General features: G+C 45.4%; 2 protein-coding genes across 8 annotated transcripts; one reads left to right on the top strand and one right to left on the bottom strand.

Annotated features, from left to right (window-relative positions):
- Positions 1–17,892: 17,892 nt before the first annotated feature.
- C8H11orf68 (chromosome 8 C11orf68 homolog) lies at positions 17,893–21,087 on the bottom strand. Its single transcript, XM_029614415.1, is given in 6 exon segments — positions 17,893–19,182; positions 19,184–19,347; positions 19,349–19,452; positions 19,455–19,614; positions 19,616–19,857; positions 20,693–21,087. Coding segments are annotated over 5 exon segments (729 nt in total). The 5' UTR covers positions 19,841–19,857; positions 20,693–21,087; the 3' UTR covers positions 17,893–19,106.
- A 112-nt stretch (positions 21,088–21,199) lies between these two features.
- DRAP1 (DR1 associated protein 1) lies at positions 21,200–109,339 on the top strand. Of its 7 annotated transcripts, XR_003858062.1 has the most exons (8): positions 21,201–21,556; positions 36,819–36,891; positions 37,301–37,394; positions 87,730–87,849; positions 94,074–94,164; positions 97,471–97,553; positions 104,109–104,421; positions 109,202–109,323. XR_003858062.1 is itself a non-coding variant. In XM_029610965.1 (7 exons), the coding sequence occupies exons 1-7, from the start codon at positions 21,515–21,517 to the stop codon at positions 109,281–109,283; spliced, it is 585 nt and encodes a 194-aa protein (XP_029466825.1). In that variant the 5' UTR covers positions 21,200–21,514; the 3' UTR covers positions 109,284–109,339. The 7 variants fall into 7 exon arrangements, 6 of the variants coding, with proteins under 6 accessions (XP_029466825.1, XP_029466827.1, XP_029466826.1 ...); XM_029610965.1 differs by lacking the exon at positions 104,109–104,421 and having other exon boundaries at positions 21,200–21,556; positions 109,202–109,339; XM_029610966.1 differs by lacking the exons at positions 104,109–104,421; positions 109,202–109,323 and adding an exon at positions 104,477–106,016.
- Positions 109,340–110,129: the final 790 nt, after the last annotated feature.

Raw genomic sequence — 110,129 nt, 5'->3', positions numbered from 1 at the left:
GCAACTGTGCCAAGATGACTCCAAAAGGGCGTAAGATCCAGCTTGATAAGATGGAGTGGCTCTTCGGGGCAGACAAGACCGATCAATCAGCATCAAGGGACCTCTGAGCTGCACCGATGACCATCTGTTCTATTGATGTCAACAGCTTTCAGGGACATTGGAGACAGGCCATTGCCTACCTCTTTCAGGTTAAAGACATCGAGTTTGTCTTTAGCATCGAGGGAAGCCGAAGAAGCATTGGCATCTGTTCCCATTGATGCATGAGGTTGGGCACAGGTATGCACCAGCTTTAGCTGTGATATCCCCAAAGCGACCCCTTGATGAGAGGCACCAGTCCTCCATTGATAACAGGGGTTCACCACAGTCTCCACCGAGCCTAATACTCACCACCATTACTCCTCTTCGTATCCTGGATCCCAGCCAGCCTTGGCATTGGCAATCCTTGAGGAGGAACTGGTAAGGCACATGTTGCTCTTCAAATCCCTGCATGCGCTCATCTGAGTGCTACTGACATAGTCACCAGTGTTGGTACCCAGGGCTGCACTGAGACCTGGCAGTGCATCAGGGCAGCCACTAGCTGATCCGGTGGTTGTCCTCTGGGGAGGAAGCTCTCCTGACAACTGGCATCCCAGGAGACCATGGCCAGCCAAGTTGGTTGCCATGTTTCTGGCCGGGGACAGAGCACCTCTGGCCCCATCCCCTGGCTATGACAGTGAGGAAAAGGGACCCTTATGATTCCTGGAGGGATGACACTTCCAATGTTTAAGACTCCACACCTTGGATGGCTTCCCGTCAGAACAGACTCCTCCTGTTGACAGAAGGAAGTCTCCCCCGGAAGTCCTCTCCTTTACAGGTTTCGTCTGGTTGATGGAATCCATCTCATTTCAGTTACAGATTGCGGCAGATACCTAGCACAAGATGCTGGATATTCTTCAGTACATGAAGTTGCCTCAGGAGATCATGGCTGTGACTGTGCATGACATCCTTACTGAGGAGGTTGTAGAAACACTCCTTCTCAATGCCTCCTGTTAAGGTGGACGTGATCTATCTCATCCAGAAGGCCCTTGGATTCGACATGTCAATCGGTTTTGGTCAAATCTGTTCTCAAGAAGACCAAGCGCACTTTGACCCATTCTTCAGCATCTCTAGGGAAGTATTAGAGGGCTATGGATGCTCTTGGGAGAAGGGTGTTTAAGGGTGCTCTACATATGTGGGACATCCTGAAGCATGTGCTGGAAACGACCAAGCAGCTGCTTCAACAGCAGCAGGACACTCTCCAGTCACTAGTGCTATAGGGTCTGAAGTGTGGGAAACATGGGGTCAGGTCGACCGACAATGTTTGAGATGGCAGCAAGAATCTCTGCAGCAGGGATCGGCACCCTAGATGCGCCTGGTTGCAGGCATCAGATCTCCGTCAGGAGGTGCAGGAGCATCTCGTTTACGGCCGTGTACAGGAAAGAATCTCTTCAGAGATGAGGTGAAGGACACGGTGGCCCATATTCGGGACCACCATATGACACTCCAGCAGCTCTCCGCTGGCACTCAGGACCCATCCTCATCCAGATGGTCTTCTAGGTCTGGCCAAAGGAAGTCTTTTTTTTTCTACCCAAGGAAATACTATCCTCCCCCACCTCGAACCCCATTGGCAGCAACAGGCTCCTCGTAGCCATCTCAGGCAACAGAGGGCCCCAAAGCACTAGCCAGCACCCCAGTCAACTCTGAGAACGGGGTTTTGACTTGTTTGCAGGGAGCTAAGTTAAGTCTGCTGTACCCGTGGTTAAGGACCTTCTGTCAGGGGCAGTTGTGGTTCTACATGAAGTGATGACCAATGTAACCTCGGACCAGTGGGTCCTCTCCCTTGTCAGATGAGGGTACAGAAACCTTTTTAGTGCTCAACCAAATTGCCTTCTTCCCCCCCCCCCCCGTCCTTTTTGGGGACTGGTAGCACATCAGGAAGTGCTTTCAGCGGAGCTGTCCTCCCTCTTAATGGCCAGAGCTGTCAAGTCCATTCCACCTAGGGCAAAGAGGGCAAGGATTTTACTCCCGGTACTTCCTGATTCCAAAGAAAACAGGAGGACTGTGTCCCATCCGAGACCTAAAGGCCTTAAACAAGTTTCTAAAAGAGAAAAGTTCAAGGTTGGTTTCCCTGGGCATCTTGATCCCCCCCTTCTTGGAAAAAGGGGACTGGCTATGTTCCCTCGATCTCAAGGATGCATATACTTATGTTGAGATCTTCCCAAGCCACTGGAAGTCTCTCTGATTTGTGGTGAGAAAACAGCACTTTCAGTACTGCTTTCTGTTTGGGCTAGCGTCAGCCCCATGTGTATTCATGAAATGCTTAGCAGTTGTGGAGTTGCACCTTCGCAGGCTGGAAGTCCATGTTTTCCCCTATTTGGATGATTGGCTGGTCAAGAGCACCCGTCAGGCAGGGGCCGAAAAGTCCATGTGCTTACCCATCCAGGTGCTGAAGTCACTAGGGTTTGCTATCAACTACAAAGTCCCTTCTCAGCCCTTCATTATAACTCTGCTAGATATGACTCAGGCCATAATGACTGTTGCAGCAGAGATTCAAGCGAGCTAGCATGCATGGCAGATATTGTACTATTGCGGCCATGTGGCCCAGCAGTTTCATGTCACTCAATTTGCAGTTTACACATGCAGAAAGCCCAATGGATCCTGAGGTCCCATTGACAACAAGCCACACAAGATCTACAGAACTGCAACAGACCCTTAGTGCATCCTAGCTAACGTGAAGCTAGAGTGACTGCCATCCGCCAGTCACGAAAACAGATACTGATAAACCCAGTGTCTGTTTTCGTGCCCGCCGTACGGCAGTAAGGGAAACTGACGCCGATAAACTCTGCGTTGATTTTAGCCGCTAAAAACCAATGCCGAGTTTATCAGCCTCTGTTTTCCTTACTGGCGGACAGCCACGAAAACAGACGCCAATAAACCCGGAACTGTTTTCGTGGCTGTCCGCCGTTAAGGAAAACAGAGGCCGATAAACCCGGCATTGGTTTTCGTTTCCAGGGTGGGGAGCCGCCATGGCCGGCGCTGCACAGCTGCTCTCTTTCACGTTGACCATGCCCTTTCCTTCCTGCCTGGAGGCCAACAAGATTCCTCATGATACCCTCACTCCCGATGCTGAGCCTCAGAGAGTTGGCATCACCAAGCAGCTCTCAGGAAACATCCTTCATGTGCAGTGGCAGGCAGAGGAGGTACGTGTTTCAGTCCGTTCTTTCTTGGACCTACTCTCTCTCTACAGACAATAGGTTTGGCCCTCCTTTTAGTGGATAGTAACCTTTGGGGACTGGTGGATGCTTGGTAGAAATTTGACTTCCGCCAGTGGGACTTTGTACAAAAGCATCCCAGGAGACACCTAGCCCAACAGCATTGCCATACTTCTTTGGCTATTTTTTTTTTTTTTTAAACCAACGCCGGGTTTATCAGCGTCTGTTTTCCTTAGCGGGGGACAGCCATGAAAACCGACACTGATAAACTCAGCATTGGTTTTCTGCAAACTAGTCACAAAAAGCAACGCCAGGTTTATTGGCGTCTGTTTTCATGGCTGTCCACCAGTAAGGAAAACTGACGCTGTTGAACTCTGCGTCTGTTTTTGTGATGGGTCCGCCTGTCAATTTTTTTTTCTTTTCTTTTTCTTCTTTTTTTGATGCGCACATTTATTAACGTCTGCTCCTGGCAGGCATTAATAAATCTTAAAGCAATCGTACTCTCACCTACAAAAAAGTTCTATTGAACTATTTCAAACAATTTAAAAAATAATAAATTAAGGAGAAAGAGGTAAGTTTCATATTAGAGATGCACGCCTCCACGGCGTTGCGTCCTTCTTATGGTTTAATCATTAATTTGCTTCCTTCCTCCTTTGTATATTTTATTTATAATTCAAAAAAAATTTTCGATATTTTTTTTAAAGTATGAATTTTTCTCTAAAAATTAATTGTTTTCTCCGCCTTGCATAATGGGATAATTTGAATTTTTTCTTGCCAAAAATTTTTTTAAAAACTTATGTTAAATGTCCAAGTTCTTTGTCCCTATGCTCGGGGAGAATTATTTTAAATTAATTTTGTTGATTTGAACGCCTTCTATTTCAAATCTCCTGTTTAAGGGAAATTATATATGAACGCCAATCTCTTGCACTTTAAATTGCCACTACCAAAATGAAACAGTTTGAAACTTATCTCCCGACACAGCTGCGTTTCGAAAATTTGTTCTTCCTTCATCAGGGGAGCCTGTCCATTCTTCTTCTTGTTCTCTTTTTCGTTCAAAATTTTTTAAAGCGCTGTATGACTTCCTGCGTTCTCTCTCTCAGGCTAACAAGCTCTGAGTAAACGGCGTTATTGTTCAGCGTTTAGCCCATGCTTTAAAAGCTGATCAGCAGATCAGAAATCAACCAATGGTGTGAGGTACGTCTTACGTACTACATCATTTTCACTAACCTTCGTCTATTGGTGGACAGAAAATCAAAGGCTCTGTCAGATTTATATCAAGCTCGCCCACTCTACCTCCTCATTCAATCCCTGCGGTGTCACTGTATTCAACTTAAAAATCCACTGTTGTTCAATATAGTTCAATCTCCTTTTTTCATTACCTCCGTGGTATGTGCTTTCCACCTTGTCTATGACCGTCCATCTGAGCTGATCAAAACTATGTGCATGATCCATGCAGTGCTGTACCATAGGTGCTTCAACAGTCTTCGTGTTTAGTTTTGATTTATGCTCAATCAGTCGCGTCCTTATAGCTCTTGATGTTCTGCCCACATAATTCTTCGGGCAGGGGCATTGGCTTAAATAGATCACATTCTTAGATGTACAATCAGAATTTCGACCCCTCTTTATGTTATATCCTGTGACTGGATCTTTCCACTCACTGCCTTCAATAGTGATATCACACACATCACAGTGTTGACATGCCTTATGATATCCTCTTTGGGATTTCTCTTCCATATCTCTCATGATATCTGCATGTACTACTTTATCTCTGATGTTTGAGCCTCTAGTAGTTGTTATAAGTGGTAATTCTCCAAATATTTCATGTATGGATAAAATAGACCAATGTCTCCGTATTGAGGCTGTGATGTATGCCGTCGCAGTACTTTGAGGTATGATACAGGTTAACCTACCTTGTTCTTTGTTGTTTTGATATTTAAGGAGTTGATTCCGATCAGCATATTTTGCTCTTTTATATGCTTTATTAATAATTTTTATCGGATATCCCCTATCTTTAAATTTATTTTTCAAATATTCTGCTTGCAGATATCATGAGAGATATTGAAGAGAAATCCCAAAGAGGATATCATAAGGCATGTCTGACTGCTGTCAGTCAATACCACACATGCAAAGGCTGTATCCTCCTGGGAAACTGATAATTATAAAAGTGGTTTGTATGGCCAGTAGTTACTACCATAAGCTTGCTGGGCAGAGTGGATGGACCATTTGGTCCTTTTCTGCCGACATTTCTATGTTTCTATGAATGTCAGCATGGCGCACTGAGAACTGAGACTGGAGGAAGACCTGAAACCTCTCTATCTCTGATTCAAGTACAACATTTTTTTTTTTTAAACCTTACCTGAGCTCTGCGCTTACTGGCTGAGTACAGAGACCGGCTGTGGGGGGAGAAAGAATCTGCCCTTACTGCTGTGCTCAATCTCCTGCACCCACTGCCTTTCAGCTGAACTACCAGCTAAGTTCACGCCGGGAAACCCAGCTACCGGATAAAGGCACACCTCTGAGGGATCACAGAAATCACCTCAGGAATTCTCAGCTGGGGGAGGGACCTTTAGGTATCACTGCAGGAGAAAGAGGACTTCTTTTCCTGAATTTAGAATTTCAAATTTCTCCTTTCAAAAAGCTCAAACCAATTCCCATAGGGAGATGCACTTCCACCAACTACTGGAGACAGAGGATACAGGCAGATTGGGGGTCACTGCAGAATTATATATACCGTGACGTCAGCTCCATCTCCATCTGCTGGCAGGGGAGCATAAACCCACTGGTCCTGAGTTCATCTGTCTACAAGCTAGGAAACCTCTGTTAATGATGCTGTCAGTTTAGAGAAGCCCAAGATAAAGCGGCAGTAAAAATCTGCAAATCCCAGGAAACAGATTTCTTTAACATGGGACACTATACAGACTACCTTCAGGTTATCTTTATCCAATCGGGCAAGATTTTGTGACCAGGAACTCCACAGTCTGTTTATCGAATTCACATTTCTCTAGTTTAACATACAGCTTTGTCTTCGTAGACATTCTAAGACCATGCAGACTTGCTTATGTCTGCTGGATTTTCAGAAAATATCAAAATGTCTTCTTATAGATCACCATTCTTTGGTCCAGCATGTTTCAGCAAATCTTGTTTACAAAATATTGCAATGTGGTGGGGCATTCCATAAGTCAACCATTATTACAAGGTACTTAGTGTCTGGAATGTGTTTGGAAAGCCTTTTTCCATTCATTCCCGTCTCAAAAGATAACCAATTTATATGCAACCCCCTCCCCTAGGTCGAGCTTGGTAAATATCACTTGGCCTGAAGACGTTCCAATAGTTCATTTATTTGGTCTGCTCGAGACTATCATGACTCACTCCACTGTGAACCTAGAACACAGATAGATACACCTTCAAGAAGGGGTAGGTGCTCTACAGCAGTGGTCCCAAACCCTGTCCTGGGGGCCCACCAGGCAGTCGGGTTTTCAGGATACCCACAATGAATATGCATGAGAGAAAATTTGCATGCACTGCCTCCATAACATGCAAATTTTCTCTCATGCATATTCAGTGTGGGTATCCTGAAAACCCAACTGGTTGGTGGGCCCCTAGGACAGGGTTGGGGACCACTGCTCTACAGCAGGACTCTTTGCCTGTAGCAGTTGCTATTCCCCACGGGTTGAACCCTTGGAGTCAGGTGGCCGCCCGGTCTTTTGCAAGCAGGCTAAAGATAAAAAGAACAACAAAAGAGCAGAAGGCCAGGGTAGGACCAGATCAGGAACCAAAAGCTGGACCCAGGAACCTGAAACACAGAAAGCAGGAACAAGGCCAGGCAACAAGATACACAGAATGAATTCAAAGTTAGGCTATTGGACCAGCAAAGCGGTGGCTAGCTGTGCTTCCTTATATACTGCTATTAGGAGTCCCACCTAATGCCAGTCCAATAGGAGGCCTCCTTAACATTTCTTCTCTTGATATTTACCAAGGGGTCTTCAATGTTCAGAGTCCCTTTGGTTCTATCACTAAGTTCTCCACCTAAACACGCAGGGCTGTAGTTTTGAATACCCCTGACCCTGCTAAGAGGCCCTGTGTAAAGCAGAAGGCTGTCACAAAGCAGTCAGCGAAGATCTGCATACATGGCTGGCAAGGCCAATCCAGAGCAACCAGGAGAACTATTCTGGGATGCCTGACAATCTGCTGACAAAGTTTGCCTATCAGGAGCCAAGGAGGAAACGCATACAGTATCCTTTCTGCTCACCTCTGAACTAAAGCATTGATTCTGGACAAACTGTCTTTTGGGCAGTTAGCTCAACAGGGGGGGGGGGGGGGCAGAAGCTGTCTTACCTCAGGAGCACACAACAGGACCTTCTATTCAGCCAGTCAGTCCGCATCTTCAGCATGGAATACTGGTCAACATCTACTGGAGACAGAATACTGGCAGGCTGGTGGCTGTGCAGTTGTATATACGAGTGACATCAGCAAGCCTGTTGATCTCTGTCTTTATCTGCTAGTTGGCATGCATAACACACTAGTCTGGCCTGACTGGATGAATAGGAAACTGCTTTGATTTAGCCCAAAAGGAGGTATATTTAAAGAAAAACACTGGAGCACTAGTAGTTTTAGTTTATGTAGCTCTATCTCATGCATGTTCATTGTGGATATCCCAAAAACCCCAACTGGCTGTGTAGGTCACCAGGATGACAGATGTTGTGCCATAAGCTTAACAAGGATGAGAGCCATATTCAAATGGCTTATCCTGCTAAGCATGAGAGACTTAGCCGGATAAACTGTGGGATTTGAATTTTCTGATGTGCTAACTGCTGCCGACTTATCTGGTTAAATTTTTATTCTGGAGTATGGCTAACTTATTTGAACGCTATTAGAAAAGTGACAGCATAAAAAGACCAAAACGGCCTAATTTGTCCATCCACACCAATTACTCCACTCTATAATCCCTACCATTGCCCCAGAGATCCCCCTCTGCTTATAGGAAAATTAGTTCTTACCTGTTAATTTTCATTCCTGTAGTACCACGGATCAGTCCAGACTGTGGGTTGAGCCTCCTTTCCAGCAGGTCCTTCTTGGGGACGACGAAGTAAATAGAATACTGGCCTGCGCCAAGCTTCTTCTCCGGAACCGGGACCACCGCTCCCAGACGCGGGAGCCTGGCGAGGGTTTGCTCCACCGCTTCGACCGCCCACATGGGGAAAAAAGAAAAAGATCCGGTAGGTCGCGAACAATTTCGAAGGCGTACCCGTCTCTGATAATGTCGAGGACCCACTGGTCCGACGTGATTTTGACCCATTACTCGAAAAACAGGGAGAGGCAGCCGCCTAGGAAGGGGACCGAGGAATGAGCCAAGTGAACTTCACTGGGTGGCCGGCTTGAGGGTGGAGCACGCAGGCTGGCCCTCACGAAAGGGCTGCGCCCAAGACTGAGAGCGAGAAGAATAACGCCTCGAGGAGCCACCCCGACCACATGGGGTATACCTTCTCTGGCCCCGGAAATGAGGGCGAGAGGGTGTAAAGGAGCAGGATGGTCTCTGACAGTCCTCTGGAAACTTATGGACCTTATTGTCCCCCAAGGAATCCATAAGCTTCTCGAGGTCCTCACCAAAAAGCAGCTTACCTTTGAAAGGCAACGTGCCCAGCCAGGCTTTGGAGGAAGGATCGGCCGACCAATTGCGCAGCCAGAGGAGACGTTTGGCAGAGACCGCCAAAGCCATCGCCTTGGACTGGACGCGAATGAGGTCGTAGAGTGCATCAGCCCCATAAGCGACTGCTTCGAGATGCTCAGTCTGTTCCGCCTCTGCCGATGGGAGGTCCTGGCTGCAGAGTAACTGTTGAACCTACCTAAGTCCTGCCCATAGCATGAGACTGCTGCAAAAAGTCGCACGAACCCCCCAGCGCCAAGACTTAAAAAATGCGCTTCATATGTGCCTCGAGCGTCCTTTAGAGCCTTCGATCCCTCTACAGGGATGGTGGTATGTTTAGTGACCGCAGAGACAGAGGAGTCCACTGAGGGATTTTTAAAATTTCCAAACACGCCTCCAGGAGGGGGTAGAGCTTATTCATGGCCCGCACCACCTGGAGACCTGCTTCAGGAGCCTCCCATTCCCGCAGGAGCAACAGCTTGTGCATGGGATGAAAAGGGAAGGCGGTAGCCGGAGCCCTGATTCCCGCCAGGACCGGGTCCATATCTTTGGGCAAAGAGGCCGTAAGGGTGTCCGCGGGGGGCCCCTCCAACCCCAATTCCTAGAGGACAAAGGGGATGAGGGGTTCCAGCTCCTCCCTGCACAACATCCGTAGGACCCTGGGGTCGTCCCCCTCCATGGAGGGAAGGGTACCCTCTGTATCAAGGAAGGCATCCGGATCCGGGAGTACAGGGTCCGCCGGGGGATCACCCACGGGACCACCCACACCTGAATAGGCCCCGGGGGCTCCACAGCCGGGCTAACAGTCAACGGCGGAGCGGGGAATTTTTGCCGAGGGTGGGGTCAAGGGGGGCCCGTCCTCCTCCTCCTGTAGGCTAGCTAAATAGGATTGGTGCAGGAGAAGGACAAATTCTGTGGAGAAACGGGCCCTAGACTTCCCGGGAAGGGGGGGGGGGGGGGGGGGGGTCGGGGAACGTCTCAGAAAAAAAAAAAAAAAAAAAAAATCAGCCCCAGGCAGCTTCGAAAACGGAGCCTCTGAAAAATCCAAAATGGCCACCGTTCCCAGGCTTTGCCGACCCGGGAACGGCCTGGCCGTGCTCTGGGGACTCGAGCCCCAGTCTAAATTTGCCTGCCCTGCCGAGGAGGGGCATTCCCCACCCGGCAGGCAGGCAGAGCAGAGGCCCCCTCACGAAAATCGCGAGGAGGGCTTGCCACAGGAGAGGCAGGCTGCCTGCCGCGGCATCGGGAGAGCTGCACTGAGAGGAAAAAAGCTGCAGAAAAAAGTTTGATTGGCAGCTTGGAGGCCCGGAGTGAAGCAGGGGGGGAAACCTGCTGACTCCTGCCTGTCTGGCTGCTGGTTCAAGCCCTCCGAAGACCAAAAATAGAAAAGATGGGGCTACTGCTGTAGGTAAGTAAAAAAAAAAGTACTTGGAATACTTTAAAACTTAAACCCTTTTTTTTTTTTTTTAATTTACAGACTGAGCACAGCAGTGGGAATTTAAGATCCCCCGGCAGCCAGAGGAGGGGGAGACGAGAACTGGACCACCAGACTCTGTCCCTACACCTGGAAGTGGCTACAGACACAGGCTATGCACTGCACAAGGGACCAAGCCCCCCTGAGTCCGGCAAGAGCCAGGAGACGGAGCCGTCTCCTGAAGAAAAAACAAAAGCTATAAACTCCCTGACTAAAACTTTTTTTTTTTTTTTTTGAACAGGAAGAAAAACACAAGGGATCCCTAAGGAATAAGTACTTGCTTGATCCAGGAAGAAAGGAAGGCTGACTAGCCTAAATCAGGAGGCCGAAGGGAGACCTGCTGCACCTGCTGGAGACAGACAAATACTGAGGGGTTACAGGATAGGCTCTGTCCTCATATAGGATATCCTTTCAGTTTTAGTCTGTCTCCACCTGCTGGAAAGGAGGCTCAACCCACAGTCTGGACTGATCTGGGTACGTACAGGGAACCCATGCTTTCTTGAATTCAGATATGGTCAGTGTTATCTGGCTAAGTTTGGTCATTCCAGAGACTAGTTCTAAAGTTATCTGAATAATAATATGGGTACATTCAGCAGAATGCATAACTGGCTGCATTCCCCTGACTATCAGGCCAATACAGTTTAGCCTGCTCTTGGACACACGTTTTCCCTTACCCCCGTTTTCCCTTACCCCTTAATTCAGTAAGGGGAGGAAAACTGCTTTTCTGTGCACCCTCCGACTTAATATCATAGCGATATTAAGTCTGAGGTCCCGAAGAGTAAAAAAAAGTTTAAAAAAAAAAATCTGAATTCGGCCCGCGGCTGTCGGGCCAAAAACCGGACGCTCAATTTTGCCGGCGTCCGGTTTCCGAGCCCGTGGCTATCAGCAGGCTTGAGAACCAACGCCAGCAAAATTGAGCGTCAGCTGTCAAACCCTCTGACAGCCGCCGCTCCGGGCTAAAAGGAGGCGCTATGGACGCGCTAGTGTCCCTAGCGCCTCCTTTTGCCCGATTCTACCGCACCACCTCATTTGCATACTATATCACGCGCACCGGCCAGTGGCCGTTCGTCCGCTCTCCCGTGTTTTTACTGAAATCGGCCTGTATGAGTAAAGTGATATAGTTAACTTTAGCTGGATAACCTACCCACGCACTAGCTGTCCCAAGATGGACCTTGTTATGTGCATAAAGAGGATTGAAAAAAAAACAACATCTCTCTCCTATGGTGCAGGCATAGTGATGGAAAGAAAGCTACCCAAAGTTTTGAATAAATAATGTTACCTTTTATTATTAAAGAGCACCAACATTATAAACCTATCAGAGATCACTTAACCATGCAAAAAATCATTTCAAAAGAAAACTAGTATATGAAAGGTGGGGGGCATTTTCCTTTCAAAAATATTTAGGTCTAATAAGCAAAGTCAGGGCTGGCTGTAGCCAGGTGGCAGACCCTTGCAGAGGGGGCTACTAGCCAAGTCTCAGAGGCTGGCTGTGGCACTTGAGTAATGAACAAAGATCTCTGTCCAAGCAGAAATTCTGATGCTAATGAAGGAGGCTTTGGGTCTTTTGGATGCAATATTATTAATGAGAATTAAAATCAACAGAAGCAGGTACTGCCTAGGGTGGAAGCCAACACACAAACAGAAGACTTCCCCCACCCCAATACACAACACCTTATTAACAGAAAGGTCAACGCAACCTTTTCACAGCAGAGGTAAGAAAACGCTATCTCACTGCCAGAGCAGGCCTGCCTGAAACACAGGGGCAAACTTCCAACTCTAACCTAAGATACATTAGTACAAAGGCATTCACAGGTGGGGGCAGGACCTGAACAGGATTGACCCATTATTCTTGTAATTTTTTTTTTTAATAAAATTTTCCTTCAGGATTCAGAGGGTGTAAATTGATTTCCAAGTGAATTTAATACCATAAAAAGGTATTGGAATAGAAGTCTTCCCTCCCCCCCCCCCAAAAAAAAATTATGCCTAGGATAGATACAGCATAGGCACCAGTAGTGCAAGCTCCCTCACCTATGCACTTCACAACAGGTACAGCATGGGCAGTGGAAGGTACGCTTCCCTCATACACACGGCACAAATACAGCAGAGGGGAGCTTGCACTACTCTATGGATTAAACTGAAGTCTTGTTTCCAGCTCTCACACCAACAGTAAAATCTAAAGATCCTACAATATTCAGAGTTCTGACTGCAGGTCCTATTACATTTTCAGAGTGTTCCAGGACTACTTTCCCATAACCCAGGGCTATGAACAACCTCTGGACCCGATGTAATAAGCATTTTACCTACAGTTGTGTGCATATTTTGTGTATGCAAATGTTACTCTCCTAATGCAGCAAGGCATTCTGCACACAAAAAGATGTGCCTGTAAAACCATGTGTTCCATTTAGAGCCATCACATGGAAATCCCAAGCTAATGAAGGCATTAACTATTAATCCCCAATACAGAGAGAGGTGTGCTGGCTTATGTTTTCTTAGTGCTGGAAATTTTACTCCTGGTCAGAGATGGAGTAGTGAGTCTATGGGCAGAAGCCAGAGTTCTAGAGCAGAACCTGTAATTGGGATTTAATTACAGAAAACATGTTTTATGCACATAAGCATAAATGAAATGAATACACAAACATTTTCTGCGCATAAGGAAATGTTTGGTTCTTACCTGATAATTTTCTTTCCCAAGTCCTACCAGATGAGTGGGTTTTGCCCCTCTACCAGCAGATGGAGGCAGAGGGAAAATAAAGCTGTTTGCTGATGTTATCTCTCATAGGGAAGGTGTGCCATCTACAGCTTCTCAGTATTTCTATATCAAAGCACATCAAAACATTAACAACCACCCTGATGAGCAGGGAGGCTGAGCCCAAAGCCCAAAATGTATATTTTAACAAAGGAACATAAAAAACTTTGAAAACCAACTTAGCTCTGCAAAGGAATATATACACACACACAGGCAGGTTAACAGGAAAACAAGAATCGGGTGGGATCCTGGACTGGTAGGAACTAAGGAAGAAGATTAGCAGATAAGAACCAATGTTTTGCTTCCTTAATGTCCCACCAGACCAGAACAGATGAGTGGGATCTACGTAAGCCACCCTTACATTGGGAAGAAGGCCTAAGTCAATCCTCAGAATGCTTTCTCCAAAGCAGATTAACTCTTGTGCCCAAACACCCCAATTTGTAATTTTTGGAAAAAGTATGTAAGGAATCCCAAGTTGCTGCTTTGCAAGTCGCTGGAGGGACCAAAATGAAGCTCCAGACAAGAGGCAGCATACATATCCTGGTACAATATGCCTTAAATCACCAATCCCTTAAGGAGATATGCTGATGCAATAGTTTCTTTGAGCTATCTAGCCAAAGTGGCCTTGGAGGCTGCTTCTCCCTTCCTTTGACCAGAAAAAAAGAGAACAACAAATGATTCAACTTCCTAAAGAAATTAAAAAACTTCAAATATCTGAGAGACTATGGTCGTCTAAGAAATGTAACTCTCCAAGCTTGACTTTCTGAAGGAAGGCAATTTGATTGATCTAAGTGAAAGTGAGAAACTACCTTTCCAATTGAAACCCCCACACTCTGAAAACTTCAAAGGGGGTCTCGACAAGGGTAATGTCTGAGATTCAAATGTGCCTTCCTGAACAGGTTGCTACCAAAAATACTGGCTTTAGGAGTCAAATCCTTCATCATACAGGCCCTAATGGGTTCAAAGGGAGGTTTATATAGAGAAGCCAAAATCAGATTAAGGTCCCCAGATGGAAAGACTTTCTGGACTGCTGTCTTCAAAAAATGTGAAACAACCAGATGCTCTGATAGACACTCTGTACCTTACCACTATAACAGAAAATGGCTGCCACCTTCACCTTGAGGGAATTCAATGCCAGACCCTTATCTAGGCCCTTCTGCAGAAAAGAGTACCAACGGAACTAGTGTGTTAAAGGAGGGGAACCACTCTCTCTTTGTACTAGTGCTCGAAAGATTTCCAAACTTTGATATAGGTCAGGAAAGTGAACTTCTTACACACCTAAATAACCTTTATTCCTCAACCTTTTCCTTTCAATAGCCAGTTCACAAGAGAAAAAGGAGGCCATACCCTCCATCACAACTGGGCACTGGTAGAAAAGACTTAACTTGATTTGAAAGTTAGCAGTGCTTACCATTTGAGCCTCATGAGATCTGCATACCAGTCTAAAACAACAAGGACCACCTTCCTTTGACAATGTTCTATCTTCTGAATTACTCTTCCAATCATTGGCCATGGGGGGAACCACATAGGGAAGATCTCCCAACAGTCACCTCTAAGACTGAATGCCCAGGCCTTCAGCTCCAACCTCTCTGCCAACTGAAGAAATGAGGTACGTTGGTATTTCACCCTTGTTGTCATGTTTTCTATGACAGCCATTCTCTACCTGTCCTAAATCATCGTGAAGGCTGTATCCATTAGCTCCTACTTTCTGGGATCTAGAGTGATGACTCCTCAGAAAATCCACTTGTATGTTGTCCACTCCTCCAATGTGAGACACTGAGAGCACCTGAAGATGACACTCCACCCATCTGAATAGAACACTTACTTTCTGGTATAACACTCAACCTTTGGTTTCCCCCTTGCCAGTTCACATATACCACCATTGTGACACTGGCTAAAAACACTTTTCCATACTTCCTTTGAGCAACAGCAGATATTCCTGGAGGGCTCTCCTTATCACCCTTGTCTGTAACTAGCTGATGGACCACCTTGTCTCTGGAGAAGTCCAGTGCCACTGAGCTGTCTGGCCCAGACAATGCAAATCCCCCCCCGAGACTGGTTTCTAAATCCATACCCCTTTCCAGATACTGCACTGATAATCACCAATCCAGGCTGCTTCTGACTAACTTTGGAAAAGCCAACTTTCTTATGGAATCCTTCAAAAAGACTCCAGCGGGACAGAAGAGCACGCTGAAGTACATACATATATGCTCTGGCCCAAGGTCAAGATCCAAAAGTAGTCACATTGAGCCAAGTACTTCCAGATAATCCCACACTATGGGCTTAGAGACCTGCAAGTCAGTGCACCTGAGCTTGCAACTTGTGCACTCTTTCAGAGATAATTTAAAAAAACCAAAACAAACAAATCACTTTGCCCTTCTGCATATTGAAGCAGGCTTCTAGATACTCTCTCTCAAGAGGGCTCCAGCTTGCTCTTGAGAAAGCTGATCACCCAGCCTGGGTCTTGCAAAAGCCGAATTACCCTGGACATGCCAGTCGACACTCCTATGATGACTTCGCTCAAATCAGCCAATCATCCAGATAAGGATGAACTAATACCCCCTTCTTTGCAAAGGGGGACTGCAAAAATCAAAACTGAAATTGCCCCCCCCCCCTCCTCCCAAGAACCAGAAATCTGAGAAACCTTTGCTGCTCTTAGTGAATGGGAACATGGAGATAAGTTTCAGATAGATCTAGGGATGAGAGAAATTCTCCCTGACTGCTTCAATCTACAACTGGAGTGTTTCCATCTGGAAATGAGGAATCTTTAGGGCTTCATTCACACACTTCCAAGATCAGAATAGGTCTGACGGTGCCCTCCTTTTTAGAAACCATGAAATAAATGTGTATCTTCCTAGTCCCCACTCTTACCTTGGAAGCAGAACTATAGCTCCCAACTGAAGATTATGATGCAGAGTAATCTTTATCATCTCCTTCGGTGATAGACAAGGGGATATCATAAACCTATCAGATAGCCTCTGGAAAATTCTCAAGTGTAGCCTTCTTTCATAAACAGAAAACCCATTGGTCCAAAGTGATGCAGGTCCATGCCCCATAAAACTGAACATGGCTATTTGAAACGGGGAGTGAACCCTTTGTTCCTTATTGCACATACTTGGAGGCTCCTGTACCACTATCTCTTTTTCTCCTACCTGTACAAAAGTTAGGAATTCTGCTTCTGGAACAACCCTTAGAAAGCCAAATCTTTGCCTGGTTTGTAACCCCTCGACTCTTACTAGGAAGTCCACTGTAGCCAATCTTAGGCTTGTCTTCAGGGCAACTGAAGTGACTTCTTCTCAACCAGAATCTTCACCACCTTCTCTGTCTTCAAAGAGAAGCTTTCCCCGGAAAGGCAACTTACTAAAAATAGTCTTTGACGGCATATCTGCCAAACCAGTTATGCAGCCAAAGCAGCCATTTGGCTGACACGAATGCTGTCATCCCCCTGGTCAAAGTTCTAATGAATCAGAAAGAACTTCTGCTATAAAAACTAAAGCAGCCTCCAGTCTCTCCACCTCCCACTCTATTAGCCCTTCATCCTTAGTACCCATTGGGATCCGTTGCACCCAGCGTAAACAACACATGGACCATTAAGCTGCTGCAAATCACTGCTTGCAGAACAAAAGGCTAAGACCTCAAAGGCCATGCTGAGATGAATTTCTACTTTTCTGTCCTGGAAATCCTTAAGCTCTGAGCTACCTTCCATGGAATCGTGGTTTTCTTTGTGTCCACCGAAACCAAGGTATCAACCTGAGGGAACTTCAACTGTTCGACTGCATCTTCTGGAAGGGGGTATAGCTTAGCCATAACCCTATCTACAAGACCTGTGTTCGGAATCTCCCAGTCCACCATGACCAAGGACTTCACCAGCCAGTAGAACAGAAAGGTTTTAGCTAGACCTCTAAGCCCATCCATAATAATGGTCTTTTCAATCCAGGTTGCCTCTGCTATGCCCAACTTGGCCATCCAAGTTGTTACAACTTGCTGCTCGTCCCTCTTAAATGCATCACCTGAGGTCCTTTCCTTCTATGTTAGGAATCTCTCCCTCGACCAGAGGAGCCCCATCTGGTTCACAGACTTCCTCCTGCAAAGAATCTGCCCCAACGCTATTGAGGCACCCTTTAAATCAGGCTTTAGCTCCAGCCTGGCCTTCTTTGTCTGGGAAGGCACACTAGGAAGAAAGAATGCCGCAAGATCCAGACTAGATCTAAATGGAATGGAGCCTTTTTTAATAAAAAATGCTTGGTGGATAAGCACCACAAATTCTGGAGAAAAAAAGGAGCTATTGAAATTTGACCATCATCTCCAGAGAAGATGCAAGAACAGCATCCTGTGAGAAAAAAAGTGTCCGCCCGCCCCCAAATCGACAGCACTAAGGACTCTGTGAAGCCTTCTGCTCTCCCACCTACAGCTTTCACTGAATCTGAGATGGCTGTCATGCCTGACTTTTGCAGGTCCTTCCCCAGTGGGGCCTGCTTTGGGACTCTCATTTGGAGCTCCCACAGATCTCCTCAATCCACCTACTAATTTCAGGGAGATTTCTCTTTTCTTTCCCTCCCAGCTAAACAGAGACCCGCTGCTGAAAGTGTCCAAGTGCAGCTGCCACACAAATTGCAGCATTTCCCGACTCTGCAAGAGAAGCTATCTTGCTCAGGGCTGACAAATAATACCTTACCTCCTCCCTTAAGACTTCCACATACCAAATTGCCTCGGGAAATAGAAAGCAGGAATGGTAAAAGTGGTAGGCTTCCTATGCTGTCTCCTCCCCCCCCCCCCCCCCCCCGAAGAAAACTTCCAAACTCTTAGATAGAAATCCTAGAATAAAAGTGTGTTTCCCTTACCAGAATTCAGCTACCCTTATCCATTTCCAGGCCTTGACCCCTGACCCACGATCCCTTGGAGAACAGAGGCCATATGGGGAGGAAGGAACCAGTTAACATTGGCTTTTGACTTCCCTCATCCCAGGGATTAAGGAGATAAGGGCCACTGATTCCCCCCCCCCCCCCCACTCATCCCACTCTACCCAGAAAGGAGAGGCAAAGCTCACACTTTCCTAAGAGCAATTTTGTCCAATAACATGACCAGCTGCAGGACTGCACTTCTACCATCGGCTGGAGACAGAAATGCTGAGAAGCCACAGTTGATACACTTCCCTATAAGATAAGACATCAGCAAACAGCTTTTTTTTCTCTGCCTCTAGCTGCTAACAGGGGAGCAAAACCCATTTGTCCTGGACTGGTCTGGTGAGACAATAAGGAAATGTGATTTACGTGCATAAAATATAATTTATGCAAACATACTTTCAGAGAAGAAAACATTTGCTGTGCACTAAATCACATCAGAACTCCGCGCTCAGTGCAATGAACATAGGCCGATTTCACATTTTCCAGGTCAGCACACTTTTTAATTTTAAACTCCCGATGCATTAGCATAGTATTAGCTTACTGCAATGGGAGTTAAAAAAAATGTTTAACCTGCATATTAAACCGTGCAGAGTTTCAGTGCACAGTTTAACCTACACTTTATTACATCAGGCCCTTGCGAATAAAGCACTTTTGCCACACAGTATCAGACAGCAACTGATCCACCCATTTTTCCTATGACCATGCAAGAATTCAATCTGATTTGGGCATGAACTGTACTATAATGAGCCAAAACAAAGCACTGTGAACTCTGCAGTTACAACAAAAGAAAAACAGAATTAGCAAGTGTCTTAAGTTAGTACACACACACACATATTGAAAAAAATGTCAAAAGAAAAAAAAATAGTGCTACACAACAGTTTTTCCTCACAGCTAGGAAAGGGAAAGCCCTAGGAGTTGAGTCCCACATAGTAGCTTTCTTCATGTAGTTGGGGTGAGAAGAACCCTCAGGAGCTGGGTCATAAAGCAGCTCCCTTTCCTTGCAGTTGGGGGAGTTGAAAGCTCCAGGAGATTGGTCACTCACAGCAGTCTCCTATTGCCTTTCCCCACTCAACCCTACAGGTATGGAGGGAGAGCCTCAAAGAGCTGCTTAATTCACCTCCATATTGCTGACTTTGTTGATGATGCGGGAACGCCGTGGGATGCACTCCAGGTCAAATTGCTCTCATAGATAGTGGGACGAGATGCCAGCGATTGTTCCTGTAAATGCCCAGATACGTGTACACATCTGGCTTGTAGAGAGTTGACACTTGATGCCTGCAGCCGGATGGTTGCATCCAGTGTGCCATCACTTTCTCCTCATCAGTGAAGTTACAGTTGTAGACACAGATGCATGCTTATCTGAGTCAGGACTGAAGGGGCTAACTTAGCCAGGCCAGCCCGGCCCTCCAAGACACAAGTGGCCACCTGGCGCCAGGCATGGTCTACCTTGAACCTGTGTCCAAGTGCATGAGCCACTTCCCCGTCAGCAACTGTGGGTTCAGTGCCAGTTCCCGGATGATTTCAAAGTCAATCTTGCGGCCACTAGCTTGCAGCTGCTCCCAGTCATCCTGCAATTCTCCTACTCGCCCAATATCTGGAGAGAAGTCTGGACCCTTAGACTGCTATCCATCCTACAGGCTGCATGTCTCTGTCAGGGTCACCCTGCCGTAGTACCCGCGAAGGGCGGTAAGTGTCCAACCAGTCCTCAAACTCTGCCCTGGGTGTCTTGCGGGCATCGAAGACCACCCAAGGATCCAAGTCGGCAGCCATGGCTTCGGCAGCATAATCCTCAGCCAGGAAGTGGCCCTCCCTGGTCCGATCCTCCTCCTCACAGGCTTCCATGTCTGCAGAGGGGATACCTGATAGAGTGATTGGGGGTGGTGGGAAGGGAAAGAAAGAAAGACCATTTTTTTTTTACTGACGTTTCCTCCATGCTCCTTCATACTTAAAGCACAACAGGCAAGAACTAGGGTTCAGATCTGGCAGTCTGAGCCTTCACTTGCAACTACCCTAGTTTTTCCTCTTATTTTATAGCCACCCTTTTCCCCAATTAAACTGGTCATTATAGCCATGGTCCTAGGTCAGTGGCCATACCCTCATGCTCCTTCTGGAACCATAGGCCCTGAATTTAGCCACTAGGTGTTACACTTAAGGAATGGACCAGGCCTCTCACCTCTGCAGGAATTATGAATTCAGGAGGCCTCAGGTCCACACTGTTATGAGTTAGAGCCAACTAGGTTTACCTATTCAGCCCCCTCCCCTTCTAAACCAGTGGCTTTTAGTCCTAACTTAGAAACATACTTAGCCATGTCAGTTGCCAGGGATGTCCATAAATGTATGTGAAATAGCTTTATAGACATCAGAGATCCGTATATGCAAAGCTGTTTTCGGAAATATACTTGAAATCAAACTGGTTGGGTATGCCTCCAGGACTAGATTGAGAACTACTGCTTTTGTACCCACTCCCCTCTGAAACGAAGAAGCTGCTGGCACTAGTCTTTTGCTCTGGTACTGGAAGACCAATAGTGGTAGCATTCAGTTTCCAGTGTTGGGCCTGCCCCCTTATTCCTTGCAAGTTGGAGCTTCTTCTCTCCGTTTCAGAGGTGGGTGGTGGAGGAAGACTGAGGAGCCAGAAAGGTAAAGGAGGTGGGTGAGAAAGGGAGGGTGACACAATAAAATACAAATAAAGACTACCTTGCCTTATTACTAATTTTATCTCCTAGTAGCCAGCCACTGGATACGAGGATTATCGGGTGTGATAAAAGGTGAGGAATAACTGAAGAAAGAAATTACTGAAGACAATAGAAAGTGCCGAATCAGTATTCCCTCATTTAGCATATCCAAACACAACTCGCTTCCTCAATTACCTACTTGCTTCGCTGCCAGTCCGGCTCTCTTTAACTCCGGCACACGAAGTTCTGACTTCCGCCCGCAATAACTTTATTCACAGCGAAGAACACGAGCAGGGACACTACCCGTCTTACTCTCAATAACTTTATTCATATCTTCGCTCCTATACTTCCCGATTCGCTGCCCATAACTTTAGTTACAGTCGTAGAAAATACAGACGGAAATATTATCCGAGTACACTCAATCTCGCTCTTTAGTTTTTCCACGTCCTGAGCGCTGGCTGTCTGTGATCCCCCCCCCCCCCCCCCAAGTAGCGCGTTCGGCCTGAAACGGCACGTTTAGGACCCCATCTAGGGGCATTTTGGAGGTGGAATGCTGCTAGCGTTTTGGCCTGTAGCCTAGGGGTGTCTCCGTTCCCCCCCGTTCCAGAGGTGCGTGGGGCGGTTGGCACTCGGTTCTGTTGGGCGGACCTTGCGCGGGACCGGTAGTAGCCGGCGGTTGTCTAGGAACCCCCCTCCCCCTTCCTTTCCTTTCCCAGGGGTGCCTGCTGTTCTCGGCTCTTCGGGGTCCGGCGCCGTAGCTGTCGTTTCTGCTGAGGTGACGGGTTGTGGCAGGCGGCGGCGCTGCTGCTGCTTTCGGCTTTGTCCGGGAGGGGTGAGGCTCAGGATGCCGAGCAAGAAGAAGAAGTACAACGCGCGCTTCCCGCCGGTGAGTCCCGGCTCCCTGGCCAAGCAGTGCCAGATGAGGCCGCAGCCTGTGACCCCCAGAATGTCAATGTAGACAGGTTCAGCGTTTTGTTGTGTTATTGCTGCAGTGCTGCAAGGAGACGTGCAGATTTCGAACGAATAATGAATATGTGCTAGTGCTGCTACGGGGTGATTTGTGCATAGAAAGCAAAATATATTAGTGTATCTGTAGGGTGGTAATAGTATCATAAGAACACCGATATTTGTCACAATAATAGTAGCAGTCATAGAGAGCAATATCACCTGCAGCAACACCATTGACTATTATTAATTTTGCTATCCCTATACCCTGCAGCAGCACCGATGGATATTATCATCATTTATTTTTTATTCGTTTCCAGTTTAGTACCTTACAAGTACATCACCCAACGAAGGTAACAAGTGAGCGATACAAAATAAATGCGAGAGGTGGGTCCCGATTATTGAAGACATTGATGATATCTATGAACAATCCTTTAGTGCTTATGCTGAAGGAGGGAGTGTAGCAAGTGTTATAACTAATGACATCAACGAATGATGTCTGTTTTTTTCGGGTGTGGGAATGGTGCATTAAGGACTATAATTACTTGTAGAGTTTAATATTAATATTTCACTGTGGGACTACTGTACAGTTATAATCATTAAATTATATTCATGTTGGTAATGTCCATCTGTGAAATGCTGGGAGAGGGTACAATAATAGTGGTGGGTTAGTGGTGCAGGTATAATGTGTTGTCATCTTAGACATTTACTGGTAATATTCTTCTTTGAATAAATGCCCTTAACCTCAGTGCTTTTGTAAAATGTTTTCCCTACAGGTATAATAATTCTCCATGGTTACTAGTGAGCTTAGAGAATGTAAGTATAGCCTTAGAAAGGCCAAATGGGCTCAGCTAAAGAGACATCTATGGATACTTTAAAGATACTTAGGCAGAGCTTATGGACTATAATCCGCAATTGATAATGCAAAGAAGAAATATTTTTCTTCCTTGTATTCATGAGTCTGGTAATCAGTACAAGGGAATTATTTTATATTGTTAGATGTTAGATTCTTAACTAATCATCTGAAGAAGTACTTAGTATAATAGTACCTCGGCTATTGTCATTAGACTTTACCTCTGCTTTCTAAGTGCCCCATCCTAGCTTGTTTCAGTTGTTCACCCTATTTGTTATTCTTCCCCTTCCAGATCTTATATCTTACTCTAATCCAATGTCTAATTAAATCTCTCCCCTGTTGTACCCCCCTGCTAATTAGTCTGCAATGTAAATATGCTATTTTCTCACTTATTTAAGCTGTATATATATTTAATATCCTCCTAGTTTAAATGCTGATCCAAGTTAGCATGTCTGTTTTGAATTTTACTTTGTTTTATCTGTGTTTTCTCCATCGTTTCACGATTTATCTGTTTATCACTGTTCTATGTTTTATGTAAAGGATACGCCCTTCTGTGGCCTTCCATTTTGTTCCATGTAAACCGGTACGATGTGTAAACGGTTACCGGTATATAAAAATGTTAAATAAATAAAATAAATAAATAGTGAATGACGGTAGATATAGACCAAAATGATACATCCGGTCTACCCAGTAAATTTTGTAGGGTAGTAGCAAACTTCCACTTCATGCCAGCTATTGCTAAACCTTCTGTTAAGGGTAGTAGCATCTGCCACTTGTGCAGGATACCTCCAAACAAAATGTAAATTTTAAGTGTAATAGAAATATTACTCCATTTATTCATTTAAATTCTATAACCAGCAGGTATCTTCTGTGTTTTTCCCTTGCCCGTTTGAACTCCAGTACCATTCTTGTCTTCACCACCCTCTTCCGGGGAACACTCTATACATCCACCACCCTTTCCATGAAGAATATTTCCTGACTTTGTTACTGAGTCTTCCCCCCTTGGCGTTTCATATGGGATCCATAGTTTACAGTATTTCTTCCATCAGAAAAGATCTGATGTTTACGCATCATTAACTCCTTTCAGGTATTTGAAAGGCTGTATAATGTCATAAGAACATAGACATGCCAATCGGGTCAGACCAAGGGTCCATCAAGCCAGCATCCTTGTCCAATAGTGGCCTAATCCAGGCTACAAGTACCTGTGGCATGTACCCAAACATAAATAGATCTCAAGCTATTATTCCTTATTGATTAATAGCAGTTTATGGACTTCTCATGTAGGAAATTATCCAAACCTTTTTAAACCCAGATACACTAAACTGCCGTAACCACATCCTCTAGCAATGATTCCAGAGCTTAATTATGCGTTGAGTGAAAAATATTTTTGTTATTAGTTTTAAATGAGCTACATGCTAACTCATGGAGTGCCTCCTAGTCCTTCTATTGTCTGAGAGAGTAAATAACTGTATTTTACATTACCTGTTCAAGTCCTTTCATGATTTGTAGACCTCTATCAAATCCCCCCTCAGCCGTCTCCAAGCTGAATAGCCCTAATCTCTTTAGCCTTTCCCTAAAGGGGAGCTGTTTCATGCCCTTTATCATCTTGGTCACCCTTCTCTGTACTTTCTCCAATGCAACTATATCTTTTGGCGACCAGAATTGTACACAGTATTAAAGGTGCAGTCTCACAATGGAGCGATACATAGGCATTATGACATCCACTGTTCCATTTGCCATTCCCTTCCTAATGATTCCTAGCATTCTGTTTGCTTTTTTGACCAGCAGAGCACACTAAACTGACAATTTCAATGTAATTATCCACTATGATGCCTAGATCTCTTTCCTGGGTGGTAACTCCTAATATGGAACCTAAACATTGAATAACTATAGCCAGGGTTATTTTTCCAAAAATGCATACCTTCCCTTGTCCACATTAAATTTCATCTGCCATTTGGATGTCCAATCTTCCAGCTTCACAGGGTCTTTCTGCAGATTATCACAGTCTGCTTAAGATTTAACTACCCTGCATAATTTTTGTTGTCATCTGCAAGTTTTATCACCTCACTCATACCCCTTTCCCAGATCATTTATAAATATATTAAAAAGCACCGGTCCAAGTACAGATCCCTGAGGAAACTCCATGTTTATCTTTTTCCACTGTGAAAAACAGACCATTTAATCCTACTCTCTGTTCCTGTCTTTTAACAGTTTCCAATCCACAAAAGGACATAAGCCTACTATCCCATGACTTCTTAGTTTTCTTAGAAACCTCTCATGAGGACTTTGTCGAACGCCTTCTGAAAATCCAAATACACCACATCATCCGGCTCACCCCTTGTCCACATGTTTATTTACCCCTTCAAAAAAATGTAGATTTGTGAGGTAAATCCTTGTTTGGCTGTGTCCCATTGAGCCATATCTATGTAAATGTTCTGTGATTTTATTCTTTATAACAGTTTCATGATTTTTCCTGGCTCTGAAGTCAGGCTCACTGGTCTACAGTTTCCCGGATCACCCCGGAACGCTTACAACGGATGATTTTAATGATAGGTTACAAATTAATTGTAATAGGTCTGAAATTTCATTTTGAGTTCTTTCAGAACCTTGGGATGTATATCATCTGGTCCAGGCGATTTAGTTCTCTTCAGTTTGTCAATCTGGCCTACTACATATTCCAGGTTCACTGTGATTTAGTTCAGTTTTATCTGAATCGTTACTCTTGAAAACCATCTCCGGAATGGGCATCTACCCAGCAACCTCTTCGGTAAATACCAAAGCAAAGAATTTGTTAGTCTTTCACAATGACCTTATCTTCCTTTCGATCATCTAACTGATCTGTATGGTGGCATTATCATCTGCTTTTTCCTGCAAGTTATGCCTCTTTCGATGCAATCTTGCATCCCTCTGCCCTTAGCTACTACCTTGTCATTTTGCTTCAGAAAGTTTGCACAATTTTTTAGTGGTAAGTTATCTCATCTTGTGAGGGATTTCTCCATTCTTGAGGCACAATTAAATTTTAACCCCTTTTATGAAGAAACTGAATGAGAATGTTTTGATTTAATTTCCTGTTAAGAAATCTCTTAGATAATTGAAAATTTGAATAATACTTTGTTTCTAATGAGCACTTGTTCTACTGCTTTGGAGAAAGTAATTAGGAGGTACCTTTTGAGGTTATATTTCCCATTTAGTGAAGGCCTCTCTAACTGAAGGCTATATTCCGTCTTCTTTGAAAACGCCTCTGTACATCCAGTTTTTAAAGAAAGAGAGTTTCTTAGCGTCCAGTCAGATGAATCCAGAAAAATTGGGTTATGTACCTCTACCAGAAGATGGAGATGGATCAAACTGTTGTAACAATATATATACTCCTGCAATGACATCAGCCTGCCAGTATTCTCCATCTCCAGCAGATGGTGGATGTGCTTCTCCCTACTGGGGATTGCTTCAATTTGAAAAAGGAGAAATAAGGAAAATAAATTGCCTCGCTGTCCTGCAGTGATACCAATTAGTCCCTCCCCCAGTTGAGAATTCCTGAGGTGATTTTCTTGATACCTCAGATAAGTGCCTTGGTCCGTTAACTAAATTTCAGTGGCGCTGAAAGGTAGTAGGTGCAGGAAACCAAGCACTGCAGTGATAGCAGATGCTCTCTCCCCCTGCAGCCCAAGACTCTCTGATCTCAGCCATGTAAGGCTGAGTTAAAAAAAAAAAAGTATATGTATGTATATATATATATATATATATATATATATATATATATATATATATATATATATACAGAGACTTACAAGGAGGTTTTCTGTTGTTAGGGCTTCCTCCTCCCCCCGGTCTCCGTGCTTGGCGCACTGGCTGATGTTTGTCCCACTCTATGGGAGGTCAAGGGATGTGGGCGGTCTGGTGGGTTGAGCAGCCTCCTTAGGCTAGGCCCTGTTCTGAGGCGTTTCGCTGCATGCCACCGCAACGGCTTTTTGCGTGCTTCCTAAGGCTGCCCTTTACAGGATTGTCAGTCCAGCATGTGCGTCTAGCTGTGTGTCCAGGTTGTGCACTCAGTTTTGGACGCACTGTTGTTACTTGTATTCTGCGCGTCCACATTAAGTGCCGTTTGCCTCTGTGCACAAGTAGTGCTGTGTGCTTAAGTTCTTGTGTGCTTAATTTTTTTGGCCGCCTAGGTAAGCGCCTAGGTGTTCGCACCTAGGTTTTGGGGACACAATTTCTGAGCGCCTTTTTAAGTGCATATTAAAAAAAAACCCCAAAGTAAAACAGCTAGACGTACGCCTCCAGCCTCCGCTCAGCATGCTGTCGGCCATTATGGGGCTTGTACTTAAGAAGCCTAAGTATCTTTCTCTTTGCATTGCTTGTCATATTCAGGCATCTCTGCCTGGAATACCTGTTGATTTGTGCCAGCGGTGTATGGAGGCTCAAGGAAAATTGTCTTCCTCTGATTTCACTAAGCCTGGTTCTTCCCAGCTGGATGTGGGTCTCGGTAAAAATTACTCAGATGGGTCGCCTGATTTTGCAACTCCCCTAATTGGTTCCTTCGCAGGAGAGGGTAGCTTAGGGAATACTCCTTGGGTACCTTCTGGTCTGTATGCTTGCAATCCTTTATTCAGGCGCAGTCCTCAGCCCTGTCCAATGCTCCCAGAGCAGAGGCGCAAGTAGGAATCTGGCCTGGACCTTCTATCAAGCGCAGGAATACTCCTAGAGCAGCAGTGGGACCTCTGGATAGAAATCCGGATGGCAAGGATGAAGACACCGATCCTGACCTTCTTGACGATGGTGAAATTCCCCTAGGATTAGAACTGTTTAGAACTATGTTATGGTTCTTTCATAGAGATGAACTGCCAGCTCTGATTTCCCAGATCTTGAAAATGCTTGGAGTTCCTGGGGCAGATTCGGTGTCTGAACCAAAGAAAAACCCCATTTTGGTATCCTTGCATAAAGCCTCTTGTTTTTTCCCCATGATGGAGGCCATTCAAGAATTGATTGTTCTTGAGTGGAGTGCCCCAGAGGCTAATTTCAAAGGAGGTCAGGTTTTGGAAAGCCGGTACCCTCTGGATCCAGTGGTAAGAGAGCGCTTACGTTTTCCAAAGGTAGATGCGCTTGTGTGTGCAGTCTCCAAGCGGACCAGTATTGCTGTGGAAAGAGGAGTGGCCTAAAAGGATGCTCATGATAGAAAGATTGTCTATCCTTAAGCAAGCTTTTGCAGCAGTAGCAATTGCCTTGCAGATCACTTCTTGTTGTTCCTTGGTGGCCTGCTCTTGTTTGCTTCTCTCCCAGGAGGTCAGTGACTCTGGAGAGAACTCAGGAATTCTTAACTGGAGGAGGGACCTTTAAGTATCATCGCAGGAGAGCGGGGCTTTCGTTTCCTCAATTTAATATTCTCCTTCCAAAATTTACAGCAATCCCCATAGGGAGATGCACGTCCACCATATGCTGGAGATGGAGAATACTGGCGGGCTGGGCTCACTGCAGGAGTATATATATTGTGATGTTAGCTTGTTTATACTCCATCTGCTGGCAAGGGAGTATAAACCACTGGTCTTGAGTCCATCTGCCTACACTAAGGAAAACAAATTTATCAGGTAAGTAATTTCTCCATTTCTTTACTTTTAACAACAACATCCATCCCAGAATCACGCAGGAATAAAGTAACTCTTTCCTTAATCCTCATGCATGCTGCTCACAGTTGCTTCCTTCACAGCCTAAGATTGGCTTGCGTACTACGGGCCTGGTTCTATAATTCAGGAAGTGAATTTGAGGTCTCTCCCCTAACTGCTCCCCCGCCCCAGGTCCCTGCTTAGTGGCAGAACAGGAATAAAGCCAAACCCCCCCCCCCCCCCCAAACGAAGGGACAAGGCGATGCTGGAGGTGCAGCAGGCAGCACAACCTGTTGTAGGTCACCATACTATCAAGCTGGAGGTGGTGAGTAGCTGCGGGCAGTGAGGGAGGCCACAGCACATCATAAAAAAAACCCCACGCTTTTCTGTGGTAGGGCCACGCCAGTGCAACACGCTAAGGGGAGAGTAGTCCCGATCCTCCGAGGCAGATGCTGCAGCACCTGTGGGGCAAATAAATATCCCCAATGTGGTTATGAAGGGGGACCTAGTCCAACCAGAACGAATAGGGTGGAGGAACAACTGCCGACCGCAGGAGAAAGCCTTCAGGAGTCATTGGGACCAGTGGTGGCTTTGCCTTCATAACAAAGGGAGAAACAGACAGCTCAACCATTACCTCATATGGAAGTGGACTCTGGGGAAGGAGTGGCAGGCAACTCAGGACCTGGGACTATAATGGAAAGAACTAGGGGCAGCTCTTCCACAGCCATTTACAGACATGGAAGAAGGAATTCGCCATCTACTTCGGTCTGTGTATGAGTCTTCCGCAAGATCTTCGGCTATAGCTATAGCAGCAAGACGAATGGCATGGTTGAGAGAGAGCGCTATAAGAGAGGACTTCCACAATAAGTTAGTGGATATACCATGTCTAGGAGACAATCTTTTTGGTGAGAAGTTTGTGGAAACCATTACTCGTCTTAAAGAACAGAGTACCGTGGTACTGTCACTCACTTCTCCTACGGACCCCCATACCTCTTCCAGGAAATTTTACCCTTCATTCAGGAAGAAATCCTACTCAAGGGCACCTTTTAAACCATACAATACCTATCGAACGCAAATTTATTCCCACCAGAGATACCAATCTCAGACTCATCAATCCTGTGGAAGACCTCATCAACAACGACCACAAAAGCCAGCACCAGCACCCCCTCAAAAACAGACTTCATCTTTTTGAGCTATCCTGAGCCACCTCCACCACCATACATAGGAGGTCGCCTCCAGCTATTTTAGGCCAATTGGGAGGCAATTACCTCAGATTCTTGGGTGCTGAACATCATAAGGAAAGGCTACCAGATAAATTTTGTAACACTCCCATGCCTCCCTCATATTCCCTCCCCCCGGAATACATCAACCCACTCACTGTACCTTCAGGAACAGTTACAAAATCTACAAAGCCAAAAATCCATTCAAAGAATTCAATATCACAGGAAATTCGGGGATTCTACTCCCATTATTTTCTCATCCCAAACGTCCAGAGGTCTTCAACCTATCGTAGACCTAAGAAATCTCAACAAACACATTCAGAAAAAAAATTCAAGATGACATCTCTAAAGACTATTCTTTCTCTCCTACAGCCCTACAACTGGCTATGTTCCATAGACTTGAAGGATGCGTACTCCCATGCACCCTTCTATCTGGCATTACCTTTGCTTTCAAGCTCAGAACAGCCATTATCGATACAAAGTTCTACCCTTTGGCCTATCTTCGGCCCCAAGAGTGTTCACAAAATGTTTAGCGGTGGTGGTGGCTCACCTCAGACAACTGTCGATCCAGTTATTTCCCTATCTGGTCGACTGGCTTTTAGTAGCCTCGGATCAGGCTACTCTACAGAATCACACGTTCCAAACAATCAATTGCCTTCAGACATTGGGCTTCATAATAAATTACGAGAAGTCCAACCTGCAACCGACCCAAACACTACAGTTCATTGGAACGCTCATCGATACAACACAACAAGGAGCGTACCTTCCGCAGGACAGGATTCAAACGCTATCCTCACTAGCTCGACGTCTATGCAACCGATCATATACTTCAGCACGTCAAGTCCTCTAGTTACTGGGTCACATGGTGGCAGCTATCCATGTAGTTCCCTACACCAGACTACACATGCGCCGCCTACAATGGGGACTAAAGAATCGATGGTCTCAATACTTTCAACCCCTTTCAACCAGGATACAACTTATGACTCCAATGCGCATCGACATTCGATGGTGGAAAAACACCATCAACCTGACCTCGGGAGCACCTTTCCGGTTACCTCCCCATCAACTTACGCTCACAACGGAATCATCTAGGAGGGGCTGGGGAGCCCATCTGTGCAACCTAAAGACTCAAGGTCTCTGGTCTCCTCAGGAGAGGATACAACAGATCAACCTCCTGGAACTTCGAGCCATCTGGAAAGCGCGTCAAACCTTCTCCCCTCAAGTTCGGGGCAAGCATCTCATAGTATACACAGACAACCAAGTCGCCATGTTCTACATAAACAAGGAAGGAGGGTCAGGTTCATGGATCCTCTGTCGGGAAATACTTAGAATACTGATGTGGGCAATAGCAAACAAAGTTTCAATGCAAGCCACTTACCTTCCAGGTTTAGACAAAGTCATGGTGGATCGCCTCAGCAGAATTTTTCATCCACACAAATGGACTTTGACTCCAAAAGTAGCAACGAGGATCTTTCAACACTGGGGCAACCCGATAATAGATCTCTTTGCCACAGAGAGCAACCGTCAAACACAAGCATTTTGCTCCATTTACCCGAGCAAACTTCGTCATACTCCAGATGCCTTTCTCATCCCATGGATGGAGGGCTTGCTCTACGCTTACCCTCCCATTCCGTTGATTTCAAGGACAATTCAGAAATGCATCCGAGACACAGCGGATATGATCCTCATAGCTCCAGCATGGCCAAGGCAGCCCTGGTATCCGTATCTCATGCGGCTCTCCATTCACCCACCAGTTCCACTGGAGAACCATCCACGTCTGTTAACTCAGGAAGGGGAGTCCCTCCTTCATCCAATGGACCAATCCCTCCATCTGACAGCTTGGAGGCTGAAAGGCATTTATTAAGCCACCTGGGTCTGCCATCTCAACTTGAAGACATTCTCATTGCATCCAGGAAACCTTCAACCAGACGTAACTATGCTGGAAAATGGCATCATTACACGGAATGGTGCAAACCGCGACAACTAGATCCGTTCTCATCAACAACCACGCAACTTCTAGAGTATCTCCATACACTCTACCTTGCTGGTCTAGCGTTGGCTTCCGTTCGTGTGCATGTTAGCGCTATTGCAGCTTTCCACCACTCTCATAATAGACTTCCCATTTCCAACCATTCATTGATCTCCAGATTCATGCGGGGCATGCTACGTCTATGGCCACCAGTGTCAAAGCCACCTATACCATGGAATCTCAATATAGTCCTTGAACAACTAATGCTGCCTCCTTTCGAGCCATTAGATTCATGCCACATTAAATACCTAACATGGAAAACAGTATTTCTAGCGGCCGTCACATCAGCACGGAGAGTAAGTGAGCTACAAGCCTTGGTTCACCATTCTCCTTATTTAGAATTTTACCATGATAAGGTCACTCTTCGGCCTCATCCTACTTTCCTTCCTAAAGTAGTATCGGCCTTCCACATAAACCAATCAATTACATTGCAAATCTTCAAACCTAAACCTCATCATAATGACCGAGACAAGCTTCTGCATTCTTTAGACTGTAAAAGAGCGTTAGCTTATTACAAACAAAGGACTCAATCTCAAGGAAGACCATCTCAATTATTCCTCTCCTTTAACCCTAGAAATCCAAACCAGCCTGTCTCCAAAAGAACCATTGCTAGTTGGCTATCTCTGCTACAATAAACGTTCTATTGTTTTGAGCAACAAACCAAAAGCACACCAGATACGAGCAACAGCAGCATCTATTGCGCATTTAAGAAGAGTTCCACTACTGGACATCTGCAAAGCGGCAACTTGTTCTTCTCTTCATACTTTCACATCTCACTACTGTATCGGACAGCAAGCATCTTCCGATGCAGCTCTGGTTTCGGCAGTTCTGTCAACCCTAAATACAAATTAAGACTGTCTACCTTTATTGAAGGGTAGTGTCCTCAAATCATAAAAAACTTATATGGACACAACCCGGGAGCTTGGGACTCCCAGAAAGTATGGCTAATTCAACCCTGCTATGGACGGGAAAAAGCAAGTTTGCTTACCGTAAACGGTATTTCCGTAGATAGCAGGATGAATTAGCCATGTGATCCCTTCCCACCTCCCTAGACAGTTTACAGATTCTTCCAAAAAACGTTTTCCACGTACATCTCGCTTGGCTACAAGAGACTGAGGTAACAAGGCAATCACACGGGAAGCTCACCGCGCAGCTGTACAGCGTTCAAAACTCTGTACTAACTGAGAAAACTCCGCCTACTGACCGGTCGTGAGATGCTCCCAGACAGCATGGATAATTCATCCTGCTATCTACAGAAACACCGTTTACAGTAAGCAAACTTGCTTTTACTTTCCATACGACAGTTTTTCCATAATAGTGGTGCTCCACACTCACCCTAAGTTTCTGCCAAAAATGGTTTTGGCTTTTCATTTGAATCAAGCCATTGTTTTGCCACTTTCTTTCCAGGATCTCATGTACATAAAGGGGAGAAAGCCTTCCATTCCTTGGACTGTAAAAGAGCTTTGGCGTATTATCTGAAGAGGATTCAACCACATCATTGGGCTTCTTAACTTATCGTCTTTTAAGGTCTTAACAGACCAGGAGTAGCTGTAGTCAAGCACACATTGACCATCTGGTTAGCAGACTATCACAAGTTGCTACTCTATGGCTGGCTTCCAGATTTCAGACTGTCAAGTCTTATCCAAGTATGTGCCATGGCTACCTTAGTGCCATTCAAGGTATCTGCAAAGCTGTAATTTGATTATCAGTTCACACCTTCACATCCCATTACTTTCTAGACATTCTCCAGAAGTGACAGTAACTTTGGGCAAGCACTTTGCAGCCTGTTCACCCAGTAGTCCAGTCTCCACAGGTGGGTCCAGGTTGCTTTTCAGTGAGTGCTCTGCTGCAACCCTCAGCGGAGAAAGCAAGTTTGCTTATCATAAGTCATAGTGCTCTCTGTAGACAGCAGTATGACTAGGGACCTTTATTTTCGGCTTTTATTGTTCGTTATTTTTCCTTGGAATTTATTAGGGTTTATTATGACATGAACAAAAACAGGAGAAAAACATTTGAAAAAAATGACTCCATATTTTTCCAGGTAAATATTGGAGTTTATTTTGGTGGACAGAAGCCAAGACAATAAAATATTAAGCAGATTCTCCCAGCCACACATTCAACAGCATCCCCAATTCTACCCCCATCTCCTGCCTAGCATATTCCTCTCTCCCCCTCCACCCTGCCAAGAATCTCCCTCTCCTTTAGCCCCCACACTGTAACAGCATTCATTCTTACCAGTGGTGGTTCCAGGCTTCTCTCTCCTTCATCATCCATGCTTACTTAGGCTCCCCATGCTGTGCAGGATTGCACTTCTGCTTTTGTGCAGGGCCAGAATGCCTGCCAGGAATTACTTCTGGTGGACAGGGCCCTGCTTCAAATGCATTAAATGGCACCAGAGAGCAGGCACTTTGGCTGCTTGGGGGTGAGGAGGCAGGACTTGAAACACAAAATGGGAAGCAATGGAGGGTGAGCACTTTTCACTAGTGAGGGTGGGACTTGAAACATAGCATGTACTTGGGCCCACACTGACTTCCAGCAGTGGCAGGAGACCTTAAAGCTGCTTCTGAAACTGTGAAGCAGCTTTTTAATCATCCTAAAATTAGGGTGAATATTAGTTTAAACTGATGGAAAAATCTGGAAATTTATGGGTGAAAATTGGTTTAAACTGAAAACGAAGGATCCTAAGTATTACTTAGCCATGTTTAATTCCTGTCCACCTTCCTGGAGAATCGATTACTTAGCTAAAGCTAAGCTCTACAATCGATGAAGGGGCTCATGAGGCAGCACACATGTGGGAACTCCCGCACATGCTCGGTAATGAAATCCATTCAGTGCCATCTCTTGACATTACCCATTTGTCATGGCTAGTTCATCCCGCTGTCTATGGAGAATCCTATTCATGGTAAGCAAATTTGCTTTCCTCTGACATTCTTTCCAAAATGTTATGCCAGTAATGCTGAGAGAGATCTTCCCATTCTTGATTGTAGAAGAACATTGTTTTATTTGGATAGAATTAAATGTTTTAAAGTCTAAACAACTTGTTTTCTCTTTTGATCAGTGAAATGAGGTATACTATTAAACAAATGTCATCTACGTGGATTTTAGACTGTATCATTCTGTTATGCACAATCTAGAAATTCTATTTCTGGTAAATTAAAAGCTAGTGGGAACCATATCAACTTCAATAGCACATCTCTGATCTATTTCTATTCAAGATATCTGTAAGGCATCCAGGTGATCATCCATACATAATTTTACCAAACGTTACTGTCTTGAGGAAGATTCTCACGAGGATAGTAATTTTGAGCAAGCAATTCTAAAGAATTTACTCCTAGATTTATCAAAATCCTATAAATATAGCGGAAATAGTGCCTGCGATATAAAAGGGGCGTGGTTAGGCAAATTATCCTGCTCCCAGATCTCATAGGTAATTTCTGCAAGGTGCAATAAATTTACTGCACCTGTACTATTTTTTGCTTCACTTGCTCATTAATATATCAGGGAGGGAGGGGAAGAGAGAGAGAGTGTTAAGGCTCTACCACGAAATGATAAATGACCCTTTTAGTTAGCTAGGTGCTTCAACTCCATCTCCTGCCTGTTTCAGGGTTGCAAAAACAAAACAAAAAACGATGAATTCTTACTGCAATCCTCAGCTTGGCACTATCCATAGAGAACACCCATTGCAGGTAAACAGAGTTGCTTACCTGCAATGGGTGTTCTCTGTGGACAATAAGACAAACCAGCCACACAATTCTACTTTCTTCCCTTGGAGTTGAAGCTTAGGTAGGGAAGAGACTGAAGAGGCTTGTGCAGCAGCAACTGCGCAAGAATACCTATGCATGGTCAGACTTTTAAGTCTTTCCATCTTCTGGAGAGCACATCCATGTTTGTGCCATCAGATGATGTCGCCACTTGTGTGACTGGTTTTTCTCACTGTCCATGGAGAATACTCGTTACAGGTAAGCAGCTCCACTGTATCCTTGCGCCAGTCCTTGGAGCAATCCATTCCCAGAGGTGGCAGGCTCTGTATCCCTTGCCCACATGATCCACTAGCCATAAAGGTGTCAGGTTCTCTGTAGTCTTCTGCCAGTCCCCTGAATTCTTCTGTCCTCGTAGTTATGAGCTCTCTATCCTTGTGCCAGTCCAATGAGCCCTTCTGGTTAAGTCACAGATTCTGATCCTTGTGCCAGTCCCTTGAGCTCTCCTGTCTTCAAGAAATAGCCTAGTGGTTAGTACAGCAGGCTGCAAACCAGGGAAGCCAAGGTTCAAATGTTGCTGCTGCTCCTTGTGATCTTGAGTAAGTCACTTCACCTTCTATTGCCTCAAGTGCAAACTTTAAGGTCTCATTTACTAAGCATGTTTCCCATAGACATGTACAGTCCAATGCATTACCATGCACTCAGGCTAGCGCACAGGTCAACCTGCGGTTGGAATTGTGTTTTGGACATGCATCCATAACCCCTTAAGCAATAAGGGGATTAGCGCATCCAAACCAGCGCGTAGCTAATAGCGCTCATCACATGGAAATGCCTTGTTGATGAGGCTATTAGCTATTATCCTCTTATGTAAAAAATAAATGTGCGCCTGACGTGCACATTTTTACCCTCAAAAATTAACACCAGCCCCAGAGCTGCTGCTTTTCCTAGTTCCTTTGACTTAATATTGTGGCAATATTAAGTTGGAGGAACCAAACAAAGGAGTAACATTAAATAAATAAATAAATAATGTCTTGCCAGCGGTCAGATTAGGAAAACGGACACTCAATTAATGAGTGTCCATTTCCCTAATTCGTGGCTGTGAACAGGTTAGGGAAACAGACGTTCGTAAAATTGAGCGTCCGTTTTTCTAAACCATGCATAGCCACTTCTCCTGGGCCCCCGATGTAATGGACACATTAGGGATGCACAATTTATCTCTAGTGCATCCTTTTTAGCACAGTGGCTCGTTTGCCATTTGCATCAAGCACCCAGGAGAGGTGATTGTGCTCGTGTTAAAAAAAAAAGTGCGTCCAGTTTGGACGCATGTTTTTAATGCATCGGTAGTGCATCAGCCTGAAAATGGGAGAAAAGCCTTAGTAAATCAGGCCCTTAGATTGTAAACCCTCCGGGGATAGGGAAATATCTATAGTACCTGAATGTAATCTGCTTTGAAGTGTCACAAAAACTGAATTAAAATAAAAAAATAAAAGATCATCCCTGTGCCAGTCTCCTGAGCCCATCTAGCCCTAGAGGTGGCTGGCTCTCTATTCCTGTCCCAATTCCATAAGCCATACTAATTTTTCAGAGTAGTATACTAGCAGTTTCAAGTTACAGCACTCCTCATCTCCTCTGCTCTCAATGCAAACAAATTTCACCTTTGCCTATTTATTGTAGTCATAACATTCTGATGATTGAATAGTAGAAGTACTGATCTGTGTTCCTAATGCACATTAGAGACATCTGTAATACAGAGAAAATGAGAACAGTACATTTGCCACAGTCTTCTTTTATTCTGTTTCTTATGCCTAGGCAAGGATCAAGAAGATAATGCAGACGGATGAGGAGATTGGGAAAGTGGCTGCGCCAGTTCCTGTTATCATATGTATCCTTGTCCAGGTTCTTCAGCTGCACTGACCCTCTACTTCCCAAACCTACAAAGGCAAAAGCAATGAGTTACTGCTACTGCTAACATTTCTGTGTAATGTGTTGATTAGGAATAACCTAAACAAGGCATCAGATTAACTTGGTGCTGGGGGACAGAAAGGGGAGTTTTATATGATTTGAAGGGGTATTGGGATGATGTGTATAGGGAGGAAAAGGAATCGGGGATTATGCATCTTTTCCTTAAGCTTTCCTGCATTCTGTTTGTGTATGCCTGTTTCTGGAACATCATATTTATAAAGTGTTGTTATGATCCCATATGGATGAGAGGTTTTTAAAATCACATTGGAGAAACGTCTTTAGATGTGATAGTACAGGCTTGTTTCCTTGACCCTTTTTCTTCTGTTCAGCTCGGGCACTGGAGCTCTTTCTGGAGGCACTGCTGAAGAGAGCTTGCCAGGTCACACAGTCCCGCAATGCCAAAACCATGACAATGTCGCATCTGTAAGTCTCATCATTAGAGACTGGTAGTTAAGGAGCTAAGGATCTGTGAAAGATGTCATTACAGTACTCCTGGGGGAATTCTGTGCAATAAAAAATAAAGATTCCTTATCATCCTGACACACCAGTCCAGATGCATGGGTTGTTCCTCTGTGCCAGCAAATGGAGATAAAGGACACAGCTTTTCCTGTGGCTTCATCATATATGCATACAGTGGTGCATCCCAGAATAGTCAGTATTCTCTGTCTCCAGCAAATGGTAGGACATTCTGGTTTGGTGCAGCAGGATTGTGTCTCCAAGTGCTTGGTTTGTCCAACCTGGAGCAATGTTTTTTCTTAAAATAATTTCTTAGGTTGGTGCTGCTTGGGCCAGACTGCTGGTTTGCCAGTTTAGCGAGCCCAATTAATTGACTCTCAGTCATTGCTGGGGCTTGGTGAAAGTGTGTTAGGTGGATCCTCTCTAAAGGCACGCTCTCTCTCTTTCTGCCTCCCCTCTCTTTTCCTTCTCCTTGACTGATTTTGGTGAACAAAGTTTATAAAAAAAAAAAAAATGTAGAAGAGGGAAAGCAGAGGGGAGAGCTACGTCAAAGCAACAGTGGTAGTTGGCTCTGTTCCTCATGGAGGTGGGTTTTAGATCTAGTGGGGTTTTTAATTGCCCTCACTTATTTTTTCCTCTGTTCTCCATTGGTCATGTAGGAGAATGATGGAACATGGTTGGCGCTGCAGATGTTGTGGCTCCCAGTGTGCCTGCAGTGCTACCAGTAACTTGTATTGGGGTAACCTGCACGGAGCAGCAGTTATTAGCCTTAACTGAATAAAAATAAATAAATTAAAATAAATAAATAACGCTTGCTAGGCAGACTGAATGGACCACTTGGGTCTTTTTCTGCTGTCATTTACAATGTTACTATGTTTTTTGCCATACTGTGTGAGGAGTGCGACCCAGATGTTGGCAAACAGGGGAGGGTATCTGAGATAGCATTGTTTAGTGTAGAGACCAGGCCCTCATGACAGCAATGCTTTGGAGAGCCGTGCTAAGGGTTGCTTGGGTGTAGGGTCTGATTTAGCCATTTCAATGGGAATGGCTTCCATTTTAGGGTGGTTCTCCCACATTTTTCTCCCGCTTCCATCCTTTCCTGGATTATATGATGGCAGGCAGGGGGAACCTTCAGTTCTAGTACTTGTGGAGGAAATTTCTTCTAAACCTATGCCTAGTCCCTCCTTTTCTTCTCAGAGGGTATATTCTGAATTTTTTTGATTCCTTCACTAGGCCTTCTGTGCAATTCAGGGGCCTGGTGAGGAAGGATGGGAGGGCGAGGGTCTTTCCAGCTAGTGGACCCACCCTTCACTAGGTTGGCATGGACTGCAGAGGTGCAAAAGTCGCTCCAGCTGTTAGTGACGAGGAAGAATCCTCGGGGAAAATGGCTCTGGCCTTTGAGCAAGAGGAGGATCTGGATTTGGAGAGCTACAGCTCCCTAGAGGTATATGGGAGATGACCCCAGATGAAGAGGATGACTTGGTCATCTGTCTGTTTTGTATGGATCAGCCTGCATTCCTTATGGCAGGCACTAAAGTTGAGGAACCCCCTGTCTAGGATCCCATTCTCAAGGGAGTTTGCAGATTATCTAAAGCATTTCCTCTCCATTCTGAATTAGAAGCGATACTCATGTCAGAGTGTGAGCCTCATGAAACTGGGCTCAAAAAAGACCTTCAGCAAGCAGTACCCCTTGCCCAGAGGTCATTCAGCGTTTCATGTACCACGAGTCAGTGCCCTGGTTTTTCACAACTATCCTTGTGGAAGGGGCCACAGTACTTAAGGATTCCCAGTTTAGGAAGATAAGAATCAGACAGTGGGATCATCAAGCCCATTATTCTGTTTCCAACAGTGGCCAATCCATGTTCCCAGTAGGATCCCAAATAGTAGATAGATTCCTATGAAGGAGTGTAAAGAGACAGGCTCAGAATAACTTAAATGACAGGCTCCAAGTATCTGGCCCAGTCGGCCTTATAACAAACACCAGCAGGGAATCCTGGTGTCAGGGTGTTTCCTTTAGGAGGGGATAACTTAGGAGGGATGAGAGAGGCCTCAGAGAGACATAGGAAGCAAGGACTATGCCAGAACTGTGTACATGTAACTGCTTTCTTGTCTACCACTGCACATTGACAGAGGATTTCAACATATCCACAATGATGCCCAGATCCTTTTCCTGGGTGGTGACTCCCAAATTGTCATTTGCATTGTGTTGTTATAATTTGAGTTGTTCTTCCCTACATGCATCAATTTGTACGTGTCCACATTAAATGTCAACTGCCATTTGGATGCCCAGTCTTACAGTCTTGCAAGGCCATCTTGTAATTTTTCACTATTTTCTTGTAATTTAACAACTTTGTGCTCCCCTTCGTGCTGTGCTCCTTCTAATATAATTATATTTATGTTTATGTTAATAATTTAATTTTTATTAATGTTATTTAGCTTTTTGCTTTGTTGAAAATTATTTCATTATTGACGTTTAAATGTATTAGACTAAGGAATTTTACTTCCTGCTTATTCTGTTTCATTGTAAACCGGTTTGATATGCATTTTATGCAGGAAAATCGGTATAAAAAAAACTAAAAATAAATAAATAAACTTTGAATAATTTTGTATCATCAGCAAATTTGATCACCTCACTCGCTGTTCCTCGGTAATATATGAATATGTTAAAAAGAAGCAGTCCTAGTACAGATCCCTAGGGTAAGAAAATTGACTATTTAGTCCTACTCTCTGTCTTTTATCTTTTAACCAGTTCTCAATCCATAACAGCATTGCCTCCTATTCTATGACTTTTTAATTTCCTCAAGAGTCTCATGTGGTGCTTTGTCAAATACATTCTGAAAGCCCAGATACACTATATCAACTGGCTCACCTTTATCCACATGTTTATTCACACCTTCAAAAAAATGTAGTAAATTAGTGAGGCAAGACTTTCCTTGGCTAAATCCATGTTGACATTGTCCCATTAAACTATGTCTATCTATATGCTAAGTAATTTTGTTCTTAAGATTAGTTTCAACCATTTTTCTCAGCGTTGATGTCAGGCTCGCTGGTCTGTAGTTTCCTGGATCACCCCTGGAACCCTCCAATCTTCAGGTACCATAGCTGATTTTAATTATAGTTTTCAGATTACCAACAGTGGATCTGCAATTTCATTTTTCAGTTTTTTTAGCACTCTGGGATATATGCCATCTAGTCCATGCAATTTGCTACTCCTTAGTTTGTCAGTTTGCCCTAATACATCTTTCAGATTCACTGAGATTTATTTCATTTCCTCTGAATTCATCACCTTTAAATATCATTTCTACCATGGGTCTCTGCCTTAATCTTCTTCAGTAAAGACCAAAGCAAAGAATTCATTTAATCTCTCCGCTTAGTGCCCCTTTTACCTTTCGATCATCTAATGGTCCAACTGACTCCCTCGCAGGCTTTTTGCTTCAAATGTGTCTGAAAAAGGTTTTATTATGAAGTTTTGCTTCCACAGCAAATTTCTTTTCAAATTCTGTCTTTGCTTTTCCAAATTCTTCAATCACAGGTCAGGCTTGGGTTCATTCTCCACCCAAAACCCTTATTGGAACAGTCCCCCAAGTCCATGCCCATGCTGACCGGTGCATGCTAAAGTGAAATGGTTTCTATATGGATCACATGGACCAGGGGGAACAATCTTTCAGAAATTACACATAGTCTGATTTCGAATAACATTTATGTGGGATAGAATGAAAGGTAAAATCCATCTCACCTGGGTGTAATATATGCCATATGTCAATTTCCCGTCGATAGGAGGGCTGAATTAGCCATGCTGTCTGGGAAGCGCCACGATCCCGGGTAGGCAGAGTTTTTCTTAGCTGATCACAAAGTTTTCAACTCTGTGCGTCTACACGGTCCCCTCACCTCTTCAGTTTCTTTTTTTCTACGAGCCGTTCTCACGCGGGGTTTTTTCTCTTAGCGAATTTGCCTGACTGGATATTTTTTTCGTCGATTTTTCGTGTTTTTTTTCTCACGAATTCTCATCCCAGATAGCTCCGAAGCCGTCTGGTTTCAAATATTGCCAATGTGGCAAAATTATGTCCACCACGGATGAACATAATTATTGCTACATTTGCTTAGGCCCGGACCATGATCAAAAGTCGTGCCGGGACTGCAGCAGGATGTCTCCGCGGGCCCAGCAACACCGGGCCGCGAAGATGGAGATGCTCCGCATGGGATCTTCGGCCCCACCATCCTCTGTCCATTCCTCGCCGGGACCGGCGAAATCGGGTAAGGCCCACACGAAGCGGGGACTCGAGAGGCCCGAAAAACGCTACAGGCCAGGGTCTCATACACCCTCAAGGCCTCGTTCAAAAGCCGGGGATCCGGCAGAGGATCTGCGGCGCAAAGTACCGGCGGATACTTTTTCGGAGCCTGTGCTATCTGTGTTGTCAAACACAACACGACGCTTCAAAACGCACGAAGCATGGATACGGCGCGTCTATGGCGCATCGCCGCAACGAAGCATCCTCGATGCGTCACACAGCGCATGGAGCAGCTGTGGCGCACGGAGCATCTAAAGCGCACGGAGCAGATACGGCGCGAAGCCTATCGCATGATGCACCCATGGAGCATAGATTAATCAGGGACGCTCCTATAGCACATGGCACTAAAACAATGCACCTCCAATCACCAGAACGAAGTGCATCGGGCAAACATCGCCATAAGTCACAACATACAGCGTCTACAAAACAAATAATAAGATCAGGAAGTTCATCAAGAATGTCCTTAACTTCTGATGTAGACATGGAAGGCTTCTCGGCATCAGAATCTTTATCATCAGGCCGTTCTCCTAGTGGTAGTTCTTTGGCCAGTCTTTCATCGCTTTCTAGAGAGAAAAGACGTTCTCCTTCCTTACAAATACCATTAACAAAACGTATTCGCCCTTCACCGATTATACCTCTTCAGGGTCAACACAAGGGAAAAGCACCTGAGGACATTTTGCTTGCGGCAATTCCAACGAAAACCCCAAAGCAAAAGCTAAACATTCCTCCACAAGGTACTTTGGCGGCATCTACTATGACGAAAATCTCAGATATTCTCAGCTCTTTTTTCCAAGAACTGGAAAAAACAAAAGAATTACCACCACAACATTCTCCAGAGGGTTCTCTTGCATCGTCTCCAGGTGCAGAACCTCTTGAACCAGTAAAAGAAGATACTCCAACTCAACCTATCAGCCCAGGTTCTCCGGAATCAGTTCATTCTTTGAATTCTTCAACGGGAATGCCATCTGACCCTCGGGAAGGTTTACCTGAACCGTATTCTCCTCCGGAGGACTTGACTTATGCAAAATTTATTGAGAAAGTAGGCAGTCTTCTTCAGGTGGAAACAGGAAGAATACCTGACCCCAGAGCTGAAATGCTCGGTATATTAAAAATATTCGAATCTCCTCCCGAGCCCACTGCTCTTCCTCCTCATTTGGTATTAGAAAATCTACTCTTTAAAATTTGGAAGACTCCTTTCTCATCACCGGCTACTTCAAGGAAAATTGACATCAAATATAAGATGCATAATTCACCAATTTATGAGTCTACCCAACTACCCCACCAATCCATCGTGGTAGAATCAGCCTTGTCCAAGGTAAAACGGAATAAGTTGCATTCAACTAGGCATCATAGTGGATAATACTTTAAAATCATTGGCTCAGTGTGCTGCAGCAGTCAAAAAAGCAAATAGAATGTTAGGAATTATTAGGAAGGGAATGATTAATAGAACGGAAAATGTCATAATGCCTCTATATCGCTCCATGGTGAGACCGCACCTTGAATACTGTGTACAATTCTGGTTGCCGCATCTCAAAAAAGATATAGTTGCGATGGAGAAGGTACAGAGAAGGGCAACCAAAATGATAAAGGGGATGGAACAGCTCCCCTATGAGGAAAGACTGAAGAGGTTAGGGCTGTTCAGCTTGGAGAAGAGACGGCTGAGGGGGGATATGATAGAGGTCTTTAAGATCATGAGAGGTCTTGAACGAGTAGATGTGATTTGGTTATTTACACTTTCGAATAATAGAAGGACTAGGGGGCATTCCATGAAGTTAGCAAGTAGCACATTTAAGACTAATCGGAGAAAATTCTTTTTCACTGAATGCACAATAAAGCTCTGGAATTTGTTGCCAGAGTATGTGGTTAGTGCAGTTAGTGTAGCTGGGTTCAAAAAAGGTTTGGATAAGTTCTTGGAGAAGAAGTCCATTAATGGCTATTAATCAAGTTTATTTAGGGAATAGCCACTGCTATTAATTGCATCAGTAGCATGGGATCTTCTTAGTGTTTGGGTAATTGCCAGGTTCTTGTGGCCTGGTTTGGCCTCTGTTGGAAACAGGATGCTGGGCTTGATGGACTCTTGGTCTGACCCAGCATGGCAATTTCTTATGTTCATATGTTCAAATACTCCACCGGGCAGAAAGAATAAATGCCTAGATGATTTTGGCAAAAAGATCTATCATTCCTCCATGCTCACCCAACAGGATACAGCATCACCAGTTTTACACTACGCAGTACCTCTTTGAAACACTCCAAAAACTGCGTCCACTGTGTCTTTCGGAAGACAACACACCACACCAGTCTTTCTTAAATATGGAAGAAGGACTCAGGCATTTACTGCGCTCTATTTACAAATCGTTTGAATCTTCAGCAAGAGCATCTGCTTCGGCTATTGCGGTCAGGCGAATGGCTTGGCTCAGAGTCAGAGCAATTCGGACTGATGTCCATGAGACGTTAGCAGACATCCCATGTATGGGTGAAAATCTCTTTGGAGATAAATTTGGAGACATCGTATCCCATTTGAAGGAACAAAATGCAGCTGTACTATCTCTAATCACGCCTGCAGATTTTCAAAAATCGCAACATCGATTCTATCCTTACCGTCGCCGGTATTACTCCAGACCATACAACAGGCCTTATTCGCAATATAGGCATCAACCGTATGTACCTCCAAGAAATACAGCTCCGCAGAGTTCTAGGGGTCGTGCCAGACAACAAAGACAGTAAAACAAATGCCAGCCCCTCAACAGAAACCTGCCTCCTCTTTTTTAAATTAATGCAGCCACCACCACTACCGGCTTTCATAGGAGGACGCCTTCAATTTATTTCTCCACAATTGGGATTCCATCACTTCAGATCAGTGGGTGCTCAACATTATCAAAAACGGTTACTCTCTAAATTTTCAATCCACTCCTTCTCTTCCTCATATTCCTCCGAAGAGGATGATATGATCCCACTCCACATCCCTGTGATGAAAACTGTTAGTGTAACTGCGTCTAAAAAAGGTTTGGACAAGCTCCTGGAGGAAAAGTCCATAAACCATTATTACATTGGAATTGCAGGAAACCATTGCTTATCCCTGGGATAAGCAGCATGGATTCTTTTAATCTTTTTTGATCTTGCCAGGTACTTGTGACCTGGATTGGCCACTGTTGGAAACAGGGTACTGGGCATGATGGGCCTCTGGTCTGACCCAATATGGCACCTTGAATACTGTGTACAATTCTGGTTGCCGCATCTCAAAAAAGATATAGTTGCGATGGAGAAGGTACAGAGAAGGGCAACCAAAATGATAAAGGGGATGGAACAGCTCCCCTATGAGGAAAGACTGAAGAGCTTTTCAGCTTGGAGAAGAGATGGCTGAGGGGGATATGATAGAGGTCTTTAAGATCATGAGAGGTCTTGAACGAGTAGATGTGGATGCTGAAAAGCTGTTGCCTACTCAGGTTAGGGCTCATTCTACTGGGGCTCAGGCAGTGTCATGGGTGGATGTTAGATTGTTGTCTCCCATTGACGTTTGCCGAGCTGCGACATGATCCTCCTTACACACTTTTTCCAGGTATTATCGTCTGGATGTGCAGGCCCGGGAGGATGCAGCCTTTGCACGTGCAGTGTTGACTGGACCGCGGACAGCCTCTCACCCTATTCAGGTAGTAGCTTGGGTACATCCCACTGGTCCTGAATCGATCTATCCACATGCTAGGAAATGAGAAATTAGTACTTACTTGATAATTTCCTTTTCCTTAAGGTGGATAGATGGATTCAGCTTCCCGCCTTTGGCTGCCAAAAGATTGTGTGATGGTCCTCCTGTGTGGCTACGTGTTCCAGGAGATTACTGGTAAATGTTCATCCAGTCCCTAGACTAGTGTTGATGTGCTTCTTGTCCTGAGCTCAGTGTTTCAAGTTGCTTGAGTATTGAAATGGCTATATGTTTTTTAATCAAGTTTTTTGCTAGCCTGGCCACAGTAGCTTTTGAAGAGAATACTGGCAGGCTGATGTCACTGCAGGAGTATATATACTGTGATGTCAGTTTGCTCCGTTTCCATCTGCTGACAGAAGTGCATAACCCACTGGTCCTGATAGTAACCGCCGTAATAAACAAGCTACTCCCCTGCTTTTATGTGGATGCAAATCCTTTTTTCCACATTTTCTCTTGCCGATGAAGCAGAGAGCAATTTGGAGTCGCATTAACCGTGTGTATGTTTATTGAATAAGGATATTAATCTCCAGGTAGTAGCCGTCATTCCCGCAAGCCACCCCCATGCCTCTTCTCTTCATTCACATCCTCTAGACTTTATGGATCCACAGTATTTATCCCACGCCCCTTTGAAATCCTTCACAGTTTTGGTCTTTACCACTTCCTCCGGAAGGGCGTTCCAGGCATCCACCACCCTCTCTGTGAAGAAATACTTCCTGATATTGGTTCTGAGTCTTCCTCCCTGGAATTTTAAATCGTGACCCCTGGTTCTGCTGATTTTTTTTGCAACAGAAAAAGGTTTGTCATGCCTTTGGATCATTAAAACCTTTCAAGTATCTGAAAGTCTGTATCATATCGCCCCTGCTCCTTTCCTCCAGGGTGTACATATTTAGATTCTTCAATCTCTCCTCATAAATCATTCGATGGAGACCATCCACCTTTTTGGTCGCCCTTCTCTGGACCAAACATATTTAAATGACATGCCAGCCTATCTAAGGGGGAATTTTGTTTCCCCAGAGACTTATTTATTTATTTTTATTTATTTATTTATTTAACATTTTTCTATACCAACATTCACACGAGACATCACATCTGTTTCCAGATAACAGCAAATTCAGCCAACAGGGCTTTACATTGTAACTGATATTATAACTAGGGGGGAGGGGAGGGAAGGGGGCAGGGCAGTAACTTGGAACTAAATGAGTATGCTGGGAAGAGAGGAGGGGAATAAGGGGGATTATTTACAAAAAGCAGGAGTTATTTACAATCTGTATACACTCTAATATGTACATTCAATATGTACATTCAATATACACGGAGGGGGAGTGGGGGTGTCTCCAAGGTATTAGGCATACCCAGATTTAACTTCAGTCCTGAAAAGATCCAGATAAGGAGAATTCACTGCTCAAATTAGCAAGAGAACTCTTAGGGGGTTAGTAAGATGCAGTAAAAAAAATAAATAAAATAAATATATATATATATATATATATATATATATATATATAAAATATATATACCAAAAAAACTCCAATAGGAGAAGGAAAAAAAGCACATCAACAAAAAAAAAAAAAAATTTGTCTGAAGCCGTTAAACTGAGGGAGGAGAACGTCTGGGAGTTTATACAGTTGAGGTCGCTCTGGGTTCTGATAGAGAGACCCAGAGAGAGTTTTTGTGAAGATTGAAGCTCCGTTACCTCCTGAGTTTGGATATTTACCGTTGGATTAGAGGGAGTCTTTAGAAGCATTTTGATTATGCAGTTTGCTCATGTAACAGAGAGGCATTGAATATACAGCCATATACAGTCTTTAATGTAGGTTTGAAGCAGAGATTATAGTGGTGCGTTTATGGGCAACTGGGGGGTTGCTGATAAATTGGTTTATCTAGCCGTGTGGCAATTTCAAACCCAGTTACATTTCCATCTCCCCCCATAGTGACAAGGTGGGAGAGAGATGAGACATCTATTGCAGTTATCTTTCTTGGGTGTTCAATTTGCTGCTGATCGTTCCCTCTGAGAGTTCCCCTGAGGAAGCAGGATCAACGAAACAAGGGCCCTGTTGTGACGGGACATCGTATCATCTGGACTTTACGGCTTGACATTCATAGGAATCCTGAGGGACACCATTACATTGGGAAATTAGAATTCCACACCCATATGATATTTAATTTAATGTTTTTGGTTATATACAGTAGAACAAAAGATGTTCTGTTAGAATGTTCATTAGTGAGTTTGATTTCTCATTCTGCATTTAAAAGAGTTTTCCCAGCTCAGGTTAGCCGTAGATTAGCAGTAGTTTAGACTTGAGGGTCAGTTTTGCTTAGATTTGTACTCACTATAATAATGAATAGGAAATACGTGTCTAATGTGTTTTAAGACACATGTATAAGTATTTTAGGGAATAGTTAAGGATGAGTGTATGTAATTTGTTTTAATGAGGTTACTTTTTGAATAAAAAATAGTTTTAAATATTTACATTTTTTTCGTTGTAGAATTTGTATAATTGTTGATGTGCTTTATTCCTTCTCCTATTGGAGTTTTTTTTGGTATATATGACAAGCACTAGTTAGCTCTACATATTGCCTTATTTTTTGTCTCTCTCTCTCTCTCTCTCTCTCTCTCTCTATATATATATATATATATATATATATATATATATATATATATTTTAGAAAGATACAAAAAGAGGCTTTTGTAGTGTAGGCTTCCTCCTTTTCCCCGATCTCCGTGCTCGGTGTGCCATTCCAACATTCGTCCTCTGTGGGAGTTTGAGGGATGTGGGCAACCTGGCAGGTTGGGCAGCCTCTATAGGCTAGGCCCCACTCTGAGGCTTTTTCGGTGCACGCCAGTCTTAACTCTATCCCATTTATCACACCAACTTAAATGTAGCCATATAACATGGTTTGAGATTTCAGTGGGACCAATCTGAGTTATAGTTACCTTGGAGGAATATTGTTTGTTTATTAATACTTGATTAATCACAATTAATTACAAATGTATAACTAAGTGATGAACAAATAAAATAGGAAAAGCTAATAAAACAATATACAGATAAACAAAATGAGTAATAAAAACTACAAATAGAGTCTTAAAAAAACCCCATTAATAAGTAACTAAATACAGAAAAAATTCAAGTAAGAAAATGTCAAATAAACATATACTGGCTGATTTAGTTAACATTGTGAAAAAACTTGTACAAACAAATAAGATTTTAATGCCTTCCTAAATTTTAAAAAATTTTTCTCAAGACGAATATTAAGAGGTAAAAAATTCCAAAGGTGAGGAGATAGGTAAGAAAAAGAAATTATACGTGAGTTTTCAAAATGAATATTACGAAAAGACGTTCTTGTTGTGAAGACTGTAATTGACGAGAAGGAAGATAGGAATATCAATAAGTAATCAGTTCTAGATTGTGTGGCATGCATTCTGGATAGATGCATACAAACCCACTCCTGCAGATGTAAAATTCTCCGGGCATCCAATAAATTTAGTCTATTAAGTAAGAGAGGGGTCCCTTTTATATTGCATAGCCTTTTTCACCCAGGGATTCAGATCTATCTACAGATAGATTGTGGACAATGTTTAGATCTTTCCCAAGCAAAAGAGGACAAGAATCAAATGCTTCCAACTTTTTCAACAATGTTGTAAAAAAAAAAAAAAAAAATCTGGCTCATATATGTTACATAATACAATATTTTCCCCCAGTAGTTTGCCCTAACAATTTATTTGTAAAATTTATATTCCGCTTATCTAAAATACTAGGTGGATTACAACAAAACAGTCACAATAGCACAAGTCAAAATAACATAAATAACACAAAGGTTATTCATTCTAAAACAATATCTAAATTAGATACCTTTTACTAAAGAGTATGGAAACCCCAGGATTTTTTTTGGATCAGAAGAAACCCATATTACATCATTCACCCACCAGCATTTTAGTTTTCCATGCTCTATATGATTTAGATGTCTCTTGCATAGCAATATTTACTTTATGCCTGGAAAGTGCACAAAGAATTGTATGTCTTTTAATCGACAATCCCAGACCAGATGCATTCCAGGAGGCAAATCTGAGGTCCTCTTTACCCATTTGGTTTTAAGAACAAGTGTAGTCCAACTATCAAATTCCATTTTCTTAGGACGCTCCCCTTCTAATCCATACAGTTGATAAAAAAAAACAAACAAGAAACCATTACCTTCCACAAACATAAAACTCGTGTAAAGGAAAATTTACTTTCCAAAACAGAGATGTCATTCTTTTACCCTTCCTTTCTCTACCCACCCTTCCTCCCCCACTTTTCCACTCACCTTATTCCCCACTATGTGAGTAATCAAGTATCAATGTTAAGAGCTACCCCATAACCCAAACCATGATCAAAATTCTTGCTTCATGTCTTCCCCAGCCAACATCCACCCAAATGCATCTGTCCTGCTCCCTGAGTCATTTTAAATAGAGAACTGCATTCTTTAAAAAAGAAAAAAAAGTACTAATTAAACTTATGGTTTTAAATCTGAATCATATGCTCAACCTCTTTTAGCAAAGAAGCTCTGAAATGAAGTATCTGCATTAAAAAAAAAAGTTTCCTAGAAATGCTGTTAAAGTCTGAGGGAGGTTGATTTCCAGGGTTGAGACAGACATCTGATCCTGTTGTCACACTATAGGCCCCCATGTCTTGTTTCCATTCTGTAACTAATGAAGCTATTTATTGAAATATAAATATTTACTCATTCACAAGATGCAAAAGTCAGATCTCCACAGAGGAAGGAAACCCCTCCCCCACTATATTGGAGCATCTAGAGCACCATCAGTAATAGATCAAATGCATTTCAAATGTATTTCTTGAGTTGCCAAATTCTGGAGTAATTTCCAAGTTCACATTATGATCTCTAGTATAAAGCAGGGAGAATTCATAGTAGAGCTCCATAGGCATAGTGCCTTTGAGTAGATTCAAGATCTCCAGGTAGCATGTAATTTCTAAATAAATGTTACATAGCTTCTGCACCAACTTGGACCATTTTACAAATCAGTCTTTGCTGCGCTTTACACAAACACAATGGTGTCTTTATGAAAAACTTAAATCTGGATGGTTTGGTAACCCTGCAGCAAATCAGTACTCCACACAGTTATAACACAGCTTTTCAAATCAATATTATTAATCAGCTTCCAGAATCACAATTGATGTTATTCCCGTAGATTTGTTGTTAAAAGATCAATATCAAAAACAATAGTTCCCTGTTTATGAAATATATACAATAACTTATAGCTCTCTTCTTTAGATCCTGAGAACATAAGAACATAAGACATTGCCATGCTGGGTCAGACCAAGGGTCCATCAAGCCCAGCATCCTGTTTCCAAGAGAGGCCAAACCAGGCCACAAGAACCTGGCAAGTACCCAAACACTAAGCAGATCCCTTGCCACTGATGCAATTAATAGCAGTGGCTATTCCCAAAGTAAATTTGATTAATAGCCATTAATGGACTTCTCCTCCAAGAACTTATCCAAACCTTTTTTGAACCTAGCTACACTAACTGCACTAACCACATCCTCTGGCAACAAATTCCAGAGCTTTATTGTGCGTTGAGTGAAAAAGAATTTTCTCCGATTAGTCTTAAATGTGCTACTTACTAACTTCGTGGAATGCCCCCTAATCCTTCTATTATTCAAAAGTGTAAATAACCGATTCACATCTACTCGTTCAAGACCTTTCATGATTTTAAAGACCTCTATCATATCCCCCCTCAGCCGTCTCTTCTCCAAGCTGAACAGCCCTAACCTCTTCAGCCTTTCCTCATAGGGGAGCTGTTCCATCCCCTTTATCATTTTGGTTGCCCTTCTCTGTACCTTCTCTATCGCAACTATATCTTTTATGAGATGTGGCAACCAGAATTGTACACAGTATTCCAGGTGCAGTCTCACCATAGAGCGATATAGAGGCATTATGATATTTTCTGTTTTATTAACCATTCCCTTCCTAATAATTCCTGACATTCTGTTTGCTTTTTTGACTGCTGCAGCACACTGAGCCGACGATTTTAAAGTATTATCCACTATGATGCCTAGATCATAGTGGATCAAATATTTAAAACTAAATTACTCTCAATCAAAACACCAATGAATCATGAAATTGCCCTTTTTGATACTAATCATTTTCAAATCTGCCTGGTATACTGACCTCCCAGTCTCCTCGAGCTAAATATCTCCCCACTAATAGAATTTTTCACAACTCATCTAAATCCCTCTAAACCCACCATAATATTAGGTGACTTTAATCTACACATGGATGCCCTCCCCCTATCTAATACCTGCCAAACACTATTAGACATAATGACTGCACTAGGTTTTAAATTGATCACAGACAAACCAACACATAAAGCAGGCCACTCATTAGATCTAACCTTTATTAACAGTAGCCTCCTTGAAAACATAAAAACTGAATACATACAAATCCCATGGTCAGACAACTTCCTCATTAACTCCCAGATAAAGCACAAAGGACCCATAAAAAACAGAACATGGAACCAGCCGAATTCTCATACCGCCCCCTTATAACACTGAAATTCTTAAAGACAAACTATCCAAAGAATTAACACATATCAACTACGTAGATAGCCACAACGCTACAACTGACTGGCTAAACAGAATAACTTCTTTAGCTAACAAACTAAATCCTCTACAAACTGCCCGCATTAAAGAACCAAAGTCAAACAATCCATGGTACAGTGAACAAATCAAAGAAGTAAAACGGATACTTAGAAAAAAAGAAAAAGAATGGAAAAATAACAAATCAACCGAGAATCTAACTAAGTACAGAAAACAACTAGCATACTACAAAAAAAACAATCTTAGACACCAAAAAAAAAATACTACAGCTCAAAAATAGAAAAATTTGCAAACAATGCCAGAACCCTATTTAATATAGTAAACAACCTAACATGTGACAACACTATCAATCATCTAACCCTACAAGAAAATCAATGCAATGATGTAGCCCAATTCTTTAAAGACAAAATTGAGAATCTAAGGAAAAAAATCCCTGTAACTACAAAACAAGAGATTAGGATGCCCACTAGAGACGTCAGTATCTGGGCTGAATTTGAGGAGGTATCACACCCTGAAGTAGAAAAAATGATTAGGCAATTAAACCCTGCTACCCACAAAAGCGACACCATACCCATTACACAACTTAAAAAAATAGCAGACACAATAACCCCAACCTTAACTAAAATCATCAACCTCTCACTAGACAAAGGAGTAATGCAGGATACCTTGAAAGGAGCCATAATCAAGCCAATTATTAAGAAAAAGAACCTTGACCCCTTAAATCTTAGCAACTACAGACCAGTCTCCAACTTACCCCTAATAGCCAAACTAATCGAAAAATCAGTTAAAAAACAACTATCTAACCACCTTGAAAATAACAACATACTATATCCAGCACAACATGGATTCCGCAAACACTACAGTACAGAAACATTGCTATTAGCTCTATCAGACAATATCTTAAGAGGATTCGATACAGGAACACACTACATTCTGGTTCTATTAGATCTCTCTGCAGCATTTGACACTGTAAATCACAGAATACTAATCAATAGACTGAAAGAAATAGGACTCACTAACAAAACACTAAAATGGTTCGAGTCATACTTAAACAATAGATGTTTTCAGGTACAAATCAAAAATGCACTTTCAGACAAAGTCAAACTGCTAACTGGTGTCCCACAGGGATCAGCCCTATCTGCAACACTCTTTAACATCTACCTCCTCCCAGTATGTCACTTACTAGCAGGACTGGGAATTGTACATTACATTTATGCAGATGATATACAATTACTGTTACCCATTCCAAACACCATTGAAGAAACAATGAAACTAGCCAATATGTACCTAGAAATAATCAAACAGCTCCTAAACCAGATGGAATTGGTTATAAACATTGACAAAACTGAATTCTTACATCTTGAACGTAAAAACACTCACCGCACACAACCAACATTCACAATCAAAAATATTCAAACCACCGAGTTAGCAACAAAAGTTAGGAATCTAGGAGTAATAATTGACCCTGAGCTAAACATGAAACAACACATCTCACAAAAAATAAAAGAAGGTTATGCAAAACTAATGATCCTAAGAAGACTAAAACCTCTATTAACGATTAACAATTTTCGCACAGTTCTACAAGCAATGATATTCGCTAGCACAGATTATTGTAACTCCCTGCTGTTAGGACTACCTCAACCTACAATTCGGCCTCTGCAAATATTGCAAAATTCCGCTGCCAGAGTTTTGACAGGCAAAAAAAAGAGTGACCATATTACAGGAACACTTGCTGAACTCCACTGGCTTCCAAATGAACAAAGAATACAATATAAAGCACTTTGTATAATCCATAAACTAATCCACGATGATAAGGCCGACTGGCTTAACACGGCACTGCGTGTGCATGTACCACAAAGAAACCTGAGATCTGCAAATAAAACTCTACTAACTGTCCCCTCTGTCAAATCAGCACATCTCACGCAAGTAAGGGAAAGGGCACTGTCACTGGCTGGTCCTGTACTCTGGAATACCATGCCACTCGAAATAAGACTACAGACAAATCTGAAATTATTCAAAACTAATCTGAAAACCTGGTTTTTTTAAACAAGCATTTTATAAAGATAAAGAAAAGGAGAAAAATAGTTGAGCGATAAGGATGCATCAAGCTAGAAGTTTTTAGTAACCTACATAAGCATATTAATGTTAAAATCAAACTGCCTAATTTGTTCCTAGCAATCAGGTTTAATTTACACACCTAGTTTATTATTTTACATTGTTACCGTACTATGATGGCACACGAGTAATTTGTAATCTATACCACCCATATTTCTCTTTATCGTGCCCTTCTGTAAACCGTTGTGATGGTATTTAACTTGACGGTATAGAAAATTTTTTAAATAAAATAAATAAATAAATAGATCTTTTTCCTAGGTGGTAGCTCCTAATATGGAACCTAACATCATATAACTACAGCAAGGGTTATTTTTCCCTATATGCAACACCTTGCACTTGTCCACATTAAATTTCATCTGCCATTTGGATGCCCAATCTTCCAGTCTTGCAAGGTCCTTCTGTAATGTATCACAATCTGCTTGTGATTTAACTACTCTGAATAATTTTGTATCATCCGCAAATTTGATAACCTCACTCACCATATTCCTTTCAAGATCATTTATATGTATATTGAAAAGCACCGGTCCAAGTACAGATCCCTGAGGCACTCCACTGTTTACTCTTTTCCACTGAGAAAATTGACCATTTAATCCTACTCTCTGTTTCCTGTCTTTTAACCAGTTTGTAATCCATGAAAGGACATCGCCTCCTATCCCATGACTTTTTAGTTTTCTTAGAAGCCTCTCATGAGGGACTTTGTCAAACGCCTTCTGAAAATCCAAATACACTACATCTACCGATTCACCTTTATCCACATGTTTATTAACCTCCTTCAAAAAAAATTAACTAGATTTGTTAGCAAGACTTCCCTTGGGTAAATCCATGTTGACTGTGTTCCATTAAACCATGTCTTTCTATATGCTCTACGAAGAAGAGCAGAATTATTCTCCCAGGACAAGCAGGATGGTAGTCCTCACATATGGGAGACATCATCAGATGGAGCCCTGTCACGGAATACTTTTGTCAAAGTTTCTAGAACTTTGACTGGCACACTGAGCATGCCCAGCATGCCACTAACCCTATGGCAGTATACATACACTCCAGAGGGACTAAGCAAATTATAATGCTACAAAATAATTTTTATTATATATGTACAAATACACACTTTAATTAGACTCAACTAATCTAATACATGAGACCCACTATGTGTATAATGATCTCCCTTACATTAAAAGTGTATTATCCATGCATTACCCTCCATTCATTCTCTACTCATCCATACTATCCAACCCTTATCACTCACACCACCTAAAAATTGCCAACATGATCGTATACTTAACACAATTGTACATGAATTGACATCTTATAATGTGTAGTTACCCTATTTCTATAAATCTTTCAATAGGTAACAATAATAAACAAATTAATTGCTTCAACATATATGTTTGATAGCTAATTGCTTCAACATATATGTTGAAGCAATTAATTTGTTTATTTGCTTCAACATATATGTTTGATAGCTAATTGCTTCAACATATATGTTGAAGCAATTAATTTGTTTATTATTGTTACCTATTGAAAGATGTATAGAGGTAGGGTAACTACACATTATAAGATGTCAATTCATGTACAATTGTGTTAAGTATACGATCATGTTGGCAATTTTTAGGTGGTGTGAGTGATAAGGGTTGGATAGTATGGATGAGTAGAGAATGAATGGAGGGTAATGCATGGATAATACAGTTTTAATGTAAGGGAGATCATTATACACATAGTGGGTCTCATGTATTAGATTAGTTGAGTCTAATTAAAGTGTGTATTTGTACATATATAATAAAAATCATTTTGTAGCATTATAATTTGCTTAGTCCCTCTGGAGTGTATGTATACTGAGTATTATGAACAGAGGTAGTGCACAGACATTATTTACTAACCCTATGGCCATATGGGGTCCCCCTTCAGTCTCTTTTTTTCCGCGCAGCAAGTTGCCTCAAGGTTTAGGAACTTTGTGAGAAATTTCTCACATTTTTCCTTACAGAAAAAATTGAAGTTTATCTTCCTAATTCACCCTCACCGGGGTCCCCCATCACGCTCCATTCCCTCCAATGCTTGGTAAGTGTTTTAACTGCAGTTGCGGTCAGTTCTTGGCGGCATTCTTTTGGTGCCCAACGGTCACCGACCGCTCGCCCGCTAATTTTTCGACATGGCGACTGGTTTTAGAAAGTGCCAGAGTGTCCGAGGACCATGTCCATAATGGACCCGCACAATGTATGTGTTTTGTGTTTAGGCCCCTCGCATGACATCCATCGGTGCCCCAGTTGTGCACAAATGACTTCCAAAGGCCGCTGTGCTTGACTGGACAAGATGGAGCACCTGTTTGGGTCAAAACGCTCTGCTCCATCAACTCCAGCTCAAGTTGCACCACCCGGAGGACATTCATCGACATCGGAGACACCGCGCCAGGAACAGTGGGGAGCGGGTGACCATCCGTCACCGACCCCATCTAAGGCATCGGCATCATCATCCTCAGTGCCAGAGAAGGACCGGACCGAGCACTGAGGGAAACATAGTCACTGGCACCGACGTGCGTCCCTGCCCAGTGCCGGGACCAATACCACAGTGGCATCATCTTCCATCGAGCCACCTACGAAGAGGACCCAGGGAAAGGAGCCCCCATCCTCCTCTGGACCCAGGTCCCCGAGGCATTCTCCACAGACATCGGTGCTGGGTACTGAACCTCCACAGATCCCTGTGGAGGCTGCAGTAATGCCTAGCCTGCCTCTTACCCCTGGCGCAGTGTTATCCACACCAGCCTTTAGGGAGGAATTGGACATACTAGTCCAACAGGCAGTGCTGAATGCCCTTCGGGGCTTCCAGTTGCCACCGGCCCCCGCCCCCATACCGGCACCAGCACCATCGATGTTCGTACCACTCCTCGAGCTCTTCGACACGCTCATCAGTGCCCTGCCGACTCAACCCAGGCCATCGGATACGTTGGCACTGAGTCGGTCACCGAAACCTCTGCAGGTACCGATCCAGGTTGCCAGGTCAACCTCCATCGATGCCACCTCGTCATCCATCGATGCCTTCTCGCCCTCTCGGCTTTGGTACTCTTCCTCCCTTAGGAAGTCCATTGGGAGAAGGAGAACCTCCCTATGATCCGTGGGAGGATGCATCCTCGGACCATTCCTCTCAAGCTTCCAAGGACCTGCTCTCAGAGCCTTCTCCCCTGGAGGAAAGACATTGCTCTCCTCCAGAAGACCTCTCCTTTGCCAGCTTTGTCAAAGAAATGTCTGAAGCCATCTCATTTCCATTAATGACAGAGGAGGATGCTCATCACAAAATGTTGGAGGTCTTACAATTTATAGACACTCCAAAGAAAATAATGGCAATACCAGTCCATGAGGTTCTCCTGGACCTTTTGCACCGCCTGTGGGATCATCCAGGTACCGTTCCACAGTAAATAGAAAAACTGATGCTACGTACCTAGTTCAGCAAGCCCCAGGATTTCAAAAAAGCCAACTACCATACCACTCTGTGGTAGTGGAATCAGCCCAAAAGAAGGCTAAAAGATCCCGTCCACACTCCTCTGCTCCTCCTGGTAACAGAAGGCTTTGGATGCACTGGGGTGCAGAGTCTTTCAAGGGTCCATGTTAATTGCATGAATAACTGCGGATCAATTATACATGACCCAATATAACAGAAATCTCTGGAAACAAGTCCAGGATTTCACAGACACCCTACCTCAGCAACACCAAGACACCTTAACCTCCATCCTACAGAAAGGATTGGAGGCCGGTAAACATGAGGTAAGAGCTGCTTACGACTCTTTTGAAACAGCAACTAGAGTCTCAGCAGCAGGCATCAGTGCTAGACGTTGGGCCTGGTTCAAAGCCTCAGACCTATGTCCCGAAGTACAGGTGAAAACCTGTTCAGGGATAAAATTCAAGACGCAGTGGCCCAGTTGAAGGACCATCATGAGACCCTGCGTCAGTTGTCAACAGTCAGTTCAAAAGTACCCTCCGTAACCCACAGGGGCACACGAAGGGACACCAGAAAGCAGTTTTATAGACCACGGAGATACTATCCTCCTGCGTCTCATGCTCGTCCAGCTCGGGTCCCTCAGAGAGGACAAGCACGTCAAACAAGAACTCCTAGGGCGCAACCAGCCCCACAGGCTGGTGCTGCGACTGGGTTTTGACTTTTCCATAGAGCAGCAGCCACCCCACCCTGATCCCACGACCCGACTTACCAGTGGGAGGCCGCCTATGCCACTTCGTAGCCAATTGGCACAAAATCACAATGGACCAATGGGTTCTTTCCATAATAACCCACAGTTACTGTCTAAATTTATCAGCTATACCTTCGGACTCCCTCCCATTCCATCCTGGAGCTGGGATGATCACACAGGTCTTCTCCTGTCAGAGCTCTCGACCTTTCTGTCAGCCAGGGCCGTAGAACACGTTCCCTCGACTCAACAAAGAAGAGGGTTCTACTCCCGCTATTTTCTAATCCCAAAAAAGACTGGCGGCCTCCAGCCTATTCTGGATCTCCATGCCCTGAACACATTTCTTCACAAGGAATGGTTCAGAATGGTATCCCTCGGCATCATGCTCCCCCTCCTATAGCAGGGGGATTGGCTCTGCTCTCTGGACCTTCAGGACACTTATGCCCATATTGCCAACTTCCCTCCTCATCGCAAGTATCTGCGATTTGTAGTGGGTAACAAGCATTATCAATACAAGGTACTGCCATTCGGCCTAGCTTCAGTGCCACGAGTATTCACAAAGTGCCTGGCAGTCGTAGCTGCACTGCAAGGGCGTTCACATCTTTCCATATCTCAGCGACTGGCTCATAAAAAGCCAGTTCAGGCAGGGAGCCCTCAACTCCCTCGACCTTACCACAAAACTTCTACAATCATTGGGATTTCTGATCAACTACTTAAAATCCCACTTGACACTGTCACACCATCTCTCATTTATAGGAGCAGATCTAGACACCAAAGTAACCAAAGGGTTCTTACCTAACGACCGTGCAACCATGCTGTCCAACCTTGCCAGCTTTATCAGCAGTCAATGAACTGCCTCGGCTAGCCAATTGCTTACATTACTTGGCCACATGGCGTCAACAGTCCATATCACCCCAATGGCATGCCTAGCCATGAGAGTGACACAATAGACACTAAAATCTCAATGGCACCAAGCCACTCAGCCACTTTCATCCCTTGTCCACATAACGACCCAGCAACCAGCTCCTCAAGTGACCTTAACCACGGACACCTCCAACCTAGGTTGGGGAGCCCATGTCGAAGGCCTTCAAACCCAAGGAACTTGGACAAAAGCCGAAGTGACCTATCAGATCAACTTCCTGGAGCTTCGAGCGATACAGTACGCCCTTTATGCATTCATGGACCGCCTCCTGAACAAGGTAGTCTTGATTCAAACAGACAACCAAGTTGCAGTGTGGTACCTAAACAAACAGGGGGTGGGGGGCACGGACTCTTACCTGCTCTGCCAAGAGGCGGCGCAGATTTGGGCCTGGGCCCTGTCACACTCAATACTGCTGCGAGCCACTTATCTGGCAGGCACACAGAATGCAGTGGCGGACTGCCTCAGCCGAAGTTTCCAACCCCACGAGTGGTCTCTAGATCCCTTTGTTGCGAGCAGAATCTTCCACCAGTGGGGTCAGCTGAACATCGACCTCTTTGCATCCTATCAGAACCGCAAAGTGGAACGCTTCTGCTCCCTGCACAGGGACTGAAGAGCACCAACCATGGATGCCTTCACCCACCTCCGATTCCGCTAATCAGAAAGATTCTCATGAAGCTACAACAGGACGGAGGCCTAATGATACTCATAACCCCGTATTGGCCTCGACAAGTCTGGTTTCCCATACTTCTCGACCTCTCTGTTCAGGAACCCATTCACCTGGGCACAGCGCCCAACCTCATAACACAGAATTACGGCAAGTTGCACCACCTGAACCTCCAGATCCTATCTCTGACAGCCTGGATGTTGAAAGGTTGATATTACAACCCCTCAACCTTTCTAATAGCGTCTCTTAAGTCTTTGTGGCTTCACAAAAGCCTTCCACTCAGAAGTCTTACCGCTCTAAATGGAAGAGGTTTACTGTGTGGTACACACAGAAGGACTTTAACCCCTTTTCTTGCCCCACACCAAAACTCTTGGATTATCTCTGGCATCTCTTGGAATTTGGCCTACAGACTTCCTCCATATGAGTACCCCTCAGTACCATCTCTGCTTACCATCAAGGAGTAGGGGATGCCCCGATAATGGCTCAACCCCTTGTGAGTCTATTCATGAGAGGCTTAATACAGTTTAAGCCACCTCTACGACCACCGGTTGTGGCATGGGACCTCAATTCCAGTGGAAACACTGAGAGGAGAGGATCACCTTGCTGGTGGCTGAAAGGAATCAGTAAGTTTTTGCTTGGGACATTGACTTTTTTAAAAGTATTGGGGCAAAGTTAACTATTTGGGAATATTATTTAGTGTGTTTGTGTGTTTGTGCCTTTAATAGTCAGAAAGGCAGTGAATAAACAAGTTAGACTGTTTGCATTTTTAAATAGTCAGTCAATAAGGTAGCAGTAGGTAGGCAGTGAATACACAAGTTAGACTGTTTGTATTTTTAGTCAGTCAATAAGGTAGCAGTAGATAGTGTGTTTATTTTTAAAAGTCTGCAGAACTGAGTGTTCTCCAGACTTTTAAAGAGCTGACTGTTTGTTTTTAATACTAACTGAGTGCATTGTATTGAAAAAAAAAAAACTCACAAAAAAGTAGCCAGAAGCTAGAAATAAGCTAGGAGCAGTATATACCAAAGTAAAAAAGTTGAATAGTTCAGCTCAGTTACTCACCTTGGAAAGGTGTTGAGGTAGTGTGATTGGGTTTGAATAGGGACCAACATTTGTTAATCAAGGGAGCAGTGAGTCACTCAGGCTGACTAACTGAAGTTAGACTGTTTGTATTTCCCAACCCTCCCACCCCTCGCCCACCCACCCCTAGCTCATCCCTTAATTTATAGGCAGGTGCCACTTTCACAAAAAAAAAACAAACCATCAACAAAAACTTTATTGAGAATTCGATCAGACCCCGGTAGGCCACTACCAGACACATAGTGAATTCACTAATACATTTAAAGGAAGTTAGACACATTCCTATTCCCATAGCAACCTAAAACTTAACTAGGAACTGATCAAAATTGAGATGAAGGCAGCAGTCCAGCAGCAAGAGGGGGGCTTCCCAGTCTTTTGCATCGAGTGTCACATGTATGATTTTTTACCCACCGGTGAGAAGTTGTACATGTGCATGCGATGCAAAGAGCTCCTGGCTCTCAGAGAATGAGTCCGATCTCTGGAGGCTAGAGTGGCAGACCTGGAGGAGCTGAGGCAGACAGAGAGGTATATAGATGAGACCTTCAGGGACATAGTAGTCAAGTCCCAACTTCAGACTGGCAGCCCTGGTGCTGCCTTGGAGGAAGAAGGTCTCATAATGGGAGAGCACCAACCAGGTGTAGCAGGAAAGGATCCTGTAGCAAGGACCTGCTCTCTAGGTGATGCATTGTCCTTTCGCACTGAGGATATCTCCCCAAGGCCTACTGCCCAGGAGGGGAGGGTTAGGTCGGCCGTCATAGTTGGTGATTCGATTATTAGGAATGTAGATAGCTGGGTGGCTGGTGGGCGTGAGGATCGCCTGGTAACATGTCTACCTGGTGCGAAGGTGGCGGACCTCACGCGTCACCTAGATAGGATTTTAGACAGTGCTGGGGAGGAGCCGGCTGTCGTGGTACACGTGGGCACCAATGACATAGGAAAATGTGGGAGGGAGGTTCTGGAAGCCAAATTTAGGCTCTTAGGTAGAAAGATTAAATCCAGAACCTCCAGGGTAGCATTCTCTGAAATGCTCCCTGTTCCACGCGCAGGTCACCAGAGGCAGGCAGAGCTCCGGAGTCTCAATGCGTGGATGAGACGATGGTGCAAGGAAGAGGGATTCAGTTTTGTTAGGAACTGGGGAACCTTTTGGGGAAGGGGGAGTCTCTTCCAAAGGGATGGGCTCCACCTTAACCAGGGTGGAACCAGACTGCTGGCGCTAACCTTTAAAAAGGAGATAGAGCAACTTTTAAACTAGAACAAAGGGGAAAGCCGACAGTCGCTCAGCAGCGCATGGTTCGGAGAGAGGTATCTTTAAAGGATACTAATGATGCATTAGAATTAGGGCATCCCAACAGTGAGGTTCCAATAATTAGAAAAGTAGTCCAAGTGCCTGTAACTAAAAACTCACCTGAGCTAAAAAATTCTAACTTATCCCTATCAATTAAAAAGCAAAATAAAAATACAAACAAAAAACAAACTTTGAAATGTTTGTATGCTAATGCCAGAAGTCTAAGAAGTAAGATGGGAGAATTAGAATGTATAGCAGTAAATGATGACATAGATTTAATTGGCATCTCACAGACGTGGTGGAAAGAGGATAACCAATGGGACAGTGCTATACCGGGGTACAAATTATATCGCAATGACAGAGAGGAGCACTCGGAGGAGGTGTGGTGCTTTATGTCCGGGATGGCATAGAGTCCAACAGGATAAACATCCTGCATGAGACTAAATACAAAATTGAATCTTTATGGGTAGAAATCCCTTGTGTGTCAGGGAAGACTACAGTGATAGGGGTATACTACCGTCCACCTGGTCAAGATGGTGAGATGGACAGTGAAATGCTAAGAGAAATTAGGGAAGCTAACCAAATTGGTAGTGCAGTAATAATGGGAGACTTCAATTACCCCAATATAGACTGGGTAAATGTATCATCGGGTCACGCTAGAGAGATAACGTTCCTGGATGGAATAAATGATAGCTTTATGGAGCAATTGGTTCAGGAACCGATGAGAGAGGGAGCAATTTTAGATCTAATTCTCAGTGGAGCACAGGACTTGGTGAGAGAGGTAACGGTGGTGGAGCCGCTTGGCAATAGTGATCATAATATGATCAAATTTGATTTAATGACTGGAAAAGGAACAGTGTGCAAATCCAAGCAAATCGTGCTAAACTTTCAAAAGGGAAACTTTGATAAAATGAGAAAAATTGTTAGAAAAAAACTGAAAGGAGCAGCTACAAAAGTAAAAAATGTCCAAGAGGCGTGGTCATTGTTAAAAAATACCATTCTAGAAGCACAGTCCAGATGTATTCCACACATTAAGAAAGGTGGAAAGAAGGCAAAACGATTACCGGCATGGTTAAAAGGGGAGGTGAAAGAAGCTATTTTAGCCAAAAGATCTTCATTCAAAAATTGGAAGAAGGATCCAACAGAAGAAAATAGGATAAAGCATAAACATTGGCAAGTTAAATGTAAGACATTGATAAGACAGGCTAAGAGAGAATTTGAAAAGAAGTTGGCTGTAGAGGCAAAAACTCACAGTAAAAACTTTTTAAAATATATCCGAAGCAGAAAGCCTGTGAGGGAGTCAGTTGGACCGTTAGATGATCGAGGGGTTAAAGGGGCACTTAGAGAAGATAAGGCCATTGCGGAAAGATTAAATGATTTCTTTGCGTCGGTGTTTACTGAAGAGGATGTTGGGGAGGTACCCGTAATGGAGAAGGTTTTCATGGGTAATGATTCAGATGGACTGAATCAAATCACGGTGAACCTAGAAGATGTGGTAGGCCTGATTGACAAACTGAAGAGTAGTAAATCACCTGGACCGGATGGTATACACCCCAGAGTTCTGAAGGAACTAAAAAATGAAATTTCAGACCTATTAGTAAAAATTGGTAACCTGTCATTAAAATCATCCATTGTACCTGAAGACTGGAGGATAGCAAATGTAACCCCAATATTTAAAAAGGGCTCCAGGGGCGATCCGGGAAACTACAGACCGGTTAGCCTGACTTCAGTGCCAGGAAAAATAGTGGAAAGTGTTCTAAACATCAAAATCACAGAACATATAGAAAGACATGGTTTAATGGAACAAAGTCAGCATGGCTTTACCCAGGGCAAGTCTTGCCTCACAAATCTGCTTCACTTTTTGAAGGAGTTAATAAACATGTGGATAAAGGTGAACCGGTAGATATAGTATACTTGGATTTTCAGAAGGCGTTTGACAAAGTTCCTCATGAGAGGCTTCTAGGAAAAGTAAAAAGTCATGGGATAGGTGGCGATGTCCTTTCGTGGATTGCAAACTGGCTAAAAGACAGGAAACAGAGAGTAGGATTAAATGGGCAATTTTCTCAGTGGAAGGGAGTGGACAGTGGAGTGTCTCAGGGATCTGTATTGGGACCCTTACTGTTCAATATATTTATAAATGATCTGGAAAGAAATACGACGAGTGAGATAATCAAATTTGCAGATGACACAAAATTGTTCAGAGTAGTTAAATCACAAGCAGATTGTGATAAATTGCAGGAAGACCTTGTGAGACTGGAAAATTGGGCATCCAAATGGCAGATGAAATTTAATGTGGATAAGTGCAAGGTGATGCATATAGGGAAAAATAACCCATGCTATAATTACACAATGTTGGGTTCCATATTAGGTGCTACAACCCAAGAAAGAGTTCTAGGTGTCATAGTGGATAACACATTGAAATCGTCGGTGCAGTGTGCTGCGGCAGTCAAAAAAGCAAACAGAATGTTGGGAATTATTAGAAAAGGAATGGTGAATAAAACGGAAAATGTCATAATGCCTCTGTATCGCTCCATGGTGAGACCGCACCTTGAATACTGTGTACAATTCTGGTCGCCGCATCTCAAAAAAGATATAATTGCGATGGAGAAGGTACAGAGAAGGGCTACCAAAATGATAAGGGGAATGGAACAACTCCCCTATGAGGAAAGACTAAAGAGGTTAGGACTTTTCAGCTTGGAGAAGAGACGACTGAGGGGGGATATGATAGAGGTGTTTAAAATCATGAGAGGTCTAGAACGGGTAGATGTGAATCGGTTATTTACTCTTTCGGATAATAGAAAGACTAGGGAGCACTCCATGAAGTTAGCATGGGGCACATTTAAAACTAATCGGAGAAAGTTCTTTTTTACTCAACGCACAATTAAACTCTGGAATTTGTTGCCAGAGAATGTGGTTCGTGCAGTTAGTATAGCAGTGTTTAAAAAAGGATTGGATAAGTTCTTGGAGGAGAAGTCCATTACCTGCTATTAAGTTCACTTAGAGAATAGCCACTGCCATTAGCAATGGTTACATGGAATAGACTTAGTTTTTGGGTACTTGCCAGGTTCTTGTGGCCTGGATTGGCCACTGTTGGAAACAGGATGCTGGGCTTGATGGACCCTTGGTCTGACCCAGTATGGCATTTTCTTATGTTCTTATGTTCAATGTGGTACTTGCATGGTTCATGCGTCCTCCTTTTGAGCCACTGCACTCCTGTGAACTCAGATATCTTACATGGAAAGTAATTTTCCTAGTAGCAATCACATCGGCTCGCAGAGTAAATGAGTTACAGGCCCTTGTGTCCTACTCATCTTACACAAGGTTCCTCCATGACCGGGTTTTCTATACTCACCCTAAATTCCTTCCTAACAGATTTCCACTTAAATCAGTCCATAGTCTTGCCCACTTTCTTTCCAAGGCTTCACGCTCATCCAGGTGAGCTATCTCTGCACACATTGGACTGTAAGCGTGCGCTCGCATTTTATTTAGACTGCACTTCGGCCCACAGGAAGTCCACTCAACTCTTTTTGTTTCTTTTAACAAAAACAAGCTTGGAGTTGTGGTGGGCAAGCAAACTCTCTCCAACTGGTTAGCAGACTGCATTGAATTCTCCTACCAACAAGCAGGCCTTCCACTTCAGGATGAGTGAAGGCGCACTCAGTCAGGGCCATAGCAATGTCAGTAGCAAACTACCGTTCAGTACCGATTGCCGACATCTGCAGGGCTGCGACATGGGACTCTCTCCACACCTTCGCAGCTCACTACTGTCTAGACAAAACTGGATGACAAGACTCTGTCTTTGGCCAGTCTGTCCTAAGGAATTTATTCCCAGTGTAGAAACCCAACTCGTCCTACCTTGACCTGCTGTGAATTTCAGGCTGCCTCATCATTGCCAACAGCAGCCCAGTTGTTGTGCCTGTTGCACATGTTGTGTGCTGCTCGGCCTGCTCATTATGAGTCAGCTTGTAGCTTGCTATTCACCCATATGTGAGGACTACCATCCTGCTTGTCCTGGGAGAAAGCAGAGTTGCTTACCTGTAACAGGTGTTCTCCCAGTACAGTAGAATGTTAGTCTTTACGAAACCCGCCCACCACTGCACAGAGTTGAGTTCGATACTGTTTTCTTATTTTATTTTTTCACTCATACTTTTTGCTACAAACAAGACTTAAGGGGGACACCGTGTGGCCACAGGGTTAGTGGCATGCTGGGCATGATCAGTGTGCCAGTCAAAGTTCTAGAAACTTTGACAAACGTATTCCATGACAGGGCTCCATCTGATGATGTCACCCATATGTGAGGACTAACATCCTGCTGTCCTGGGAGAACACCTGTTACAGGTAAGCAACTCTGCTAACTGCTGGTTTGTTGCTGGTTTTACTGAAAAAAGTGGGTATCCCAGGTGACTCAAAAACTGTTTTTTCCTATTTTAGAGCACCCTTAGTTTTGTCAGATATTGCAACTTAAATCTGACCTTGAAATCATGAAACATATTAGAGAAAATTCTTTGTATTTTAAGGTTAGTTTAGTGGAATATTAAATTTTTTCTACTTTCAGTAGCTGGTGTCATGCCTTTGCAAGTGGCTTGAAGGATAACCATTTATGCGTGAAAGTCAAGCCGCGATAATCATGATAAATCTCCAGCTTCAACCTTTTTTCAGCAACAACTGGTATAACCTCCAGCAAGATGCAAAATGTCTTGCAATAAAACCTTTAAAAAAACAGCTAAAAGTGTATTTATTTAGTAACATAGTAATGACCACAGATAAAGACCAAAATGGTCCCTCTAGTCTGCCCCACAATTTGCCCATAGCAGTAACTGCTACTCCGTGCAGGTTACCCCAATTGTTCCATTAAGGGTAGTAACTGCTGTTCTGGCAGGTTATCCCATGCAGAAATGTTACACCAAGCCTTTATAGATCCCCATGCCCTTTTGAATTCATTGTCTGGTCTCATCTTCACCACCTCTTCTGGGAGGGCATTCTACTCGCTCCTTGTTCTGAGTTGTCCCTCCTGAAGTTTCATTTAAACAAGCTTTCTGTGATGTTCTTCAGACTACTTATATGTAGTCTGTTACTGGTAAATGTCCCAAAGGAAACTTGCCATTTGTGATACTTGCTGGTGAAAATTTGTATTGTTGTTTGTCTTAACATTTATATATTTATTTATGTAAGCACTTTATATACCGTCATTCCTAATAAAGATTACAGCGGTTCACAAGAGACATTCATACATCATGGCTAATCGATAGTTATGGTTATCCCAGGACAAGCAGGATGCTAGTCCTCACATATGGGTGACATCGGTAATGGAGCCCTATGTACGGAAAACTTCTGTAAAAGTTTCTATGAAACTTTTGACTGGCACCAGAGTGCCTACTGAGCATGCCCAGCATGTCATGATATTCCCTGCCACAGGGGTCTCCCTTTAGTCTTCTTTTTTCCGCGAAGCAATTAGCCTCGCGGTTATCAGGAGTCCTGTGGGATTCTCCACATATTTTCCTTACGGAAAGCTTTAAAAAACTTCAAACGCAGAGGGTCTCCCTTAGTTTGATCATCGCGGTGAGTTTTTCCCGTTCTCGCGGTTCCGTGCCGTTTTTTGACTAAAAACAAAATTTACCTGAGCCTTAGGCCGTCGACGGCTGCCCGGCCACAAAATGGCTACAGGTTTTAAAAAATGTCCGAAATGCGCGAGAAATATGTCTATTACAGACCCTCACCAAGACTGTGTACTTTGCCTTGGTGAAGGTCATGATGTAAAAAATTGTCCCTTATGCGCTACGATGACCTCGAAAGGTCGACGTCTACGGATGGACAAGATGGAGCAATTATTCAAAATTCAACTGATTACTGCTCCATCTACTTCCACACAATCGTCTCCGGCTGGGGCGATTAGGAAAGTAGTCTTGAAGAAACGTCACTCCGGTGACTCGGGAGACGCTCCTTTTTCCTCCCCCTCACCATCGTCCAGAGCGTCCACATCGAGTAGCGAAAAAGGGCGCGAAAAAGATAAACATCGCCATCGGCATCGCAGGCCGCAACCAGCAACCATCGCTCCGATACCCGGCGAGCCATCGGCGGAAGATGGGGCACCGAGTAAGAAAGCCCGGCTCCAAAATAAGGCTTCCGAGCCACCGACAGGCCAACCCTCGCCGATTCCGGCGGAAGGAATCGTACCTCCTCAGGGCCCTGAGGTCGTACTACTGTCGCCACTACCGCCTCCCCCCATGGGTGCTCTGTTCACATCATCCATGCGGGCGGAACTTGACAGTTACATACGTCAAGCGGTTAAGGATGCCTTTATCGAGGCGATGCCACGGCCTGCCACTCCGGTTCTGCCATCGACACCGGTCATAGGAGGATCTCCGGTTCCATCACCGATTCCTTCACTACCGATGCCAAGGAAATCACCGCTCTCCTCGATGGCGCCGATTCCATTGCCGGTTCTACCTAGGCCGCAGCCACCGGATTCAGCATTGCCGATTCCCCGAGTACCATCGATTCCACCACGGCCATCGATCCCGATGGCACCTTCGATGCCTTCTCAAGAGTCCATTTTTCAACCATTGATGGACAAACTGGACTCATTAATACATTGCTTCTCATCTCTACCACATCCTATAGATGTAGATGACAGTCAAGAGCCAATACCAGGTCCTTCGGGTGTCCCACCACCCCTCAGACCTCAGACTCCACTTTCTGAAATGCCAACTAAGCCTACTAGGCCGTTGGAGCTCCCTCTGGATGATAGTGACGAAGAATTCTCCTCGGATGAAGACCTCCTTTCTGAGCCTTCTCCCCCAGAAGATAGAAGAAAGTCACCACCGGAGGATCTCTCTTTCTCCAACTTTATTAAGGAGATGTCTCAAACAATTCCCTTTTCTCTCATCTCTGAAGTGGACAGCAGGCAAAAAACCTTGGAGGTGCTTCAATTCGTAGACCCTCCCAAGGAAATTCTTGCTATTCCTGTTCATGAAGTTTTACAAGAACTTATGTACAGGATATGGGAACACCCTGGGTCGGTGGCAGCTGTTAATAAGCGGGCGGATGCCACTTACCTAGTACAACCCATCCCGGGGTTCCAAAAAACTCAACTACCGCATCAGTCAGTGGTGGTCGAGTCGGCCCAAAAGAAGGCCAAAAGATTAAAGCAACATGCCTCCATACCTCCTGGAAAGGATAATAGGTTCTTGGACAATCTTGGTCGAAAAATCTTCCAAGCTGCTATGCTGGTAGCTAGAATAAATTCATACCAGCTTTTTATGAACCAGTACCAGCGTGACCTATGGAAGCAAGTTGAATCCCTGTCTCAGCAGTTACCTGACCATCTTCAGGAAGGTTTTCAAAACCTAGTACATAAGGGCCTAGAGGCAGGGAAACACGAGGTTCGGGCCACGTATGATTCATTCGAGACGACCTCCAGATTATCTGCAGCTGGAATAACAGCGAGAAGATGGGCCTGGCTTAAATCTTCAGAGCTGAGACCAGAGGTACAGGAGCGCTTGGCGGACCTGCCCTGCTTAGGGGAGAACCTCTTTGGCGATAAGGTCAAGGAGGCAGTAGCCACCATCAAGGACCATACAGAAACCCTCAAACAGCTTTCTCAGCTGCCACAAGAGGTACATCAACCTTCTAGGAGGCCTCCAAGAAGGGAACAAAGAAAGCCATATTACCGCCCTAGGCGGTATTATCCGCCAGTAGCCAGGCCCAGACAACAAAGACCTGCTCAACGGCCTCAGCCTCGCCAAAGACCTGCTAGGCCTCAACAACCTCCGCCTGCGGCGTCCACTTCCGGATTTTGAAGTTCAACCAGAGGGCATGAGTCATTATCAAAATCCCTATCCACAAGTACCGGTTGGAGGCCGAGTTGCTCACCATCTTCAAACTTGGACCTCCATCACTACAGACCAATGGGTACTCTCAATCATATCTCAGGGGTACCACTTGGACTTCCTCACTGTACCAAAAGACAATCCCCCTATTCCGTCTTGGACAGTGTCTCATCATTACACAATCCTGCAAGCAGAATTATCTACCCTCCTGACTGCCAGGGCCATCGAAAGAGTTCCCAGGCCTCAGTGGGGCACAGGATTCTACTCCCGATATTTCCTCATTCCAAAGAAAACCGGGGGTCTACGTCCTATCCTGGACCTAAGAAATCTCAACAAATTTTTAAAGAAGGAAAAATTCAGGATGGTGTCCTTAGGCACCATGCTACCTCTTCTTCAAAAAGGAGATTGGCTCTGCTCTCTGGATCTTCAAGACGCTTACGCTCACATTCCCATATTTCCACCTCATCGACAGTTCCTACGATTTCTGGTACAAGGTCAACACTTCCAATACAGGGTGCTACCTTTCGGCCTTGCCTCAGCACCTCGAGTGTTCACAAAGTGTCTAGCAGTAGCGGTGGCACATCTTCACAAGCAACAAGTACATGTGTTCCCCTACTTGGACGATTGGCTCATCAAGAGTCATACACAGAGCGGAGCTGTCACTTCTCTCCATCTCACAATAAGATTGCTTCACTCCTTGGGATTTCTCATCAATTACGACAAATCCCAGCTCACACCATCTCACCAGTTGCAGTTCATAGGTGCAGATCTCAACACCATCACAGCAAAGGCTTTTCTTCCGAAAGACCGGGCTCAATCGCTCGTTCTCCTAGTACATTCTATTCGCAATCAATATACAGTCACAGCTCATCAGTGCCTCATCCTACTCGGACACATGGCCTCAACAGTTCACGTCACTCCCATGGCCAGACTGACCATGCGACTAATGCAATGGACACTCAAATCTCAATGGATTCAAGCCATTCAACCACTGTCCACTCACATCCAGATAACACCAGAGCTGAAGTATTCCCTTCTCTGGTGGACATCACCACTCAACTTGCTCAAAGGCCTACCTTTTCAACAACCAGTTTCACAAGTGACTTTAACTACAGATGCGTCCACCTTGGGATGGGGAGCGCACATCGCTCATCTGAAAACACAGGGCAAGTGGACAAAGCAAGAAGCTTCCTTTCAGATAAATTTCCTGGAGCTTCGAGCTATACGCTATGCTCTATATGCATTCAAGGACTGCCTTTCACACAAGACTGTTCTGATCCAAACGGACAATACAGTAGCCATGTGGTACATCAACAAACAGGGTGGTACGGGCTCGTACCTCCTTTGCCAGGAAGCGGCTCAAATATGGGACTGGGCCCTAGCACACTCAATTCTACTACGGGCCACCTACCTAGCAGGCATCCACAACACAGTAGCGGATCGCCTCAGCCGTCACTTTCAACCACACGAGTGGTCCCTCGACCCAACGTTAGCAATCAAGATATTTCAACGCTGGGGTCAACCAACAATAGATCTCTTTGCGTCACATCTGAACTACAAAGTGAACAATTACTGCTCTCTCCTCTTCCGGCAGAACAGCTTACCAAAGGACGCGTTTGCCCGCCATTGGAACTCAGGCCTGTTATACGCGTATCCACCAATACCGCTCATAACCAAAACCTTAGTAAAGCTACAACAGGACAAGGGGACAATGATACTCATAGCCCCATATTGGCCTCGACAAGTATGGTTCCCCACACTGCTAGATCTCTCAGTCAGGGATCCAATTCGCCTGGGAGTAGCTCCCAATCTCATAACTCAGGAACAGGGTCAGTTGCGCCATCCCAACCTTCAATCCCTGTCCCTGACAGCATGGATGTTGAAAGCCTGATCTTACAACCATTCAACCTTTCAACTAATATATCTCAGGTACTTATAGCTGCACGTAAACCTTCCACTAGAAAGAATTATTCCTACAAATGGAAAAGGTTTACTTTATGGTGCACTCAGAAAGATTTAGATCCTTTCACTTGCCCCACTACCTCGCTACTAGATTACCTTTACCATCTCTCAGACTCTGGTCTTAAGTCGTCATCTGTAAGGGTACACTTAAGTGCAATCTCAGCTTATCATAACAAGCTAGGAGATACATCGATCTCCACGCAGCCTCTCGTCAGTAAATTCATGAGAGGCCTAACTCACATTAAACCTCCAATTCATTCCCCAAGCATTCAATGGGACCTGAACGTAGTTTTAACCAAGCTTATGCGTTCTCCATTTGAACCCATAAATACCTGTGACCTTAAATTCCTTACTTGGAAAACGGTATTTCTTATAGCCATTACATCAGCTAGAAGGGTCAGTGAACTACAAGCACTAGTAACTTACGAACCCTTCACGAAGTTCCTTCATGACAGAGTAGTCCTCCGTACACATCCAAAATTCCTTCCTAAGGTTGTCACGGAATTTCATTTGAACCAAACCATAGTTTTACCTACATTCTTTCCTAGGCCTCACTCTCACCAGGGAGAGAGAGCCTTACACACTTTGGACTGTAAGCGTGCGTTATCTTTCTATTTAAACCGCACTGCAGCCCAAAGAAAATCAAATCAGCTGTTTGTGTCCTATGATCCAAACAAACCAGGTAAAGCAGTGGGTAAACATACTCTGTCAACCTGGCTAGCAGATTGCATACAATTTTGTTATGAAAAAGCAGGCCTTACTCTCCAAGGGCGAGTAAACGCACATTCAGTCAGAGCAATGTCAACCTCAGTAGCACACCTTCGTTCTGTACCTATTCTGGACATTTGTAAAGCAGCAACATGGAGTTCTCTTCACACCTTTGCAGCTCACTACTGTCTAGACAAAGAGGGAAGACAAGATTCAGCATATGGACAATCCGTCTTAAAGAACTTGTTTCCAGTTTAATCCCAACTCCTTCTACATCCAACCTGCTGTGATTTCGACTGATTCATTTCAATAACAATACCTTACGGTCATTTCAGCACAAAATGAATCAGCCTCTAGCTTGCTAATCACCCATATGTGAGGACTAGCATCCTGCTTGTCCTGGGATAAAGCAAAATTGCTTACCTTGTAATAGGTGTTATCCCAGGACAGCAGGATGTAGTCCTCACGAAACCCACCCGCCACCCCGCGGAGTTGGGTCCGATACGTTTTATTGTTTTATTTTGGCTAACGCTATTTGCTACAAACAAAGACTAAAGGGAGACCCCTGTGGCAGGGAATATCATGACATGCTGGGCATGCTCAGTAGGCACTCTGGTGCCAGTCAAAAGTTTCATAGAAACTTTTACAGAAGTTTTCCGTACATAGGGCTCCATTACCGATGTCACCCATATGTGAGGACTACATCCTGCTGTCCTGGGATAACACCTATTACAAGGTAAGCAATTTTGCTGTCTATACATTCATGGGTCAGTTCAATACATTCATAACTCAGGTCAATACTTGAAAGAGGAATAGTACATGACCTGTGAGTAAAAGACATAGTTCATGATATAAAGAATTCATAAATAATTGTTCTTCACTTTCGGTTGTGTGCATCTGAGTGGGAATTATTTGAGAATGTATTTGATTTGTTCATTAAGTATTAATTTAGAGACTCCTTTTTTTCTAATTGAGTTAGGTTAGGTAGTATGCATTTTTGAAGAGCGCGTGATTAAAGTGGGCGTGATTAAAGTGGAGGCATTCAAACACTGCACGGAGCGGCAGTAGCCACAGCGACATTCAAACACTGCACGGAGCGGCAGTAGCCACAGAGGCATTCACGGAGCGGGATGCCAGTGGCCAGTAGTTGGTGTTCCACCTTCACGGAGCGGAAGGATGGAGGGCTGCTATTTCCAAAAAAAAAAAATAAAACAAAACAAAAAAATAAAAACAGGGGTGGGTAAGAGTATGGGGCAAGGGGGTGGCCTGCTTGTTACAGCGGTTGCTACCCCTAATTGAGCTAGATGTCATTTGGATGCAGATACAGAGCTGCTCTCTAAATTGGGTGGAGGGGAATTAGGGCTGGAGGGTACTGGAAGCCAATAGTAACAGGTGGGAGAGAGAAAAAGGGGGAAAAAAATGGATAAAGTGCGTAGCTTGCTGGGCAGACTTGATGGGCCGTTTGGTCTTCTTCTGCCGTCATTTCTATGTTTCTATGTTTAGCTCTTTTTTAAATTTCTTTTTATCTGGGATCAGTCACAGCCTTCAGGGTAGGGAGTTCCACAGATTTGGTCTAGCAATGGAAAAGGCATGATCTCTTACCTGTGTCAGGTGTGTGCTTTGTATGTTGGGGGACAGACTTTAAACCCCTATTTTGCGATCTTAATGATCATTGGAAATTCCCTGTACGTACCAGGATCAGTCCAGGACACCTGGGTTGTGACTCCGCACCAGTAGATGGAGACAGACTAAAACTTGTGGGCGGAGCCATATATGCCCCTGTGCCAGTCACAGCCCCTCAGTCTTACTCTGTCTCCAGTAGATGGTGCAGGTCCGGTCACAGCTCCTCCCTGCCCTGATTCTGGTACTCCGTCAGGGTTGATTTTCTTTTTGGTTTAGGCCAGGTTAGGCTTTAGTGTCTTTTAATTGGAATTTTTGCCAAATTGTCACTGACGTCCGTCTGCCCTGCCTCCCAGGGGGGTTGAGAGGTCCTGAGGGGACTACCCCCCCCCCCCCGGTTGAGGCCGCTGCTAGGGTCGAGGACCCGGCTTTTCTAAGTAGCAGCGTCAGGGGTGACACCGGGGAGCCCGGTTCACTCACCCCTGCTGGACTAGGGCTCCAGGACCGCGGACAGCGACAGGCGTTGTTTTTTTGTAAAAAAAAAAAAAAAAAAAGAGTTTTGTCTTTTGTTTTGTGCCGGCTCTCTGTTCCTTGCGTCGCCGCTCTCGGGGGGGGCGCCGCTGACAGGGGGGAGGCTGTTCGTGCAATTTTATTATTTTTTAATTTCCTCTGCTGCCGTCTTCGCGCCGTTTCGCCGGCATGCCTCGCAGCTCCGCTTGCCGGGCCTGTGGCTCGGCACGCGCGCATCTCTCGCACGACGGCCTATGCGCTTCCTGCATCCCGGGCGATGAAGGGTCGTCCGGGGCATCTCGGGGGGCTCGAGTGCGGCCCGCGCGACCACCGCCGAGCGTGGGGGGGGCGCGATGGAGAGGATTTGTTCCCGCTCAGCGCGGGAGTGGCGGCCATTTTAGCCACGGGCCGCGAAATGGCGCGGGAAGCGGCAGGGCCTGCGGCCTTGCCTCCCGCGCTGTCTCCTCAGCGGGGCCCGACGGGGGGGAGTCCCTCGGGGAACCCGGGGTCCCCGGGGAGCCCAGCTGAGGCTGCTTCTGATTCCAGCTCGTTTTCGGAGGACTTTGCGCTTTTGCTGCGCAAAGTCCTGAAATGTAGGAAAAGTAAGAGCAAGCGCGGCCGGAGGGAGTCCCACAGGGCTCCACCGCCGGAGGGAGTCCCACAGGGCTCCACCGCCGAAAAAGTCCAACAGGCCCTCGGGGGTTACGGATGTGCCCCCGTGTGCTTCCAGGGGGAAACGGCCTCCGCGTGGCGTCCCACAGGAGGCGGACCCGGATTCCTCCACGGGGGCGGACACTGATTCCCCTGAAGAGCCCCAAAAAGGGGCCGATGACGTGGCAGGGGACGGATCCGCTTCATCTGCAGCAGGAAAGGCACCACAGGCAGCGGAGGGAGACGATCCCAAGGTGGTCCGGCTTTTCCGCAGGGAGGAACTGCCTCCCCTAATTCCGGCCATCCTCCAGGAACTGGGAATTGAAGCACCTCCGGTAGCGGTCCGGCAGGAGGCGAACATGGATCCGGTCCTGTTAGGCCTCACGGGCCCTGCAGTGGCTTTTCCGTTTCATTTTTCTTCTACGGACATCCTATTCCGGGAATGGGACACCCCAGAATTGGGGCTGAAGGTCAGCAAAGCCATGGACAAGCTTTACCCGCTCCCGGAGGATGCGCTGGACCTTCTTAAGCTCCCCAAGGTGGATTCGGCGGTCTCTGCAGTAACAAAGAGATCCACTATTCCAGTCACGGGTGCGACAGCCCTCAGAGATCTTCAGGACAGGAAGCTGGAAGTGCAACTTAAGAAGATTTTCGAGGTTTCCGCGCTGGGTATTCGAGCCGCCATCTGTACGAATTTCGCTATGAGAGCTAGCTTGCGCTGGGCCCAAGTTCTCCAGGCCAATGCGGATCTTTCTGCTGACGAGGCAGCGCAGGCGGATAGGTTGGAAGCAGCCATAGCATATGGCGCAGATGCGCTCCACGATCTGCTGCGTACTTCGGCGAGATCCATGGTGGCTGCGGTTTCGGCACGCAGACTCCTGTGGCTACGCAACTGGGCAGCAGACGGCTCCTCCAAGGCTCACCTCGGGGCGCTTCCGTTCAAAGGCAAGTTGCTGTTTGGCAAGGAGTTAGATGACTTGATGGTTTCCCTGGGGGAAAACAGGGCTTTTAGGCTGCCCAAGGATAGATCCAGGGCGCGGTCTTCGTTTTCGGCTAGGTCCCGCTTTCGGGGTCCCAGGAAGTCGCGTCCTCAAAGGTCGTCCGGGCACGCATATAGGTCTGCTTCCTCCCGTACTTCGCAGTGGCAGCAACAGTCCTTTCGGGGAAAGCGCTTCGGGAGGCAAGGAGGTCCCCTGGCGATTACGGGGCCCAAGTCGTCACAATGAAGAGTGGTCGGCCCATCTCCCGCCGCAGCCCCTGCACTCCGTTCCCAACATCGGGGCGTGGTTGATGTCCTTTTTCGGGAGATGGGCCGATGTAACGTCGGACCAGTGGGTCCTCAGCGTGATAAGACACGGCTACGCGTTAGATTTTGCTCGAACTCCAGCAGACAAGTTCCTTGTCTCGCCCTGCAAGGCCCCCGAGAAGAGGGCGGCGGTGCTAGACACCATCCGACGCTTAGAAGCTTTGAGAGCCATTTCCCCCGTCCCGGTCAGCCAGCACGGCAGGGGCCGTTACTCCATTTACTTCATCGTCCCAAAGAAAGACGGCTCGTTCAGACCAATCCTGGATCTCAAAGGAGTAAACCGATGCCTGCGCGTTCCTCACTTCAAAATGGAGACGATTCGGTCGGTCATCGCCGCGGTAAGGCCCGGCGAGTTCCTGGCCTCCCTGGATCTCACGGAGGCGAATCTTCACATAGGCATTCAGCCGGCGTTCCAAAGCTTCCTCAGGTTCTGCATTCTAGGACGGCATTACCAGTTTCGGGCGCTCCCGTTTGGGCTCGCAACGGCTCCCCGTACATTCACGAAGGTGATGGTGGTGGTGGCAGCGCAGTTGCGCCGGGAAGGTCTCCTGGTCCATCCTTATCTGGACGATTGGCTGATTCGGGCGAAGTCCGAGAATCAGTGTCGATTGGCAGTGGACAGGGTCCTCCATCTCCTGCAGTCCCTAGGATGGGTGGTCAACTTCAGCAAAAGTCATCTGGCACCCACGCAGACCTTGGAATATCTAGGAGCGGTGTTTGACACGAAGCAAGGCAAGGTGTTCCTGTCACACGACCGGGTATGCAAACTGCAATCTCAGGTACGGCGTTTACTGTCGCTCCGTCGACCGCGGGTCTGCGACTACCTTACGGTCCTCGGATCTATGGCTTCCACGCTGGCGCTGGTCCCCTGGGCGTTTGCTCACCTGCGACCATTACAGTCTTCGTTACTGACCCGCTGGAAGCCGGTCTCGGAGGACTTCCAACTACCGCTTCCTCTAGCGGGACACGCGAGGTCCAGCCTGCTATGGTGGCTGGACTCCAGTCATCTGTCTTCTGGAGTCTCCCTTCTGGTACCCGACTGGACAGTGGTAACCACGGATGCCAGCCTCTCCGGCTGGGGGGCGGTCTGCCTAGGGAGTTCGGTCCAAGGCCAATGGTCAGTGTCGCAAGCCCAATGGTCTATCAATCGCCTAGAGACCAGAGCGGTCCGTCTGGCCTTACAACACTTCCTGCCGTTGCTGCGGGGAAAGGCAGTCCGAGTGTTGTCGGACAATGCGACCACCGTGGCTTACATCAACCGCCAGGGCGGGACAAAGAGCCCCAGGTGGCGGAGGAGGCTCAACGCTTGATGGCCTGGTCGGAGCTGCATCTCAGCAACATAGCAGCATCTCACATTGCGGGAGTCGACAACGTTCAGGTGGATTTTCTCAGCCGTCATCGTCTAGATCCCGGAGAGTGGGAGCTGGGGGACGAAGCGTTCCTTCTCATTTGCGAAAAGTGGGGGGTGCCCCACATGGATCTGATGGCCACGTGGCACAATGCGAAGGCTCCACGATTTTACAGCCGATGTCGAGAACGGGGGGCAGAAGGCGTCGATGCGTTGGTGCTTCCCTGGCCGACGGACGTGTTGCTCTACGTGTTTCCCCCGTGGCCGATGATCGGCAAGATTCTGCGGCGCATAGAGTTGCACCCGGCCAAGGTGATCTTGGTGGCACCGGAGTGGCCGCGCCGGCCGTGGTTCGCAGACCTTGTCCAGCTGGCAGTAACGGCGCCCCTTCGGCTCCAAGGAATGGCGGGCCTACTCCACCAGGGCCCCGTCTGTTTGGAGGATGCGGATCACTTCTGTCTCGCGGCATGGCTTTTGAGAGGAGGTGCCTGAAGAGTAAAGGTTACTCGGATGCGGTGGTGGCTACGTTGCTGCGTTCCAGGAAACAGTCGACATTTCTGGCTTATATCCGTGTCTGGGTGGTCTTTGAGGAATGGTGCGTGCAGCGTGGGGTGGACCCCACTTCGGCTTCAGTTTCCGACATTCTGGCGTTCCTCCAGGCAGGTCTAGCCAAGGGTCTGGCGTGCAGTTCCCTACGGGTGCAGGTAGCAGCGCTTGGTTGTTTGCGAGGTAAGGTCCGGGGTGCGTCCTTGGCGTTTCACCCGGATATTTCTCGTTTCCTTCGGGGGGGCTAAGCACCTTCGCCCTCCATTACGGCTCCCTTGTCCGGCTTGGAACCTCAATTGGGTTCTCTCCGCTCTCTGTGCGGCACCGTTTGAGCCCTTGAAACGCGTAACGCTTAAGGATCTCACTTTGAAAACGGCGTTCTTGGTGGCGATTGCCTCGGCGCGGCGTGTCTCCGAGCTACAGGCCCTGTCCTGTAGGGAACCTTTCTTGCGTATTTCGGATTCCGGTGTTTCTCTGCGGACGGTTCCTTCCTTTCTTCCGAAAGTTGTGTCGTCTTTTCATGTGAATCAATCGGTGGAGCTGCCCGCTTTCGCAGGTGGGGCGTCCTCCGTTCCGGAAGCAAGGGACTTATGGAAGCTAGACGTGCAGAGATCCCTCCTTCGGTATCTGGAGGTCACTAATCCGTTTCGGATCACGGATCATCTGTTTGTCCTGTTCTCTGGTCCAAAGAAAGGGGCCGCAGCGTCTCGCACTACGATCGCCCGTTGGCTCAAAGAGGCCATTGGTTCGGCCTACTTGATGCGTGGAAAGCCACTCAGGCCCACAGGAAGTGGCTTTCCACGCATCAAGCAACGTCTTGGGCGGAAGCTTCGCAGGTGTCACCTCAAGAGATTTGCAGGGCGGCTACCTGGAAGTCGTTGCATACCTTTATCAGGCATTACAGGTTGGATGTCAGGGCTACCGATCCCGGGGGTTTTGGAGAGAGGGTACTCCGAGCGGGACTCTCTGCTTCCCACCCTCAGTAGGTTTGCTCTGGTACATCCCAGGTGTCCTGGACTGATCCTGGTACGTACAGGGAAAGGAAAATTAGTTTCTTACCTGATAATTTTCGTTTCTGTAGTACCAAGGATCAGTCCAGGATCCCGCCCGCAGTGCTGCGCTGAAGTAATGGAGAGTCCGCTCATTGTTCTAAATTACTCTGTTCCGCTTGTTCGCTCTCTCGGTTGGGGAGTCTGTTTCCAGAAGGGGTGTTCTTCCCCGTTTTATGGTTAATAGCTAGTTTGGTTCTCTGGTTATGTTCTACTTTGACATTCCGTATGACTGAGGGGCTGTGACTGGCACAGGGGCATATATGGCTCCGCCCACAAGTTTTAGTCTGTCTCCATCTACTGGTGCGGAGTCACAACCCAGGTGTCCTGGACTGATCCTTGGTACTACAGGAACGAAAATTATCAGGTAAGAAACTAATTTTCCTTTGTAAGGTTGTAATGATATGCCACTCATAGTGTTATTTGAGTGAATGATGTTAAATATTAAAGTTAGTAGTTTAAATTGGATTCAGAAGTGAACTGGTAACCAGTGTAATGAGATTGGTGCTGGAGAAATGTGATCGAATTTTTTGACTCCTAGTAAAAGTCTTGCAGAGGCATTTTGCAATATTTGTAATGGTTTTAAGAGGTATTCGGGCAGACCTAGAAATAGGGAGCTGCAGTAGTCTAGGTTTGAGAAAATTAAGGTTTATAATACAGTCTGGAAGTCTTCAAAGGTTAGTAAAGGCTTCAGGCGCTGTAGAATCCTTAACTTCTTGTAGCCAGATGTGATTAGCTTATTGATGTGTTTCTTCATCGTGAGGTTCTCATCCAGTTGTATGCCTAGATCCTTGGTCAGAGGGCGTAATTTTAAAATTACCGAAGTCATGAGCTGGTGGTTTAATTATCGAGGAGTTTCTTTTTAACCAGATAATTTTTTTTTTTAGGGTTTAGAGTTAGTTTTAGATGTTTTAGCTCCTGCTGAATTGCTTTCATATGGGTTGACAGTTGATTCAGAGAATTCAAGAGATTTGGAGAATGGAATGTAGAGCTGTATGTCACCAGCATACAGGAAGAATGTGTTTCCAAGGTCTGTCAGAGGTTTGCATAGAGGGAGCATATAAATGTTGAAAAGAGTTGCCAATAGAGCTGAGCCTTTGGGAACGCCGGTATCAGACTAGAATGTCAGATATAGAATTACCCAGTTTTGCTTGGAAAGGAATGAGGAGAATCATTTGAGGACACAGCCATCGATTCCAATGTTTCTCAGCTGATGGCTTAGTAGAGAATGGTTAAATGTGTCAAAGGCAGCTTTTAGATTGATTAGCACCAAAAAATATGATTCATCTGCATCAAACCCTCTTAAGATCAAGTATTGGAAACTGCTTAGAACTTGGAATAATGCAGCATATACATTTTTTAAATAAATAAATCACTGTAGGCTTCAAATTACTATTCCTTTTTAGACCCACTTTGGGAGAGTACTCAATTTTAAAGAGCCTAATCCCTCTTCCAACTTCATTTTTTTAGGGAAGTTTCCAAAACCCCCTATTCTCTGGCAGGCCACAGATTTTTAATTATTGTGTCATGACCTATTTTCTCGATCATTCAACTTCTCTTTGCAATGGCCCAATAGATCTTCGCTTACATCAGTTGTTGCCCAGTGTTTTTCATCTTCTAGGTCAGATATTCTTTGTTAACCTCCATTACCTTCTTAGCAAAGTTGGCCTTAGTCTTGGAAGATTCTTCCCATTTAGCAAATAATTTGTCATATTTTATTTCCAAAGCCTCCAAGACTGCAGCAATAACCTCTTCTATCAGAGTCTCACTAAGCAGTAGATCCGCCGCTTTAGCAATGGTGTTCGCTATCTTAGAATCCTTAAGTTTTGTTTTTGGCTACTTTTTTGTCATTTCTGTTGTCATTCCTTTAGTTACTGGGTAAATAGGCTGTCCTAACACTGGTACAAATTTTAATACAGGATTTCCTTCTCTTTTAATATATAGCTGATGCAGCTTGATTGTGAGGTGGCCCCCAGAGCAAGCAAGATCCATGTCTGGTCACTGCTCACATCTTGAAATAAATAAAAATTTAATGGTGACTCGCAAGAACACCAAGACTGTTTAGTTCTTTATTCAATACAGGGAATGTGGTGTCCTAGTTCAACCTTGTCTCGATTATTGTATGTGATTCTTTCCTGGGCATTGAGATGGAAGAACTTGCCCTAGTGGTTCTGGTGGCACATCCGAAGAACTAGCATGGTTTTTAATCTCTTTCACAAGCGTCTCCGCCTCTATAGGAATAGAACAGATTACCACTTTGTTGTCCATAGTAACTTTGAGTTTGGTGGAATACAACAGGGCATACAAGATGCCCAGATGACTCAACTCCAGCTTAGCGGCCTGGAATAACTGCCACTGCTTTTATAACTCAGGGCAGAAATCGGCGAAGATCATGATGTTGGCACCCGCATAAGAGAGTGAGCCTGCTTCTCTAGCCAAACGCAGGATCTTCTGTTTGGCCGTGAAGTTGTAGAGATGAGCAATCTGGACTCTGGGTAACTGTCCTCTGGCCGACTGTAGCGCTGCAATGCAATGTGCATGGTCGATCTTTAAGGCACCATCTTTGCAGTCTAGGCGGAGAAGCTGGGGCAGCTAGTGTGTAACAAAATGGGCCGCATCTTTACCCTCAGCCTTCTCCAGAAGGCCGAGTATACGAATGTTGTTGCACCGTGACCTGTTTTCAAGGTCGTCTAACTTGCTTGTAGCCATGGAATGCTGTCGCTCCAACTTCTCCAGTTTTGCCCTGACCGAGGTAAGAGAGTCTTCTAAGTCAGAGATGTGGGTCTCAGCGTCGTCTAGCCAGCCACTATGTTCCCGGATCGTCTCAACTAGTTGCGCAATTTTATCGACCACAATGCCAAGTTGGGTATCTAACCGCTTGGTAATCCGTGTCATGAAGGCTTCCAGGAGATCTGAGACCCGATCAGGTCCGCCAGCGGCAGCGATAAGGTCCTGCTCTGAATCCTTGTTTGGAAGCAGCACGATCCAGTGATTTTCCCCGCGGCAGCTTTCACAGTTTAGAACGCCGCTTCGGCCATAAGTCAGGAAGAGAACTCTGACTGGAATCTTTCAAAAGAGCCAAGATCACCTAGAAAACGCAACTTCACAGAATACAAGTGAAAATATATGAGTAGGCCCTGTGGGAGCTCGACAGAACGTGTCTGTTCATCTCAGAGCATGACCTGAAGTCCAGCTCTCCTCCCTCTTAATGGCCAGAGCGGTCGAGCCCATACCACCAGTGAAAGAGGGCAGGGATTCTACTCCAGGTACTTCCTGAATCCAAAGAGAAAAGGAGGACTCTGTCCCATCCTAGACATGAGGGCATTGAACAAGTTTCTAAAAAAAAAAAAAAGAAAGTTTCAAGATAACTTCCCTGGGCACCTTCATCCCCCTTTTACAAAAAGGGGACTGGCTATGCTCCCTCAGTCTCAAGGATGCATATATTCACATCGAGATCTTCCCCGGTCACAGGAAGTATCTCTGATTTGTGGTGGGAAAACAGCACTTCCTGTACTGGGTGTTGCCGTTCGGGCTAATGTCAGCCCCACAGGTCTTCACAAAATGTCTGGCTCTGGTGGCAGTGCACTGCTGCAGGCTGGAAGTGCACGTGTTCTCTTATATGGACGATTGTCTGGTCAAGAGCACATCTCAACCAGAGGGTGTCTGGTTTTATGTGCTTGACCATCCAGGTGTTGGAGTCACTAGGGTTGTTCTCAACTACCCAAAGTCCCATCTCAGCCCGTCACTTCAATTGGACTTCATAGGAGCCCTGCTAGTCCTGCCTTGCCAGAGGGCCATCACATTGATGACCATCACGGCAGATATTCAACAGAGCCAGCAGGTGTTAGCATAAGAACATGCCATACTGGGTCAGACCAAGGGTGCATCAAGCTCAGCATCCTGTTTCAAACAGTGGCCAATCCAGGCTATAAGTACCTGGCAAGTACCCAAAAACTAAGTCTATCCCAATCTACTGATGGGCACATATTGAGGCTGTTGGGCTATATGCTGCAACTGTCCATATCACTCTCTTGGCATGTTTACACATGTGCAAAGCCCAATGGATCCTGAGGTTGCAATGGCGCCAGACCACTCAGAGCCTCCAAGACTGAATCCGAGTCACCCCATCTCTCCGGGACTCATTGTCCTGGTGGCGGGTACTTTCAAATCTGGAATGTGGGAGTCTCTTTTCGAGGTTTCCCTATCAAAATTGTCCTATCCACAAATGCATCCACCCTAGGGTAGGGAGCTCATGTAGATCGGCTCAGCACCGAGGGTCTCTGGTCCACTCAGGAACGCTCTTGTCAAATCAAGTTCCTGGAGCTTTGGGCAATCAGGTACGTACTATGGGCTTTCAGAGATCGGCTGTCCAACAAGGTTGTCCTGATCCAGACTGACATCCAGATAGCCATGTGGTATGTCAGCAAGCAGGGAGGCCCTGGATTGTACCTCCTGTGTCAGGAAGTGGTCCAGATCTGGTCATGGGCCCTGTCCCACGGAATGGTGCTTAGAGCCTTGTACCTGGCGGGACAGAGAATGTGGTAGCGGACAGGCTGAATCGAGCCTTCAGACCTCACGAGTGGTCCCTGAACCAGGGGGTAGCAAATCAGATATTCCATCTCTGGGTGAGCCCAGACATAAATCTGTTCGCATCCCCTTGCAACAGGAAGGTGCCTTGGTTCTGCTGCCTGTACAGGTAAGACGACAAACCAGCCTTGGATGCCCTTTCTAGCATTGGGGCAAGGGTCTTCTGTACGCAAATTTTCCAATTCCCTTAGTGGCAAAGATTCTCTTGAAGCTTCGCTAGAACAGGAGGACTATGATCCTCATAGCCCCTCGTTGGCTGGTCTGGTTTACACTCCTATGGGAGTTGTCCACCCGGAGACCAATCAGTCTGGGGACTTCCCCAGATCTCATCTTGCAAGGTCAAGGCAGACTGCAGCATCCCAACCTCCAGGCCCTGTCACTCACAGCCTGGATGTTGAGAGATTAATCCTGCAGCTGCTTGATTTTTCAGAGGATGTATCTTGGGTCCTGGTGGCTTCTAGAAAACCTTCAACTAGAAAGTCCTATGGACTGGAGTGGAGGAGGTTTTCTGTGTGGTGTGAGCAGAAGGCCCTAGATCCATTTTCCTGCGCCACACAAAAACTGCTTGATTACCTTCTACACCTATCGGAGGCTGGTTTAAAGACCAATTCCGTTAGAGTTTATCTCAGTGCAACTGGCGCATACCACCAAGGTGTAGACAGTACGCTCATCTCTGTAGAGCCTATAGTTGTATGATTCATGCGAGGCCTAATTCAGTTGAAGCCTACCCTAAGGCCCCCCACTGTGTCTTGGGACCTCAAAGTAGTGTTAGCTCAGCTGATGAAAGCTCCTTTTGAGCCACTGCGTACCTGTGACCTGAAGAACCTGACCTGGAAGGTCATATTTTTGGTGGTGGTCACCTCAGCATGCAGGATAGGCATGCTCCAGGCCTTAGTGACTTATCCACCATACACTAAGTTTTATCATGACAGGGTTGTCTTACATACACTCCCGAAGTTCCTGCCTAAGGTGGTGACAGACTTCCATCTTAATCAGTCCATCATCCTGCCAATAACCCCGGCCCCATTCACACCAAGTTGAATGAGCACTGCACAGTTTGGACTGCAAGCGAGCCTTAGCCTTCTACCTGGAGCGGACAGAAGCCCATAGACAGTCCACCCAAATTTTTAATACTTTTGATAGGAATAGGTTGGGCATTATCTTTGCCGAACAGTTGGCTAGCAGATTGCTTCTCCTTCTGTTCCACCCAGGCAGGACTGCATCTTGGGGGTCATGTAAAGGCTTATTCTGAAAAGCCATGGCAGTGTCAGTGGCCCACTTGCGAGCAGTTCCCATGGAGGAGATTTACAAAGCTGCAACGTGGAGTTCTCTCTACACATTCATATCTCACTATTGTCTGGATAGGGATGGCCGACATGACAGTAGGTTCGGCCAGTCTGTCCTTCGGAACCTGTTTGAGGTGTAGAACCCAACTCTCCCCACCTAGGGCCTGTTATTTGTGTTCAGGCTGTCTCCCCTCTCTGTTATCAACAGCACCATTGTTGTGCCCGTTGACACCTGGTTAGGTGTCTGTTGGTCCACTTTTGTGTTGGGGAGCAGCCTGTAGCTATGGATTCACCCATGTGTGAGGACTATCATCCTGCTCATCCTGTGAGAAAAGAGTTGCTTACCTCTAACAGGTATTCTTTGAGGACAGCAGGATGTTAGTCCTCACAAAACCCATCCGCCACCCTGAGGTTTTTCCTACCTTTTATTTATAATTCTATGATACAAGACTGGAGAGGGACCCTCTGTGGATGCGTGGTATAGGGCATGCTAGGCATGCTCAGTGTACCTAGTCAAAGTTCTAGAAACATTGATATACGTTTTCCACATCGGGGCTACATCTGATGATGTCACCCATGTGTGAGGACTAACATCCTGCTGTCCTCAGAGAACACCTATTACAGGTACGCAACTCTGCTTTACTCTGATCAGGAGTGCATGAAGACGTCTCTGCTGCTGTGAAATCATTCTTCTGGAGAATCAGGGTCCTGTCAGCTAAGCAGGCAAGGAACAGAAGTGAAGACTGGCTTAGCCTGCAAGGGCTTAGGCAAGGATGAGCTTGGCAAACACTCCAAAGTTAATGGAGCAGGGCTGTGTTGAGCAGGGAGCCCAGTCTTGAAGCTTAGGCTTAAGCATCATGTAAAGTCTCAGGTGCAGAGTTCACGGGTGTGAAGTTTGATGAATGGCAGCAGCAGCAGTGCAGTCCAGTCCCAAATATGTAAGTGCAAAGTCTTTTCTTTCATTAGGACTTCATACATATGCATAGGATCCAAACGTTGATATTGATTGGATGTTACCACAATACACTGGAATAGGATTGGCTGACATTGAGTTGGAAGACATCTGGTGAACAATACTAGGCCTCATGTCTGCAGAGTTTGTCAAGGCTGCAGACTCAGCAAGTTTGTGTCCGGCAGTACCAGCAACATTGTAAGATAAAAACAGATTGCTCAATATGAAGAATAGCAGCATATTCTCCTCAGTGTAATTCTCACAGGCATTCACATTAAAACTGCAGGGTGCCATTACATGGGTTGATTTCCATTTGATGTTGCTCAAGCTTGCAAAGTTTTTGGTTCATTTGCACATTTCTTTTTTAGGGTGACTAGCTTATCCCTAGTTAGCCAGTTAGGAAACCTATCTCCCTAAACCAGTGAACCAGCCTGTTTCTCCTGCGCCCCTCCCCACCCCCTCCAAACCAGCTAGCCAGTCCCCTAGTCAGTCATCCTACCCTGCCCCCAAACCAGTCAATTAGCCAATTCTCTTCCCTGCCCCTGCCCACCCCTCCCTCCCAGTAGATAGTGTGTTCCAACCTTGCTTTGCCAGTGCAGTCCTCCTGAGTCCCCTGCTATCTCCAGAACACCAGATGGCTTCTGGCTACCTTATGGTTGTCATTGAGTTTGTTGTTGGTACCGGTACTCTTATGCTGATCTTTTTTTCTCACATTCACACTCGTGACAGCAGTGTGAGAGTACAAGCACTGCCCTGCTCTGAGCCTCTAGATACTGGAAGGAACCTGCTGTTCTGGGGGCAGGAGGAGGGCTGCAGTAGTATAGCAAGGTGGAAGCAGACTGACTGGCTGGTAGGGATGGACTTGAAAGGTGGGAGAGAGAAATGTGAGGACCCAGTGATTTTTCTTCCAGGTGACCCAAACAACCACCCAAATTATGTGGGATGATTGGTAGATTCTTCAGGTCAGGGCAATTCTGCATAAATTCTGCATTGTACTGAATTCCCCCAGGAGTAAAAGAGGGACTAGATGGGAAATGAGCACAGAATTGTTAGAGATGTTTACCAAACAAGTAGGTAGATCTGTTGGCATAGCATGTGTTTGTATCGTCTCTCATGTGCTGTTCTGGTATTGAATAGGAAGCAATGCATAGAACTGGAACAGCAATTTGACTTCTTGAAAGACCTGGTGTCCTCAGTCCCTGACATGCAAGGCGATGCGGAGGAGAACCACACAGAGGGAGAGAAGGTCCCACGGAGGTGAGTCCACATAATACACTAAATGTAGCTGCTTTTATACTTGGAGACGTCTTTGAGAGATAAGGGAGATATCTCTGTGCACATCAGCATAGGCATAAGGATACTTCACATCCTGAGAGTAACACCTTCTCTAAGGCTAGGTCATACAGAAAAATGTTCCTAGTTTCCAACTGCAAGTTAATATCTCTGCTAATTTTTTTGTTGCCTGTTTGTATGTGAAGCCAGATTAATCAGCTTAGCCTTTTCGAAAGAACCGTTTGCCACTAAAGTCCCTCGCACCCCAATTCTTGCTTCCTTATCATCCTGTCAGACCAGTTCAGACAAGTGGGTTATACTCCCTTACCTGAAGATGGAGGCAGAGAACAACTGGTTTGCAGATATCACCGTATGTAGGCAGTGTCCCTAGCCTCCTATGATGATACGGCTGTGTGAGAAAATGCAAAATTAGCTTGTTATTGTATAATTTGCAGCCTACCACAGAATCATCATACCCAAAGCTTTCCCACCTAATTCAGTATTTTGAAGAAATCTACAGGTCATCTTCTTTCAATCTCAACTCTGCTCCTGCTCCAGCCCTTTCCCTCAGAAACAGCCTGCAGGGAAGGGGGGATGATGTTAGGCTAAGGCTGTAGCAGATGAAAGAAGAGGAACTCTGCTCCCTAATCCAGCCCATTTTTCTTCTGTCATTCCTTCTCTTTCTCCTGTCCTGAAGGGAACAATAAGGGAGAGATGAAGTTGGAGTAGACAGAGAGAATGTTTTGAGCCCTCAAAGATCTCTTAAATCAAATCAAAGAGGATTTGATATAATTCCTGGATGAAGTGATGTCCCTTTAGAAGAATTTCTTCTTTATATAGAGGTTCTTGCACCAGCATATGTGACCAGTTAAACACCATTACAAGGACCTAGATGTGTTTTTGGAAGTTGACAGCTACTAGTTTCTCACAGCTGGCAGACACCACTGCTGACTAATTTCAGACTTGTGCTAAATCAGCCCCTTTTTGTATCTGTAATTGTGTCCAATATATATATATATATATATATATATATATATATATATATATATATATCTATATATATATATATATATTTATTTATTTATTTATTTATTTTTTTATTTTTTTATTTTGTGTGGTTTCATATACCGAAGTTTGGAGCAGTTCTTCACTCCGGTTTACAGTTATAACAACAAAATACAGAAACTATAACGGGCATATTGAACTTTGGAAACAACGTAAAACAGTAACTATAACAAACAGTAATTATAACAGGCATCTTGGGCGTTGGAGACAGCGTGATGCGGTAAACTATAACAGGTGGATTTGAACATATAAATATAATAGGATGCGGGACATTGGTAGCACATAAATATAAGTATAATAGAGCAGTAACATTTTGTATTAGGTAACATTGATAGCATTGATGACATTGATAATATTGATAGTATATTCTACTTTATTTCTTGAGTGACGGGGAGGGTATATGGGGTGGATGTGTGGGGTGTATAATGTTGTGATGAGTGATTTATGGTAATGGCAGCTTAACCAATGCCATCTTTGTAGGCTTGCTGAAATAGCCATGTTTTGAGTAGCTTTTTGAAGAGTTTTGTGTCATTTTGAAGCCTTAGGTTTTCTGGTAGTGATATTGTGTGTGCATATATCTTTCTGTATAATTAATAGCATGACAAACTACTGATGTTGACATTTTTAGGATAAATAAGCTCATATGCTTGGAATGATGGCAAAGGCTTTCTTAAGAAAATATGAAAAGGATTGTTCCTCTATTTCAATTCAAAACAGGTGACATTTCATAGTTAAAAGTTTATCTCATTAAGACATACAAGATACAAATTGTTGATTTTTGTACTTGGTAATTTTTAAATATTGTTGTAAAGCATGAATGGTTGTCAATTTTTAAAATGAATTTCTGTATAGTCAGAGATGTGAATCTTTATGCAAGTTTGCTATATAATTGCTGCAGGAAACAGGGAGCTGTATATATAGGATCCCATGCCTCCCTCAGCTTGTCAGTATTCTCTGTCTTCAGCAGATAGTCAGCATCCCCATGCTTCTGGAGTCAGGTCTTGGTCTAACAGAGGAATCCTGGCAGTCCTGATGCAGCACATCTGGGTTTGGTCCTTCTCTAGTACAGCAGATCTTTTCAGAGGGCTTTCAAGGTAGAGGGCACTATTTTCTGAACACGGGATCTCCTTATTTCTTTTTTTCTTATCCTGTCAGGCTTATTCCTTCTCTCTCTGCCTCTTTTGGCTGTTGCTGTTTGTGGAACAGCATTTTTTAAAGTTTAAAAATATGAGAAGGAAAGAGGAGAGAGAGTGAGTAAGCAGCTGTAATGGATTATCTGGTTAGCTGAAGCATCATCCGGTGAGAACCTTAAGAACATAAGAAATTGCCATGCTGATTCAGACCAAGGGTCCATCAAGCCCAGCATCCTGTTTCCAACAGAGGACAAACCAGGCCACAAGAACCTAACAAGTACCCAACACCAAGAAGATCCCATGCTACTGATGCAATTAATAACAGTGGCTATTCCCTAAGTAAACTTGATTAATAGCCGTTAATGGACTTCTCCTCCAAGAACTTATCCAAACCTTTTTTGAACCCAGATACACTAACTGCACTAACCACATCTTCTGGCAACAAATTCCAGAGCTTAATTGTGCATTGAGTGAAAAAGAATTTTCTCTGATTAGTCTTAAATGTGCTACTTGCTAACTTCATGGAATGCCCCCTAGTCCTTCAATTATCCGAAAATGTAATAACTAATTCACATCTACCCGTTCAAGATCTCTCATGATCTTAAAGACCTCTACCATATCCCCCTTCAGCCGTCTCTTCTCCAAGCTGAACAGCCCTAACCTCTTCAGCCTTTCCTCATCTGACTCATCTCCTCTACAGAAAAGGAAGAGCTCCCCCTCACCTGCAGCTCTACCTTTCTCTGACGTTTGTAAGAGAAATATCTAAGGACATACAGTTTGGAGAATGAGGCAGAACCCAGGGCTCAACTTTTTGGATATCATCCAATTTCTCAGTTCCCCCAAAGGAAATTGTGGCAGTCCTCATTCATGACATCCTTAAGGAGGCACAGATGAAGATGTGGGAAACCCCCTTTCTGTGCATCCTGTTAACAAGAAGGCAGACACGATATATTGAGTCCTAAAGGCTTCTGGATTCGACAGTTTCCACACCAGTCTGTAGTAGTCAAAACAGCTTTCAAAAGAGCTAAGAGATCCAAGAACACACATCTTGGGTGCCCCATAGGAAACAATCTCATACCCTTGACACTTTTGAGAAAAAAGCATGAGCTGGATCCTATGCTCACATCCTACCAAATTTTTGAGTTAACATTTGCAGAACATACTGGAAAAGGTCAAAGCCATTTCAGATAATCATCATCAAATGGCATCTGGCAACCTAAAAGCACTAGTGTACAGGGGTTAGGCATATGAAAAATACTTGATCTATTCGACTTATGATGATCCTAAGAGTCACATAACTGCCAGGCAAGGAGAATACCCCTAGCAGACAAACAGAGCAGATACCTGAAACCACACAAATTGTACTTGGACAATGGCATAACAAACCAGATATTCTGCAAATGGGGAACACCCAATGTAGATCTGTTTGCATCTCCTCTAAACAAGAAAGCCTCTCCGTATTGTTTGAAAAAAGGGTCAGAGGGTAAATTAGACTTGGACACCTTCTCCCTAGATTATGTTCTTATGTTCTTATATTCTGTATGCATATCCTCTAACTCCTTTAGTGATGGAGACTCTCTTGAAACTCAGAAGAGACAGGGGAGCTATGATTCTCATTGTCCTATATTGGCTGAGACAGATTTTGTTCCTTCTTCTTCAGGACTTGTCCATCTGAAATCCAGTTCATTTGGGGAATTGTTCCACACTCATCACACAGAATCAGGGAACTTACTCCATCCCAACATCAGGTCCCTAGCCCTCACAGCCTGGATGTTGAGAGAATAGTACTTGAATCTGCTGGATGAGGTCTCTTAAGCCCTTCTAACTTCTAGAAGGTCTTTGGGTTTAAGTGGAGAAGATTTGTGATCTGCTGTTAGGAAAAAGACTCTAGACCCTTTCTCCTCTTCACACAAAAACTTCTTGAATACCTTCCACATCTTTGAGAGCTGAGTCTCAAGACTAAATCTGATAAGTTCACCTCACTGCATTTGGTACTTACCACCACCATGTAAAAGGTAAATCCATTTCCTCATAGCTTTTAGTTATTGGATTCATAAAAGGTTTGCTTTTATTGAAACTTTCCCTAAAACCTCCAACTCTCTCTTGGAACTTCAACATGGTACTATCCTCACTGATGAAAGCTCCATTTGAGCCATTAGATTTTTGTGAGCTGAAGTACCTGACCTGGAAGGTCATATGTTTGGTGGTGGTCATGCAGACTCGGCGAGCTCCAGGCCCTAGAGACTTATCTACCTTATACAAAGCCTCTTTATAATAGAGTGGTTCCTCATACGCATCCTGATTTCCATCCAACAGTAGTGTGTTTTTTTTTCTGCCGTCACCAGTCAATTGCCTTTCCAGTATTTTCTCCCAAGCCACATGTCCACAAAGTTTAACAGGCCCTATACAGTTTGGAATGCAAAAGTGTGTTAGCATTTCTATCTGAGGTATACTGAAGCCCTTAGAAAGCCCACTTAGCTTTTTGTTTCTTTTGATCCAAATAAACCTGGAATTGCCATAGCCAAACAGAAACTGCCTAATTGAATAGCAGATCTCAACTCTTTCTGTTCCACCTGGCCAAGCTTGACTATATATAGAGGTATGTCAATGTTAAAGCCATGTTGGTGGCCCATCTAAGGTCAGCCTTCATGGAAAAGATCTGTAAAGCTAAATCATGGAGTTCAATCCACACGTTCACATCTCATAACTGTTTGGATTGGGGCTTCCCTCACAACAATAGGTTTGGTCAGTCCATTCTGAAATGTTTATTTGAGGTTTGGAATTCACCTACATCCCACACCCACCCATCCCCAAGGGACCCATTATTTTTATTTCCAGGTTGCCTTCTAATTAAAAAAACCAAAATTAAAAATTGTAAAATGGCCTATTGCTAACAAAAACATGTCTGTATTCATTTTCACTGTTTATGTTGAATTTCCCCTTTTGTGTTTAAAGCAGCCTGTAGCTAGGGATTCCCTACTTGTGAGGACTCAGCATCAGTGAAAGTTGTTACCTGTAGCAGGTGTTCTCTGAGATCAGCAGGCTGTAAGTCCTCACAGATTCCACATACCTCCCCCAGGGGTTGGTCTTTTATTAGCTTATGTAAAGAACTAAACTGGTCCACATGATGCAAGACAATCCTGCACATGCTAGGTAGAGCTTCTGGAAAGCTCTAGAAGCCATGAAGTCAAAGCTTCCAACTGGGGCTTTGATGACATCACCAACCTGTGAAGACTTATGTCTTACCTGCTACAGGTAAGAAACTTTTACTTTAAGTATTAATGCCCTTGTTGAATGATTCAGTGACAATTTTTGGGGCTGCCAGAATGGATAATAAATTGGGTAATGTGCAATATCAGAAATACAGGCACTTACATAGCCGGATTTGTCTGGTAGGCTGAACAGGGAACCTAGGAAACCAATGGTTGGGCAACAACCACACTAATATGGGTTGATATTTAGATTGGGCTGTGATAACAGGATTAATCTAGCAGCTGGGTCTGTCTGGCAGACTACAAGAATAATAACTAGAAATCCTAGAGAAATCACAGGTGCTCACATAGCTGTGTCTATCTGAGGAGGCTACCTGGGAGACCTAGGAGACTGGATGTTCCTGCAGTGGCTACACTAGTTTTGGTAGCTATTTAGATTATTGTAAAGTTTTATGGGTTGGCATGGAAAAGTAGGGGTGCAGGATGTGGACTTTATGCTTTTGATAGAGAACAAATAAGGAAGATGACCAAAATTTTCTTGTACAAGGAAAATATCTTTCAAGCAGTCACACTCTATGGCTGGCAACTAGGATATGTCCCCCTAGCAGTATTGACAGATATAATTGAGCAGACTGGATGGTCTTTTTCTGCCATCATCTACTACATTATTATATAACCTAGTCTGCCTCTTACACTGCTTTAACTATATTACATTTATATGTTTAATATATTCGATTGATTTCAATTCTACCTTCCTCATTTTTCCCCATCCTTCATCTCCCTCTCTCTACCCTGTCAGAGGAAGGAAGCCAGGCAGCGGGAAGAAAAATGGAAGCACGGGCATGAAAGGAAAAAACAAAGAGCAGTCAGGGACAGACTCTGATCTGGAGGTGAGTGTGAAAGAGTTGTGGCTCCACTTTAAAATCTCTCTGCATCACTTCCCCAACATTGGGCAAGTTGGGAAGTTCTTGTCCCAAAACCCTCCTCTTCTCAGCCAAGGTTAATTAAACCTGGAGCCATCAAGAACTTCATGAGGAGCACAGAGCAGAAGGGAAATCAGGGCTTTAAGTACTTCTAGGAAGGGCGAGGAATTAAATCAGCAGTGCCACATTCTTGCAGTCTCTAACGCCCCTTACCTCTACACTCCTGGCATAGCTTCCTACAGCATGCTGGATCCTTGCGTCTGATTGAAACCACCTGCACTTCCTGTAGCTCTTTTATAGACCATGCAGCCAGCATTTCCTGTGGGTGCTGAGTGAATATGCCATCCCAGTTCTGGTATATAAGGAAGCTCAGTTCCATCACCCAGCACCTCAGCAACAGGTCCTCCTGCATTGTCTGCAGAATGTGGTACTTTTCTTCATTGTGTCTGCCTATCTTCTGTCCTGCTTTTCCTCCTCCTTCCATGGTTCCTGCTTAACTCCTTGTCCAGCTTCTGGTCCCCCTGCCTTGCTCTTGTCCTGCTCCTTGTCTTTCTTGTACTTTTCCCTGCCTTGTTGGTCTAGTCAGGCCGCCTGTCTTTCTGTTCCATTCCACGTCTTGTGTGCCCTGGTCCTTGTCTCTCTTGTTCTGTCCTCTCTGACTGATTCTTGGTTCTGACTATGCTTGATCTCTGCCTGTCCTGACTGCTGCCTGCATCTCAACCATGCCTGTGTGCCGCCTCCCTGATCTATACAGTACCTTTGTCTAAGTCCTACCGCCCTTGAATCCAAGAGCTCAACATGCGAAAGAAGGGGCTGGTAAAGGTGAAGCTTAGACCTGGTCCCACTTCCTGCAAGTCTGCCTGCTGTCGATGGGGGACCCCTCTGAGTCACCAGTTGGGCAGCACCAACCTCACCACAGTGCAAGGGCTCTCGCACTGTGACACTGTCAGTTTTGAGTGCGACATAATAGTCTTCTATCCCTCTTGTTAAAATATTCAACCAGTTCTTTCTCAGAATTGGTATTTTCTCAGAATTTTAGTACAAAAATACTTTTTTGGATTGGAGGAAGAGGGTCCATTTTAAGAATAACTGTGAGCGTGCTTGTTAGATAATAAACATAAACATCTGCCAGTTTGTAGCCATGCTTCTATTGTATGAATGGCAGAATCTGGGGGTTACCACATGCATAGTTGAACAGGAATGGAGAGAGAAGCCTGGCAGTTCACAGATGCTAGCAGGGGACTTTCCAGGAAAACAAAAGCCCTGGAAATTTAAACAAAATGGTAAAATTATGTGGGAAGGCATGGCTTCAGGAATGCTTTCCAACATAGATTTGTAGAAGGGAGTGGTGGGTTTCTTACATTACATACTGTTTTGCCACTCACCACCTTTGGCAACTCACTTGAGAAATCTTTTATATCAATTTTCCAAGTGATTGTACTGTTTGAAGGACTCTTGACATTGTAATAATTAGGCTTTGTGACCAAGACATTAGAATTTGTTCAGAATAGAGGTTATTTACTCAGACTGTTTCTAGCATTAAGTGAGGGTCTGTGCTGATAATGCTCTTGTAATGTTGCATTCCATTCCAGAACAATCCATGCTGGCATGCCCCCCCCCCCCCCCCCCCGGATATGGATGTGGAGGGAAATGTACAACTCTCACCAAGTTCCTTGATTCTATCCTCTATTGCAGTGGTTCTCAACCTTTTTTCTGTCGGGACACATCTGACAGATGGTTCTCACATGCGCGACACACTAAACATATGATCGTCATGGGGCTAAATGTAAACATGCACTCTGTATCTTCAGGATCCAACCTGATCCCCCCAACAATGGCTACAGAACAGAACTAGGACATTCCCCATTCAATTTACCATACAAAAGATATTTCTGGTGTCATCTCAGTAACAGCAACATAAACGCTCTCTTCTACAATAGCCCTCCTTATGAAAATACAATAATTCCCTGTACGTACCCGGATCAGTCCAGACACCTGGGTTGTGACTCCGCACCAGCAGATGGAGACAGAGCAAAACTTGACGGGCTCCCTACATATAGTAAGGTGCCACCCACAGCCCCTCAGTCTTTCTCTGTCTCCAGCAGATGGGGCAGGTCCACCCACAGTCTCTGGGATCCCTGAGGGTTCGTTGCTTGTGATAGTCAGTCAGGGATAATTAAAAAAAAAAAAAGTTGTTAGTGGAGTTGGTTTAAAAAAAAAAAGTTAAAAGCTAAAGAAGAAGGAAGTGAAGTCTCCCGTCGGGGGAGCCTCCCAGGAGGGTTTGAAAGGTCCTGAGGGGACCATCCCCTCCTGGTCGAGGCCACTGCTGAGGGTCGAGGACCCGGCCAGTACTGGCAGCAGCATCGGGGGTGACACCGGGGAGCCCGGTTCACTCACCCCCGCTGGAGCAGAAGACTGCAGGACCTCGGCCAGCGGCTAAGTAAAAAAAAAAAAAAAAAAAAAAGAGCAGTTTTCGCGGCTTTGTTTTTTTTCGCGGCGCCGGCTCTCTCTCTCTTCGTCGTTCAGTCGGGGCGCTTCGCCGGGGGGGAAGCCTTTTTTGAGAGTTTTTTTCTCCTCCGCTTGTCGTTGCGCCGGCTGAGGATGCCAAGGGGGACGGCCTGCCGCGCGTGCGGGGGTTTCCCGGGACGGGGTCTGTACCAACTGTGTCTCGGGGGGCGAGGGGTCGTCGGAGGTCGCCCGGGGGGGGTCGATCGCGAGGTGCCCGCTCGCCGCCGCGCGTCGGAGCATTAGAGGCCGCGTCTTTTGATCCGTTCCCGCTTAGCGCGGGAACGGAAGCCATTTTATCTTCCATGAGGGAGGCCACGAGGAAGGCGAGCCAAGATGGCGCCCAGCCTCCCTCGCTGTCGCCACAGACTCAAAATTCGGGGGGAGAGGCCCCGAGGCCCCGTGGCTCAGAGAGCCCTAGTGCTGAAGAGTGCTCTTCGGGGTCGGAGGGGTCTTTTTCCGAAGATTTCACGCTGTTGCTTAAGAAATTGGCAAAGTTCAAAAAATCGAAGCAAAAGTCGGGAAAAGCTTCAGGGGGCAGGGAGGGACGCTCCCAGCCCCGGAAGAGGACAGCTCGGCCCCGGGACGCCCGGGGTACCCCTCGGGAGAAGAGGCCGTCGCGTGGCGATCCGCGGTGCTCGGATACTGCTTCCACCGCCTCCTCTGAGGAGGACACGGCTTCAGGAGCCCCAGAAGGCCCTGAAGGGCCCGAGGAGGAGGGGCCAGCTTGTATCTAACACTGACTCTTTCCTGTTCTTTGTTGTGCAGGAGGAGTCAGATGAGAGCGAGATGGATGGAGAGGACGATACACATCAGCCTGCTGCTAATCGGCCCACAGGTAGATTTCAGAGGTAAGAAGGGCAGCTCCTGCTGGATGTGAGGGATCATCCATTCTAAGTCATTTTCTGCACCTTCTTAAAGGAAGCATTTTGCCTCATTTTCTCTATCTCTCCTGCCAATAAGAAATGAGCAACACAACTGAAGTGGTTGCTGTCTTCACTGAACCTTACCCATTAGTATCTGCTTGATGCTCAGATAGCTCCAGTCCACCTGTCCTGGGCCCAGTTCCTCTCCACCTCTTGGGGTTAACACACACTCATACACTCTCATACTCACACACACATTCATATTCATATATATACACAAAGACACACACACTCTCTCTCACACACTCCTGTTCATTGATGGCTACTTCCTCTACTAGTTTTTGAAGGATCAATAGCAAGAATGGTAAAATTTGGCTGAAAATATCTAATGCTGGGAGGAACTCGTGTGCATTTCCAAGAATGGGTCCAGAATTTCTGGCCAGGTAGGAGAGGGGAAAGAAGAGAAGTGAGTTCCCTGTACGTACCAGGATCAGTCCAGACACCTGGGTTGTGACTCCGCACCAGCAGATGGAGACAGAGCAAAACTTGTCGGGCATCCCTACATATAGTAAGGTGCCACCCACAGCTCGTCAGTCTTACTCTGTCTCCAGCAGATGGGGCAGGTCCACCCACAGTCTCTGGTGATCCTGGTTAGTTAGTCAGGAGATTTAAAAAAAAAAAGGAAAAAGTGAAGGGAATTTATTTATAAGGCAGTTGAGGGGTTTTTCAAGAAGATCCCGTCCAGGTCCTGCAAGCCTCCCAGGGGGGTTGGAAGGTTCTGAGGGGACCATCCCCCCCTGGTTGAGGCCGCTGTTGAGGGCTGAGAGCCCGGCCCTTTCTGGCAGCAGCGTCGGGGGTTGACACCGGGGAGCCCGGTTCACTCACCCCCGTCGGAGAGGAAGAATCAGGACCGGGGCCAGCAGCAAGTTAAAAAAAAAAAAAAAAAATTTTGTTGTACTTTGCTTTACGGTGCCGGCCGGTCGCTCTCTCTCTCTCGCTCGCTCCTGGTGTTCGCGGGTAGAAATCTGTTTGGTTTGGTTTTTTACTTGCCTTGCTGTCCGACCGCGCGCCGCTGCACAGGGCGCGAATGCCGCGTGGTTCCTCCTGCCGCTCGTGCGGCTCGGCGCGCTCGCGGGTGTCGAGGGAGGGGCTCTGCTCGACTTGCGTCTCGGGGGGTGAAGGACCGTCCGAGAGCAGTCGGGGAGTCCGGACTCGGCCGCTGCGTTCACCGCCGCGAGAAGGACCCAATGCCGGAGGCAGCTCAGAGCCGTTCCCGCTTAGCGTGGGAACGGCGGCCATCTTGGACACGGTTCGTGAGGCAACAAGGAAGGCAGTGGAGCAGGCCGCGTTGCCGCCTGCACTTTCCCCGCAGCAGCGGGCCCCCGGGGGGGCTCCCCCGGGGGGGGGACGGATCGCCTGCGAGTTGCCCTTCTGAGGAGGCTTCCTCGGATTCGGAGGCCTCCTTATCTCCCGGTATCGTGGGACTATTGCATCAGTTGCTGAAGTACAAAAGCTCAAAACGGAAGAGGAAGCCCGGCAAGGCCGGCCATCGAAAGAAACGGGCGGGGGAGGCCATCAGGAGGCCCGCGGACCCGCCCAGGGAGCGTCGGTCCTTGAGGCGGATCCCCCAGGACACCGAGTCGGATTCGGTCTCATCGGCAGGGGACGAGCCGGACGAGAATCCGAGGGGACCGGACGCGCCAGCCGACCCGGAGGCGGGAGGCCCGGGGACGGCCAAGGGAACGCCAGCCGTAGAAGGAGACGACCCCAAGGTCGTCCGGTTGTTCAGGAAGGAGGAGCTGGCTCCGCTGATCCCGGCCATTCTGCATGAAGTGGGAGTAGATGCCCCCCCGGTGGTGTCTCGGTCGGACGCCGCTAGGTCAGACGCCAAGATGGATCCTGTGCTGTTAGGCCTAACTGGACCGGCGGTGGCTTTTCCTTTTCACTTCTCGGCGACCGATATTCTGTTCCGAGAATGGGATACTCCGGAATTGGGCCTGAAGGTCAGTAAAGCGATGGATAAGTTGTATCCCTTGCCGGAGGACGCTCTGGAGATGTTACGTTTTCCCAGGGTGGATGCTGCGGTCTCGGCAGTGACGAAGCGATCCACGATTCCAGTTACCGGGGCTACGGCTCTTAAGGATATCCAGGATCGGAAGCTCGAAGCACAGCTCAAGAAGGTTTTCGAAGCGTCAGCCTTGGGAGTCCGCGCGGCTATCTGCAGTAATTTTGCGTTACGAGCCGGGTTGCGCTGGGCTCAGGTGCTCCAGGCCAACGCAGGGCTTTCGGGAGATGAAGCGACACAAGCAGATCACCTAGAGGCGGTGATCGCTTATAGTGCGGACGCAATGCATGACCTTCTTCGGACGTCGGCCAGGGCCATGGTCTCGGCGGTTTCGGCCCGCCGGTTACTGTGGCTACGGAATTGGGCGGCGGATGGGTCCTCGAAGGCTCATCTGGGAGCCCTTCCGTTCAAAGGGAAGCTGCTGTTCGGTAAGGAGCTGGACGACCTGATGCAGTCTCTGGGAGAGAACCGGGCGTTCAAGTTGCCTGAGGATAGGCACCGAAGCAGGACATCCTTCTCTGGTAGGGCCCGTTTTCGGGGTCCACGGAAGTCACGGCAGCAGAGGTCGTCTGGGCCCGCCTATCGAGCTGGCTCTGGTTCCTCGAGAACATCTTCGTGGTCTCAGTCCTTTCGCGGCAGAAAATTTGGGAGGCGAGACGGATCCGGATCGGGGCCGAAAGCCTCACAATGAAGTAAGGCTGGTCCGTTCCTGGCCGCCTGCTCCTCCGGCTGTGCCGCACGTGGGAGCCAGGTTGGAGCGCTTCTACGGGGAATGGACCAGGATAACGACGGATCAGTGGGTCCTTTCAGTGATAAGTCAAGGCTACGCGTTAGATTTTGCAAGGATTCCAGCGGACAAGTTCTTGGTCTCCCCTTGCAAGGGTCGAGGCAAGCAAGCGGCCGTCCGGGATACGCTGGAGCGGCTGCAAGACCTGGGTGCAGTAATACCCGTTCCCCCGGGACAACTCCGTCGAGGAAGGTACTCCATCTACTTCATTGTGCCAAAGAAGGAAGGTACCTTCAGACCCATCTTAGATCTGAAAAGGGTCAACAGGTGTCTTCGCGTTCCACGCTTCAAAATGGAAACTATTCGGTCGGTGATCGCCGCTGTACGGCCAGGGGAGTTTCTGGCGTCCTTGGACCTCACGGAGGCTTACCTGCATATAGGCATTCGGCCAGACCATCAGCTGTTTCTACGCTTCTGTATCCTGGGCCGGCATTATCAGTTCAAAGCTCTCCCCTTCGGCCTCGCCACCGCTCCGCGGACGTTTACAAAGGTAATGGTGGTGGTGGCAGCCGAGCTTCGCAAGGAGGGGTTCCTGGTGCATCCCTACTTGGACGACTGGCTCATCCGGGCCAAAACGGAGAGTCGATGCCGACAGGCGGTCGAAAGAGTCCTGCAACTCTTGCGTTCTCTCGGCTGGGTGGTCAATCTCGCCAAGAGTCGCCTCGTCCCCACCCAGACGCTGCATTACCTGGGAGCGCTATTCGACACGAAGCAGGGCAGAGTGTTTTTGTCCCAGGAGCGGGTGTGCAAGCTTCAGAGCCAGGTACGCAGGTTGATGTCCCTGCGGTGCCCATTGGTCTGCGATCATCTCATGGTGTTGGGATCGATGGCGTCGATGTTGTCCCTGGTTCCCTGGGCGTTTGCTCATCTACGGCCATTGCAATCCGCATTGCTCTCCCGCTGGCGACCAGTGTCGGGGGATTTTCACATGCCACTTCCACTCACGGATCCTGCGAGATCCAGTCTACAGTGGTGGCTCAGCTCAAGCAATCTGACCCGCGGAGTGTCTCTGCTCATGCCCACCTGGACAGTAGTCACTACGGATGCCAGCTTATCCGGCTGGGGGGCGGTGTGCATGGGCCGCTCGGTGCAGGGACAGTGGTCCACGGCTCAGTCACAGTGGTCCATCAATTGCTTGGAGACCAGAGCGGTCTTGTTGGCGCTGCAGTCCTTTCTCCCTTTGGTTCGGGGGAAAGCGGTCCGAGTGTTGTCGGACAATGCGACCACAGTGGCGTACATCAATCGCCAGGGAGGAACGAGGAGCCGGGCTGTCGCGGAGCAGACGCAGCAACTGATGCACTGGGCGGAAAGACATCTAAGCAGCATCGCGGCTTCCCACATCGCCGGCGTAGACAATGTCCAAGCGGATTTTCTCAGCCGACATCGCTTGGATCCCGGGGAATGGGAGCTGTCGGAGGGAGCTTACCACCTCCTCTGCGAGCGGTGGGGAACGCCACGCATGGATCTGATGGCCACAGCTCAGAACGCCAAAGCCCCGCGGTTCTTCAGTCGAAGAAGAGAATGGGGGGCCGAAGGGGTGGATGCTCTGGTCCTCCCCTGGCCCACAAACGTTCTGCTGTATGTGTTTCCTCCATGGCCTCTGATAGGCAAGATTCTTCGGCGCATAGAGATGCATCCCGCAGAGGTGGTCTTGATAGCGCCTGAATGGCCACGGCGTCCGTGGTTCGCGGACCTCCTCCATTTGGCACGGGAACCTCCTCTCCGGTTCCGCGGGGAAGCGGCGCTCCTGCGGCAAGGGCCCGTCTGTTTGGAGGACGCGGATCACTTCTGTCTCGCGGCCTGGCTTTTGAGAGGAAACGCTTGAAGGATAAAGGATATTCGGATGCGGTGGTAGCCACATTGCTGAGTTCTAGAAAGCGGTCCACGTCCTTTGCCTACGTTCGGGTGTGGACAGTGTTTGAGGACTGGTGTAGAGTTCGGGAGTTGAATCCTGTGCGGCCCTCCGTCCCGGATGTTCTTGCATTTCTTCAGTCTGGACTTGCAAAGGGGCTGTCTTGCAGTACTCTTAAGGTCCAGGTGGCGGCGCTTGGGTGTCTCAGAGGTAAGGTGCGCGGAAGGTCCTTGGCGCAGCACCCGGATGTGGCGCGTTTTCTTCGGGGAGCCAAACATTTGCGGCCACCTTTGCGTTCGCCATGTCCTTCTTGGAATCTGAATTGGGTTCTTTCCGCTCTGTGTTCATCCCCTTTTGAGCCTCTGAGATGGGCGACGCTTAAGGACCTTACTCTCAAGACGGTGTTTCTTGTGGCAATTGCGTCGGCACGGCATGTTTCCGAACTACAGGCGTTGTCTTGTAGGGAGCCTTTCTTGCGCTTTTCTGCGGCAGGCGTCTCGTTAAGGACGGTTCCCTCCTTCCTTCCTAAGGTGGTTTCAGCTTTTCATTTGAACCAGACGGTTGAGCTGCCCGCTTTTCCAGAAGGGGAGCGGTCTGATCCTGATGCTAGACTGTTGAAGAAGCTAGATGTCCGCAGAGTGCTGCTCCGTTATCTGGAAGTCACGAATGCTTTTCGGGTGTCGGATCATCTATTCGTTTTGTGCTCGGGGCCAAAACGTGGTGGGGCAGCTTCCCGTACCACGATTGCGCGCTGGCTCAAGGAGGCCATTGCTTCAGCGTACATTCTGAAGGGGAAGTCTGTTCCGGCGGGTCTTCGGGCTCACTCGACGCGAGCACAAGCTGCATCGTGGGCGGAATCTTCCCACGTGTCGCCACAAGAGATTTGCAGAGCAGCGACTTGGAAGTCACTGCATACGTTTGCTAGACACTACCGTGTGGATGTTCGGGGCCTGGATTCAGGGGGTTTCGGAGAGAGAGTTCTGCGAGCGGGACTCTCTAGTGCCCACCCTCGGTAATTCAGCTCTGGTACATCCCAGGTGTCTGGACTGATCCTGGTACGTACAGGGAAAGGAAAATTGGTTTCTTACCTGATAATTTTCGTTCCTGTAGTACCAAGGATCAGTCCAGGATCCCGCCCGTATAGTCTGTTTGGTTGGGAGTTCTGCAGAAGAGAGTCCGCTCGGTTGGCACTCTATGTTTGTTTTCTTGTAAGTTGTTGAGGCCTCTGGTTCTGGTAGTTCTGATCCAGCCGGGGGTTCTGTGGATTTGGCCTGGGGTTTCGGGCCATCTAGTTAGTTAGTTGAAGTTCAATGTTGTGCTTTGACATTACGTAAGACTGACGAGCTGTGGGTGGCACCTTACTATATGTAGGGATGCCCGACAAGTTTTGCTCTGTCTCCATCTGCTGGTGCGGAGTCACAACCCAGGTGTCTGGACTGATCCTTGGTACTACAGGAACGAAAATTATCAGGTAAGAAACCAATTTTCCTTTATTACCCAGAGTGGGTGGACTGTGGAATTCAGTCAGGGTCAATGTGGGTGGAAGAGGAATGAGGGGAAGTGGTTGGTTTGGATGGGGTGGGGAAATGACTGGGCCAATGCAGGTGGGAAAGAAGAATGGGTGGAGGAACGGGATTCCTAGTGTTTTCTTCTAATTGTCCTCTTTCTTTCCCTCCTTCCTTTCCATTCTGCTCTTTCTCTCCTTTTTCCCTTTCTTCTTCCTCCTCTCTCTCTTCATCTACATTTCCTCCTCTTCTTCCCTGTCTTCTGCTTTTCTTTCTCACTCCATCTTTCCTCATGGCTGTTCTCTTCCTCCTCCTCCCTGGTCCTGGGGAGAGGGGGCTTCAGTCCTCAAGCAGAATATTTGCACTTTGGCTCCCAGTCCGGCATGGCTCTACCTTCTTCGATGGCACCAGCGCCCCTGCCCCCTGCCCCTGTACAGGATGAAGACGATGAGGACGACTATGACTCTTAACTTCTCCACATTTTACCTTCTTTTAATTTGCCGTGTTCCAGGAAGGAGAACTGGAGAAACAAAAAGACATATTTGTAACAGAACCAGAAAAAGTTTTATCTTTTTTTTTTTTAATTTTATTTTTTTTTGTGGTCTGTTTTTTTTTCTTTTTTGACTGGAGAAGTAAAATAAGAGGTTTGTGCTGGTGAACCTTACATTTCTCTCACGTGTTTTTTCATGCTTATTTCAGAATCAGCCTTCCCTTCTCATGCCTTCTCAGCAAAATGCAGATTGTCATGGGTAAATAATAATACAAAAACAATAATTTAAAAAAATTATTCATATTAGACTTTACCAGATCATTAGTTGGGAAGGGAAGGCGGAGACAAAGATCAATGGCCTTCTTCCTTCACCTCCACTCTTTTTGACCATCAGAGATTTTCAGATTTATTTCCTCGTATTGAGATTCTGCACTTGGATAATATTTCAATGCCTCCTACCCCTTTTGTCTGTTAAGGTCTCAGATCTCCATATTAGTCTACTGAATTCTGTCCTGCATCACTTCCCTTTCTCAAACATAAGGGAATGTCTTAAAATTCTGAATTTTATTTGTTAGAAATTCTAATATTTTAGAATCCATTTTCATGTGTTAAAAGAATTAAATGATAATTTTCAAAGTACAAGCAGCATAACCATCCTTGTTTAGGTCTAGAAATATAGAGTAATTTTTTGAGTAGACATGAAAATGCCAATTAAAAGGTTCACAGCAGGTGTCTCCAAATGATACCAGTGTTTACAGAAAAGAGCAGCAATTGGTAAATTGACACGTTCAGCTGTGAAATGAAGGGATTAGCAGGTACCAGACTTTTTCTTAAGCTCTTCAGGTGTGTTTTTAGACATTTTTCAAAAGGTACCTGCTGTTCCTGTGACACCTCAAGTCAAACTGTCTACTGTGGGATATTTGTATCAGGGAGCAGGGACCTGGTCCATAAAACACTGGAGTGCCTTGCTTCCTGTGGGCTAGAGGCAGTCAAAACCTTTATAAGAAAAAAAGAAACATTTAGGATGCAAGCCTTTCAAGCATTTCTAGTTACCTTTTTCCATGTTCTTGCAACACCACAAAGAAACCTCAGCTGAAAACTTGCTATTTAAAGATGAACCAATGAGTTTAAATGTTTGGGGTGGTGGGGAAATTATTTTGGCCTGTTCTTGATTCTCTAGTAGCTTCTCACCATTTATGTGAATCTTAGCTCATTTCCATGCCTATCCCTCTCTCTTAAGACAACAGGTTTATCTGTGTGACTGTGATGTCCTTGAAGGCACTTCCCCCATACAGAAGTTTGTAGCCATTGTAATAACTGGGAGCCTGATGTAATAAGCTTGGGTTATCATAAGGTAGCCAAAACAGGTGAATAAGGCAATGGCAAATGCCAGACATATGCTTGGGTGCATTGGGAGAAAAATGGCAGAAAAAAGGTGATATTGCTCCCAGGTGAGGTCTCCCAGGTGAGACCTCATTTGGAATACTGTGTACAGTTCTGGAGGCCACACCTTCAAAAGAGTATAAACCGTTGGCATCTGGCAAGAGGGTGGCTACTAAAATGGTCAGTGGTCTTTGTTCTAAAGCATATGGTGACAGAGTCAAAGATTTAGACATGGAAACGCTAGAGGAAAGGCAAGATAGAGGAGATATGATAGACGTTTAAATATCTCCAAAGTTTTCAATCACAGGAGGTGAGCCTTTTTCAATGGAAAGGAGGTTCAAGAATGAGGGGTCATGGGATGAGGGTGAAAAGTGGTAGACTCAAGAGTAATCTAAGGAAACATTCCTTTACAGAGAGAGTAGTGGATGCATGGAACAGCCTCTCCATGGAGGTGGTGGAGAAAAGAACAGTATCTGAATTCAAGAAAGCATGGAATAAACAGAGGATTTCTGGGGGAGAGATTGTAAAGCTGAATAGTTGGTGTAGATGGGCAAACTAGATAGCTTGATGGGGTTTTTTTTCTGCCATTATATTTTCTATGTGAGAAAAAATAAATGTGCGCTGAAGCTCAGTACATATTTTCTTAACTTTTTTTTTTTTAACATAAGAGTAAACTCCCAATGATATGGTAACTGAAACATGTGCGCACAAAAATATAGTTAGTGCGTATAAAACATGATAGGCACACAAATCATGTTTTCTGTGCATAAATCCAGAGTACAGGACCCCTGCTCTTCAAACTTCAGATTCAGCCACTTAGACTAATACTAGCCACAGAAACTACTCTTGCTCTAACCAAAAGTTACATTTCCAGCATTAAGAAACCTGAGTTAAGTCTATACACCTCTCTGCATTGGGGAGTGATAGCTAATGCCTCAATTAACATGGGATTTGCATAGGGGAGTGCTAATTTGTGTGTATATTTGTGCTCACATTTGGGCACACATTTTTTGTGTGCTAAACACTTTGTTAAATCGGAAGTTTTTACATTCCAAAAGCTACACACAGCCATACAACTTACTACATCAGCATATGAGAGCAAGGAAAGTAAAACTCCAAGCAAATTCTTTTTCCATTTAGAAAGTGGGAACTAGAAGGCACAGACCTTCTGTCATATATACAGTACCTTACACTCACTTATTTTCACCAAAGGACATCACAGTCTACTTCCAAGACCAAAAAAATGAAATCAGATGGTTAAAGAATTGGGACTGGAATGCTGCTGTGGAGTGGGCTAAGTGCATCAAGTCACATCAGGCTGGAAAATAAATTATGTAAAAAAAAAATTGGCAAGCCATTTAGGTAATGATAATACCTTTTCTAAGGCAAACAAATATTTATAGATAAGAACTTTTTGGACTATTCAGGTCCTCTTTTTTTCAATGGTGCTGTTATCGCAACCCAAAATTGCTTTGTCTGTTTTTCCTTTTAATTTAAAAAATTACTCCTTTTCTCCTTACTAAATTGCCTATGATCTTCTTAAGATCTGAGGTGCCAAAGCTGCCCTCCACCTTCTCCAGTGCGCGTATAATGGTATTATGTAGCGCTTTTCACCTGTCAGAAGTTTTGAAAAAAAATGTAATTTTCTTGCCACTTTTCGAGGTGGCTTATCCCAGGAGCTCTTGCTCCCTATCCAAAGCAGCCCTTCTTCCCTACTTGATGCCATCTGAGGGAAGCTGCTCTTTGATAGGCTGCAGCAAGGGGAGCAGTGTTGCAACTAAGAGTACAGTAGCCAAGAAACAACCTGAGATAAATTTGTTATATGCAGTAACAGTTTTAATAATAATTTAAATTTGTTTAGCAAATTTTGTATTGCTCTTTAGTGTAGTATTTCAGATACACAGATGCGGTGTCCTCTGAGGGGCAGAGGTTATCAACTGATTTTGGTTCCTAACCTGCACGATGGCTTCCAAACCATAGAGAGGGGAAGACTGAGTAATGATGCTGCCACCCATAGGTTAATTGAGGCTACATACAGAGTGGGGATTAGATCTGAAGTACTGGGAGACAATGACTCGCCCCCTAACATCGCACACAGAGTCAGTGGCAGAGTTAGGATTTATGATTGAGTTAGGCTGTAAATTATAAATCTGATGCAAGTGTTTTCAGACTTTCCTTACGGTTACTTTACAGCATACTTCAGTAGCCTGGGGAAGGAAAGTAGGTCTAAAGTTAATCTCGTGGGGTGGCAGAGGCTTCGGGATTGTGGCCTTGGCTGCTCACACATGAAAATAGAAGTGGCTAGCTGTGGCAGGATGAGGCAGGTCAGTGATTAGGTTTGCTTGTAACTGAAAAAACAGGCTATTTTTACTGGCAGCCAAAGATAATATATATCGAGTGTATTTGGAGATCTAGGATAGTGGTTAGAGCAGCTGGGCTAAGAACCTGTCTCCCACAAATGTTCCTTGGGTTTTTTTTTCTGGTAGGGGGTAGAGGGAGGGTCTTGGGGGAAACACTAGACCTTTACAGATTTCTTCACGTTTTGAGCAGGGAGAGGGGATGGGGGATACTGGGAGAAGGGTTAATGGAAAAGGGGGGATTTTGCCTGGGGCAGGTGCTGGGTTCTTTTAAGACAAAAGGGAGAGGTTTGGGAAGGGGACGGGGTGTCACACTTTTTTTTTTTCCTTTTTGGGATCACTGGCACCTCAGAAGGTGTCAGGGGTAGGTGGAGGTCTCCAAAGACCCCTGGGGCATTTTCACTGGTTTGGGGGGAAGTGAGTTTCAAGCCACATGGCCCTTTACATTTTACTGCAGAACCATCAGGGCCCTGCACTAGTTTCCCACTGCTCCCATGGCAAAATAACTACACCTCCCTCAAACGTAATAAAATAATGGGGGTGAATTTTTCTTGTATAGGATTAGGTATACATGAGCTGCTTTGTATGGATTTGCATGCAAATATCCCACGTTTAACGTGCATTGTAGCCATATCACACCTTAATAAATAGAAGCCTCAATTGGTAGTTGAGCAAATAGAAGGCAAAGTGACTTGCCCAAGGTCACAAAGAACATCCATGGGAGAGGCAGGATTTGAACCTTGGCTTCCCTGATTCTCAGCCTGCTGCTCTAATCACTAAGACACTCTTCTTTCTAGGTTTGGAGACTTAGATTTTGTGTTGTTTGTGAGATTGCACCTATAAAGAACAACCACATCACAAAGTCACATTTCTCCTCTTTAAAGTTTGCTGTGTGGCTGATCTGTGATTGCTAGCCCTGATCTATTTAGCAACACTTTTGCTTTTTTTTATACCCAGTTACTTCACAGATGAACTGTAATTGGAAGCTCAGAATATGACAATGGCACAGTTGCCGTATAGTAATATTTGTTCTGATTGCTGTTAAAAGAATTAACTTGTTTTGGAGGAAGTCTCAAGAGGGCCATTTCTTTTAATATATTTTTTACATTTTGTGCGCGTCTATGGTCTGCTTTCTTTCATCATGTTGTATCATTTTCAAAACTGTCTGCACCTGTCTTTTTTTAAATTTCACAGGCACCTCAATATTGCTTATGCAGAGTGGAAGGAGGGAAAAATCATCAGTTACAGAAAAATTGCTGTAATGTTTATATTTTAAACTTGTTTCTTTTGTATTGTATGATTAAAATCAAAACAAATAGTCTGATTTCAATATAACATTGGTAAGCCTTTATTTTCTGGTGCACACTTCCATTCCCTAGGTTGGGAGTTCCTGAGCCAAAACCTGGTCATATGCTGAAATCTATTAACTGGCTGAGGAATAGCAACTAAATTGAATCTCAAAACAACCTTTTCTCATTTGGCCACAACAAGATGAGCTATTCTTAGCCTAAACCAGTAGAAAATGAAAATATTGGTGTCCCAGCCTGCTCCCTCCTTATAAAGTGGAGCAAATGTGGGCTTTCCCAGGCGTACTTATTCATAAAATAGAGTACAGAAGAGTATGGCATCATGAGGAAGAGAGCTACCTCTTACCACAGTAAGCCCTTGTTTCTTCACTGTGCTAAATTATGACCCAATCATCACTTTCAGCCCTGCAGCAGTCCAGAGGATACCAGCATCAGCCTCACAGCCAGCTTACACACTATAGAGTACATTGCAGAGCACTGGTTGGCACTGATACACAGGGAAATAAAGTCACCGACCATAAAGTCACACATACAGAGTACATGACAGAACTGGGAATTAGAACTGAGGTACACAGAGATCAATTGATTTGCAGCCAAGCTCATATGCAGAGTATCAGTGGCAATGCTGAGATTAGGTCTTCAGAGTGCTTGGGACTCTTAACACCTAAATCCTGCATACTCTGCCAATGGAAAAAAGCTAAACAAAGAAAACCTTTATTAATTAGGCTCATGCAGTTCTCTTTCAATCAAACAAGGCTCCAAAGCACCTTTTAGTTTTGGTAACATGCATGTGGCCACTTCCAAATTGTATGGCT

This window comes from Rhinatrema bivittatum, chromosome 8 (genome assembly GCF_901001135.1).
Source record: "Rhinatrema bivittatum chromosome 8, aRhiBiv1.1, whole genome shotgun sequence".
Taxonomy (NCBI): Eukaryota; Metazoa; Chordata; class Amphibia; order Gymnophiona; family Rhinatrematidae; genus Rhinatrema; species Rhinatrema bivittatum.
This window is presented reverse-complemented; position numbering and strand designations above follow the sequence as displayed.

Excerpts from the sequence above, each read along its gene's own strand:
- DRAP1 (XM_029610962.1), top strand. The coding sequence starts at position 21,515 with ATGCCGAGCAAGAAGAAGAAGTACAACGCGCGCTTCCCGCCG. Across the intron at positions 94,165-97,470 it reads GGACAGACTCTGATCTGGAG|GAGGAGTCAGATGAGAGCGA; the intron begins GTGAGTGTGAAA and ends TTTGTTGTGCAG. Across the intron at positions 97,554-104,108 it reads CCCACAGGTAGATTTCAGAG|AGGGGGCTTCAGTCCTCAAG; the intron begins GTAAGAAGGGCA and ends GGTCCTGGGGAG.